The 144,179-nt window shown below is 41.1% G+C and overlaps 2 protein-coding genes across 5 annotated transcripts in view; one reads left to right on the top strand and one right to left on the bottom strand.

Moving 5' to 3' along the window:
* The first annotated feature begins 66,845 nt into the window (after positions 1 to 66,845).
* LNX1 (ligand of numb-protein X 1) lies at positions 66,846 to 138,073 on the top strand. Of its 3 annotated transcripts, XM_027885506.1 has the most exons (11): positions 66,846 to 66,901; positions 70,832 to 71,310; positions 102,600 to 102,841; positions 104,426 to 104,581; positions 113,371 to 113,573; positions 116,210 to 116,581; positions 121,601 to 121,738; positions 127,183 to 127,360; positions 129,217 to 129,448; positions 136,166 to 136,324; positions 137,375 to 138,073. In XM_027885506.1, the coding sequence occupies exons 2-11, from the start codon at positions 70,922 to 70,924 to the stop codon at positions 137,508 to 137,510; spliced, it is 2,205 nt and encodes a 734-aa protein (XP_027741307.1). In that variant the 5' UTR covers positions 66,846 to 66,901; positions 70,832 to 70,921; the 3' UTR covers positions 137,511 to 138,073. The 3 variants fall into 3 exon arrangements, with proteins under 3 accessions (XP_027741307.1, XP_027741308.1, XP_027741309.1); XM_027885507.1 differs by lacking the exons at positions 66,846 to 66,901; positions 70,832 to 71,310 and adding an exon at positions 74,815 to 75,288; XM_027885508.1 differs by lacking the exons at positions 66,846 to 66,901; positions 70,832 to 71,310 and adding an exon at positions 74,815 to 75,292.
* An 876-nt stretch (positions 138,074 to 138,949) lies between these two features.
* Positions 138,950 to 144,179, bottom strand: part of FIP1L1 (factor interacting with PAPOLA and CPSF1) — a 42,639-nt gene continuing 37,409 nt past the window's right edge. For both annotated transcript variants that reach the window (XM_027885510.1, XM_027885511.1), the window contains 2 exons: positions 140,021 to 140,158; positions 138,950 to 139,271 (listed from right to left, as the gene is read on the bottom strand). In XM_027885510.1, the coding sequence (XP_027741311.1) occupies positions 139,124 to 139,271; positions 140,021 to 140,158 (286 nt within the window). In that variant the 3' untranslated portion in view covers positions 138,950 to 139,123. The remainder of the gene's footprint in view (positions 139,272 to 140,020; positions 140,159 to 144,179) is intronic.

The raw sequence follows: 144,179 nt of genomic DNA, 5'->3' as shown, positions 1-144,179 counted from the left end.
AATACACTGGATATTATCCTCTGTGGTTATCTGTTACTTAAATATGTTGTCCCAAATTTATGTGTGTAACCAAAGTCATAACAGAGACTACAAGACAGAACTCAATACAGCCTCTACAGTGTGACTCTGCTACTGGAAATCACAAAAGAAGAATGACTAGTTTCTTATTCCCTATTAACATATCAATTTCTGGACACATTTTAGTCTTGCACTAAGCAAAATGTAACGGTTTCCCAAAAGGAGGAAGGATGACAGTAAGACTGAATGACTGGAGATTGGGGGAATGGATGAATGCTGTGGAACTGGAGTCTCTCCAGGTCTCCTGAACTATTTCTGCTTTTGCAACACTGATTAGTTTGCAAAGCATTTTTTCCTGTAGTTTAAACCTATCTGTTTTCATGGATGACTCACTTTAAGAAACAGTGTTCTGGCTGAAGGCAAATCTGTGCTATGTGCTTAGAGTGGAAATATCCTTTTTTTTTTTTTTCCCTACAAAAAAAGAAAAGTGAGATTTTCTGTGTTGTACAGTTAAATAGCCTACCTGAGATGGAAACAGTTCTCCTAGTATTGCCCTTAAAATTCTTTTCAAACCCAGTAAATCTGAAAAGATTTGTGTTGGACAATTAAGGTAAGAGTATGACAATCCTTACTGAAAACACTTAAGAGCCATATCTGTGGCATTCAGTGAAACTCCACAAAACGAAAACAGACAACAGATAAAGAGACAGACAATTCTAAGCACTAAAAAAATATTGCAAAGAAAATGTATACTTGGAAAGCATTTTTCTGAAAACAAAGTATGCAACCTGCAGCTTAGATCTAAAAAGAGAAAAAAGAGTATGTTTCAGCATGGCTATGGTGATGGTGTAAGAATCAGCTGGTTAATATCTTAGCACTGAAAAAATCAGCTAATCAGCAGCCAAAGAAATGGGTATTTTATTAAACTATATTTACAACAGAGAGATAATTTTACGATCTCTCTCTGGGATCACATATTACAGTTAACATTTAAGTTACAGGCTCCATAAATGGCTTAGAAATGCTATAGTATATTGAAATTTTCATAGATATTTAAATTTACAGTGTCTTTATAGACAAAAGTATTCTAATGCATTCCTGCCTTTTAATGAAATGGAGTAAATTGGGTTTTTCCTTCCACAGAAACAAATCAATTGTCTGCAAGATAAAAAAAATTCAAATGCTCAGCATCACTGGCACAAGAAAACTAGTCACCTGCAACTGATCTGAAATCAGCTTGTAAGGAAATTGGTCCATAGTGGCTGGTCAACAACCTTGGAGACCAGGTCATACATCATAATACGAGTAGGAGAAGTGGTAAAAATACTGAAGGAGAGCTAAAAATTAGAAAAACTTATCTAATGAAACACTGTGACTTGAAGCCACAGAGCCCACTGCTTCCCAGGACAGTATGAACTTCCAACTTGATTTCAGTGGAATAAGTTTGTTGAATTTCCATTTCTTACTTCAGATTTTTTTTTTTTGGTGTTGTTTTCTTTTTGACATTGCTAGCAGGATTCCTTGCTAACACCTTGCTGACCCCCTTTATACTTTGTCTTCCTGTTTAAGAACTCCTCTTCCTTTATTTGCCTGAGCACTTTCAAATATTTACCACTAGGTGCACAAACAGATGGTGCAGCACCTGTACTCATCCTCGGAAGAGAGACTTCCAACAGATTTGCTCATTTAGTGCTCTTATTCATCATGGCAAGAATATGCTTAGCTCTCAAGTGATTGTAAAGGTGTAAAAGGCCCTGTAGGATATCTTTACTGTTTGCTAGGACCAGCAAAATGACTAGCTTAAGCTACTTCTGTTCTTGTGAAAAATGTTTTTCATTACCCATCTTTCAGATTATGGAAGTGGAAAGCAGTCTTCATCATTAGAGGACCTACATATTTTTTCCACAATAAAACTTTATAGGCTTCTCCTTGTTCAATAACTAAACCTATAGTAAGAATATATGAAAAATATAATTCCACATTATGGCAACATTCCTGAAGAATACGAATAAATGAGAAATATCTCTTTTATAAAGATTTGGGTAATAGTAAATGTTAATGGGTTTTTAGGTTTTTAAATGTTCTAAATTAATAGAAATGTTATGCAGATTTCTTTTTGTTGTTGTTGTTATCGTTGTAAATGAACATTTTTTCCTTGTTTATTTGCTGAAGTATAGGTTACCATATATATTTTTAGTACTCCAAAGGCTGTCACTTTGTGCATGTAACAGTTAATGATGTTAAAAGGAAAAATATTCCCTTCACGTCAACACTACAGTGGGCTGTTTTTCTAACCACAGTTTTGTTAGGTGTCAGGTAGCCATTTTGGGGAGGGGGGGAGAGGAGGACTGTTTCTAGATAGGAACCCCAGAACATCTTCATAGTTACCACCAGTTAGTGCCCCGCAATTCGCCTCTGGACTTGTTAGGCATGACAACAACGAGTGCGACACTCACAGCCGGAGAAAATATTGACCTTGTTATGTGACACTGTATTTGACTTTGAAACCTCGACCCAGACTCGGTGATTATGCCAGAAAATAAGAACTCCCATTTTCCTGCCAACATTCCTGGCTGCCAGATGCTTCAGAGAGAAGGAGAGCAGGAGCCTAGAGCCCCATTATCTTATGTGCTTTATGACTCCCCCAGAGTTTAAGGCAGACTGAAGGGGTTCACACCTTTTCACTTCACACCTCAGCTGACTATTATTTTATTTGTTGCCCTGTATCCAGATGTGTACTCCCTCTCTGAGACTAGTATTACTTGCAGTGCCTTTGAATTGATGGTTCAATTGTGTGGATTCTTTATCAAGCAGAATGCAACCTCTGGTCAAGGCTCCTCATCCACAGCTGATGAGGAGAAGGAAGCAGGAGAGCACCTCTCTGCAGGTATTTTGTTCTCTTGCTCGCTCCTGGACACCTCCTGCTGGGCAGAAGCAGGGTGCTGGTTGGGATCCTCTCTCTGACCCCATGTGGCTCTCTTTGCTTATGACTTGGCTGTTCGGCATTTCATTTCCAGTCAAAACTGCCTAGCTTGTGTAAGAGCTTGCTTATTTCTTGCTGATGTGTCATCTTAACATACTGAAATGCTACCACCAACACTGCCGTGTCTCTACAGGACCTTCAGAAGGAGGTCAGGGATATTCGGCTGGCACAGGGTGTTGAGTTTCCCTGCTGATCACAACAAGGATGCGATTTGATTAGGTATTCAAGCATCTATTTTTGGTTTCATTTTTTCAGCAGGAGCATTCTTTTTGCTGATAACCTCTCATCTGGGCAAAATCTCAGCATAACTCTCCCCAGGCTGATTGATGACTTCCTGGAGCTGGTGTTGCAAGGCTGTCTGCGGAACACTCTTTCCTCCAGAGGCTCTGCCGAAGCTGTTTGGGCTGTAAATGGATTGTATACACAGGCAGCTCAGGAGCTGCAGTGTGCTAACATTTTATGGCTGTTTTTTCTTTCTCATTATGTCTAATATTAGTCATCCAGGTGCTGTGGGCTTTCTCTCCCCCAGTTGTCTTGGTTGCATGAACTTGTTAGGAACTGTTTATCTGACACTTATATTACCAGGATAAAAAATTGCTACATTTGTATTTTTTCATATTTCAATGTAGCTGTACCCCTCCAGAGGCATTATCAACTGTACTGCTGCAGAAGTATTTGTTTCCATCTTTTAATTTGACTGATTTCCACCCTGCATCTGCTCTTTGCTTTTAGAGTCATGGTAAAACTTGAAGTTCACATGTGTGATAAAGATCTGTATGTAATGGATCTAATCAAGATTTCTTCTAGAACAAACTGTGGAGATTGTGCTGACCTGCCTAACCAGTCATCCAAAAAATATGTTTACGGGTTCAAGTAATTTATTAGTCTTGGCTTTTATGTTATTTTTTTTAATATTGCTCACCATGAAAATTTCTCTTGCTAAACATGAGATCCTGCTGGGGATTTTGGTAGCTCTACTCCACTTCTGTTCTTGTGTGATTGAAATATGCTGTTGTTTTTCTTCTATAAGTGTGAATCTCTTTCAGTTGACAGAGGTTTTTGTAGTACATAGATTGCTGCATCCAACGTCTTGATCTGGATTCCATGCTTTTACTCATCCCAGATTGTTAATATTATCTACTGGTTTTTAGAAAAACAATTTTAGCTTTTATTTCCTGTCAGATCAACTTCCAGCCCTGTTTATTGCCTCCATCAAAAGTCTCTGAGATGCTACTGTCTAAATATCTTGAGCTATAGTATAAATAGATCTTGCAATTTGTTTATAAACAAACTTTTTTGCACAGATCATAGAAAAAGAAAAAAAAGCTATACAGCCATTTTAAAAAGCAGCCCTACTTGAACCAATGCATGTTTATTCAATAGGCTTGGCTCCTTCTGGAGTGTATGATAAATAAATACCTGCCTGAATTAGATTTACTGCACAAGCATCTCCCATGGACTGATAAAGGATGTAGCAAAGCAGAACAGAAAGTCCCATCCTGTGTGGTGTTTGTTTGAGCAACCCCACTTGGAGAAAGGAGGTTTATTCCTCCCCAGATCTCATCCTCCCCGTGGGGCTGAGAGGGATGTCAAGTCTGTGGAGGTGGATGAGCTGCTGCCCTCTCCGTGCCATGGTCCTGGGGTCAGCTGGGAGCCTGACCCCAAGCAGTGACTCCCACGGCTGAGGTGTATGTGTGTGTGTGTGTATGCACGCACAAGAACCCCCAAGCAAAATTCCCACCTCCCCATGTGCATGGCATGCATTTCATCAGAGCCTCAGATTGCTTCCAGATGAGGGGACACAACTACAGAGGAAAGAGTGTTTGCAAAGGGATGATGCTAGAAATAGACTTTCTGCTTGGGTAGCCTTGCTGCAGGCATGCTGAGCCTAGTCTCCCCTCTGGAATCAGGAGAGAAGAGGAGGTGTGAGCTGGTGAGCCACCACAGCTCTCTCTCCCAGGGTTCCTCTGCTCTGTAGTAGCTGAACCAGAATACCATTTCTGGATCAGCTCTTCTCCCTCCCTACAAAGCAGACAGGAAAGACGGATACTTTGGTGGTAGGGGCTCTGAATCATACCAGAGGGCTGCCATCTGCTGACAATTACGCCTTTTTTTAAAAAAAATTAAGTTAATGAAGTGCTGTTAAATAGACTTTCGGTGGCATGCCAAGGCTCTTTCACTTAGTGCAATTATGACAAAGAAAGAATTTCCCATTGCAGCAGTCGGTGAAGGCAGGACTGTGCCTGCCTGGATGACCGTTCAGACGTGGGATGAGGGGTGGCTGTATAGGTGGTGTGCCCAGGGAGTGGGCTCTGGAGGTTGCAGAATGTCACAAACAGAGTTGCAGAGTTTCAATTGCCACGAAAACAAAAACATCCACTGCTTTGCATAAGCAGGCACATAGCCTGCAAGAAATGTGAAATAATTCTACTGTCCTGCTCCTCATGAATAGTGCCTCAGCTGGAGTATGGCAGATGATGAGGGTCTGAAGAAACTGGAGTTAACCCAAAGGGAAGCAATGGGAGAACAGGTTTCAGAGGCCTGTGATCACTGAAGGGAAGATGGATGAATTAAGCTTACTATTGTATTAAGTGGTACAGGACCAGGCTGCAGCCTTGAAGGATGGATAAATGTTACTGGGAGTTGTCCACCCTCCTTGGCAGCTATAGAGAGGATATAAACTAATGACTTTCATTTCAGCCAATAAAATCCAGGTTAAACACTGGCAAAAGCTTTCTCTTTGGAGAGAAGGGAAATAGCTCTTGGGAATAAATTCTGTGATGAGGCTGCAAAGTCACCTGCTAAGTGCCAACATCTGTCTCGTTCTTGGGAGGGCAGGGAGACAGCAGGCAGCCCGGCCTCTCTTCCTTATCCTCTCCTTCCCCAGGGCACAGGATGTTCACCTGGCACCTATCGCCCTCCCTATCCCCGTTATAGATTTATTCTCAGGCAATGCTCTACATTGCAAAGTTGCAAAACATGTAAATGTCAGTGTTGCAATTCCAGATTGTTTCTTTTTCCCCTTTGTCATGTATTATGCCTGGTATTTTAATGACTCCAGTTAATATCCCAATTTTTGTTCAGTGTTTTGGTTTTTGTTCAGAAACACAAAAAAACGTTAAAATGTGTCATTTAAAGGAATTTTGGGGAAGTGTAAACCATGTCCATGGGCTTTAGAGCTTGGGAAATTAAGAACTTCCATATGTCAAGGTGCAGCCCTGGGTCAGAGTATAATGTATGCGTCCACAGCATGTAGAAATGGTAAAGCACTGCAGTCAGTGTCTGGGAGAATTCAGCATTTGTTTCAGGTGGATTGATCAGTCAAAACCTGCAAATATTCTTGGCAAGGCTCTAATTAGCATGACAGTTTCAGATTACAGCTGCTGCAAGTGCCAGAAGACTATGAATTTCATTCATTTTTCTTAAGGATCTTCGAAAGAGCATTAGCACAAACCCTTTTCCTTTTCGTTTGTGTTTTTTTTTTCCTTTTTTTTTTTTTTCCCCAACTGCACTTGATAATTACAGTTTCTATTTAGACTGACTCTGGCATTGGATAACTTAAAATGGGAATTCCATGGCTTTGGAAAAAGATGTTTAACATGGAAAATTTATATACCCCTGTGAAGCGGATAGTTGAAGAGTAGCTGCAGTAGTTCTTCATATCAAAATTAATGGGGTTTTATTAAATGTAAACACAATCCCCAGAACTTCAATATTGGGAAATGAAGCTTCAAGGTGTTTATCAGAGAAGAAGCATGGGCTGGTATCTGCACCTCCCAGCAAACTGGGGACTCAGGGGGATGGCAGAAATCTTGCATCAGTTTGCCCATGCTCTTTCTGAGGAAGTTTCTCTTTGCAACAGTGGAAGCTACTTTATTTTCTGATGTCCAGAAATACTGTGCTCAATCAGAGTAGCATTTTCAAGCACAGGTTCATGTAGTTTGAGCTATATTTTAGAATTTAGAAGAAATTGGTCTGCTGCTCAGATATGGGTTTTCCTATAAAAAATATTTTCACACAAACTTTTCTTAGATAAATATATTTACAAGGTTGTTGGTGTAAGGGTTTGCTTACTTTTGAAGAGCATGTCATTTTTGTGGATTTTTTTTTTCTTTTAGAAAAAAGCAAATGTTCATCAGAAGTGCTGTTTATTTATTCATCCATCCAAAGGCTAAAACATTTGACTCAGGCATGAATATTTTGGCTGTAAAGTTGCCACAAACAGTCACAGGAATTTCTGTTTGGGTACCTGAGAGTTGTGTTTCCCCGCAAAAGATGATCTTCAGCAGATATTTGGTTTATGTGATGCACTGCGAGCATGACTGCCATGAGGAATTGCCTTCTTTTCTTCACTAAGGGATGAAAAAGCTCTGCTATATAAGGACTGTGACTTTCCTCTAAAACCCAACCAATGTGCAAGAAGGACAGCACCCCTTTCCTCATTCAGTTCCAGTTAAAAATATTTCTTACCTCTTCAATTGCAAAAACTTTGGCCATTTCAGCTGAAAATTTTTCAAGTGTAGAAGAAGGGATGAATAATCTTTTTCTGTTGAGTTCTGAAATAAATCTTTGAACCATATTTAATAAATATTTTATTTTCTCTTGCTGCTTCTTTGGTGTCAGCCCAGAGCAGATGCTCACAAATTTACTTCTTACTGACTTCCTTAAGCATCATTCTTTTTTTTTTTCTGTATAATTTACCCTTTTTTTTTTACCCTCAGAAGGAACTGTCATATCCCAGTGACATAGAAGATTTTCAGATAATTTTTACTACAAATTATCTTTGTTTAATTTATAAAAATTGAATTTCTTTTAGATTCAGGAAGGATGATGAATTTCGAAAGCAAAATAGCTATTTCTCATTAGGCAGCCAGGAGCTTGTTTTGGGCAGAATCAGAATAATGCAATGAGAGTAATTGATCTAAATTATAAAAAGATTTTTGCTTTTTTAAAGCATTACTTTGGCTCTTTGGAGGTCTCTGAGTTGTTCTGGATCATGTAGCCTTCCTACATCTGCCTTTTCTTTTATTTTCTTTTTCTGGGCTACTCTTTGGGAGAAAAGATTGTTTTCTTTCCATTCACAACTTTAAATGTTATCTTTTAGATACCACAACTTCCAGGAAAATCAGGGTCTCATTTAGTGCATTAACATCCTGTTACCATCCCTGAACCCTCTCAGACACTGTTCCATGCTGCTGCCTCCAGCTTGGCAGCCAGCAGCGTGTCCCACCAGTGTGAATCACAAGCCCCACTCTGGGAAACCAGGCGTACTGTGTGCCAGCAACAATAAAACAGCAATAAATAATGAGCAAACACGACGGGGTGACACAGGCAGTTCTCCTCCAACATCACTTCCAAGGGACCATGTCAAGAGAGTGATCAGTTGATCCCAAGTCATAGCACCAATGCTTTTCTGCACTCAAATACTTTCTTATCCAGTTTTTCTGCATTTGACAACAAAAATCGGCTTGTTTTTTTAACCTCTTTGTAAAAACTATGCATTCCAGAAAAATGCCCAAAGAGCTCTCCTAAAGGACTATGGCTACTAGTCTGAAAACTTGTGTTGCTCCTGAGCTGGCTGGCAGCCGCAGTTTGCTGCAGGAACCTGTCACCCAAACACAGAAGGCTCTTTTCTGAGTTTCAGACCCATTCCTTTCTTTTCTCTGTTGTTTATCTCTAGTGCTGAATACATAGAAGGGGAGATAAATCACTTAAATTGCTGGTATGTCATACTTATATAAATGCATAATTGATGCAGTATGTATTTCCATCTTGTGAATAGCCAATCGCTACTCAAACTGAGATTGAGTCAAAAGTGCACAGAAACCATCTAGGGGTTTAAAAAAATAAATAAATAGCAGATTCTGTTGACTCTGGTGTGGTGAAATGCACATCTGAACTCCCCGTTGTATGCATGAGGTGTTTCCTCATTTACCAGACGGAAAATTTTGGAAGAACTTCCTGTGCTGACGCATCTCACATCAGAGCTCAGCAGATAATAACAGGGAAGGAGGCTGTGACATGGGATTAGCACAGTGCATGCAGGGTCCTGTCTTAGTGGGACTTGCTGCACCAGTGATACCACAAAAATTTCAGGAGCCCAGAGTGAACACCACCAAAATGTGTAAACACTGGGGAGAAGAAAAAGAAGAAAAAAAGTTGAAGGAAATCGATCCTTTTATATTTCATATTCTTATGCTTCTGTATATCTGTCACACAGCAAGCAGAGCAGAAAGAAATAAGCAAAGAAGCGGAAGGCGCCTTAGATGGGTGGACACGGGTGACGCAGGCAGCAGGAGAAGGGAAAGAATTTGAATGTGCCTGGTGGCAGAGTCAGACCTCCTGTCCTGGGCTGTGGTCTTACACTCCAAACCTGTTGTGGTGATCAAGAACCTCCTTAGTCTATAGGGAGGTCAGGGCTGTCCGCAGCTGCCTCCACTCCTTGTTTTGAAGGGTAGATGCAAGTTGGTGTGCTCAGTAAAGCACTAAGCAGGAGTAAGGAGCCCTTAACTGCTGGAAATGGGTTGAGTCAGCAAATAATGAAAGGTAATGACAAGAGACAGCAAGAAATAGGAGCACGGTAAAAAATGTGAACTATTCTTGTGAAGGAAAGCAGTGAAAGGCTCACTGCCTCCAACAGGAAGGGAGACATACTTCACCACAGTAGTGGTTAGGTTATGCAGTAGTTCTTTTCCATCTCTGATTTCTGAGCTCATACAGCCAGGCATGTTGCCTATAATTAAGCATACCATCAGGCACCATTTATCCAGGGGTGTGCCTTGGCTCCTCTGCTCTTCCTACGTGATGCAATTACCTCCATTAGACATAGCTCCCCGAGCACAAGCATCCATGAGTCATGGAGGGCTGTCTACCTGTCCGACTGCTCAAAGACTCAATTAAACACTGTCACGGAGCAAAACACAGGGTCCATTTGCACTGCAGCATGCCATGGCAGCCTGGTGCATGAAGGTACCTTGCAAAGGTGCCAGGCCAGGACCATGGAGGGGGGGTGTGGTGGCACCTTCCTGCATGTGCATATGGACAGCCATATGTTGCTCCAGCCCTATATTGACATCAGGCTTAATACAAATATTGCTCTCCCTAAAAAAAAGAAAAAGTAAAACAGAAAAAATTGAGTGGAAGAAGTGATATATACTAAATACTGTCCTTTTTAAAGGTCTGATCTCTACTTGCTCTGATTTCAGTGCTGGTCTTTATCAGTGTCATTTTTAATGTTGCACACTTCGACTGCTGAATAGCTGCAATTCCCGGTATGATGTAGGAGATGGTGTTAAGACTCCAGCCTAATACTTGAGACACCCTGGTTTTATTCCCTGCTTTGATGGTCTAATCCCAGATTCATCCCAGCTAAATTTAGGCATTGCCTGAAGTAGGAGCTTTGCTTCCTTTCCAGAGGAGCTAGGGATAATGCTGGGCTGTGGTCTCTCTATGCCTTATATTTCTCAAAATCTGGAAAGGAGGCTGAGTAGACTGGGGAAGGGCTGGTAAAATATAAAGAGAATGGAAAAGAAGAGACACTACTACCAGGCACTGAAGTGAAGGACTAACCCTCAGGTAAAAGCCACCAAATCTCATCTTTGAAGCAGGAGAAATGGTCTTTATGTCAAAAAAGGATGAGGAGGAGGAATATGTTGAAGGTAGCAAGACATGTTGATGAGAAAGTAATGGGGAGCAGGGCAGGGAAATTTAGTTTAGAAATCAAGCCTAGCCTGTTTCTTCATGCACCAGTGTTGTGTGACAAGTAACTTATCAGGATTTTAAAAATGTTAGCTTTTCCTTATGGACTTGTCAGGTTAAAGCTTGGATTCTCTGTAATAATTAGGAAACAAGGTGACAGTTTTTGTTTTGTTGAGTACAGCAAATATGTTATTATATGACTGTGGTAAAGAGCAGTGGACTCTACTGACCACAGCAAATTAATCCTTACAAAAGCTCTATGAGTAGTAGCATTATTATTAATATGGGCAAAAGTCTTTAAAGGCAAAGCATGAAGTAAATGCAAGGTGTTTACAACAGCATTCCAGAGGTTTGATAGAAGCCCCATGCACATGCATTTGCTCCCACCATCTCTTTTGAAGTATGTCACAGATGAGAATTGTTGCACTGATCCTGAGAATGACTGTTGACTTTTTGAAAATGTTGTCCGACATCCTGTTGTAGCTCTGTTGTGGTTGTTGATACTGCTGATTTCCTTCATTTCTGCAGTAGGAAGCTGTGGGATTGGAGTGTTTCTATGCATCTAATCATTTGTATGTTGGTGGACTTTGTCTTTACTATGCAAAATAGGTTTATATGAAACAAATTACAAAAATATATATGATTACATAATACAGATAATTGCAAATTACAAAAAGCTGTCACTCTACACAGGAAAGATAAAAGCAAAGATATGTAAAACAATGGGAAAATTAAACACCTGTGTGGCAGCTTCCCTGTGGTAGACCTCTAATCTAGAAACCATGCCAAAATACTGGCTCTCTTCCTCTCGCTCTGTCACTATTCTGTTTCTCTACATATCTGATTTTTTTTTAAACTGCTTGGGAATTTCTTTCCCATTCCTAGCATGAGTTTTCTGAAAGTTTTGGTTTTGTGTTGAGAGTAAAACCAGATTCAGAAGAAAGCTTCTACTAGTGACACAGCATGTGAAACTTCCCACTAGCCTCTGGCACCCAGTGAAGCTTCCTTCTTGGGGGAGAGCTGTGCCTTGAGCAGCCACAAGAGTTATTGCCCCACTCCTGAGTTGTTAGATTTTCCCCTGAAGGAGGAACCAGAAGCATCTTATAGAAGCCTGACAGGTGGAGTAGACATCCTGCTAGTCAGTACCAGCTGCTATCCAGTCACCCCACCAGGCTGCTGCATCCTGAACACTTCACACTGCCTTAACTTGGTCACTTAATTGGAGAGAGGGACAGGTTAAAATTAGCCCTCAGCTTCCTGAGCTTGTCTGCATCTTATGAAATAAAGATGCTTTGGGAAGCTCTGAAATGTGAATGTAGTCCAGAGGGTGAAGAGGACAAACACCTAAGAAATTCATCCTTAATAAAGAGTGAGCCTGTGTGGTTTGGTCTGTGTGAACCAATTGTCATTTCGGTAATGATTTTGAATAAGTCACTCCACTGTCTTTGTCTTTGCTGTGACTCCCCAAGTCTTGTCTTAAAGATGAGATAAAATAAGTTGCCAAGGCTTAGGGTGACTTGCCTAGGGTACCTTGACGGGTTATTTGGTTAAGCAGGGTGGGAGCAGATGTTTCGTCAGGACACCTGCTGCCCTGGATGAGCTGGTGTGCTCTTCAGCTCCTTGCTGCTTTGGAAAATCGGTCTGCAAATATGCAGGAAAGATGCTGGACCTTATGAACAACAACTGCAAAAGAGATAAGAGATACTTCTTATTTATTTATTTATTTATTTATTTATTTATTCATGAGCTCCCAAAGTGGTAGTGTGGTAGGTTTTTTGAATGCAGATTCAGGGAATGCTCTGGGGGTGTCAATCTGAGGCAAGGATGCTGTCAATGTGAGAGAAAGTTTAGTCTGGGAACGAAGGTGTGTGTGTGTGTGTGCACTGAAAAATGCTGAGCAAGCTTCTCAGCTTTTGGAAAAGAGAATGAAAGGAATTTGATAAGACTTCCCTGGGAAATAAAACCATCAAGCCTGGACACACACCCTGTGATATATAACAAGCTGTTAACCAGGTGACCTACCAAGTTTCATGGTATTGTTCCCCATCACTGCGAGTTTTTGAAATCACAAGTTGATTTTTCACTAAAGAGCTGTATTTAGTTCATACTGGAGTTAGTTCAAGGAAGCCTTCTCACCTTTGTCATAAAGCATATCAAACCAGGTACTTGTGCTAGTCCTTTTGATTTAAGAATTTATGAACCTTTTCTCCAAACAGTATGTTCACTGGATATATTTCCCAGATAGCAAAAGACATTCTGTGGGATTTTAAAAATTTATTGTTGTGATTGGCAGTTTGCACTGACTTTTGAACCAGGAATGCATTTTCCTGTAAAGTACAACTAACTTCCACCCCCTCCTTTTCTCCTCCACCCTGGTTTGTGAATTGGTTTCCAATTTCAAATACCTAATTTGAGGGATTTCTGGCATTTTATATTCTGGGCAGAATTCATAGATTTCTGTGATCCATTTTATTGCAGTAAGATTCTTTCCAGAAACATTATGCTATGTGTTGCTGTTTTGTGACTGCGACATGTGGTAAATCTACTTGAGAAGGAATCAGTGCCAGATTTTACAATACATTTCTACATTGTCATGCATATAGAGGAAAATCAGAAACATCTGTCCTCTTGTTTTTATTTAATTGAAAAGAAATATTATAAGCACAAACTTGTATAGGTAGTAGAAGATGATGCACAAGAATGAAATAAAAAGAGCCATGTGGAAGCATATTCTGGAGTTTATTAATAAAAAAGACAAATTATTAACCATTATTTAATCATGATAAACATTGATGGCTAATATTCTACATCTCTTTAGGAGTTGTGGTTGATCTTGCGACCATGTGTTTACATGGAAGGTTACTATCAGTGTCCAGTCTCTGAAATCAATTGCATTTTTTCACCTTTGCTGAGGCTTGCAGCTGTGTTTCTAAATATTGACTCAATTTTCATATTTTATAAATTATTTTTTCTTTAAAAATAAATTTATTACTGTGTTGCTCTTTAGTCCCTCCTTTGGGCCAGATATCTGTTCACTGGGACACATACTTCCCTTCTGTTTGCATTTTGTCATGGACAACAGCTTCAGCATAACTGTACAGAACATTGTTCCAGGCCCTAGAAGTTAAAATTGGAAAGATATTACTGGTATGATAACATAAAGAAAAAACAACTGGTTTTGCTTTAAGAACAGCAGACAGGATGGACAGCTTCTTAGACCTTGTGTGATACAAATTTCTCTATAAGTTCACAGGCACTGCTCTCAATAAAGACAACAAAATTACTGTCACATTTTTTATGCTGGGGTGTTTCAGCTCCATGGGATAAACTTAGCTGTGCTCTTGCTCTGAGTACTTGGAAAGCATCCCTTGTCTCAGTTTTCAGTTTTCAGCATTCCTGTAGATTAGGAATAAACTATCTCCCATTTTTCACCCTTCATAATTCATATAGTGATAGACTTTCCCTGAGTGCTTGTTACAGTTATTTTTTTGGAAAACAGCATGCATTTTTCCAACACTGCTGGCTGATAATATGACAGGAATACACCAGTGCTCTTCCCTTAGATTAACAAATCTCAGTCTAAACAAAATTGAGAGAGTAAGGGTTGCGAGAAATGTTTTAGTTCAGACTCCCTTAATGAATTTAGGCAGTAATTTAATATGCTTTGAAAAAAACGGGCTTATCATAGCAAATTATTTCTGCTGGGGCAAGACAGGGAATAGGTTTAGAAGCCTCTGTATCACTTAAAAAATATAATCAAAATATTTTATGACTAAGAATTATTTTGTTTCAAAATGCTTTACAGATTGGAACACAAATATTTCACCTTTCTAAATGAAATGATTTCTTTTATTTTACTGAAAACTTTGAAAAACAACTGTTAATTGTTTTTTAGCAGAACTGCCAACAAACCAGATAATCAGTGACATGTATCACTCATTGACCTCGTATTTATACTCTGTCAAAATTACCAGAAGGTATATAGTCAAAATGATGTTAAAATATTTTTTCACTTTTGTTTCTAATTTTGCCTGGGTTGGATTTGTCCTCTCTGATACTCACTCCCACGTGACTTTTTGTGACACTGCTGCCTTTTGTGTGTGCATCAGTAATTCCAAAGTTGAGCACAGTGTTATACTTTTGTAAAGACCAAAAGAGTAATATTTGTCAGTAAACGTTAGTCAGAAGTGATAGATAATTTACTTGGAATTTCCTCTTTATGTATGCCCTGCTGTTTTTCTAATACCTCATTAGGAACCTTTGATTGTGCATGGAGACTGCCCAAGCTCACATGGCATTTTCTTTTCTCTTATGGCAATTTTAGTTGTTAGTGATCATCATAGGAACAGACAAATTGAAATCAAGCAGTTGTAACAGTTTAGTGAAGATTCAGCAAGTCAGGAATGTCAAGAGTGCACTAGCTTGTTTTTAGGAGCACTATCAATGTGCCCTTTATTATGTGGGAACAGTTGTGTCTTTGTTTTGGTGGTGCTGTTTTTTGAAAGATGAGTGAATAAGAGACCATTGATACTTTTTTTACCCTCCGAATCTCATGTGTGTCCTCTGCCTGGCATGTCTCTCTCTGAAGAGCAAAAATAGTTTGCCACTTTGATTTTTACATGTCTGAAGAGAGCCAAAGGTAGGGAGGAGCAGTGAGTGCCAACAGTGCAGGTAATAATGGCTAATTTTATCCTGAGACTCATCAAATGAGACTTTTCCGTGGCAAAGCCAGTGATCATCACTGCTAGGTTCCCAAACCCCTAACAACTAGACACATGTTGATGAAGGATGAGGTAATTTCCAGATGAAGGGTGGCAAGTGCTGCAAGAGTAATGGTGGCAGGAGAGCTGCTGGTGGGAATGGTCTCCTCACAGGTTGTTACCACACTTATGCTCCATGGATGTCTGAGGTAGGTCCCATGAAGGGAAAGAGAAGGGAAGGTGGAGAAAAACAGTGTTACTGACAAAGTCTGCTCTGTGTGTTCATATTTTTTTTTTCATTCAGTTCTCACTTTGGTTGTAACAGCACAGACTTTGCACGACAGATGGTTTATTGTTTTTCTCCTGTAAGCTGCTAAAAAAATTCTGAGGAGAAACATGCAGTGTTCCTTTCAAAAAGGCACTTTGCAAGATCTGGCTGTGAAAGACATGAGGTCTAAATCACGTAGACTACAGGGAGGAAAAAAGTGATGGGGCTTACTGTGTAGCATTCAAAAATATGCTTGCTTCTTGAACTAAATTCTCTTCAATTTTAGAAAGGGATTCAGAAAACATAACGACTTTCAGATATTGCCAATATTAATATATAAAAATATTAGTTTTTTTGTGGTAGAATGTTAGTTGAAAGAAATGAAAAGAAAATACTGGAAATAAAATCTTCCTGTAGAAAAAGTAATCTTAAGTTTATAGGCCATACGACCACATAGTGAGAAGAAGCAAGACATCTTTAGAACCATAACAAAACTTATGCTTTTGTAGACAGTAAAGAATGTAAGTAAACTTAATATTTCAGGTGAGATTTTTTTCAAGTAGTTATTGCAAAACTGTGTGTGAATATAAATATATAATCATTATGAAAATGAAAGTAAAACATAAAAAGTATTTCAGCTTAGGTATTGGTCAAGATTTGGTCTATAGCCACAGCAGCAAGTGGTCAGCTAGATCATCAAAGGCCCTAAAATACAGTGTCAGAGATAGTACACTACAATAGGAATTGTTATTTAAAATCATGGAATATGTAGTGTGGAAATTTCTTTCAGAATTCTCTATTCCATAATGTAAGACAAAAGTTTGACTCTGGTTGTTTTCAGTTTCAGCATAATATTTTTATGGATGTGGTATCACTTTAAAACTCATCCTGTGGCTTTAATTCATTACATGAAAGCTGACTAATCTTTATGTATATTTGTGAATATTGCAGCAGGCATAAAATAACATTATGCTTAATAACAAGTTATTCCTTTATTTGTTTTGTTTAAAGATATAATGAATCTTCAAGGCCAGGTTTGATTAACAATACTTTTGTTTGCGGTTCTCATGCATATCCAGTGTCTTACAGAATCATGGAAGAAAGCACTGGAAAAAGTCATAACCATGTGCAGACTTGCAGAAGTAAATAACCCCAAAATTTTTACCTTAAGACAAAAGAAAATTTGTTTTATCTCTGGCCTATCATTCAAAAGATTTGGTGATATTCCTATAAATCCAGAAAAACCTTCTAAATGTGGCCCTGTAAGAAGGAAAAAAGGGACAGTGAAAAAAAGTCCACCACCACAAGCAGACAGCTTTTAAGCAGGCTGATGCAAGGTGCTGAATGAATGCAGAAATGGACCCCCAAGTATTTAAAGCTTGATCATTCAAAGGTCTTCTGAAAATAAGGCTACTTGTTTCCTCCCAGAAATCACATGACAGTTTTCAAGCCCTCCACAGTAGCTCAGATCCTGCCTCCATCAAAGTAATAGGATGTTACACTGGTTCATCTAGGACCAAGTTTACATTCATATTCTTTACTAAAAGTAATGCTGAAATTAAGAAAAAATAATGTTTTCGATCACCTTAGACCTTTGAGTGCTGTAATACCTTTTCTGTTTTCCTGTGAGGAACCATCACCTGATAAACCCTGGGGTATGTTTTGCTGTACTTTTGTTGTTGTTTATTTTTCTTTAATGATTACTGTATCAATTTCACAGGTTTGAATTAAACGAGGAGCTGCATTGGTGACCAAATTCTTGTTAATGATTTAAATGTGTTCAGGGAAGGGAGTAGGATTTTCACTCAGCAAATGAGCTGAAGCTCACAAGCTCGTATTTTATTCCTTCTTTTACTTGGAGCTGCATAACAAGGATGATTTATTTGCAAATGAATTACTTTAATAATAGGTTTTGAGTTACACAGAATATAGACAATCTTGACCCCATCTCTGCAGCTGTAAAAGTAAGAGTGTGGGTGTGGTTGTCTGGAGGCTGGCCAAGATGATCCAGTTCGAGGAGGCGGATAAAATAACATTTACACTTACAGTAACTGCTTTAAAATGTAATCTGGGTTTTGCCAAATTCTTCAAGTTCATTTTGTGAATCCAGCTTGTTAGGGTTGCCAACACTCAAGTCTTCTCACCCTAGTTTTTTTGCAAGTTGTCTCCTTCTGCCAGAAGCATTTTGCTGCAATATTCTCACTACAGAGTGTGAGGTTCCACCAGCCTTGCTCTGTAAATGGTTATGGCGGGACACTCCTTGCTGTCAGCCTGCCTAAGTAAGCAGTGACTGAGCCTGGCCCAAGAGACTCAGCATGGAGTGGGGACACAGTCCCAGAGGAAGTGTTCCACTTACAGCTCTGTTTGTGTCTGCTGCAGCAAATGCTCCCAAGCCAAGTAAGGTCAGGCGTTTGTTGGATCCTGGAGGAAACATGCGGTCGAGAAGATGGAGGCTTGGAATTTGGAACCTGTCCTTCAGAGATGGAATTGCAGGAGTGCTCTCAGGCAGTGGGGGCAACCAGTACCAGGCTCGTTGTCTCACAAGGACACAGAACGAAATCTTGACCACTTTGCAGTCTCACAGATGTTTTTAAAAAGGAAGTAAGTCCTAAATAGCCAGATCACTCCAACTGGAATAAGCACTCACTCTCGCAGTGTTCATCCTAAGGCAGCACCTTTTTGAGGACACAGGGTGATTGCGCACCACGTTTGGCACAGGCTGCCACACACTGAGCTTTGCTATGTCTAGTCCTTGCAGCCCCAACCTGCCTCAACACTGCACTGAGCAGTTGTGAAGTGCTATAGTGCTCCTGAATTGAAAGTGCAAGGCAGCATATACAGCTAGGAATAGCAATCACTTCCAATGGCATACTGTGAGCTGTGTTTACCTGTGTAGATGGACGGATTGTAGTCCTTTTTAGACAAAGAACCCAAGCAGGGTGGTGTTTGGGCTGTTGCTGCAAAAGTGTTTTGAAGAGTTGGTAGCCTCTGCAGGTTGAAGGTCCGTATATACACCAGTTTGATTCAGCCCTCTTGTTAGGACTACTCACAGAGTTCTTGCTAATACCATGTCATAAGAGACATGAAACTGAGAAGATTTTTCTCTCAGTTTTGTTTACATCAAACCCCTTTACACCAAAATTTTATATGAATTCATGCAGCTCTTAGTTTCACTTCAGTGCCTGGTAAAGTTTTGGAGAAGACTATTCTGGAGGTATTAAAAAACACCTGAAAGAGAACGCAGTCACTGGTCACAGCCAGCATGGCTTCATGGGGGAAACATCCTGCTTATCAAATCTGATTTCCTTTTATGACAAGGTAACCCACCTAGCTGATCAAGATGTAGCCTTCTAGGATTTCAGTAAACCTTTCAATACTGTCTCTCATAGGATCCTTCTGGACAAAATGTCCAGCACACAGCTGGATAAACACATCGTGGTGGGTGAGCAATTGGCTCACGGGTCGAGCACAGAGGGTAACAGTGAATGGGGTGACATCAGACTTGTGACCTGTCACTAGTGGGGTTCCACAGAGCTCCACCTTGTGCACTGTGCTTTTCAGCATCTTCATAAATGACTTGGATGCAGAACTTGAAGGGATACTAAGGAAGTTTGCAGACAACAAAAAAAATGGTAGGAGCTGTTGGCTCCCTGAAGGCAGGGAGGCCCTGCAAGGAGACCTTGACAAATGAGAGGGCTGAGCAATCACCAACCGTATGAAGAAATAACAACAAGGGAAAGTGTCGGATTCTGCACCTGGGATAGGACAACCCTGGATGTACTTGCAGACTGGGGAATGAGATGAAGATGATGGAGAGCAGTGCCACAGAAAGGGACCTGGGGGTCCTGGCTGACAGCAAGTTGAATATAAGTCAGCAGTGCCCTGGCATCCAGGAGGGCCAACCATATCCTGGGGGCATCAGGCAAAGTATCACCAGCCGGTCAAGGGCAGGGATTGTCCTGCACTTCTCTTCTCTGCTTTGCTCTGGGGCCACTTCACCTTGAATATTGTGTGCAGTTTTGGGCACTGCAATAAGAAAGATATTAAACTATTAGAGTGTGTCCAAAGGAGGGCAATGAAGATAGTGAAGGGCCTTGAGGGGAAGCCGCATGAGGAGTGGCTGAGGGCACTTGGTCTGTTCAGCCTGGAGGAGAGGAGATTGAGGGGAGACACTGAAGTTACAACTTGTTTATGAGGGGAAGAGGAGGGGCAGGCACTGATCTCTTCTCTGTAGTGACCAATGATAGGACCCAAGGCAATGGCCTGAAGCTGTGTCAGGGGAGGTTTAGGTTGGATATTAGAAAAAGGTTCTTCATGCAGAGGTTGGTTGGATTTTTTATGGGAAAACGGGACATTGATTTTTAAAGGAAATTAATTATAAAAATCTTCAACGCCTTTAAATAAGGTGTAAATACATATTTTTCCCTTCACAAGGTTTAATTAAAGCCTTGAACAACTTAAGGTGATTCAAACACTGAAATTTCCATTCAGTATCAGCCCAGAATTTACAGAATCATGCAGCCAAAAATCTGGAAGACATTGAATAAACTGTACCCCAATCTTCATTACTTGTAAGTCAGTTTAAACAGGAGGAAATATGAGACTACAAAATTGTTTAGACATTCAAATAAGTGAAAATTAATTGTGAGGAAATTTTTCTATCTCCATTCTCTAAACAAACTGAATTAACAAGATGTGCTAAAGGCATCATTTGAAGTAAGTATTTAGGAGTATATTGTTTTAATTAGGAGATGGCAGTTTCAAATACAACTTTTGAATCCAGTCTAAGATTTTCAGTGTACACAGAGTGTTTCCAAAACACATTTTTAAATATTAGAGCTTCAACTCTGGTTTTAAGCACTACAGTTTGATGAGCTGTTCTGGTCTGGGGCTAGTAAACAAGTCTAGAACTTGCTGGATTTCTCCCAGCAGATAAATTGTCATCCACTTACTTTTAATGTTGTCTGGATTTGTCAAGTCTTTCCTGCAATCTTTGACCTTAGGATAACATACAATGCAGTCATCTCATGGGAACATGGAAAGCTTTTCAGTTGTAATACTAACATTCAAATGAGTTTTTGAGGAAAAATCTGCCTCCTGGCTATAAAAGAGGTCATCTTCCCGAAGCTAAATTTTCAGAGCAATCTGCAAAATTTTTGATATATCATTCCTGCTGAATTTTAATAGGGGTAGAGTGCTTGTTTTTGTATGTAGTAAAGATGTTTGATCTATATCCAAACCATGGGCCTGAGCTTCCCAACATATAACAGCTCTACAGGTAAGAGAAAGTTAGTATGGATACAGGACAGCATGAAATTGCCAGCTTTTGTAATCATGCTATCCATGGATTTAATTGGTCAAAAAAGATTTTTTCATCCACATGCAACATTCTTCTGGCTGTTAATGAGCTGTGTGGATAACAGAACATAAAGTTATTCCATGCTGTGCTTAGACTGAAAAATTTTGTGCAGTTTAGAGAGAGAGATGCTTTTAAATTTTGCTTTGGTTGTTAGTTTGATTTGGCCTTTTAAAACTTCTTTTGGTTCCTGTGCTGTTCTATTGCCTTTACTAGCCCAACACGTCCTAACATGATCAACTTGACTAATGCTTCACATAAAAAAGGGCCCTTATTAACACTATACTAGGCAAAAAGTCTGTTGGGTTTGAGAAGCACTGTATTTTTCAATTTTGCAGGGATTTTTATTTCTGAAGGGTCTAAAAAGCTTCCCAGGTGCAGACAACTCTGTGGATAGTGCATGTAAGCATTGCAGACACCTTGTTACATCTTTATCCAGAAACATTTTTGGACAAAAGTCTAAGACACCTACTGTCTGAGCTACTAGATGCTTTCTTCTAGACAGCTGATGCTGGTCCCTTCTGCTTTTCTTGGCACCTCTAAAAATACCCAGAGACCACAAGGTAACTCACTGCACTTACTGAAGGGAAGACCAGTTATTCATGGTCACAGCTGGGCTCTTTGAACCCAGGCTTGCTTTATCTCCCTAAGATATTATGATGGGGTGTGTGTCACTCCGTCAAAAAGTATACACTTTTTGACACACGTGCACAAAAAAAGTATGATTAGATGAGCCCAATGTCAGGGATCTGGAGGTGGGTACTGCAGGGAGAAGGAGGGAACAGGTTATCCAAGCTGCAAGGAAAGCTGAGAAATGGAGCTGAGTCACAAGCTCCTGACAAGGCTGCCTCCAAGTTTCACAGACATTCTTTCCCACCAGGGCAGCAGGCAGCAGGACTCACTCTGTGAGCTGTGTAAAGTCTCACTGACTGGCCAGGGAGTCTTTCTGGCTGGAAGAGAGAAGACATTTCTGGTTAGTCTTAACCTGGCAGACAAGATCACTACTGTGCTGATTTCTTGTAACTGCAACAAAGTCCTTTCATCCCACAGAGCGGATGTAAGATCTGATCTCTGGTGGGCTGGTTTTCTTTTCGTGGTGTACTGCATAAAAAGTCAGAAGGGTTTCCCTTACTTTTGCTGCTAGCCTGGTTGTTACATGACACTTTTTAAGAGCTAGTTAAAATCTCTAAAGCATGTGGGGGAAAAGCCTGTTTTGTATTTTGTAACACAAAATATTACGTTTATCCTTCATTAGACAAAAGAAAAGAAAATCTAAACTCTTTGTTTTAATGTGGGTTGAGTCTAACAGGGGAATTCTTTAGTTTTACAAATTTACAAAGTGTTCTTCCTGAGTGGTTAACTGTTCCCACATTTATAAAAAGGAGGGGAGAGGAAACAGCAAAAGAGGTTTTGAATATTGCCCTGGACATTAATGACTGTTTTCTGATTGGTTTTTTCTTGTTCTAATTCTAGTAAAAGTTTCCCAAGTCACAATGTTCTGCTGCTCTCTTCTTAGTGTCTGCTATGGAAATAAGTTCAGTGTTGGAAAATTTGTATAGGGTTCATCTGTTTTGCATTACAAAGCATTTTTACATCATAAAGCTCTGGACCACGTCGTTACCTCCATCATTAAACAAGAAGGGACAGAAACTCACCTGGCCTACACTGGCTTAGTTCCACGGATTTTACTGCTGTGAATAAGTTAAAGATTTCACCTTTTGCAATAAGATTCCTCCTCGTGAGATTTATTTTCCTTTGTTTTGAAACATAAAAGAAAAACATTGCATTGTTTCAGCCTTGCTTAACTCATGGGAGAAACCAGGTGTGAGGCAAATTGCAAAATTACAGCTGCAGCTGCAACAGTTCACAAGTGGTAGGTTGGCACTGTGCTGTGTGGCTGGGATAGCCACAAACTAAGTTAAACATCTGCTTAGAGAACATGCAGGTAATTGAGTCTTAACTTAAGCCTGTGTGTGTAATAAGACGTGGCCCTTTCCTCTGTGCAGCCTACCAGGAACCCGCAGGCAGGTGTCTGACATGTTCACAGCTCTCCTGGCACAATGGCACCAGCCCTGCCTGGCTCCCGGCCACTCTGGAAGAGGTGCTCCCACCAGCCAGGCGTGATGAGGACTGAGTCAGTGACAAGTACAGCAATGGTGGTGCCCAGACTGTGGGGCATCAGCAGTATCACTGTTTACATCCCAAAGCCAAGGTGGTCCATTCCTAACAACCCTCTGCCGTGAAATCCTGCTGCTTTATTTATGGATTTATATCAACTGGCCACAAATTGTTGGCTAAAATAAAAGAAAGGACAGCCTTTCACACTGATGGCAGCCACCTTTGTTATCTTGTCAGAGCTGGAGCTTGATTTTGACTCCTGCTTTTCTGTGCTGTAGGCTAACAGATGGCCACATTTTTAGATGCATGAAGATACATCTGAAGACAGAAATCACAAACTCCTGAATACCCAGCTTGGCATTCACTTGTACCATCAGGCTCCTCCTACCTTCAGAAATCTCCTCCTAATTTTCCCCATGCAGTTACCTACACAAGGCATAGGTGTTCCTCTTGAAAGGACCCTTTCTTTGATGGGACTGATAATTTTCCAGGCTTCTGGAGGACTTTTTGAGGGATCCTATTCTGTCTTTTTTTGAAACCTGAACCAGTTAAGTTGCAGTGACATAGAGAGTCCCAGCAGAGTGTTGTACGGTTGGAGGGTATGTAGGTATGGCATCCTGGAGCAGAGTGGACAGATGATTAGCCTTCAAAAAAGAAAAAAAGTAAATACGAAAAATCATTATTTGGGATGTCTGGCAAGTTTATTTGTGAAGCTCTTTGAAAAGAACAAATTGGTGGTTGTAGAGGTTGTTATTCCAAGAGCTAAACCAAGAAGGCGGGAAGCTCCCATCAATTGCCTGTGGTACTGAAGTCAGACTGAGTTTCCATCTCATCCTGTCCATCCTAGCAAAGAAGAAAAATGTGCACCCTTTAATGTGGAAAAAATACAAGGAAACTCTGTGTAAGCAAGTGTCAAAGAAGTGCTGCATCTATTTAACGTGGTGTCACTGTTTTTCTATGCATGGGCTTATACACTCACTGTCAGCAGGAACAGTACACCCTGCTGGACAGGACAAAATCCTAGACAAAAATCCAGCCTGGAGTCAGAAAAAGAAAACCAGTGTAGGAATAACCAGTATTCATCAGTCTCAGTGACCGTCATTCTGATGCTTGCTGTGGGCTGTTTCTGGTGAACACTGAAAGTATTTCATACTCAAAAGATATTCTGCATAGGCTGATAATTCTAGCCACCAACCAAGATCTCCTGCTCCCCATGTAAGTGTGGTAATTCCAAAGATAGGGATGTTTTGCTTTTCATAGTTACGTACTGAAAGCAGAACCAGTCTTGTTTCAGGTTAGTAGCAACAGTTACATTCCTGAAGAAGTCAGGAAATGAACTGCACTGTCACGGTACAAACAGCAAAGTGTCCTTGTTTCTCTTAGGCTCAGTGAAGTGCAGTAGGTAAGACCTCAGGGAAAAAGGGCTAGGCCAGGCCAGGAGTTAACATTAGGGAAGGGGATGTTTAAGTGACACCTGCAGGAGGCGTTGGTGTGTATCCAGTTCCACCTCACTGTTTTTACCATTGCTCTCTGGTGCATGTGGTGCTTGGAGTACGGGCTATCTCCTCCATTCACCCTAAACAAAGCAGCATTACCACACTTTTCTAGTTGTCTATATGGAAATTGTAATTGTCACTTTTATCCTTCCTCCAGTTAAAGGAGGGAGGGAGGGAGGAAGATTTTTTTTTTCTTTTTTTAGAAATAAAATATATGAAAAAGAAAGGCCAGAATAAAAAGTTGTATATATTTCCTTCTTAGACTCTAGTTTATCTGAAAGCAGCTCAAGTTTCCCTTCTCCTTCAGAGCCTAGGTCCTGCTCTCCTGCATTCCAAAGCACCTCTAGAACAACACCTGGTTCCACAAGGATTTGCGATGGGATTTGCCTTCTGCTAGCCCACCAAATGCAAAAATTTGTAGAATTAAGAAAGCCAAAAGAATGAAGCCAGGGTATGACTAATGGATATGCCTGAGAACAAGGCCTCTCGCTGCTGCCTTACTTACTGTACCTGGCAGCACTCAGGTAACTTTGCCTTGATATGGCACTCTTGAGATCAACAGATGTTATGTAAATCTCTGTACAAGTGTAAACTACCACACTGTAATGTGTATGGCTGTGTTAATCACTCAAGAGCTGCTTACCTTGCATCTGAGGTATTTTAGATTAGTACATTGATTTTTGCATTTTGGCACTGGGTTTGGTTTTAAAAACCACTCAATTGTGGAAACCATTGAACAGATAAACTTGAATTTGCAGTCGATGGAAGGAGTTAGTTGAAAGAACTGTATCCTTTGATTACCAATCTCTTTCAGATAAAGCAATATCATCTTAAAAGCATCTTAACCAAATAAGATATTTTAAATGAAGGACTTCATAAAAAGTCTTGAGAGAGGGTCTTTAGATTTTATTTCAAATAATCCTGGAGAGATCACGATACAAGTCTCCTGTTCTGACATAAACTGCCTGGAGAACAAAGCACATATGTGCAAGCTCAAGCTCAGTCACTTCTCTCATGTACGCATGTGCAAACCTGCAGTTGCACAGGGAGTCCACAGACAAAAACAGACTATTGTGACAGTAGGTTATGACAGCACAGGTTCTTGTCATGGAACTTTTCATTTTTGATCCCTATGTGGCATCACTCATGGTTTTGGGATCCAGTTTAATGGGTTTCTTATTTAAGGGTCTTCAGCAAAGAACTCAAAAGGGCAACATTATGAGGATAATTAACTGCCTTTTTCTGCAGAATGAATGGACTCAATGGATTTTATTTTAGCTTAAGCTCTTTTTAGAGTCTGATCAAATAGTTTGGGCATGTGGAGTTCCACATATGAAATGTTGTTTATGAGCAATTAGAAATACATAATGCTGCCTCTGTTCTTATTTTGGGTGAACTCTCTATAAAGCCAAGGACAGGCTTGTAGGTCTCTGAATGTCTTGGTGCCAGCACATACTAATTTGTAGTGTTCTCAAATTCACCATGATCATGGAAACATAGTCCAAGTCTTGCTTATGAAATACTTTCACCAGCATTGTTCTGGGAAGAAGTGCTCTACGGGAGATACAGCTCCAAGCATCTTACCTTAACTTGGCTTCTTTTCCTTCTCCAAGCCAGGGTAAGTTCTACTGCTAAGAGCATATTTTATAGCTGTACCTGCACCAGTGCTAGTTCCTGCACAAGAGCTTTCCATAGTCCAATTAGCCAGGAACCCTATATTCAGAAATGGACAGTAACAAGAGTCAGTGGAAGAGACAAAAGAAATCATGCAGAGTGCCTGAAGGCATCTTCAGAGACCTCTCCAGGTTCAAAAATCCTGAGGTGCAATTTCAATTTAAGCTATTATGTTTAAAATACATAGAAGAATAATACTCTGTGGCTCTGATCAGGTTATGTTTTGATCAAGATGTACTTTGGATCTTTTGCAGAGTTAGGAAGTTTATTTCCTTGTGTTGGTTTAAAGCCTGCTGCTTGAAAACCTGATTAATTGCTGCCTGTTTCTTCTGTGTGAAGGAAAAGGGAATATTCATCCCCTGTTTATTTTCCCTGTGTCTTTCATGATTTAATAGATCTTCATTGCATCTCTTGTGCTGTCTTCATCTCTTGCAGTTCTACTATTGCCTTCAGGGAAAAAAACACTGAATATATCCAGAGATGAATGCAGTGAGAGAACATTTTCTTCTTGAAATCATTTCTAGTGTTTTATATAGAGTCTCCAGAGCACCATGTTGACATTTTCCCAGTAATCCCGATGTCTCTTTTCTGCATGGTAATGGTTATTTTAGAGCTTACTACAGCTACAGTTAGGGTAATTTTTCCAAGGTACACTACTTTTCATGTACCAATCCAGCTGTAACATGACAAAGTTACATAATCAAACCCCTTATGCCTATACTAGTTCTGCAAAAATATCATGTATAATTCCATAAATTCGATAAAGCATGGCTTTGTTTTCTTATTTTTAACTGTCTATATGCTATAACTGTGATTATCCGTTTTGACTCAGCTATTAGAAGTTGCAACTTACCTCCTTGGGCAAACATACAATACAGTGTTTCACAGAAGCTCAAATATGTCACATCTTTCATTTTGCTGTAGTGTTGCTAGCACTGTGTGAACATTTATAGGACTTCCATGACTATTCCTTTTTCTTTGTTTCTGATCTTTTTTTTCTCTGACATTTTTTTGGTGAATTTTCTGTCAACATTTTAATAAATGCGTTTGAGAAGTTCATGATCTTCAATAAGCAGCTACTGGATTGCTATTGGAACATGGAGGTTCTTGTAACTTTGTGAGCAAAAACAGGATTTAAAATGTGTTAATTATGCAAACTATGCAATCAAGTTATATTGGCTCTTAATTTAAAACTGGCTCAAGCACAATACATAGATAATTTTATAATTTATGGTGCTAATTGAGTTATTTAATGCAGCTGGTTTTGGGGAGAGGGAGGGAAAGAGCAGTCAGTAGCAATCAGCAAAATTAAATTCCTTTCTCTCCAGCCATCCTCACCTTGCTCGTTCTGCTACCAATTCTCTCAACGATTTGAGCCCTAAACATAAAGATGACTACAAACAGGGACTGCTTATATGTAGTTCTGCACAGACAAAAGGATCAGTAATCTGAGGAGCAGACTGAAATAGCTCTGTCACTAAAGCTGTGCGTTGCACACTTCACTGTTTTCAGGCAGAGCTCAGGTGTACCATTTACCCTGCATGTGCAAGAACTCAAAAGGCTTTGTTTCAGAAGTTATTGAAATGACCTTGCGAGTAGCCAATTAATTCTATTTAAATACTTGCTAATGGCCAGAGAATAAGCACAGTGCAAACTAAAGCTAAATCTTCAAATGCTGTTTTGCAAATAATTAGACTCAGGGCCTGCAAGCAATGACCTGCTATTACAGTTTGCCTGAAAGCCCTGACATTTTTCCTCTGACAACAGTGGTATTGAATGCAGAGCTGTCGTGAGAGAGCTGCAGTTGCATTCATTGACAGTATGCCCGAGGGTAAGAGACTTGCATTTATACAAGGTGTATAAAATACTTAACTTACTTGAAAAATCAGTTCCTTGTGCTGTTTCCCATCAGAAAAAGCCTTTGTCAGCTGTGACTATAGATCCTGCTAAAGCTTCATGAAACAGTTTCTTTTTGCTCCTGTTTTTGCAGGTTGGATGTTAGTTCTTTGTGCATTTCAGAAAGTTTAGGCAGAGATTTTTGAGAGTGGGAAGGAAGGAGCTGTTCTTTCCTAGGCTGCTTGGGTGAACAGAGCTGAGCTGAGCTGAGCCATGCAGGTGACAGCAATGTGCTCTTCTTTTAGGTGTTCAAACACTCCAAAGGTGTTTTTACTGTGAATGTTTCAGACCTGGAAGAAATAGGTAAAGTATTTTATATCTGCCTTTGAAGGGAGGTGTGTGCCTGTACTTTCTGGTTCAATAACGTTCAGTACGTAGCACTTGTCTCTCTGAAGACGTAGGACCTGCTTTCCTGGCTGTCTAGTTTGCTTTGTGTCCATGACCAGCAAAGACAAACTTTGTCTAAAGTGTGAAACCATCCTGAAATGGAGGCACATTGCTCTTTAAAACCAATACTGAGAGATGACACAGCTAGTATTGGTCCATGTATGCCTGTGTGCAGGCACAGAGATACACAGTGACAAATATCACTTAAAAACAGAGAAAAGAGGCTTAGATGTAGTTGTGATTGAGGAATAGTTAGTTAAAGAATCCTACAGCTGGCTTGGAGATCCTGTATGCTACCAGCTTTCTCTGTTTGTGGGTGAGTCATGTACTTTCCATGTAATGAGTTTCTTATTTGTAGCAAGACTTTGCTTCCTTTTCTCTTCTTTGTCTTGCCATGTGTTTGCACTTTTTGCTTTCATATTGTGTTTGGTTAGGGTCAATACAGACATACTACAGGTTTAATTATATGTATAATCTAATTGCCTAGACTGTGAAGAGCTCTCATGAAAATACAGTGCTATCCTAACAGAAGATTTAAAGATCTGTACATTCTCAAATTGCACATAATTCCTAGTCCTTTTTGGCTTTACATTTATGCCACTACTTGATTTGTAAAGTTACAACAAATATAACCCAAAAGATGGCCAAGAACACTGTTCTTATCCTTCGTACTTAGAAGAAAAAAAGTATTTCAGCAAAGTCAAACCCTCTGCGATGGATCATGTGGCAAATTTGCTCAGACATCACTGCCAGACTTCAAACCATTGCAGTAGGATCCTCATTTTTAAGACCTTTTCATTCTGAGGACCTTGTTTCAATATGGGTAGGCAAAGTTGGATGCAGGATTTTATTCCTAGAACCTGATGATCTGGAAGGAAATCTGCTTTCAAAATCAAAACATTACACAGATATACACTTTTTGCCTCTGAGTGTGTTAGCTGGTTCACAAATCATTGTTTCAAATCTGCTCAGGAATAAAAATTTACTTGCCTTCATATGGCTTAACTCGTATCAAAGGTAAGAGTTGTCTCTTAAGCTTAAAGTTAGCCATGGATCCAAGCTACCCTGAATAGTGTTTGCAAGGTTGGAATCACCATTATTCTGTAGCTTCATCCATGGTTTGTGCTTCAGGAGAGTAATGCATCATCACTGTGTCCTCATCTGCTTGGGAGCAGTTAAATAATCATAAGGTATATGGAAAGGGTTGTTATATGTTTTGGTTGGTTGGTTGTTTTTTGGTGGTATTTTTTTTCCTTTTCTTTTTTTTTTTTTTTTTTTTTTTTTTTTTTTTTTTTTTTTTTTTTTTTTTTTTTTTTTTTTTTTTTTTTTGGCTTAGAGATCTGATTGGAGGGAAAAAAATAAAGAGGGAGTAGCGTCACCCAAAAAGCAATGTACTATCCCTGTGCTTGACCATTTCCTAACAACTATTATGTAGGTCATGTAGAAATTAGAGTTTCTCCCCTCTAAAGAGGTGGTGGGATCAAAAGCCCAACTGAGGTGCCCCTACACACACAGCACCAGCAATAAACAGGAGGAGCTGGAAGTCCTTGTGCAGCAGGAAAACTGACACAGTTACCATCAAGGAGACATGGGGGGATAATTCCGCCAGCTGGAGTGCTGCAATGGAATGGACATAAGCACTTCAGAAGGGACAGGGAAAGAAGGAGAAGCTGTAGGGTACCCTGTATGTTAGGGAGTGTTTTGATTGTCTAGAGCCTAATGATGGTGATGATAGAGTTGAGTGTTTACGGGTGAGAACTAGAGGAAGGCAAAAAGGCAGGTATCCTGGTGGGAGCCTGTTATAGACCACCCAGTCAGGGTGAAGAGACAGATGAAATATTTTATGAGCAGCTGGGAGAAGTCTCACAATCGCTGTCCCTTTGGGGGGACTTCAACTTACCAGATGTCTGCTGGAAATACAACACAGCAGAGAGTAAACAGTCTAGGAGGTTCCTGGAGTGTGTGGCAGATAACTGCCTGGCACAGCTGCTGAGGGAGCCAACTGGGGCAGGTGCCTGCTGGACCTGGTGTTTGTGAACTGAGAAGGATTGGTGGGTGAAGTGGTGGTTGGAAGCCTCTTGGGCGCAGTGGTCACCAAATGACAGAGCTTTTGATTCCCAGAGAATTAAGGAGGGACTCAGCAGAATTGTCACATTGGACTTCTAGGGGGCAGACTGCTGCCTGTTTAGGAGCCTGGTTGAGAGATGAGGGGGTCAAGTGCCCCCTCAGTCATTTCACAGGTGACACAAAGTTCGGCAGGAGTGCTGATCTGCTAGAGGGTAGGAAAGCTCTGCAGAGGGATCTACACAGGCTGGATCAATGAACTGAGATTCAACAAGGTGAAGTGCCAGATCCTGCACTTGGGTCACGAGAACCCCATGGAGTGCTACAGGCTTCCGGAAGAACAGCTGGAAAGCTGCCTGGTGGAAAAGGACCTATGGGTTCCAGTTCTCAGCTGGTTGAACATGAGCCAGCAGTGTGCTCAGGTGGCCAAGAAGGCCAGTGACATCCAGGCCTCTATCAGAAATACTGTGGCCAGCAGGACCAGGGCAGTGGTCATCCCCCCTGTATGTGGCACTGGTGAGACATTACCTAGAGTACTGTGCTCAGTTTTGGGCCCCTCACTGCAAGAAAGACATGGAGGTGCTGGAGCGTGTCCAGAGATGGGCAACAAAGCTGGTGAGGGGTCTGGAGCACAAGCCTTATGAGGAATAGCTGAGGAAATGGGCGTTGTTGGATATTAGGAAAAATGTCTTCACTGAAAGGGATGTGAAGCACTGGAACAGTGCCCAGAGAAGTGGTGGAGTCACCATCCCTAGAGGTATTTAAAAGATGTGTAGATGTGACGCTTAAGGATATGGTTTAGCAGTGCGCTTGGCAGTGTTGACTTGATAGTTGGACTTGGTCTTGAAGGTCTTTCCAACATAAACAATTCTATATTTCTAAGATTTCTAGTGAGGGTAGTATAGATCCAAGTGCAAAGGTTGGAAAAAGATTCACAAAGAAATGTTTGTTTTCATTAAAACCCAAAAGGTTAGATTTCTGTTCAAGCCATTTGTCTAGGAAAATTTAAGTATAGCTAAAACTATTAAGTGTTTTCTTTGGTCTTTCAGTTGGTTATCATAGTCCCAGAGAAAGTTTAACAGCTGTCAGTGTTTCTGAAAATACTGTAAAATAAAAAGAAAGTATTTGAAAATATTAAGATACTCTTTTCAATGAAAAAGAAATATCAGTTTTAAATGAAAATATTAGCTTTATAATTTAATTAAACTTCACTAATGCAATAATTAAAATTTTGATTATACAAATTAATATTTTGCACTGATTGCTTAATGACTGAAAGACAAACATCGTATTGCAAGGAGATAATTACTCAGTCATTCAAGTGTGTTGAAATAGTTCTGCAGGTACATACAGGCTTAGCAGTAGTATGTTGTGTTGATGTAGAGTTCACCGGTGCCTTATTTTTGTAAATTGTCTCATTATTCAACTCTTTTCTTGGGCATCTCTCTAAATATGTTCTGCCACATGGGAGCAGTTTGCTGGTGCTGCTCCATTCCCTCTGAACAGAGAGGTGCTCCTCTGAAGGGCAGGTGATTGGGTGGCTGTGAATAAGAGGGAATAGGAGATAAAAGACATGCAGGCTATTTGTGCAGTGAAATAAATGAGTGTAAAGCATGTTTCAGAAGAGGGAAGAATATATGCTAAGGAAGAGAAGAATTGGATGCGTCCCACGAGGAGGAGAAGGTGGGGAGGGATGACCGTGTCTTATTGAGAGCCCCAGATGTCCAAGGTAGCCACCTCTCATAGCATCGTGGCCAGGTTGCCCTTCTGCAGCTGTGGGGTCATTTCAGGAATGGTCCTGGTAGGCTACAGAGGAAGTTAGACAGCTGTGCTCTGCCCTTGAGATGAACACTGTGACGTGATGGGAAGGCCACAAGGATGAGGCAGTAACTAGCAAACATGGCATATTCCTCAGGGCTTCTGTTGCTGACAAGTCTAGCTGAGGCATGAGGGAATATACTGTTATTCCAGGAAGCTTTAATGATTTTAGCAGTTGGCTTGCAAGGAACCTGGACGTTTTTTATTGTTCTGCACACTAATTGCAGGTTTCTTGGGATACCATGAATACATTAGATTCACTTCGCTATGATGCTGTAGATTTGATTTGATCTCTTTCTTTTTTTACACCGATGTGATCTCTTGCTTAATTGCAAATATTTCTCCGTTCCTTAACAATTAGGAGATTTCTAGTGAAACTTGTGTGTAATTTTATACAAGTGCCTGAGAGCCAGACTGCTAAATCTGCTTCATTTCTTCTAAGAGTTTTGTTGCCTTGGTGGAACTAACTGCTTTTGTTTCCAATGTGCTTGAGAAAGGTGGAGGAAGATGTGTGTCAATGTGTATATGCCCCATATGCATGTTATTCTATGTAAAATCTGGTTTTCCATATACATGTTAATAGAACATAGGTATAATTATGTGTATTTGGAGCATGGATATAATTTCTGTTCAAATTCATATGATTTGGTGAGGGGTAGTATGTGTTTATAGTAGATACATTCAAAGAATTGGTCCAGCCTGTACTTGGTGTTGTGATCAGATTGGTGTTTTCTAGGCAGCCCTTGTAGATGTTCAAGACTAGCTCTGAAATTCAGGGATATTCAAGGCAATTCATGATGGTAGATTGCTCTTATTGTTAAAATTTTAGGGGATTTTTTTGGTTGTTGTTTTAGTTTTGTTTGGTTTTGGTTTATTATTATTATTATTATTATTATTATTATTATTATTATTATTATTATTATTATAGGATTTTGGGGTTTTTTGTGTGTGTGTGTTTTTTGTTTGGTTGGTTTTTTGGTTTTTTTTTGTTGTGGTTGTTTTTTGGGGTTTGTGGGTTTGTTTGTTTGTTTGTTTGTTTAATAATTGAAAGAGTGACCAAGCATTGGCCCAGGTTGCCCAAAGATGTGGAGTTCTCATCCTTGGAGATATTCAAAAGTCATCTGGACATAGTCCTGAACAACTAGCTCTAGGTGGCTATGCTTGAGCAGAGGAGTTCAAAAAGCCCCTTCCAATCTCAATTATTCTGTGATTCTACTTCAAATGGGAGCTGGTTTGTGCCTGTTCGTGTTTAGCAAGACTTAAAGAACTTCCCTGGCTTTTAAAGCATATCTATCATTTTCTTAAGAAGAAGTAACCAAAGGAATGAAACTTTTTTCTAGGAAGAGATGAACTCTCAAGATACTTCCATCTGGTATATCTTCTGTGCTGCTACCACCTAGATTTGATCTGCTCAGGACTAACTGCAGGCCTTGCAACATAAGGATTATTCACATGGAAGTTACTATTGCTTTCTGTCTAGCAGAGATGCGCCAGGCAATTCCTAGGACTTGATACAGGCTTCTTGCCTCTAACTTCTTAATTAACTTAGCAAAGCATGCCCTGTATTTGATCTAGCTCAGCCATCCGCTTGGATGGTGCACAAAGTTGAGTTTTCTGAACTGGAACGGAATGCAAAGCACCCAGACAACATTGGCACTGCACAGTGAGGAGGGAAGAGCTCCAGTATGTCAGGAAACTAATCCATCTGGTGCTTTTCATCTTGGTCTTTAAACAATTTGCATGGTCCAATTGCCCATGACTGTTCCTATGAACCTGTCATCCTCATGTTCTTATCCCAGTTGTTTCAGTGCAATTTTACCCCTTTGAGTTCTATGTATAAACTTGAGTTACAGAACAACTAGTAATGTTCCAGTGTAGAGGAACTTTCTAGATTTGCTAAAAGTACTAGCTTACTTCTAATCCCAGCATCAGGAGGAAACAGGACTGAGCCCACACAATGCACTGGAGGCCAAGTTTCTTGAGTTAGCCCTGGCAGTGGTCTGTGCCTCTCAGGTCCAGGTCCTCTGCTTCTGGGGCTGTCACTCTTGCTTCTCATCTCACCCCTCTGCTCCGCTGCATTCCCTGTGGCTTGGAAACGCCTCAGAGCTGGAACTCCTGTCCCTCAGCATGTGTATGAGTTAGGGCCCTCTTTCCATGCATATACATTTATTTCATCTTGAGATGTAAATCAGGCTGAGCAGTGCAGTCCCATTGCAGACTGAGCCAAATATCTGCTTTCTCCAGATAGAAGAAAAAGTTAATGATGACAGACTGGCAATATTTCTCATACAGCAGTCTTGTGCAGCCTGTGATTTGCAGTCCATGGCTGATTCATAAGACAGGAAAATGAAAGGAGACATGGCTACAAAACACCCTACCTTCTGGTCATAGCAATGGGAACATACCTTTTCTGACTGGCAAAGTCCAAGAGAAAGTTTGCAAATAATAACAAGAGATACAAGGACAGTGACTTCTCTTCCCCCACAGTGGTAGATTGTCCTTTGATTTCAAAATGAGTGGGAAACACTGCTTTCAGGCATTCAGCCTGCTAGCAGGAATTGATCCTCTGGGAAACTGTCAATATGAAGCCTAAATGAGTTTTGAAAACGTACTGGCTAAGAGCTGACTGACCAGCTGACATATGTAAGTGAGAATAACTGTTTCGTGTTTTCAAATACTGTTTAATTAAAACAGACTGGCTACCTCTCTCGACTTTGTGGCCATGGCAAAGCCCAAGACAGGTGGCTGGCTTTACAGGGAAGCTATTCCTGGCTACTATTAGAGATGCTGTTTTCAGCAGTGCTTGCAGAAATACAGTTGCCTCTGTGTTGTATCTAGTCAGCTTATGTTTAGAATAAGAGCACAAATCTGGCAGGCATGTGGTTGCAGTTATGGAGCTGGGGACCACAGCGAGAGTGGGGGCTAGAAAGGGCTCTTTGCCCTGGATCAAAATTGGGGCTGCTCTGCAGCTGAAAAAAGGTAAGGGTAAATCCAAGTCAGACAGTACTGAGACGGATTCTTTTTTCTGGGTTTTTTTCCAACTAAACCTCAAAATATTTCTGTGTTGAGAAACAAAGGAGGAGGTTTGTCAGTGTCTCCTTCAGTGAATTAAGCAATTAAGCAACTGCTTAATTCAGAGCAAGTGGAGCAATTAAGGAACTTGTCTACTTCATCTGACATTACCTTGCCCAAGGAGGGCGCACTCAGGAAGACCTCAGCCTCTCCTCTTGAAGTTGTTCCACTTTGGATAAACAATTAACATTTACTAGAAGAGGGACTGGTGCTCAGGAAGTCTAATCTCTCAAAAGAAGACCCGCCAGACTACTGATTCATGCACACACGTGTGCTCTCTATCAATGAATAGTTAATGTTTTATTAAGAGTGGAATGGATCCAAGGGGATGATTCAAATCTCATTTTTGGATCCAATACTTGGCTTTCAGCTAATATACTTTTTGTTCCATTAGAAATGTCATTGCTTTTACACAACTCCTTCTTCTCCTCATCTAAATGCCCTTCTTTATTTCAACTGATTTTTATTTTGTTACTTGCCCAGACCCAGCCCCCTTCTTTGCTCCTTGACCTTGAGAGCAGATCTGTACCTCTATTATATTTGAGATTAGCTGAATCTATGGAAGGGCCAAAAGTAGGTATTCTTTTGAACCAAGCTGGGGAGGGCTAAAATGTTCCCATCTCCATGGCATCTCCTGAAGCATTTAGAACATATTGCCCTTGATGAGCCTGTGGATGCTTGGCACTTCTCAGCAGCCTGTTTCAGAAATTAACAGAAGTACATCAGTGAATTCAACCCTCATCAGATCCATTTTCATCACTGCCCACCGGACTCTCTCAGCGTGGTCTTAAAGCCAGGGATGGCAGTTTCCCAGGAGAAAAGACAAACCGCAAGCAGTAACCAGCACATGCAGACAGTGGGGTCATGCCACACTGCTTCACAAAGGGAGAAACCCTAAGGGAAATCCCAAGCTGAAATCACCTTTACTCTGAGGAACATAACCCCAGCCTAAAGCTGAACCTAACTTGGACCTTACATGCAAACCATTAGGGATTTCCATCAGCTTTCCAGGACTATGAGTTGTAACTTGGGCTGTGATGTCTCAGCCTGCGGTTTTGTGCTGAGGTCGTAGATAACATTTCTCTGCCCGCACAGTGACATTAATATGCATGTTATTGTACAACATGTCCTGATCTCTGGGAGTGGAGGCAGACAGAGAAAGTGGAAGTGCAATTGAAACAGATAGAGGGGATGAGGTGGTTGTCTCTGCACTGGCTGTTGGTATGACTGGTTGGATCAGTCACAGCCCAGAGGAGAATTAATGGCCATCCCATGGCTGACAGTAAGATCAATGGCTAAGTGGCATTTACAGGACTGATCACTATTGAACTTCACATGCAACCATGAACGTTATTCATAACTTTCTGCTTTCCTTTGTTCCTTCTGTCTTTTGGCCAACATGTCCCTTCTAGCCAGCCTCCCTATCTCACCTCTTGTCTGCTTTACCTCCAAGGGATGATATGAGAGCTGAATAAAACAATTGTAAAAACACCCATGGTAACTGGCTCCTTGTCTAACCAAGGCCCATCTGTTGCAAACCACAGTGATTGCATAGATATCCCAGAACCATTAAACTGTTCCACGTGGGAAGCTTTTCCATGTACATAACCTTGTCCACCACAAAGCCTAGCAAAGGAGTTGTGATGTTAGAAAAAAACAATACAAATCAAAACAACAGCTAACATATTGGGAAAACATGTCAGCAATCTGCCAGTTGTAAATTATAAATTCCATTTGCCCACCATGCAGTTGTGGGAGAGGAATGTGAGTGATACCATCACCTACACTCAGATCTTAGACCAGTTGCACCAACTGCTTTGCCTCAACTTGGTAGAAGCGTGTTTCATGATATCTGTTGTTCTTCACGTGGAACAAGTTGATTTTGTGAGTCATAATATGTATGGCTTTGCAAACGGACATCACCTCTAGACTTCTGGGGTTTTTTTAGAGGACAATCACTGTGTTCTTAACATGTTTTCTCCGTTTTGTTATTGTGTCCGCCCACAGCATGAGCTCTACTTGGCTCTCTGAATAAATTCCCTCTTACAGGAAAATCTGTAGCACGCCCTACCACAGTTTGCACTATTGCATATGGCTTTCTTTTATCCCAAATAACATCTGGGCTAACTAGGGCAATGCAAAATAAATTCAGGTTATTCTATCCAAGACAGTTTAGGCTAAGTTTTGCCATGATAGGGAAAGAAAGTAAATGATGTAATCACAGTGAGATTTAATGCTAGGTTAAAGGGCAGGATCTCACAGGAAATGCAGTAAGAAGGAAAATCATCCCACTTTTGAAAACCACAGCCACCGTTCCCTCCGAAACTCACCAGCTGCCACTCACCTTCTGTTTTGCCAATGTTTTTATTAGTTCCTTTGTAAAGGTGCCAAAAATACCAAAGAACCTGGAAGCTTTTTCTGCAAGTGTGGATTAAGTCTCTCCTAGGTGAGATGGTTGTTCAGAGACTATGCTGTAACAGAAGCCAGGCAATGCCAATGCCACCTCAAAGTCTACTTTGGGATGGGGAAATTACAGCCTAGTAGCCTCCAGCTAAGGAAAGAGATATCTGAGCTACATCACCCTCGTCAGAGAGATGATGTTCACTCTAAGAAGCAATGACAGAGTGACCAAACTGAAACGAACTCTGGTGATTTTCTCATGTAAACCCCTGCTGTACTGCCTTGCTGGCCTTCATTTGGTCTGTGCAAAACACAGCCCACCTGCAGGTTTTGCACATCTGGTCCCTACTGCTGCTTGGCTGGCTTGGGAGTGTGTTGGGAGCAGAGATGCACAGGCTGTCTCCCACCAATAGCCTCACAGCATGCCTCTGTGTGTGATGCAGCTGGGAGTTTAAATAGTTGGTTGAAATGCAGGTCTTTTTGTGTGGTGGGGTTGGGTTGTTGAGCCTGCAACTTCCACTTTAACTCACGAAGCCTCTCTGCATCCGCCAGAACCCTGCTGTCTTTTTTGTGTCTTTACAGAAATCTTGTCCTCTCTTTCCCTGACAACATTGTCTCCTTGTGGAGACTACCGAATACAGGCAAATTGAAATTATTATGCAACCAGCAGGGTATCAAATTTCCATTTTTCATTAGAGACCTAGAATGTCTTTTTTAGAAACAAACAAACACCAAACAAAAAACCACCAAAACCCCTAAACCAACCAACAAAAAAACCCCAAACAAATGACATCCAATGGGGAAAATATTCTGGGAAGCCGGTGTTTTTTATGCACAGGTCAAAGTCAAGCCTTCCCTTTCAGTAATTGAAATGCAATTAGGGTGATACATCTTGACTCATTCTGCGACTCTCCTCTGAAGATCTGTGAGCCAGGGGTTCAGAAAGGAGGCTGCTCTGCAGCAGCTCAGAGGACCACAGTAGATGTGTAATTTCCAGCTGCTTTTAGGATGCTTCCTAGTCTCTTATTAACTTATTGACTTTTCAAGTACCAGAGATTTTAGGATTTTTCTACAGAAGACAAAGGAACATTCTTCATTTTCTTTCCACTCTTAAGTGCCTTTTTTTGGTTTTCCACATCTGAGCAGTGATTTGCATTTTCTTTCCCATTGTAGCTGTCACACTTTAACTCTCATTTTATCTTTGCTAATGGTTACATTTTTATGAGCTGTGGGACCTGTTCCATGAGTACTTTCCTTTTCTTTATGAACTTGGGGTAACTTGGTTTCAAAACTGTCTTTAGCAGGCCAAGGTACTCGGAAGGGGAGTTTTCCCATGTTTTGTGACAGCAGTGAACAGGCAAATAAAAACACCGGGTTTGAAGCACATCGAACACCTCTTAGAGGAAAAGACTGTCGATTAATAGACTTTCTTCTCCGATGAATGGCAACAACACAGACACTTGAGCAACTGCAACTTTCCTGTCAGATGAAGGAAGTTCTGATCACCACTGCAGTTCTTATTCTGCACGGATGTACTTCAGCAGACAGCAAAGGTAGTTCAGAAGTCTGTCCATGCCCCACTGACTGTGGCATGGGTGGCTCTTGTAGTTACGAAGGACCCTGGCAGGAACTGCTGCCTGAGAACTTGTGCTCCAGCTCAGCAATGCTGCAGAGCAGATGGGAGAGCACAGCCGTCAATCCTGCCCTTCTTTTCTCAATGAGGTTCATGAAAAACAACTTTTCACTCTTCTTTGAAAACTTTTCCATCTGGAGGTCTCAGTTCTTTATACTTTTTTGCTTCAATACCTAATCTAGAACAATTTGAGGTGCCATGGATTTCACAGGCAGTAATATGTCAGCAATACTTGTCCATGTACCTACTTTTTCATTAATGGAATCTGCTAAGCTGGAAATAGTTCCCCATTTCAACAGGCAGTGAGCATCAGGCAGCAAAGCCTCTGGCCCTGGTTCAACAAAGACACGGCTAAGTTCCACCAGCTGCAGGAGAGAAAGGATGACAGGATTACTGCTGATCCTCTCCTATGGGAAGGTATCTTCTCCTTTTCTGTTGAAGTAACATAGGGCAGCAGTCCTATTTGAGCAGCTCCAGGACCAAGTCCAGTGTGAGACCTCTTTCTTCAACTGCAGCAACGCACTCTCTGCAATGTAGGCTGGAAAAGACCTAAAGAGAATTTTTGTCTTATTTAAAATAGGTTGTTAAACACATCAAACTAGAACAGGTCTTCCCATAATCAGAGAGAGAAGTGCAAGAAAACTAAACCAGAAAGTTGGTTATAGAAATTGGTACCCAGGTAAAGAGTGTCTGTTAATCTTTCATTCTGGCTGACAGATGAGACAAAAAGCAGTCTCTTACTACCTTGAGTTAATGCTTTGCGTCAGAAACCTGGGGCTTTTTTTTTTTTTTTTTTTGGAAACAGTCGGACTATTTTAAATAGCATTTGGCAATGCTAGTGATAATATGCAAGAAATATTTAATCTCCACTCAACTTACCTCTTGTTGGTATTGAACTAGCATTCTGTGAAGTGACTGAGAGTGATCGAAGGAAGATGAAACAGACAAAAAAACCCTCTGCACAGTGTAAAGCAAATAGATTATCACGTATGTTCTTTTAAAATGAAAACAAGAAGACATTACCATTAAAAAAGACCAAGAATACTTCTTTGTGTGTTTTTAGGGTGAGACCCACAATAGTTTCTAAAATGATGTTTCAATTAGCTATGATTTATTTTCTGCTGTTATGCACTTTAGTTTTCCACAGTTGCTGAGCTGTGTCCTACAATTGCATTCTAATGATATTTTGGCATGGGTTTTGAGTCTGCAACAGCAGACACTGTGAGGCCAGCCATGTAGCATATTCTGGTTGGTCTCCGAGATCTTTTATCAATGAGTGATTTTGGCCTTGGAAAGGTTATTTGTGAAATAAGGAGTGCAGTTCTCATTCATAAGACTACTCTTACCTTTTAAGGAAGACCTTTACAGCCAGTTTTCCCCTTGTTTCCTGTCAATTTTTGCACAGAGAAGCTAAACTGGGGTGCTGCCCACCACCCTCTCCTCTGGACTCTCATAAATGAGCAGGAACAGGCATTGCAATTCCAGCTGGCCAGTAAATGAAGTGTGAAAAAAAGCCTTACCTTTCTATTTTAAAACAGAAAAAAGTTTTAAACTGCTGTACATGGAGAGACTACAGGCACTAAAACAGTAAAATAGCGTATATCCTGTGTAACAGATTATGAGAGATGAATATTTCAGTCTTTCACAATTTTTACTCCATTTTCCTCATGTGTTTTATATAGCTTTGTTGAGACACCTTAATTCCTATAGGATACTCTCAGCAAAGATTTCCAAGAATATTGCCAATTTGCAATACAGGGAAAGAGAATACTTAAGCAAAAGCACTATCTTTAATATAAAGCCCTTCTTTCCACTTAAGAGTCTGATTTTACTCTCGTAAAGGAATAAACTTAGAATACAGTGAGACAATTTTGAAATTATATAGTTTTCAGCATGCAAAATGATGCAGACTCTTGCCAGATATGAGTTAGCATCAGCTGAAAATACTTCTAGGTTCAAATTGCTTGGAGAAGGTCTAGTTCAGAAAGTAAGAAGGCAGAGCACGGCAAGGGGAATTGGAAGCAGGACGCACTCAAAGTACCTGGTTCTAAACATGTAAATTTAGTAACTCCAGACTGATAATTCCAAGCCCTGTTCATAAACCACTGGTGGGCTTGCAATAATACTGGTTGTGCACAGGAACATATCACTGTGCACATCTAATAAGATGAAGGAAAGGCGAAAATAAGTCATACAGTGGTGACCTGAATATAGAAGGGTACATTTTAGTGGTGGTTTCTTCCTCTGTTGCAGAGGTCTTGAAATGCTGTAATATTCAGCCTTAATTTTCTCCACAGATACAGTTAACATGCTCAAAAACACATAAAGAAAACTCCTCCTTCCCACTGTAGGCATACGAAAGATTGTCAGATTTCTGTCATTGTCTTTTTAACAGCAATGTTGTTAAAAAAAAAAAAACAAATCAACAAACCGGTAGCTGCTGCCCCAGGTGTAGCTAAATGAGCATAAGAGGATGTAAACTTGTTCCTTCGAAGCCCTCACTAGCTCCTAGAGTAGAAAAAGAGACTCCTTTAGGATGGGTGGTGAAGAGCTTTTCTGCTTCCATGGAGAAGAAAACCCTGTAAACGTTTGACAAGCAGATCTCTCACTTGATTATACAGAAGACATAGTTTTGGACAAAAGCCAAGTCAAATCCTGTTGTGATCACTGTGAATCTTTGGACAGGCTCTTTATTAAAGTAGAACAAACTGTAGTATATATTTTAGAAAAACAAAGAGAAATACCCTTTCAAAATCCAGCAATTCCATCATCTTGCCTTATATATCTGTTTGCTCTCAGTCCCCAAAAGAAACCTCTCTAATGCCATTAGGAACTGAGCCTAGCTCTAAGGTGTGTGACTACTTAGGGTATATGGAAAGGACTTAGAGGAGAGAGAGAGATAGAGAATGAGATGTACCAGGTATGTCTGTGCAAAAAGAAATTATAACCTGAAGTCTGCTGCTATCAGTAAGAACCTGTAATTCAAATTCCACTGTTCTTTTAGAGCTTTGTTGGCTGTAAAGTGAAGCTGCACATCTATCTTTCCATTCGTAGTGAGGATGCTGCTGTAGCATATTTGGAGGATGCATGTGTGAGGGGTGATAGAAGGCTACAGCTTGAAATGATCAAAGCCACAAACTGAACCTGCCAAATAGACCATTTCTTTAAAGATACACCTAATTAAACATATAGCTAATTAAACAGCAACATATTTCCCCAATTATCCTAAAAATCTGTTGGTATCCGGAATCACAAATCAATATTATTCATCTCAATGAAGGTTCACCAGTTCTTTTAGTCTGGGTCATAACCAAGTTTGCTGTAATTTTTTTTTTTTTAAATATTAGGGATACAAGCATCTTATTTGCTCATAGTTTCTTTACTGTCCTCATCAATATAAGTGTTTCTTTTGTGTTGCTTACAGTTCTGGATTTACATGAGAATATATTCTTCCTTCCACTCCTTCCAGGTGTGTACTTGCCTGAGCTCCTGGTGTGTGAGAGCACAGCTTTTCTATCTACAATGCTGAAGTTCATGGAGATACTGCCTTTGCTGTAAAACCAGTCCCACAGTATTTAGCACAAGTGTGCCATTTCCTCTTCTCAGGCCATGATATTAATGTGGTCTTTCATATGCCACAACTGGAAACATTTAGGAGTTTCAGTAGGATAAATGTTTATGAAGTTACACATCCCTTGCAGGTGACACTGCTGCAGCACAGAGAACTTACTCTTTCCATTTCCCCTCACATCTTTTAATCCCTGTATGAAGCCAGGCAAGGCTGTTCCCTAGAATAATCCTGAACATTAAGAAAGATGTCTGATTAATGCATGTGCACATGCAGCACTCCGCAGAGACGTGCCTGGTTAACATTAATGCTGCTGTCAGTAATGTGTTTTCTGGAAGACTGGATGCTCAGCCACACTAGGAAGAAGAGCACAGGCCATGCCTGGAAACATTCATGTGGCATTCAGCCCCAAGACAGACTTGCAAATCGAGTCTGCCTTGCTTTCTGTCCTGAAAATTTTTATATGGAAAGCATCATTAATGAGTGAGCTATTATTAGTGAGTGGACGTTTTGCTTCTTAGTGCACTAGTTTTGGCAACTGAAGAGACACACACACTTGCTCCCGCCATAGGTAGCATTCAAGAAGTGCAAGCAGGTTTATCACTACATGGACTACATGAGGATGCTGTAAGAGAAGATATAGCCTCCATGGGATAACTCTTGAAATTTCATGCAGGTGCCTGAATTTAGGCATTTAATGCTAGCTGAGAGGTCCCAGAATATCTGACATATCCACATAGATCTGGCAGCAATGACACAGGAACTACAGAAGGTCCAAGTTATTCTGGAGGCCAAGCATCTTCAGTATTTGAGTGTCTGAAAGGGCAACAGAAGCCCAACAGCTGTGTTGCACCCCTAAGCCAGGAGGCATCAGTAAAAACATAGTTCAGTCTTTAGCAAGTTGTTTTCTGTAGATAATTAGTGTTTGTTAATGGGAATCCAATTAGCATGAACCAGGTATTATTTCAAGGTTTTTGGTTGCCTCTCTGCCTCCTGTTGTGGAAAGAAACATCTCTGTTATAAAGTTAGGCAGCCATCAGCTACGAGGCAATATTTGAGCTCAGTTAGCAGACCATGCAGCCTACTTTAATGCCTCAGTAACAAAGCAAATGCTGCAGACCAAAGCTTCCTGCAACACATTTTTTTAAATAACAACAACAATAATATAATTATTATTATTATTAATAATAATATTAATAGTAATGGGATTTATCTTGCTGAGTTGCAGAGACACTGTGTTCCCAGCTAGTTTAAAGGCTGTGTGGTTTGCCTTGTCCCTTCAGGAACACCTGCTTGGTTTGTCCTGGGGAAGATGGATGGTCCTCATTCTCCCTTGGTCAGGTCAAGAGCTGAGCAAACATGCAGAGTGGATAGTCCCTTGCCTACGGATCAGCACCACTGCTTACACCCTCTCCTGCTTTCTGTTTCTCACTCCCTTCCCCCTCCCTGCCTCGATAAATATGACAAGCAGTGCTGCGTTACACAAACTCTTCTTCCACAGTGAAAACATCTGCAGCGCGAATTCTCCTGCAGAAATGTCACTTGGGGAAACTGCTCTTCATTTTATGAGAAACCTCTCTTTTGAGCCCTCAGAGGGGCCAGAGAGGGAGGGGACACCGAGTTTGACACTAGTTCTGTGTTGTTTTTCAGGGATTTTGCAGAAGAATGTTGTGTCTGATTTTGTGGATTGTCAAAATGAAGCCAGATGGCAGTGGATTAAGTGTAATGCTGCTTTGTTGTTCTTGGGTTCGTGATTGCGCTTCCCCTTGAGCGAGGGAGCCCTCCCTTCACAGCAGCCCTAGCCCTGCGTGCCCCCGGCCAACGAGGGCCCCTTCCCATGGGCTCCTGAAAATGCTGCCCTGGAGGGGGGTAGAGTGGAGGCTTTCTTTTGGTGAGGACTGCTAATTGGAAACTGCTCCCTTGACATTTTTCATGCCTAGATTATTCACCAAGAGCCTGTTTGCTGCGCTTTCCATCCGACGAAATACAGGTATTTTGCAATTGTAGTAAGGGGTTTTCTTGCTGAAGCGAAGTTGCTGGGTGAGCAGCTAAGTCAATGAAACCTGGTTTCTTGTAGATTTGTGCCTGGTAGGTGGATTTCCTGATGTTTAGAAAGGCGTGAGTTTAATTGAAGTGTTTCCCATGAGGTATTCAAATATTTCAAGCCTTTGGTTGATTTCTCAGTGTCTGATAAGGGATGTATTTATGCCTCAGTCTTCCTCTTGATATGAATGCTTAGTGGGGTCTCTTTCCTCTACCTCTCTGCCTTATTTTCTTTATGCTTATGGGCATATACTATCTTTGAAATCATTACCTTTTGTCAAAGTTAGGGTACTGGAAAAAGCCACTGGACTCTGAAGACACAGAAGGAAGACAGGCAAGCAGACAGACAAAGGTGTGATTGCCTCAATATTGTTTCCCTAGGAATCTGGGTTAAGGATAAATTATTAATTAGGGAAAGGGTGAGTTTAAAGCTGTGATGCCGAGTATTTTCTAGTTTCTTAATTAAAGGTAGACATGCAGAAAACTTCCTCTTGTAAGAATTGTTCTTATCTATATCCTCTCCCCCCTCAACATGACGCCTTTTTCTTTCCAGGATAGCTTTTTGCTCTTTGGGTTACAGAGCACTTTCCTGTCACTCACCCAGAGCCTTGCAAGGGCTGCTCAAGCACTGCTTTCTGTGCTCAGCATCTACAGACCAGTTCAATTCCCCCCAGCTTATGAAAACACTGTCGAAGGATGCTCTACAATTTTTCTTTCAGACTGCAGCATCATTTCAGCCATAAGTGTAATACTTTCCCTTTAATTTACTCCTCCATGATCTTTCATTACAATTTCTGTTCAAAACAGGAAATTTTATTTTGTAACAAATCTGCATGTTCTCATGTAGACCAGTAACAGTCTGTTCTGAGTTTGTAAGAAGGTCCTTGGGCCTGGAAACATTCTGACAAAAACCTGCTGCTTCTTAACAGAGAAGAAACTACAAGCCAAGTCGGTGCTGCTGCCTTGCTGTGCTCTGCCCCTTTCTTTCCTAGGACAGCTTCTCAGCTCCTCAGGAATTTGTTTGAAAGTCAGCTATGCTTCAGAGCTTTTGTTCAGAGCTTTTTAGCCTTCTTCAGCATCCCCTTCCTTTTTTGAAAGTCAGCCTTAACAGAAGGCTGAGTTATCAGACTTTCTTGTCACACGCAAAGCCCTGTGCAGATTCATGCAATGTTGAATTGTTCTGGAATTTCTTGTGCAGATCTGATCTCCTGATCTCAGCTGCTTAGCTTGCAAAGTCTTTGATGTGCAGACTGTCTACATGGCTTTCACAGCACAGTCTACCCTGACAGATTTTAGCTAAAAAAAAATTTGGGTAGGAGAAGGATGTAATTAGGGTAATATTTGCTATTACATTACATGTTGTTATAGTGTACAGTATAGATAGCTTTCATCCAGTCACTGTCCCCAAAACATAATAAGCAATGGCAATTTTATAATGACCAGCCATTATCAAGATGATCAGAAAGACTGGGTTTTCCTAATCTTCAGTTCAGTGACTTTAGAGATAATTTCTTCCTGATTCTTGAGGAGATACCCTGTGCTGTATTTTTTTTTTTTTTTCAGAGAAATTTGTGTCCTAATACTTAGCTTTTAACCTCTGCATTTCACCTTCTGCCTTGGTGGTCCAGTGGGGGTGGCCCCAGCATCAATTCTGAGTGTACTTTCATCTTCCTTGTACTACACTGCACAGTCCAGAAGGTATAAATTAGACATATTCAAGTATTCCACTAAAGTGCTTAGTCTATTTTAAGTAGAAAATTCACTAAATTTCTGTTAAACAGAGGTAAGTTTGGATGTGCTTTTGTTTATGTTTATTCTCAGAGGTATTTTTCATTTATAGTGTGAGCTTCTCCCCCTCAAATTCTTCTCCTGTTTTCTTTACTGTATCCTGTTGTAATATTCCCTTTGGAAGGTCTTTTAGAGAGTATTTCTTTACGGATTCTAAAAACTTCCTTCCTGGCATTTGCATTCTCTCTTCAGATGTCAAAATCAAAGATAATGGTCCATTGCTGATGTTTTGGGAAGGGAGGGGTAGGCAAGGGAGTCTGCAGTCTCAACACACTAGGCAAGTCAACTTTATGTGCAGTATGAGGGACTTAGTGTGTACCAACAGTAGCTCACTGTTAGTCAGTACAAGAAGGAGACATTGAAATTCAAAGCAAGCATTTTGAAAATTGTCAGTATTTTCTGATCCATTTCCCCACACACAAAGAGAACAGATCTTCCAAGGAACTTGGTGAACATGGTGCAAATCTAAATACGAATGGCAATTTTGTCCTCAGGACATGAATATAGACTTGTTCTGTGGGCAGCAGGGATGTGTGTCAGGGACACTCTGAACAACCGCTTCAGCCTGAAGCCACTGACAGATAATAGTAACGCCATTCACATACCCTTAGTAAGTACCTCATACAGTGTCAGCACCAGTTCCCTGGCAAAGCAGCAAGACGAAAAGTCAGTAGCACGAAGCACAGCGTTGTACCTGTGGAGATTTGGGTTCAGCTCCTGCCATCATATCTTACACAGAAATAGTTTGATGGTTCTGCTGTCCCACATCTGAAATATTTCATATGTGGTCTACAGAGGCCTAAAACTACAAAGGCAAATGTTATGTCAGTGTTATCAACAGAGATTCAAATAGATGAGCTGTGGTCCCAGTGCTTTTTTAAAAGCTTCTACTTTGAATGTCTGGGTCAGACCTTCATTTTTACCTTTTTAGAAATTAAAGAAATTCAGTAGAGATTCTCCACAAAAAATTATGCTGGAAAAAGCACAAAAATGTTCAAGACATCACCAAGGCACTGAAAGCTGAGTTCATAGTTTTGTGCTATTTGCTGAAGAGTTTTCTATGGGTTTGCTGCAGGCCAGAACACACTGAAAGGTGAAGTGCACTATGACACTGACCCAATAACAGGAGATTTATAAGTCAGCTAAATGGACTTTCTTAATTTCTTTTAAACAGTTTTGATGATGTTGCCATTTCTACGGTGTTTCATGGTACAATGCATAAAAATAAATGTTTGCTCAAAGACCTCTCATTTGAAATGATACTTAAGCAGTCACATTGTAGACCACAGAAAAATTCATCATCATCACCATGATTAATAATAATATAATTCCATTAGAAACTGCTGAAATATCATTCAACTTTTTGTTGAATTTTGTATGTGTGTAGGCATTATATATAATGAATTATACAGTTAAATATCCATTTGTTATGGTTTTTGAAAGCATGCAACATCTGAAGTTTTTAGTGCAGAAAACAAGTATCAGATCCATGAGCATCAGTGCTAAGGAGTCCTGTCTTGCTCTGGATTCATGAGTGCTGTGAGCTTCAGTGGGAGATTTTAAGGCTACTTTCCTATGCTAGGAATACGATCTCTGCATTTTAGTACGACATTCTCAGAGAGAGTGTTCTGCTCGTGAAAATGCTATCAATCTTTCATCTCTGTCTGAAAGCTTACCTGCTTTCATCAAAGTTGTTTAATTGCTGTTGAAATTCTTGTCATCTGGTTGAAATTGTCAGTGGTCAAAATTCTTCCTTGAATCAAAAAGTCATTATGTGTTTTTGGAGACTGACAGTTACACAAGCACAGTTACATGAGACACTGCAAATTTAAAATGCATTTTCCGAGTCACAGAAAGAGGGCAGAAGCCCATGAAAGGGGCCAGGGCTTGCACTACATGGGGAAGGTCAGCAACACAGCTGCTCTCCTATCCACTGTTTTCAGACCCTTGGCTTTGTAAGTAGAGCAATTTAGGACAGAGTAGTACTTACTCATTCGAGCTTTAGGTTGCACCTCTGAGCTAAATATCTTCAATTATCACCATCTCTCAGGTTGCAACAGGCATTGCTGAGGAAGTTCTCTGTGTGTATGTATGATGTGTTATACTCTTCATTTACCTGTATAAATATAAATAAGTTTTTGTATCCTTACAACTTTTCTTTCTGATGTAATCTATACTCTGCATTGCACTCTCCCTCTGATAAATAAATTAGCAATTTAGCAACTGGCATTTAAAGCAGTGTGCTTAGACTGATGTTTAACTCTCTTAGTAAAACTGAGAGGTTACCTGCAAGATGTGCACTATTCTCTGTTTGCTGAGCTTGATGGATCAGCACACTGTGCCTCAGTCTCCAAGCAATAATGCGTTCAGACTGGACATGCTGGGCTGCTCAGAACCAGCGTATTGAAAAAATCTCCCTGCCTTTAAGGTGGCCCCTTTCTGTGTGCACTCTCCCGCCAGCTGAAACCTTTTGTGGTGTGCTGTGTGGATAGATTAGAACTTGCAGTGTGTGTGACCAAAGGAAGACTTGAATACCTAAAGGCACATCATTCGTCCAGTTGCAGCAGTTAGTCTAGTAAAAGATACAAGATATTTGACAGCAACAAAGATACACATGGAGAAGATCTCTAACCTCTCCGACTCTTACTTGCCTGGCTGAAATTTACAGTTTTGCAAGTTCCTATAGTATGTGTGGAAGTAGCGCACTTCAAAAAACATGCCCTGTATTTCTTAGCAAGATTACACAGGCTTTAAACACTTCAAGGAACATTCCAGGGTTCAGTGCTGAGTTTCATCTTCTTAAGAGAAGGCAGGTACCAGCACAGTAACCAGGCCCATCTGAGATGGCCAAGGGCTCCTTCCTATTCCCAAAAAGACTCTGCAGAACTACCTAGTTTGCTCTGTGTGGGGAAAAAAAAAGCACAAGTGGGTAACTGTCAGATGTGCAGACATATACAAATATTAATGCATTTCTTTCTCCTGCGTGGGACACATCTGGGTCTCTTCAGAGAGTTTCCATGACTGGCTCAGGCCAGCACTGAGCCTTTTGGCTGCAAGGTGTTGCAAGTACTGCAGTTCCTCGATAAGTTGTGCATGTGTGGCCTACGTGGAGTACTTACACTGATATTAAAAATTGTATTTGGTGAATTATTTTGCAAAGCCAGGTGCAAAAACAGGACACTTTGGCACAGAAAGAACGATGCTGAAATCCACTTTTTAAATAGTGCTGCAGAGACTGTATCCCAGCCAGGCTGTGTCAGCATCCTGTGGGTCAGCACAAAATATCCATGTTGGTTTTGGACTGACTACACACCATGGAGCAAAACCCTGTGCTGGGTTGTAATACATGCAGCACTAAAAGATAGAGAGATTAAATAGATGTGGAGAGGACAAAATATCTTGGCTCTTGGGAACTGCCACAATTATGTTTAAAGTAACAGCATTCAGAAAATGGTTAAGAAAGTAAATATGACTCAAATTCACCTTGTAAGGAACAAATTAAATCAGCATGGTAGAGGATCCAAAGACAAATACATTTGGAAATGCTAATATGCTCAATTTGGGAATCTGAGTAATAAGAGGAACTGGAATTTCTCAATAATCAAGATAAATTCAAGTTAATGGTCCCATCAGGTTTCAGTGCTGGAGGGATTAATATTGTATTGCTAGAATATTGTATAAGCTGTTTAAGCAAGCTAAGGATGATAAAAGAAATTTTGTGAGAGGAATGATTTTGTCTATGGTGACATATATCTGCTTAACTTAGAACTGGGAAGGGCAAGATCTTGGGAAGCACAGTGCAATAAATACACTGATTGCCAAGGCCCAGGAGTGAGCAGGGGTGGGCAGGGGAATCTGAAAGCAGGATGAGCTACTACTGCATGTGGGAAGACAACTGTGTAATTATGGGGATCTTTATTTGAAGACTTGCTGAAGATTTCATTTAGCTGCCTGTGAAACATCACTAGAGTAGCATTAACTACTGGATGATAGTTCTACAAAATAAATTTTGTTATACCTGGGGTGGAAGAATTCTGCTTTCAGGTAGCCTGATAGATAAAACTTATTTATCCACCAGACTGGAAATCAGGGGTTGTCTCTGGAAGAAGTGATCGTGACCTAGTTACATTCAATATAGTTGAAGAGAATACAGTCCCAAACAGTAATATTCATACATGTTATTTTGAACAGGTCAATTTCCCAAAGCCAGGGACAGCACTTAGTAAAATTGACTGAGAAGAGAAAGGTATGAAGAAAACTGCAAGTTTTTCAAGGGGAGCTTCCTAAATTGGCAAGACATTGTAAAGACAGTTGTACGGCAAAAGAAAACAGAAAATAGAAATGGACTTACACATATGTACATATGTTTAAACAAGTTTAAATTTGTCCACACAAATATATATATGGGGTTATGTAGGCATACATATCTACAGACACATATGTAGGTGTGCATATACACGATACTTACATATTTAAATAAACTATGTGGCTTTATTAAAAAAAAACTGGCTACAAAAGGGAGATAGATATCCACTGATACATATATATGTTATGAAGTACAGAAATTACCAGCAAAACCTAGACCCAAATCTACTCTTGGCAAGCGAATGGTGTTCTGAATGTGTTTTAAATTTACGTAATGGGAAAAAAGTAACAATGGTGTGGACTGAGTGAGGGTCGAAGGTACTAAAACTATTAATAAGAAATGTATAGATGGCTAAAATGTTCAGAAAATATTTCTGGCTTATGTTTGGAAAGAAACAAAATTATGTACACATATCATGTGTGGAGGATGAGGTTTTTTTCCAATCCATCTGTAACTAAAAGAATGTTAGAAAATTCCTACTTTGAGGAAAAAGCTTTAAAGCAGTAGCCCTTCTATTACCTGCAGCTATGAATCCTAAATTTTTTGTTTGTTTGTTTTTATTTAAATTGGCTGAGAAACTGTCTGGCCCACTGCTGTTAACTTTTAATAAATTTGGGGACAAAGGAGAAATTTTCCAAGACTGAAAACATGCTCATTTTTTTTGCCAATGTCCTAACAACACAAACAGGATAATTCTGATAACAGCAGGGCAGCTAGCCTGACCTCACTTCCAGCAAAATAATAGAGAAGCTGATATGGGAATTCAAGTATAAAGAACAGGAATATTATTAATGGCAGCCCACAATGTTTTCCTTGAATTCAGGTCTTGTCAGGTAAGCTTGGCTTGCTTTTTTAAAGTAAGATTACCCACTTGGTTAAAAAGTAACTACATAGGCATAAAAGACCCTGGAAGAGTTCAGTTTGATATCCCACCACAATGTGATGAAAAATGTTGCATTTTACATTTTTGTGTAAGAACATGTAGAATGGCGAAGAGCTGGTATATCAAAAGGAGTTGATGCAAAATCAACTAAAAAAGATTTTTCTAGTGAGTTTCCAGAGCCAGATCAGAACTCAACCCTCTTCTGTTAATGTTCACTTCTTAGTCTTGCAGGAAAAAATAGCAAACCATTCACTGATTATGCATGGTGCTACAAAAAAGGGAATCTGAACTGCCTAAAAAATGGATTTCAGTCTGAAAAAAGCACTCCTTAATATGGCCAAATGCAAAACTATAACCCTGGAAACAGGCAACATGTCGCATATCTACTGAAAGGGAGCAAACAGCTTAACAAAAAAACCCAGAGACTTTAGAAAAACTTTGGAGATATTAATGGACAACCTTAGAATGTAATCATAGCCCAGTGGCAGGGCAAAATATCTGGTGTGATCCTTGAGTGTGCGCACAGAAGTGAAACAGGGCAAGAGTCTGATTTTCTCTGTCTTTATAGTACATATGCATGTGGAGAGACTCACAGAGTAACATCAATCACATCAGTCACACACAGCCAGCATTCTAAAAGACGATTTAAAAATTGGAGGAAAATGCAGGGAATAGCAAAAGTCTTACCTAAGAGCTAGATAATACACCTGCTATACTGACAGGTCAGTACCACAGTCTTTTTGTTCTACATAAAAAATAAATGCCGATGTTAGAATGAATGTAACACAGGTAGCGGTACAAGATACAGATACCACCTCAGGAAAGGCTCTTTCAGCTAGCGAGGAAATGCATAACATGAATTGATGACAATAACCTGAAGCAGTGCCATCAAATTAGCAATAAATTATCCATACGGTTTTACAAGTATGAACCATTACTTCCCAGAACAAGCTACCAAAGAGACCAGTGGACTCCCTACATTTTGGTCCTCAGACTTAGTGAAGTGCTCTTCTAGAAAGACTCCTGGTTAAACCCAGGCATTGGCATCCATAAAGGGCACAGAGCAGGGGATGTGCAGCTTGTGACATGCAAGAAGTCAGGAAAGATGATCTCCACCTCTCTTCTAATCTTGAACTCTGTGAACTGCTCCCAGGATATAAACCTGGCTGTGAAAGTTAATTCAAGAGCAAACTGAGCACAGTATGTACTTGTACATGCTTTTAGTACAGACATTTTACTCCACCTTAAACTATTCCCTTTACTGTGTATAACAATGTATAGGAGAATTAGAATCTCTCTTTATGCCAGAGAATTCTTTGGTAATTAGGAGAAAGCCACTTTTAATTTCTCTTTCTTTCTTTGCCCACTTCTAGAGAGTGAAGCTTTTCTCAGTCCTTCCCTCCATGCCGGAGGAACTGCAGCAAATATATTCTTCCAAAAAGGCACAAATAATCTGAAAACTGGAGGAGGGCACAGGACTGATGTTTCTAATAGATCAGAGAACTTCCATCCTGCAGAAGGTACTAATGTTACCTTGGTCAGCAATCTACTCGTACTCTGAACCTTTATGAGATAAATATAATTGTCCTAGGATTGGTTATGTAATGAGCTTTCTTTGCAATTTAACTAATGAATGTGCTGAGAGACCAGCTTAAACTTTTAACTTTGAGAATTTCTCCCAAGGGAAAACATATAGAGCCTGCCTATCTATAATATTATCCTCTCCCTACAGCCAGAGCAATTTGGCCACTTCAGTGTTTGTTTTGCTTATGTATGTTAAGTTCATGTTCTCACAGATTTTTCTGGAGGAGGTGGAAGGACCCCAAGATTTTACAGCTGGGTCTGGGGGTTTTCCCAGTCAGAGCCTTTCCTGATGGATGCCATGTGAGCTCTTTGGTGGGATGATTTCAGTTGCTGGTATGGCACAAATTGCTGTTTTGGGATTTCTTCCAGTAGAACCATATTTAATCCTGTGCTCTCTTAGTCCATGAAAGCAGTCCATTTCAGAAAAATAGTAGTCTGATACTATTATTGGTTAATTAATTGAGGACATATTAGAATATTCTGGTTTTTACTTTCTTCCTTCTCAGGAGTCATCTAGAAAATGTAAAGATATAGGATACAGAAGATCCAGTAAATGCTTTTGATAAATGAAACATGATTTCCCAGAGTAACATATACTGTGTAAGATCTTTGCCAACTGTAAATATCACCAAGTAGGCAAACTTTGGAAGTCAACATCTTATTTAAACTGTCACTCTGTACAGAATTGCTAGTTTAATATTGGTGATTAATGAGTGCAGAGTCCAGTCTCCTTTCCAAGCAGTGACACTCAGTAGTCCCCAAAGAGTCCATAGTACAAGTGCTTGGCAATCCTTTTATATTTTGTGATCCAATTCAGATTACTGATTTTCCACTAAGAGGAAAAAAGAGAGGGAACTGACATGAAAACAATGGCCTACATTCTGGAGTTGTTTCAACGCCTGATTATTCTCCCTGTCGGAGCTTGTTCCTGTTCTCCTGTACATCCCCACAAACCAAGGTGTAATCCCATGTGAGAACGTTGAATCAAATGCTCATGCCAGATGGGGATGTGGCCTGCCATTTTGGAGGTTCAGGAGAGACACTGCATCCTGGGGGACTCCAATCTCCTCCTGTCTGGTCTGTCCCCACAACCCCAAGCTGTGACCCACAGCCCCTGATGCTCCTTCCGTGGCACCATTCCTTCCACTACTCCTCCACTGAGGCAGAGTGCCAGCCTGGGCTACCCAACCCCCACCTCCTGGTCCCCATCCTACCATCCATCCATGGGGGTCAGGGACAAGGGTGTATTTTACCACTCTAGGTACATCACAGAAATACACAAGGAATCCCCAGTGCTGTTGAGTACTTGAAAGAGACAGCATAGCTCAGTCCCCTGCCAGAACTGTGCGGACAGGAATGCAACATGCACTGGAGACAGCTCTTTTATCTCCTTTTTTGCAATCAGTCTGCTGGCTGGCCAGGGCCAGGGGCTGGAAGAGAGCGGTCAGTGGCAGGCAAAGAGCTGACCTGCCTCCTGACTCTTCTGCTCCAGTTTCACAGGGCTGCACAGGCCTCTGTGTATGCAGGGCACAGTGATCTTTTCAACCCAACACAGATGGCATCCACTACAATATTATCAACTAACATTTGATTATAACAATTTCCCATAATTTGACTTGACTAATCTTCTAACTTGCACAGTGTGTACTGCCAATGGTTTCAATATATACTGAAATCAGTTAGTTGAAGTAAATAAATGAGTCTAGTGCAATACAGCTTATGTATGTTGTCCTGGAAATAATTTCAACATTAATGAAGTATGTAATATCTGCAGCTGAAAATGTCTGGGAATTGGAAGATTATGAAGCAGGTGTCAGTGCACCAGTCAGGTCTATGAGATGCTGCTGTCAAAATAATGAATTGTAGTCGGAAAATGCTCTTGCTTTTCTGTGTTGTTCGTGAAGAAAATCTGCCAGAGCCTTTAGCCAGCTGCAGGCAAAGGAGAGAATCAATAAATAATGCAATACACAGGCTGCAGATAGCTTCAAAGGAGGTTCTTCTACGTCCCTTCCCAGCAGATGAAAGACAGGTTTGGCTAGGATCTTCCATCAACAGGTACAGCTCACAAGCTCTTTGGTTCAGAGACAGTAAAAGACTCACCTTCTAGAGAAATAATTTGCCTGATATGTGTAAGGATGTACAAATGCCATTCCAGGGTGAAAAATACGGACAGGAACGAGTGCCCAAGAGGGTTTGGGTAAGTAGGAGAGTAAGGAGCAGTGAAAAGCCTTTCTTCTGAGCAGAAGAACTTCTTATAGAATTTGAGTGTAAAGGAAAACAGGAAAACATATCCTGAAATGGGAAAGGCTATTTAAGCAATCCAGTAACATTAGCGTGAGAACAAATGAGTTTGAACTGGCTGTTAGTCTGGAAACTTGGAAAAGCCTCCTGGCAGTGGGCGGGAGCAAAAAATTGGCTAGTTTCTAAAACAGAAATTAAGTCTGTAACTGTTTGATGTGGTCACCTGTGGCAGCAGGGCTCTGGGCTTTCTGATCTAGGGCGAGCAGCCTCAGAGAGACCTCCCATGAGAGGAAGGATTTAAACACAGGCTTTGCTCTGCAGGGATATATTTGCTAATGTTTAAGCTTCTGTAGCTTAAGCGTGTTTTTAAAAGTACATTGCATATGCATAGTTCAATTTTGCAGACGACTGACGCATGAGGCTTTCATATCTGGCCTTGTGACTGCCGTGGACATCTGGTCTCGTGCAGGCTGTGTCTCTCAGAATTGCACCCATCCTGGGGGAAGAGCAGCAGCTGCACAGTGCCCCAGATCCAGCACAGTACTGCTGTGTTTTGAACAACTGTACGCTGAACACTGGCAGGCTGGCTTGGCAGGGACCCATCCCAGGTTTCCTTGAGCAACTCGAAGCTGAGGTGCTGTGCTGTCAGGGCAGGAAAGGCAAATACTGCTGCAAAGAAGCATCCATCAGGCTAAGGGTATGACTGTCACACTGGCGGGTAGGACTTGACAGGTCCATTGATGATTTCTTAAAATAAATATTTAACTTGGGATTTTATAGTCACAAACAGCAAGTATGCTTTTAAAGTCTTTGAAGGGAAACAAACTTGCATAAGAATGAATTGGAGGCCAAGACCTGGTAGCCATAAATGTTTATATCAGAGCCTAGGGATTTCCTTCTCCTTGTTTTCAATATATACTGCAATTGCTCACTCTAAGTCCATCTCCAAAACTGCCTTGCTTCCTGAATAACACTTCCTTCGTTAGAAGCAAATGCTTAAGATGGCTGAAGATGCATTTACTAATGATTCACATAGCTGGAAGATCAGGGTTTCTTTTCCTCCACTGAAAATATTTTTTGAAAAAAGGTATTTTTTGCTGCCACTGCTTTTGTTACTAACATTCACACTCAGCTGTTGCAATACTATAAAGCAGCAAACACTTCATCTACAGTACAACATCTTATCCCCTTTTTGGGTACTTTTAAAACTGAAAATTACTGAGTGAGAAGGTTTAAAACAGTCTTAATTTTGCAGTGTTCAGAAAATTAACAGAGCTTGTATTTTCAGAGAGCTGATTCTGGAGTTTAAAAGTTGCTCTTATATGGTTCATGACTTCATCACGAACTTCAAGCGTACAGGAACAAGGTGAATATTCAAATTCCGAACTATAGACTTGGAGTTAGAACTTGTGGGCCTCATCTTCCTTTACAAAAGGGAAAGTCAACGTGAATCTTTCACCTTGAAGCAATTTTTTAAATGGTCCGCTTGACTGTTAAAATGTTGAGTTGCCAATGTAAAAGAAGCAAAGCATTGCAAGTAAGAGCCTGACTAAAAATGAACTTTGGTATATGCCGGAAAGAAAAGTAAAAGCTTCAAATTACACTACTGTATGAGCAGCCTGCTTATCTGCCTGCGGGAGACATGCCTGGGAGGGTGTGGTCTTTTAAACCTTAAACTGCTCAGGTTTATGCAATTCGGCTTTTCTGTACCTTCTGTCATGCCATAGGCTTCCCGGTCTGACACGGCCACCGGCCGCTCTCTGCCTGCTGCGACAGGGCTGAAGGTGGAGTGCAGAGCCCCTGCCTGGCCACGCCGGCCCCAGCCTGGGGATTTTACACCTGCAGGACCCTGCCAGCAGCGGATGAGAGGCACACTAAAGCCATACACGTGAGTTGAAAGACTTGTATCGGGTTTTTGTGCTGTTCCTGCTTTCCCCCTTCTGTTGGATGTGAGTTATTCCAGAGGAGCAAAAGGTGGAAGAAGATGCTCTGGTAAACAAATCAGCCTCCTTTTGTAGCAGAGGGAGCAGGTCCGAACCTCAGCCTGCTCTCTCTGGAGTGCCATGCAGCCAGGCAGTGATAAATATCTACTGTGCCTGTCATTAGTGATTCAGCGTCCCCATAATCTAATGCAGAGATCATTTTCATAATCTAACAAAGAAGGCCATATAATGTACCTGTAGGTTGCTATGTTTCTTGGTAGTCAGTGTTAAACTACTTACATACCTACTACATGCTAGTACGCAAAGGAACTGTGCTTAGTTCATTACTTTTTGGTTAATCAGATGTGCTTGGGTTTCTGCCTTCCCGTTGTTAACAAGGTCTATTTCTTCTGTAAAGTGTTTTGAAATCCAACTGATTATGTGTGGAGAGGTGCCATTTGTACTGCAGCTGCTTTTTAGCCCATCGTTTTATTAATCCTCTGGAAATCCATTTCTTCCCCTCCCCCAGGTTAAAACCCACAAAGTCTCGGTGCAGCTGTAGGAGGTAAATTGAGGCTACAGTTACTGCTGCTGTATCTTGCTGTTTGATTTTATGCATATAACTGCAGCTGAAGTGAGGAAAGAAAGAGAACTTGGTTTACTTATTATCTTTAGCTCATGTTCACCTCCACTCACTTCAGCTTGCCAGTTCTTCACTCAAATCATCTTGTAATTCAATACAGGTGTATGCAGGGCTTGCACACCTGTTTATGTGAATGAATAGAAATAACTTCTTATAAGTTTCATTTCTACCCATAAGCCTTATAATTCATATGAGAACGTGTATTTGCATAGACATGCCAACATAGAACCCAGAACTACAATGAGGATATGTGGATGTCCTCACACACTGAAATACATGCTTACTCTGCAGACAAGAGGTCCAAGTACATAAATCAGCAGGACCTGTTCACATGTTTGAACATCTTAATGTTTAGGGGTGTTTTTAATGACCATGGATGAACTTATTGACATCTACCAATGAAAAACATAAAAAGCAGGAAAGGCATGCATATTAGAGTAATATTTCATGCTTTTCTACAGTGCCTGATGACTAGAAGAGGGTTCATCCAACAGCAGGGAAAGCAACAATACTTTACATGACTATACTGGCACTACACAAGGGACTTTTCCCACAGTCTCCTGTAGAAAGGGAGCTCCTTGCTCATCCCACTCTCCAAAGCTTTTTTCATTTGGTCATTCAGGTTCATGCGGAACAACATCAAGACAGCTCCATCAACTCACTGAAACAGCACTGTCTGTTTTCTGCTGTTGTTGGAAAAGCACAAATTCTGACCTGCAAATAAAAGCCAGGATTCACTGTCAGACATTTGGAAAGCTGCTGCTGTGTGAGGAGTACATCAGTACTCACATCCACTTTCCTAAGACTGAAAGGAAGTAATCTGTTACTAATTTGCTATTTTATTCTTCCATCCCAAACCTCAGAGTCTATGTATGTTCTCCAAAAACATAAATTGAAATTATCTGGGAAAGTTTGTTTCATTGTTATCTTTTCCTTGCCACCTGAAAATATTCTTTGTCCTACTCCTAAATTCTCTTACTTGTTTGTGGTCCTGTACAAGTGTCCTCCACTTTGCTCTCATGGGTTCTGCTTTTTGGATGGGTGTTTCAAGCCCATATGTTTGAGTGTTAACTGCATCAGGACTTCATTGTACACAGAGTTGGCAAGAGGAATTTTCCTGGCTCTGGGTTGAGATCGTCTATCAGGAGAGAAAATTGAATTGTCTTTTGGAAGAAGTTTGAAGGTGCTGGCATCTTCCCCGAGCATAGCCTTTCTTTTGTAAAACGGGAATAAATCTTGCACGCAGGATGAGATGATAGATTAGCTCCATTTCACTGCAAACCAGGAAATCAAACAGCATTGTTTCCAGAAGCAAGGTAAATTAAAAAAGGCTTTCAAATGCCGAGAGTCTCTTCCAGGCTGGCTGCTGGAGGGAAGCGGTCCCGTATTTCTGGAACTCTCAGCCCTGTTTGCAGGGCTAGATACTGCCACCTGATTCCGTTCACTGCAGGGGTAGGTGGAGGCCTGTGGCTGATGTGGCTCTGTGGCCAGAGCCTTTTGAGAAGCTGATGAGCCCCTTCTCTTGTTAAAATATCTGGACACTGGTGTCCTGCAAGACTGCCTGACTTAGCACTTGTTTGCAGTCCATGTCCAGTTCTTTCACTGAAATTTGTGCTCCTAGAAGCTGGGATGCACAAGTATACAGTTGATCTTTTCCCAAGGGCTCAATCTGAATCTGTAAAAAGGATCATTACCTGAATCATGTGATTCAAAGGGACTCAACATGGAAGAAAAACTTTCACCTTCAATACATGTTCAGGGAATGGTTAGTTGGCAGCTCCTGTTGCATACAACTGCTTCCCATCCCTCTGAGTAAACATCAATTAGTCCTTTACAAGGAACTAAACAGTCTCAAACTTCCTACCTGTCTAGCTGCTTCTGGTAACTCTCTCATTGGTCCTCCAGTTTTACTTTAATATGCCTGCAACATCCTTATTAAAACAAAGAGCCTTAATAAGATGATGGTTTTCATCTGCCAGTAATATCTTGTAAGGAATGATGGCTATTTCCCTGTCTGGACCGATACATCTTTCAGAAAATGGCTTGTTTGAAAATAGGTTAAGTTTGGTCAGATTTTGGATATAATTCTTGTCTATTTTTTACTTGTCTTTTCCTTACTCTTTTGCTTTCCATGCCTACAGCTATATGGTATAGTTACTGTTGAGATATTGATGTTAAAAAAATACAAGTGATTATTTTATTTTATTTTCTCCTTCAAAGGTGATTTTGTACTACATATTTAATGGTATCCGTTCACAGAGGATTTTGCAAGTAGAACCCAGTTCTGGAAAGTATAGCTTTGGATTTTCATAGTTGCAGTCTGAGAAGTCATCCAATCATACTACTAATATTTAAAAGAATGTTGCAGATTAGATTGAGTCAAAAAGGGTTTGAGGCATTGAAATAGCTGTGATTTATAGGAGGAATTTCAAAGAATTAAAAAATCCCCTTTCCTGCGTGCATGCAGCAGATCACATCTGATTGTGAGGAAGGATGCAGGAAGCAGGACGGTTTGAGCATGTAATTCCTAATTGGTTTCTCATCACACAACTAACAGCACACAATTGGTCTTCACACCCACAGAACCGGTTCTGGAAGCAGATACTGATTCAGCCACAGACTTAACTATCTTTCCCAGGCTGGTGTCACTCGTGTGTCCTGGCTGACAAAACCTTAGTAAGCTCCTTGTTTTTAAGGAGAATATTACAAGGCCATCAGCAACACATGCATGTTAATTAGCAATGGGCTTTGAGGAAGTTCCCACAAGACCCCAATTAAAGCACTGATGAATCAAGAACAGTGAGTAGTATTCACATACTCAGGGATGTTATTTCCCAGCACTGAGCAGATGAGGGCAGAACCAGGCTCTAGAGGATGTGTTTTGGTGGATGAGGGCTTGGTCACTACAATAAACAAAATTTACTTGTCGTGGCATTTGTTAGACAGGGATATTAGTCATTATCCTGCTACCAAAAAAAAAAAAAAAAAAAAAGGTTCCCTGAAACAGAAACTATTGCTATTACACAGCCTCATCTAGAGAGAGCTGCTTCCACTCTTGCTTGAATACTTTGTGTTTACCCAGTCCTTTCCGTTTGGAAGAAAGTTATGCTGCACAGCTCCCTCCCAGACGAGCAGTAGGGACTATCTGCCCATATAAATGGGCACTGTCATCACTACTTCTTAAGAGGTTTGTTCAAGACCCAAAAAGTAACCTGTTCTAGCCCCAGAAAACTGATAGTCAGACCGCAGTAACTGGGCTTCGGGGTTCAGCCTCTTCAGTGTGTAATATGTCTACCTCTTTCAAAGAGTGCTTTTTTCTTAAATGTGAAATTCAGCACTTGGCATTGCAAAACATCTGTAAGCTGATCAAAATTTCTTCCCCATGCCCACTGAAATTTCAATTTATGGCTGCATGTTGTGTGTTTGCCTGTGATTTCATGGGCTGTCCTCGGGCTGTGCCACTCTTCCAAGTTGTTGAAATTTACTTATTTGCTACCTTGCCTGTGCTTGTGCTCTCCTTTCTCCAGATTCCTGAATGGGACTGGACTCCAGCAGCTGTGACCCTGGGACTGGGTGAGAGGGAATGCTTTGGGATTGTGTTATTTTAAAGAGCAGAGTGTCACTGTTTTGTGCAGTTCTTCAAAAGGGACTGTTTTTTTCTGGTTGGAATGTGTTTATTCAGTCATTTTTTGTGGATCCAAGTGGCAGGAGGAAGAAAGAGTAAGACACGGATATAATTTAAGTTATAGACATTTACAGAGCTGTAATTTAAATTATATATTGTATATAACTTTTCCTAATAATTTTTATTATATATAATATAATAATAATTATATCTAAATTATAGTACTGGAGTTAGGTGCAACATAAGTAGAACTGAGATACAGATAATTAAATACTTACTCCATTGAGTTTGCTTAATTTTGCTTCTGAATGCAATGGACCAGAGATTTTAACTCAAGTGTTTGTTTCTCCTGTTTAGACAAGTCACTCTCAAGAGTGAGATGCTGCAAGTTGCTACAGTCCCCCCATAGGACCATGTTCACAAAGCAGAGGATGCAGTCCTAGAATTCAGGAGTTTGCAAGGATTTTCCCTCAGATCAGGTCTGAGAACATCTCTGAGTTCACATTGCTTCAAAAAGCCTCTTGTGACAGAAGCTGGGCCTTGGCCCCACGGCATGGGAGCAACTAGGTACCCGTTCCCCTGCTCACCTAACCATGCTATGGGCTGCTTCTAAAAAAAGGTCCCCACAGGGTGTTATGAGAACTTATTAAGTAGTTTGTCAAGCATTAAGAAACTCCTGGATCAGAGAAGCAGTTGTAAAGGCACAATGTAATTAAAGCTTGGCTTCCTTTATTATGTGTTATTAGCAGGACTATCCATCATATGTTCTGCACTTGGTAGATATTAAATATTATCTCATGGTCACACGTGAGAAGATGCTGTGGGATCTGAGGGTGGCAGGCACTGTGGCTGTGAGAGGCAGGTTGAGGTGTAAGGCTTCAATATCCTGTGGGGAAGAAATCCTCCACTGCTTTTTCGTTCCCTCTTCATCAGCTCTTCCATCCCCTGGCACTGGGAGGGCAGAGAGATAGCATCACCCGCTTGCCCAGCTGATCCACTTGGGGCCCTGGGAGAGTATTGTAAAGACAGATAAAGACTTACTAGGAAGCTGTATTAAGTTACGATTTTCACGTTCCCAGGCATTTTTCCCTGCCTATTGCATTGTTATTTTAAAGTTAAGTAGGGCAGGCCCGCATGAAGAACACGTGGTCTGCATTCCCCATCGCAGAGACACAGCAGACTCACTTGCAGCAAGGACCCAGGACGCACTCCCTCATGCAGTTTGCTTGGAATGTTGTACTTATTCCTGGCTACCAGCATCTTAGAGGGTAGCTGAGGCACGTGGTTTGTCCAGCCACACAAATACAGTTTTGTCATTTGGTTAAATGGCTGAAAGCAAGCTTGTGGTATTTGTGAGGTTGCCAGTCTTGCCAAAGTCAGAGCAATCAGCCAAATCGGAGTGGTAACGCACCTTTTGTTACATAACTAACTGTGCAATTTTATAATTTAGTATGTGAAATGCCGATGGCATTTATTATGTCAATTAGGATGAGCATATGTTTAGGAAGCCCTTTAGGAGGCAATCATAATTGCTCACATAGCCTTGCTTCGGCCACATGATTGACTTCCTTTGAGCAGGTGGACTGTGTGCCTTTGGGAAGCAGTTACCCACAGCCTGCCCATTTTGCTACAGCTCATCTTTGCACTTGGGAGTCTGAGCATGGAGTTCTGGCATAAGCTATTGGTCCAAGTCTGAGTTTACTGAACTTTGAAAAAAGCAAGAAACAGAAGTTACTACCTCAGTCAACACAGTATTTGACAATTAGAGACATGCCAGCAACAAGTTTTCTCAGAAGTACTTCTCTCTGCTAAGGTGAGTTCATTCCTAGGACGTGTTCTTGGTAGTGTGGAGAGGTTAACATGTGGATATGTACTGTCTTATTCAGATCTTCTCTTCACTCACATCTTGTCCAGCTGTTCCTAATATTCTCAAATTACTTCTGGGCTGATTTTTTTTCATTTTAATATGCTGAGTAAAGTTCTGTATCCTTGAAATTGTCAGAAAGAGCAATCCAGGTTTGTGTGGGCGTGCGAGAGACAGACAGACAAAAAGGCGGAATATACTTCCATACATTCCTAACAGACATTTCAGCTATGTAGTTCCACAGTGAAAAGCTTTTTCCAACATTGGTTTATTCTGTAAATTCCAGCATGAGCCACAGAGAAAACCATTTTTTTTTTCAAGCAGTCTGGTTCTGATTTTAGAAGTTGTTGTGCTTGCAGGCACAGTATGACATTTCTGTTAGGTTTCACAGCTTGAGCTACAACTTAAAAAGTTGGGGTTATTCACCTATTATACTGTACCACTGGATTTTTCTATTCAGTTAGAAATGCCTTTCATCATTAAAAGCTCTGCAAAATGCTTTGATTGTTATAAGCTATGAGAAGGACTTTTAGACTAACAATAACTTTGAAAAACTAGCTGTCGTAAAGGTGCGGCCAGGCAGAGAAGACGGTTTTGAGCTCCTATTTGTTGTCTCAAAGACATTCTGTATTGATTGTACTGAACTTTTAAATACAATTATTTTCCTCTAAGACCCAGTTCTAACAGTCTTTCTTATCATCTTAAAAGTCCAGCTGAATTCTTATCTGCTAAATCTATATCTCCAGGATCACCAGCTATCCTCCAGCTATTGACTTTCTACCTGGAGGTATGCATCTTGCCTCTGCCCATAACAAATCTCCAACTAACTACACCTCTGGCAGAAATAAAATGTTGTGACTGTTCTTTAGTTAGAATAGATTTAAAAATAAGTGAAAAGGAAAAAAAAAAAAAAAAGGAGAGAGTAAGATATACGAAGGAGGATAGCTGGTCTCAAGGCATGATGATAAGATTTTGAGCACGTTAGTGTTTCATAACCTTCCTTCAAACAGAGTTTCAAGTCTAGGCACACTGACTCACCCCTTTGGCCATTAGTGCAGCTATGGCAGGAGTGGTGCAAATTATTACATGATATTTTATAGCCACATCTTTGAAATGTGAATCACTGTCTTTTTGAATCTAAAATACTGTATAATACATATTATTGGAGTATGGGTCACTCTGTGTTCTCCACAACTGTTCCATAGTACCACCTTGAACAGTAAAGTCAGAGTAATCTATAAAAAAACTTCATTTGGGTAGAAGTTGTTAGTGGTACAAAACATGGTAACGGGAAACCTGGGAGGCCTGTTCCTGTTACCACAGAAGGCAGTTTGATGAAAGATCATAAATTAAAACAGTTAATTTTTACAAAAGACAAATAGTTTTGTATAAGCATTCAACCTGATACTTCATTATAAAGCCCTGAATATGACATAAGTGGTGTGATCTCATAATTCTGTGCTCTAATAGGAGCAGTAAGGTTTATACTCTCTTGAGTATGGTCACAGCCAACCCTGTGTAACCTGAGGGCTGTAACTTGTGTAACTTTTGCTTGTGAGGGTGAAGGAGAATCTCTGCTCCCTCCTTCCTGGCTCTGATCCACTCTTCTCCCCAGTGTATGTGAGCCACTAGATGGGGACAGTGCCCACATCGCCTAACCTGGTCATGTCTAGCCACTGGCAGCTGGGCTGAGGCTTCATTAAAGGGCTGTGACCTTGAAAGCTGCTGAGCCTCCTAACAATTTGATGTGGGTACTTTTTAACATTAACAAGCAAGATGGCAGTCTCCAGGCTCTCAGCAAAACAAGATGAGTATCAAGAAAGGCACAAGTGGTGGTTGAAGCATGCTCACAGCTTGAGTGGTGAAAGGAAGGCCAAGTTAAAGCATCCCTGGAAGAATAAGGAGCTTCTAACTTTACTTGGTAGCTGGCAATGCCACTGTGGCGGAGTGGTTTCCTTGCATGCCTGCAGACCAGCACCTTTGGCCATACAGTGTCATGCTGAACCACATAAATGGATGGCTGTGACTCACTTAGAAATGCACATTCATAGGAGATAACAGCCCGTGCAGGGGCTGGGGGAAGGATGCAGAATGACTTTGCTATCACAGTTTAGCTAAGAAGAGCATAACAGCACTGTCAGTAGTACCTCCGCTTCCTACAGGGTTGTATAGCAGAGGAACAGGGCATGAAAAAGCATCCTCTTTTAATGAGCAGATACAGGATTTTTTATGCACACAGTCAGAGTCCAAAAATAAAACAGGAGCATTAATCACTTAAACACAAAGAGAAAACCAAACCAAACAAAAACTCAAACCAAGTCAATCTTACAATCAGAATCCGTTTCCTTCCATATGCTCCCAAGGACTTCATTACCACCAAGCCATGCTACTTCAGAGCCACTGGGACTAAATTTCTCTAACTGTAATGCAGCTCATCTGTTTTGCAGTGACGCCTGCTCAGTGGCTTGTCTTTCACTATTTGTGATTTAAGCCAGTAGCTGCCCCTCCAGGCTCTGTGTCGCTGTTTCTCCGGTCTTTAGGCAACTGTTTTTTCTATCCTGTGGTAGCCACTTCCTCAGTATCTTTCATCATTTAATTATTTTCCTTTTAGCCTCTGTTACTCACTTTTTGCTACCTGAAGTTTCTTCCATTTTGTGCCATGCTACTTCCAAGTGCAGCCTCCTGAACAGCTGGGTTAATATTTGATGGTGTGGCTGGCAGAGGCAATGAGGTTCTACCTCTCTGCTTGGCGAGCCCTCCTCTTGCTACACTGCTGCCAGTGTAACTGTCGTGGTAAGTCAGTATTTAAGCTTAAGTTTGGTTAAATGCTTCATTTGGATGGGACAACTGTGAGCGTGGCTATGCAAGGAAACAAAAGGCATACTCTCTACCCTCTCTCCATGTTTACTGTCCATGCTTTTTGTCTGGGTTTGTTGTTATTCTCTTAAATGCTTCCGGTGGCTGCAAGTTCCTAAGCAGTGAAGACCAGTAAGGTACAAACTCTGTCAAAGCAATGCAGGCTGTTGGGTAACTTTTTAAGAAATACGTTATCGTGATAGTGGGTTTCACTGTGGTCACAGCCCTGGGGATTATTTCATGTCCTGATGTGACCATTCCCTTTCCAGCCTGTGGCTGAAAATTTGGCAATCCAGATGACAATGTTCTTCCTTCATTGTTTATACTGTGCTTCAGGTCTCTGCCTTGGACTGAAGCTTGATTGCTTCAGTCAACAACACTGACATTCTTACAGTGTATCACAACACTGACATTCTTACAAATCAGTGCTTAATTTTCTTTATCCAAGACAAGCTGTGTTAGACACTGTACAACTGTGGGATCTGAATTGTTGAAAACTACCTGCACAGCAGCAAAATGGCAAATGCTGTTGATGTCTGCTAGGGCACGGCACCACCACCTCCTCTAAAAGCTCCTCCTGCCAATCATCCATGCATCGACTAGTTTCTGTCAATATGGCTTTTACTGTAAGGAGCATGAGACTGCCAAGGTGGCATCCACTCTCTGCTGAGGCTGCCAGTGGTGGTTGACACCAATTGTAAATGAATGTAGGATTACTTCCTCTCCTTTCCCCTCTCCTCTTCCCACAAGAAGGGCCTTGAAAAATAGAAGTTCAACCAGATAATAATTGCCTTTTTATTTCACTGGGGTTTTCCGTTTACCTGTACAGGTTTCCTTGCTGAAAGTGTTTTATTTTTTTATTTATTCATAGGTAATAGAAGAAGTAGAAATAAACTCTGGTAGTAACAGGCCAATTTTAAATTTCCTTCCCCCTTTCTTCTACACCATTCAAGAGGAATTGAGGCTTTAATCTTCCTGAAAGGACAGGAAATTAATTATGTAGCTATTATGAGAGCACATAAATGTTATGAATACAAATAACTGTAAACATTGCAAACAACAATCTGTGTGACAACTCTGTCACATGTCCTCTATGCTAACCCTTTTGGTGGTATAATTACCCTCTCAAAGATGGCAATCATTTCATTGCTTGATATGTCCAGCAGTTTATAAAAAGATTCATCGTGGATGAACATGGACCAGGTTAGCCAGATGAAGCTGAGATTTTTTTTTTTGAATTTATATTATTATGTAGTCTAAATTTTCTAAATAAATTATTAGTATGTCAGACTCATAAAGATTATCTGTAATGTCACCAGGACAGTCAGACTTTGCTTCCTCTGGGGCTTCTCTGATCATTTTTGCTGCAGCAGGGCATGGCCTTAAGGCAGTGATTCCTGTTGTCATTGCAAAAATAATTGCAGTCACTTTGGAGCTGTAGCAACGTTTCCAGCTGTACCTAATTTGTGTCAGAGGAATTGATGTGTTGTACATGTGAGAGAAAAGAAGCAGTACTTTCACGATTAGGGCACAAGGTTGGGAAGGGGCGGTTGGGATGCCCACACTCCTGTTCCTGCAGATTGCTCCCCGATCAGAGCAGGGTTTCAGCTTTACCTTTCAGCAGGTTTGCTGGTGGGAGCTGTGTGTTTGGTCTCCTGCCAGCAGCAAGCAAGAATTTCTGTCCTTGGGAACATCCATGAGGCAACAAAATGTGGAGGTTGGTTGTATTTTGATGTGTGGTACATGGGGAAATCACCCATATGGATCTACCTGTGTGTAGTGGTACAAGAGAATGTGGCAGAGGAGTGGAGAAGCAGCGTGATAATGCCCACATCCCTGGTTGCCCCAGGTGCAAGGTCTTTGACAGTGTAAGAAAAAACAAAGTTCATAATGCAGTGCTATTTTTGTCATGCTTTATTGATTTTTAATTAATTTTACATCTATTTTTAAAGCCACAATCCTGCAAGTTCCCAAGCCATATGTTGCCATTCTTGCAAGCCGTCATGTTGACTTGAGATGGGCTTCCCCTGTGAGTGAGGGATGTGGAGAGCAGCTGAATGTTCTCCTTCTTTCTCGCAAAACACAGCTGCTGGTAGATCAAACACCAGCTCGCAGCCACCCCACTTCACTGAGAAGTTGTCAAAGAATTTCCTACCAGCACCCCTTGCAGTGCCTGAACAATCCCCACCTCAGCCTCTGAACATCTTTTGTCTTGTTTCATTTTGCTGCATTTCACCTTGATAGGACCAAATAATTCCTGTATTAAGACAACAGGCAGGGCTGTTTTCTGCACTATAGAGAGATGTTTGTTTCTTCACAGTTTTTCATAAAGCTCCCATGAATATCTTTACAAAAGGAAACATTTGGCCCAGTATAGAGTATTTTAAACATTTGCAAGGGTTCTAATTCCATTGAAGCTACTGCTAATCAGGAGACACAGCTTATGCAGAACTTAGTCTTGCAAGCAAAAACTATTATTTTGCAGGCACTTAACATAATTTCTATATCAGAATAAGATCTAAAAAATCATTGAAGTAAATGTATGACATTTAAGCATCTGGTTAGAGTTAGTGGAGCTATTATTTTACCTTCACGTCAGAAAAACCCTGCCATGTTAAAGTTTAATCTCTCAGGTTTAGAGCCCATGAGCTTTGCATAAAAATAAGGTTTTATTTATATGAAAATATGCTCTGTCATAGACAGACTTCTTTTATTATTCTTTCCCCCATTTGCCCTCAAACGTGTGTGTCTGAGGCTGACACATTGTCTCAGCAAATTAAGTCAAGCTGGAAGCAAGGGTAGAGTATTACAGCAGAGCAGCAAAAAAGATTTACATTTTCAAGCAAGAGCAGTAATTAGGCCATTGCATATTTTATATTCTCATGTTTATTTTCAAAGCAGTATAACAAAATAAGCCTAGATATAATGAGACCTAAGTGCTCCAAAGAGCAGTTGGGGTTCATCAAGTAAAAACTACAAATTACTCTTCAGTTTTGCTGCCACCCACAGAGTTTACATCTCTAAAATACCAGCAGACAGGTGCTTTGGCCAGAGCTAATTGGATTTGTAGTTAGTGACATACTGGGTTTCTGTATTACAAATTATGAAGGAAATAGGCCTATTTTTTAGTGATACAGTACATGGCATTGTGTTGTCCCCTTCAGCATGTGGGGTATTTGGTGCTTTGGGAAGTAATGAAGTTTTGAACTGATTATGCTGGTGCAGGTGGTTATAACTACTTGACTTCAGGCAGATAAACTTTGAATGCAGGGGCCCAGGTCCATTGCTGCTGTGGTATGAGGATGGTCTAGAGGGCCCCAAGCTCTAAGTTCTCATGACCCAAATTGTCTTCTCTCTGGCTACACATAAAGTGTTTGTATGCTTGTGTGCATTAGGTGAAGCTGCCGCTCTCTCATGCTGTGCTGAGGAGGTGGTTTGGGCAGTAACCATTATTCTTAGCTGCATTTCTTTCTTCTTTCATTATTTGTTAGCTACTTTATTGCAGTCTTTGTTTACACACAATGCTGCTTTTCCAGCAGAAGTAATGTCGCCACAAAATCAGCTGATGGAACTGCAATTGTATGCTAATTTAAGGTTTTCAACTGTTAAATGCCAGTAGTATTTCTCTCTATTTTGATATTTTTCTTTACACTGAGAGTATCTGTGTAAATTGAGCTCAATTTAAGAGAATAGAAGTCCCTGGAATTAACTCTCCTTTTTTCTGCCCCCTTCTTTGCTTCACCCACCCATTCTAAAGATGCAATCATTCCCTAATATCTGCTAAAATACTTCATAGCCATATACATACTGTAAGTATGGTAAGAGAACACAACGCAGAACATAATTCCCTGGCTTTCCTCCCCACAGATCTGATGGCACGCAAGCCTTGCTGCAGCTCTCATGAATAGGAAACAGGTATTCCCACCTGCCCCCTTTTGAATTGCATCAATTCTGATTATGAGCCAGAAAAAAGAAGAAGAAATGGAGGACAGCTCCCCGCCGCTCTGTGTCACCTGCGGCCAAGCGCATTTACCGGAAGAAAACCACTTGTACAGCTACACCGAAGAAGTAGATGATGATCTGATATGCCACATTTGCCTGCAACCTTTGCTTCAGCCATTAGATACACTCTGCGGTCACACCTTCTGCACATCCTGCCTTACAAACTTCCTTGTGGAAAAAGACTTCTGCCCCATGGACCGCAAGCTTGTGATTCTCCAGACATGCAGGAAGTCCAGCATACTAGTGAATAACCTCCTGGACAAGCTAATGGTTAGCTGCCCTTTCACAGAACACTGCTCAGAAGTCATGCAACGGGGTCACCTCGAACAGCATTTCCAAACCCAGTAAGTTGTTGTTGATAGACCTTTTTTTCACTCTTTTTCTTGAGTAGAGGAAAAAACATCATCAGTTAGTGCTGATCAAAATAAACAGTTAATGTAAAGAAAGATTTGTTGATTTCATCCCCAATGAATAGCTACAGTATCATTAATTTAGAGCTGAATTTAGTCCATTATATGACAATATCTCACTTTTTTTTTTTTTTTTTTTTAGAAACAAATGCATTCAAGGTACTTCATGCTATAGTTAGCAGTTCTGGGTGGATACCGTGTGGTTAGCTGCATAATGGAAGTGTGTATGTAGTCCAAAGAGATCTGTGAGTTTTGGGAAGCTGAATTATTATAAATATTTTAATAGCACATTAAGGGTTTTGTAATTGCCCTTTCTTCAAACCTTTTTTGAGTCACAAATGACCTATATGAGAAGTAGAGCAGAAAATATTCTGGTTTGGAATTGGTATTTGGAGCTGAGTGCTCCTTTCTTCCAGGTGAACACTTACCCAGGGCACTGCACCGTGGGGCTCACAGAGTGACATAGTCTGGAAAAGCACCCTGACTGAACTGCCCCTGCAGACTTACCTCTCCTCATGACTAGGATACTCTCCCTCCTGCCTCTGGGAATGACACCCCCCAGGGAGCAGTTAGGTTCCTCTGCAAGGAGAGAACTGATGACAAATGATTCTCTCTTTTGTAGAGTAGAAGAATGTGCCACTGCTTTTGTCTAGCATCTTCTGCCTTTTTTTAAAGGAAAGAGTAAATATTCAGGGCTGTGGTTTCTGATGGCAGACAAATGATTTGGCATAGTCTGGGTAACAGCACCTCAGGTTGAAGGAGAGATGGGGTCTAAGAGATGCTCTTTTCTGTGATCTGTATCTGTTGTCCAGTGAAATTACTTCCCCTGTGGTTTGCCGGTGTAAATCACGTCGCTTAGCTGTGTGCTTTGGCATGTGCATTGTGGAAGAAGCCTTGAACAACCCGTGCAGGGCTCCAGACTGCTGCTGGGAGCACATTCCTGCACAGACATGGCAATGCTGAGGGTCAGAGCATCCGTGGTGAGCAGGCTGGTGAGCCGGAGAGCAGGGATGTTCACATGGCTGCACACTTCACAGTCTTGGAGAGCAGGGATGTTCACATGGCTGCACACTTCACAGTCTTGAAGCCCGTAATGGGAAATGGCTCTGCAGCCTGCCATTCAAACATGTCCCCATCTGAACTGGAGACCTCATTTCCTGAAGCACCTGAGTTCTCACTAGGAATTTATTCACTGAAGTTACAGTGTTTTAAACAACCAAAAATGTGACCAGTTTGTGCTACTGAAACTGGAAAAAAGCCCATTAGCAACAGGTTTATTGACCCCTTGCAGGGATCATTAGACCACTTTTCACATGCTAGAAGATTGGTGTTTATGGATCTGGGTGCCTTTGGCCCACCCATTTCTGGACCTGGCTTTCCTTGTGAGGGTGCTGCTGGCTCATGGCATGGCAGCAGGTCCCAGACCAGGCCAGCAGTGCTCTGTGAGGTTAGCTGTCTGATGCTAAGGGGAAAAAATAGCAAAGTTAATCATAATCTTCTGCCTTCGGTTAGGACTCCTCTAACAGGCCTCAAATGCTAATTTCAATAGTAATGCAGGTAGAGGGGCTGTCAATCTTCTGTGAGCTGCTGTCACTGAAATCATGTTTCTCTACAGATTCCAGCCACAAAATCTTGAGGCCCTAATGCAAACACCCTTTCCTTTTGCAATACATGTAACTGACTTTAATGTGTTTTAGATCTTCCAGTTTGTGTTAGTTTTTTTTTGACATGGTAATTCTGTGGCCATAAAAGTAGCAGGACACCCACCCCCACACTAATAAATAAGCAGATTAGAATATTGGTTTTTAGGTGAAAGTCACACAACCAGCACAACTGATTTCTAGTGTCGATTCTCCTACGTGGACATGTGCAAGTCACTCCAGTGTCTGAGTATCTCCTCCTTAAAGGTAGTAGTAAAGACGCCCTTCACTACATAACTTACAGAATTGCCTGCTATAAACCATGATTTGGTCCTGTAAATGCATAAAAAATTTTATTCTAGCACTTTTTATTGAATGTCAATGGCCTGATCTTTCCCTCAGGATCTTCAAGATCCTATGCCTCTGGCTTGCTTGGCCTGAGCCCAGCCAGGGCTAGAAAGAATTGTCTCAGTAACATGTCCCCAACAGTCTTTTGAGGTTCCTCCTTCCCTATGTCATGCTCCTTGCACGAAGCCCTGTCTTTGCAAACCCAGGGAGTGGGAGATTGGAGAGGTACACCAAGGGTCTTACTACTTGTAAGGTAGTTCAGTGCAGAGCATTGCTACATAGGCTGGACGTTTGCTTCTTTGCTACTTGTGACATGGATTTTCCTTCCTCAGAGTGGCTGGGAGGGCTGAGCTACCTTAAGACCAAAGGGCAGAGACAGAAGAACAGGAAGCCATAGGGAACTTCTGCTGTTGGGGGTTTCAGTTCTCCTGGCAGTGGGTAGTATAGCCTTGCTGGCATTCCCACTTCATGGAAAAAATAGGAAGGAGCATTCTGAGTGACCTCTAAAGGTGGCCTTCAGTGACCTTGTTCTTGCAGACGCTGTGCAGTACTGTTTGGGTTTTGGTTTTTGTTTTTTTTTAACACAGCATTAATTAATTGTCGCCCAAGATATCTTATGCCTCTGCCTAATTTTATTCTTGAAAGTGTAGAAACCTCTCTTGCCATCCCACCTCCAACTCGTGGCAGGGCAGGAGAGAAGGACAAGAAGGATGCTGTGCTCCCTCATGCCAAGGGACAGATTGAGCAGCCTGAGCTGACGCTGTTCTCTTTAACTCTGATGAATCAACAGAGAGGAGACAAAGTCTTGGACTTTCCTAATAAAACTAATATAATAATAATCATAAACGACCGGTGCCTGTGGTGAGAACAGCTCAAACCCCATCTGAAATCTTAACAGAACATGATCTGTGTTCTCAGTGAATAAGTTAAAGTAGATTCTGCCAGAGTTACCAGGGCAGTCAGCAGTCCTTGCATTTGTTGCATGATTCAGGTTCAGACCAATCACGGTTTTCAGAGATAATATGAAAGTTTCCCCTGATCAGAGATGAGGTCACTGATGAGACAAGGTGAGCTTACTGTTTTATGCTTTGTAATTGACAAGAGAACTTCATAATTTTTTTTTAAACACTGGTTACCATGGAGCAGACCACTGAAAGCATCCTTATTTAAAATGTTTGCTCTTGTATCCTTCAAAAAAACCCTGAGAAGAGACATGTCCTTGGATTATTACATGATTTATGTTTGTACAAAAACATCTGACTGGATTTGGGGAATTCAGACAGAGATGCAAACAGCTAGCAGTTGACTGTGATCTTTTGCGGTGTTTTACTTTAAAAAGGTGTGGTCTTCTGATATCGCCTGCTACAAGACTCCACGGGGGGCATTTTTTCCCCCCTTGTCAGACAGCTACACCCTTCTGTGATGCAGTTTAGCTCGTAACCCATCTGCTTGTGGGCAGTGATGTAAACATACCAGCTGCCTCTGAAGAACCACTCTGAATCCTGCAGGAGGCAGGTCTCTTCCCTGAGCATCGCTCTCCTCTGCAGCATAAGTCACTGTCTCGCCAACCACGCTGTGCTGTCCCTAAACCCTCACATCTACCCATCCGAGAGTCAGATCGAGTAATCCTCTTACAGGTCAATGATTTTTGCAGTGTAGCTTCGCTTAAGGGATTTAAGCTTGATTCGTAATGTGCTACCATTGCGTTGAAATGGAAAGGCTTGCTTAGAAGGGGCTTGGCTGGCACAAAAGCTTCTCGTTGTGTGTCCCACCAGCACAGAGAGACGGTGGGAAGGAGGAAACCTAGCAGCAGTGCCAGCACTGCACTGAAAATGAAGGCTCTCCTGTTACTGGTCCTACCTTGGCTAAGTCCTGCAAACTACATAGACAATGTGGGCAACCTGCACTTCTTGTACTCCGAGCTGTGAGTACGCACAGTCGCGTTGGCGTCGTGCTCTCTGTCTGTCTGTCTCACCCGAGTGGCGGGAAGGGGCTCACCATGAGCATTTTGGGGCGTCTGTCTGTCTGCCTGTGTGTCTGTGCCTGTGCATACGTGCAAAGAAAATCCTGCAACATCTTGCTAACAGCTTCAAACCGTGCTGCTTCCCATCCAGAGAGCTAATAATAGCAGTACGTCCCCATTGCTTTCTGCTTTGGAAGCAGCTGAGACATACTGAGTGAAGCTGCTTTTTTCCGTATCAACTTGCTTTTCTGTGCCGACGATTTTGGTGGTTGTTGGGTTCGCCTTTTTTTTTTGTTTTTTCCATTTTTAAATCTGTGTTTCTTCTTTATTTCCCGTGAATAGCTTTGCAGGGAGCTGGGCAGAGAGGAGGGCATCAGAATAGACACCCCCAGTAGAGCACTCTCTGTGTGTACATGCATAATGTTCTGTGTGTAAAGCTGCATGCCTGTAGCAAAACGCTGAGAAGCCTTTCACCAGAAATAATTCACTTGAGATAGGAAAGAAATTTCCCGTATTTCTGTTTTTGCCCACAGCAGAATGTTATTTTCTCTGTAATGCAAATTTAAATGTAGCAATCCATTCATACATCTTCATGGTTTAACAAAACCCACCTCAAACAACCCCATAGCTCATCTTTCCTACCCATAAAACAAATATTCTATGGTATCAGCTGTAAATGTTACAACTTTAATTTGTGCTTGAATGTTATTGTACTTAGTTAATAGGGCTTTTATGACTAGAAATAGATATTTGTTCCAATATGTTTTCATTAATTATCTTTTGTTTGTATTTTAACAAATTGTTAACTTTCAAGATCTTCATTGAGATAATGAATGAAATGGCTAATTCCTCTCAAAAATGAATAATTACTGTATTATGCCTACGTAATGGAGAATGTTTTAGTAAGAGTTGTGATTAGTACCAATGACAGTAATTTCCAAATGACTTCGTCTCTACAGAAATAGAGAGACAAAAATAGCTGTGTTTTGCAGAAACACAAAGTCCCCTTTTGAAATTCTTGTGTGATGTGCATGGCAACTATTAATAATTTAGTCACACTGCGTACAACAGCTCAGGATTTCTGTATGCCATAGGTGTTTTTAAACATTTAACAAATCTGTTGTTGAGGGCTGCAGCTATGTCCTCATTTTAATTTGCTGGGATTTTGTTTAAGAATAATAATTTAAAAAACTACAAACAACAGAACCAAAAAACAGTTAAGCCAAGCAGGCTACAGGAGCAATCAAGCTCAAAACAGAGCAGATGAACACTTATAATGGAAACAATGGCATCTGGGACATCTAGTTTCCAGGAAAACAAACCGATGAGATTAATCAAAGCACAGGCGGAGACACAGCGTACTTGCTTTTCTTGGGGAATTCAGGTTCACTGATTCTCCCAGGGTAAAAGGCTATGATGTACGGTAGCTATTCATCTCTTATTTATTTAGCCTTCTAACCCACAGAGATGTTAGTCGTGCTGGATGTTGGCAGTTGTTCTTAATGGAGTGGGTGTGGACGGGGGCTTGGACGTGCGTCTTCGGCTGTCAGCAATGGGAGGTGCACATCCCCTCTCCAGTGCCCAGCCCGGGATGCCACCTGGGATCCTGGTGCCAGGAGGCAGTGCTCAGGACCTCCTGCACCACTCTGTCTCTGGTCGGGGCAATGGGAAGCATGATTTGCAGGGCTGACATAATCCAAAAGGGCACCAGGCAGTTTAAGCTCATTTCAGGAATTTCTCCTCCCATCCACATGTATTTGGTGCCTCTGGCTGCTGCTGGATGCTGCACAAGGCATTGACATACTAATCTGTGGGATGGTTACAAGGTCCTTTTTAATAGCAGCACTTGAAAGAAAATGAGAAGTCCCATTTTCAGTCTTGTTTAATCAGTTTATACAAATGTTATGATCTACAGGTTGCTACTTCAGTTGCTTGGGCACTTGCATGTGGGATGTTTTCAATGCAAAGTTTTGTGAGTGAGACCATAGCCATCAGTGGCCCTGACACAGGAGGGCACAGGTTAACTGCCACAGAGTTTTGTATCTCAAACCCCACAGAAGCAGCTTCATAAATCTTTCCCCACAGCCAACTGAGTAGTCCCTGCTGTATGCAGTATGGCTTGCAGCACGGCTCAAAACTAGACCATAGGAGGCAGAAAACTTTTTTTTATTGTTATCACACTCTCTTTGGTTGCTGGCCAGTAAAAATACTACCCTCAGTCAGGACTCATTATTTTCTTGGCTGTCAGCCACCAGAGATACCAGCCGGGGAGGAAGAGGGCGATGACAGGTTTGCAAGCAACAAGGGAAGAGCTGGAGGACTGTGGGGGATGCAGTTACTATCACTGATGCTGGTGCAAGAGGAAGAATAGGGGCACTGGGATTCATACTGCCCTCCCTCTCACACAATCCATCTCTTCCTTCAAACAGAAGTTATGTTATTTTTGTTGCATTGTTGAGGTTGGCTTTAATTCGAAGGCATTTTTGTTCCTAAGTGTGGAATGCGCAGCTTGGGGAATAAGGATTACACTATAGCCCTAAACCCATCTGGAGATGCAAGCTCTGGAATCCATCTAAGAAATAAGGGGGAGATTTTAGGAGATTTGAAGACGAGAAATGAAGTTGGGGAAAGGCTCTGCCAGACCTTTGCACTTCAGCTGGGTGCCACATGGGTAGGAAAGAGAGGTGTGTGGATGTGCTGTAGTGGCACTTTATAGGACAGCTTATAGGTGCCACTATTTTTAATTTTCTATTAGCAGTCTAATAATTATAGGCATTCTCAGCAAGCAAGTACATGCCTCCTGATATTGTTGCCTGCACTAAAACCACTTCCCCGGTCGTTGCCTGTTGTCCCTCCCTTGCCCCTAGCAAAGACATTGACACAGATGTTGTTCTTGTCCTTGCTCTCAGCCAAATCATGAAGAGTAACACGTGGTAAGCCAAGGTCCTCCCTCCTGAGGAGAAGCCCATGGAAACCTCTGGCAGAAGGACAAGAGAAACCTGTGAGGTCTCCTTTGTGAAACCTCTGAGAAGGGGTTGGGATGTAGCCACACCAGCCCAGTGGCTCTCATAATTGTAAGGGTCTACATGGGTGTTGAGGAGACCCCACCCTCATGAAGGGTCCATGCCTTCTTCTTTATATCCCTGTAAAGCTGCTTTAACAAGCATCTGCTCTTTTTCTTTCTTATCTAAGATATCTTCAGGAAGAAAATACTTGCCCAAGCATTCTTTTGAGTCAGGTTATGTTATTCTCTCCTGTTTAAAAAAATGTATGTAAATGAAGAAGCAGCCTGTGGTCACTGTAGGAGGCTCTCCTGAGTGGCACTGCTCACTCCATCACTGTCCCTCTCACTTCATAGCATGACCTGCGTACCAGAGTGTTTCTCAATAGCAGCGTTTTCCGCACCTTCAGCTCAAAGAGCCACTTAGAAATAAAACTGAGAAGAAGGGTGTTGCAAGCCTAGGCAGTGACTAACCTCACCTTGTCCCCTCGGGGACCTCAATCACGTGGAAAGCATAGGTTGTTTTCCAGCCTAATCCCAACTCGGCACGTGGCCATGCTGACCGAGTGAGCGCCTGGGAGGGCTCTGGGCATCGCGTGTGCTCAGCACAGGTCGAGCACTGGGGAGCCCATGGCAGCCGCTCTTGCTGGCACCGCTTTCCTCCAAGGATTAAACAGCTCCTGGTCTTAGTCCCCTCTCATAATACACGAACTAGATCTATTCCACTAATCTGAATCAAGCCATTACTTTTTAAAATCTATTGTTTGTCTTGGGGGAGATGCATAACCTATGCCCTTGAGCGAAAAAAGAGTACTTCTTTTTTTTCTTCTCCTTCTTGAGTTTTACATGAAATAGTCAAAGGAATCTCACCAAATTAACTGGCTCAAATTACCCCATGTAACTTTTATATGATAACTACTCTCTTAAATTTCAAAACAGCACTTTGGGCTGGAAGAGCCAGTAAAATTTAGTTTCTCTGTTCATTCAATTTAAAAAGAAGAGATGCAAGTGCCAGCTGTCTTCTAGTGTCATTGAGCACATCTTTTTTATAGTAAAAACAGTAAGGTGCACCCTCCAACCCCCTTCCTGCACTGAGCTTAACTGTTCAGCAAACTTATTTAATTTCTCTTCAACTCAGTGGGGAAACTTGTGCCTGACTTCAAGTCTGTCTTTGTGAAATTAGCCACATGGAAGCTGGAGAGCACGGGACATGCATTATTTGTGACAAAACTGATAAGCCTGGAGCACCTTTTGGGCTCATGTGTTGGTCCACTGCAAAAGCCATGCATTAGCCTCCTTACTCTGCATGTATGGAAATCTGTATTGGAGTTAAGCTGTGAGGTTAATTGAAGCTGAAAGTGCTGGAAAGCAAGGCTTGAATAATGGAAATATTCTTGAATGAAAATATAAATGAAATGTTTAGGATAGCTAAACATTGCGTTGAATAGCCAGGACAAAGCACACTCAAATAAAATTCAAAGGGTCTTTTCCAAGGTATTAGAATTGAATGTCTCTTAGGGAAAGCAGAACTGAGATGAATTAAAGCGGAAAGGCATGAGCATATCAAGGACTACCCATTAGCTTCACCCCTGTGCTCCACAAAGAGGCCAGGAGGGAAACATGGAGCTGGTTTTCCTTGAGAATTCTGAGCTCTCTCCCAAAATCTCCATCAAAGAGCTACCAGTGTCCCTTTCCCAGCCTGTTCCCTCACTGCAGTTTGTCTGACCCCACTCCACCGGCCCTCTTGCTTACTCTTCCACTCCTGTCTTCTGCTTCATACCTCTTCTGGTCCTCAATTTTATTTATTCCCCTCATCTCTAGTGCCCTGACCTTACCTCTGTCATTCTCCTTTGTATTTCCAACCTTTAAACTTTCACAGGAAAGCGTGAGATTTTAGCATGAATAGCTTGAAAGCCCCCAAGTAGGAGCCTATATATGTGAACTGCAAATATGCTGTATTATTGTTAAAAGTACATGACAAATTGTAGTCTAAACTCATAGTATTGAAGTGCCCAAACTGAATTCTCTAAATACATTAAGTGTTGTATTCAGGAGTGCTTGATACAGGCTATGCTGTTAGCATGGGAGGTGCAGCAGAAAGTCGCCATTTAATTGACTGCAACTGTCTGGGTGCAGCCACCCTTGCCAAAGACTAATTGCCCTCTGTCAAAGATGCAGAGTCTTCCCCTCAGCAGCATGGTGGGGTCTCGGTGTTTCCCCCAATGTCTGCCACCCTCTCCCAGAGACAGTACCTTTCCCCACCCACACATTCCTCCTGGATCCACAGCACAGGTTAGAGAGTGCTGTGTTTTTGTGGTATGAGTGAGTGTTACTGGTTCGCAACTTTTTCCCCAGTACTGTGATTCTAGGTGCAGAAATAAATTCCTTTGGGACAGCTCCAGAAACCAAAAACCCCTTGAGAGCATTAAGAATTTGTTGATTCTGCCTGGGAATTTTGTGTGTCAGGAAAGTTGGCATTTCAGTTATAGACTGAGAAAGATCTGCTTTGCTTCCTTCTGTTCATGCAAGAAAATCACCTTTACTCCATTCACAGCTACCTACACATACCTGAGATCAGAATTAGACCTTTTATTATTCTGGAGTATTTTCTCAAGGCTTCTCACACCTTTGGAAAAGGCTGACATTTGGCCAGCTTCAATCTCAAAAAATACATTTTGTTGCCAAAATTAAAACCTGAGCCAACCAAAAAAAAAAAAAAAAAAAAAAAAAAAAAAAAAAAAAAAAAAAAAAAAAAAAAAAAAAAAAAAAAAAAAAAAAAAAAAAAAAAAAAAAAAAAAAAAAAAAAAAAAAAAAAAAAAAAAAAAAAAAAAAAAAAAAAAAGCAAAACTCTGCCAACCTAGAAATGAAATGCAACAGTTATGGTTGGCAGAAAGATTTCTTTTCATTAATGACTTATGTCTCAATTACGTTTGATTTTTATGTAGGCTGATCAAAAGAGGTGTGCTTACAAGCTTTGCCTGTGTAACAGGAACACAGAGGGGTCAAATCTTATCCCATTTGGAGGTGGCTTCACAACAGGAAATCAATCCACTTTGGAATGGGGACCAGAGAGGACAAAGCATGTCTGGTGGGGTAGGAGGAAGGAGGTGAGGGGCGTTGCAGAAGGTCTGTGGTTACTCACAAGCAACAGACTCTTGTTTCTTGTCTGACATTAAGCCACACAGGCCGTATGCTGCAAGTTTGGCCGACCTCTGCATCTCTCTGACAATTAACCTAGTTTAACACTGGCACTGGCAGCATGACAAGGATATTTTCCCTTGAGCTGTTTCTCTGACAAATCTGCCAGAACTGGGCTGTCCTGCAACGTGAGGATAAGCACTGCTCTTGCAGAGCTCTTATGCCTGTCATAGCTTAAATCCTGCTCTCAATACTGTTCAGAGATCAGCTGCAACACAGCTTGTTTCACTGTAGGGAAGCAGACTAGCAGATCTGAGGGTCTTCTTGGATTTTTTTAACACTCTTGACCTTTTAGGGGAATCTGCCTTCCAGGTCCCAGGTCCACAGAATAGCCAGCTGTTTTTCATGACCCTCTCCATGATAAGAGCTATTGTTGAGGAACTAGAACTGATTTTCTGCATCTTGGCATGTGACTGCATGTCCATACTGCCTCCCTGAGCCGTGCAGTGACACGTGCACAGGGATGCCAACAGCACAGGATACAAAAGCAGAGGTTTTAAGTAACATTCTGGCAATGCTGGACTAATAACAGTCCGTGTGACGGCATATGTATGACTGCTTGGGGCTTCCTGTTTCAAAAGGAGGGTCCAGGCTGTCCCTCTATGTTGAACTGATACCTCAGTGGAGATATCTGTTGGTCAATGACATGTCTTATGTCATGACTGAAGCCCCACTGCCACCAAAGAACTCCTGGCTTGGAGCTGAACTCTCTTTGGGGATTAAGAATGTGAACTTTCAAAACATTTTAGAAAGCTGAATGCACCCCTAGGCCTCAGCAAAGTCGCAGCTGCTGCATTTTACCAGTGAATCCTTGGGCTTTCCCTGGAACATGTTTTATCCATTCATTTAATTTATTAATTGACAACCGATTCTGAATATAGAGTGAGGCAAGCTCAGGAGCAGCCCAGTGAAATGGCTGGAGATATCAACAGATGCTGTGTAATGTTTACACCAAACAAAACAAAACAAAACAACCAAAACTGTAAAGCATCCATACACATTGTACAATATATCTCCCACCTATGAAGGAAAATAGGCTGACGTGGGCAAGTCAAGTCATATTTCTAGGAAGTTTCTTTCTCATTTCAGTTGGATTTCTGTTGGCAGCAGAACTTTATTGATAAGGCTTTGTTCTTCTCAGCAATGCTGGCAGACAACCAGATTTGTAATGATCACACATTGTATTGACTGTATCTGCTCTGGTATTCATTCTCTCCTCTTTTTATCAAGACTCTGAGCTCAGTATAGAAAATACCCAGGTGAGGAGTAAGAAACCACAATTGAGTCCTCTGTCTTAATGGAGTTGTCTTGCTTCATGACACTGCTGTGACACGTGGCATGAAGTAGGCTAAGACAAGATATTTGCAGTTGCTAGAGCCATGCTTAATTTTTATTTGTTTTTCTGCTAATTTACTGTATATTATTTTCCTGAATAATGTAAAATAAGTGAATAAAATGTCTTTAGAACTATAAATTTAATCTAAAAAAATCAATCATTAGTGTATTACTTTGAAAATTGCTTTTTCTTCCTCCAGTCTCTTGAAATCATGTTGGCAGGAGATGGTTTAGATCAGCAAGTCATTTCATGTGCACATATTGGGAAGCTTACACCTCTCTTTGTATTACGCATTGCAGTCCCATCATTCACTAGACAGTGTGTAATATATTCTTAATATAGAATTTCAATAATTTAGTAACCTCTTACCTGGAGGACAAGGGGAATCTGTCATGCTCCAAGGATTGTATTTTCCTCTCTCCTCTGCAGAACTTAGTGAACAGAGAAGATTAGTAAACTGATGGCCTGGTTCTGTTTTGTGTTTTATTAAGAACAGACAGGACTAATTTTTAAAACATAATTCAGGTATTTTCGTTTCTCCTCCCATATGTGATTAGCATTGCTTTTATATGTTATTTTTAACATTAAGTTAGCACTGGTGATGTCCCACTGTTTTTAACTTTCCTTCCCATGTAAAAGGAGTAGTGGAATGGTCTCACAGAAACATCCACAGAGGCCTCTTCACTTGTGTATTTTATAACTCAACAGTATGAACAGCCAGAAAACATCCCTTTTGGAGCAGGCTTTTATGGAAAGGAGATGGGCATGATTAACCAAATCCATCCTGTGATCCATGGGAGACCACTGGAAGCAGAGACTGTGCTGTGCTGCTGCTGCTATTATATGAGGATGTGTAGATTGATATGGATGAGCGAGGCTGTTTCGCTTGATATGTATGAGCACCTCCTGCCAAGAGGCTAAATTACAGTCAGAAATAAGTGCTCTGTATGAAAAGCACATGTTGCAACCTAGCCCTTTGCCAAGCAGGTTTTGCAGTGGGAGTGGGAATCCCAGGAGTTGGTTGTGACTTGCCCATGTCGGCTCCCAAAGGAGCCTCATCACTGGCTCAGGTTTAAACAATTGGCACATCTCTCCTTCAAGCATTGCTACCTGGTTTGTATTTACAGCATGAACACTGCAAAACAAATAAGAAATAACTAACAAGTGCAGTGTGTATATCCTGGCATTTCGTATTTTGTTCTTGGTTCTGCTGTGCTTACAGTTGTCTTCAGGATCTGTTGTAGGGATGAGCAGAGTTGAAACTTTGAGTTGAAAGCTGCTGTTACTTTGCTCCAATTCACCCTGTGATAAAAATATTGATACTAATAAAAATAGTAAATCAGTTTAGATATGATGAGAAGATCCTACTGTGGATGCCCAGTGGTATCTACTGCAATCCATGCCATCCTTGTGCCCCCTGCTGCAACCTGGGCCCTGGCTTAGGCCTGACAGGTTGATTTGCTTCTATGTTGGATAAAAATAAGTTGGAAACATGCTGTATTCTCCACATCTGCTTTACACCTGCACTGTGCTGTCGTGAGTCAAGGACACGGCCAAAAAAATGTACTTTTCTTGGTGCCATGTCTGTAGATTTTCTCAGTATTTATTTTGAAATGGCATTTAAATTTTGCATATCTTGATCCTTTTTAGTGGATTGAGTGTGCGTTGTTTCTAGCAAACATGCTGCTTTCAGTTTCTTCCCTCAGAGGAGATTAAATTCCAGGACATTTTTATGTATTTTCAAGGCGTGAGTGTAATGAAGTTGGACAGTAATGGTTGCTGCCTTTCACTTTTTTTCTGCTCTTTCCCCAGTGGCCTAAGTATCTGTAAGTTTGAAGGCACTTACAGTTATGGTCTTTGAGTTCAAAATAAATCAGAGGAGAATAGACCAAAGCAGGACACAGCATTTAGTAAGATATATTGTGTACATATAAACTTGCACTTAATATGTTGAACTGACAAAGCAAACAAATGCAGATCTGCCTTTTTTATAATCGAGACTTGAATAGTAGTAATGTGACCCAAGCGAACAAAAGAAATTTATGAGGGGAGGCCAAGACCAAGAAATCCTCTTCTAGAGCTGAAGAACTGTAATCCATACCACATATTTTCAAAAAAACATTTACTCCTGTTCCATGTATTTCACAACACAATGTCCTCCCCTTCTCTGTCCTCCTCTCCTCTCCCTTCCCCCCTTCTCCCTTGTTTTCCTCTCTCCTTCCCTTCTCTCCATGCACATGCTTAGTTACATCCTTCATAGTTTTGCTAACTCAGTATTGGAGAGAGCTTAACAGTCTATTTCTTAGACAGAAAATGCATTTCACAGATTTTCTCTTTGTTAAGGGCTGCTAATTGTTGTTCAGCTTTTCCCGTGCTTCATGTCTTGTCTGTTATTCAAATCCCCAGGAAATAGAGGTTGACAACCAACACAAAAAATACCACAGTGATTTTGTGCCCTTTGGTGCTTTACAACACCAAGAAAATTCACAGTTGACAGTATGAAAGTTTTTTTGCCTGTTGATGAGAGAGCTTGATTTGCTTGTATGTTGGGTAAAAATAAGTTTGCTCCTAAATACGTGCTTATCTTTTTGCAGTGTTGTGTAAACTTTCTTGATGTTACCTGCCAAGCACAAATAGGCTGCTTCTACCCTATTTATGTTTTGAGAGAAGATGCAGGTTTGAAAGCCTTTAAATAGGTGGTTCCCTTGACATGACTTGTAAAGCTCATTCAGTCTCTGTCATCACCAGTGCCAGGCTGTGTTTTGATTTCTTTAGCCATTTTCCACCTGACTGCTCCTGGCTGCTCTAAATCTTCGTCTTTTCCTGGCTTCCTCTCAATTCTTGTTTTCTTTACACCTCTGCCCTTATCTCTTGCCTCTCCCACACATCTGCCCCACTGGGTTCAGCAGTACTAAGAGATCAAGGTTATCCGGGAAGTGTGGCCTTGAACACACACAGCATGACAGCAACATGTTTCTTCTCTCTGGTAAAGGAGAATGGAACTGGTTTAAAAACACAAGGTGCTCTTGGACTGAACTGTAAATGGAGATCACACAACTGTAATGTCAAAGTCACTTGAAGTTGGTAAATTCAATTAGTCCATTATTAGACACTTCTGCCGGGGCTGCACAAGCCCTGTCCTCTTTGTTGTAGTGGTTGTAGTCTTTTGTCTCCAAGCACCTGACTCATCTGTGAAATGGTCTGTGAAAGGACTATTCCCTTGAGTGTTTTGTCTTGTTCAAGGAGAGTCAGAAAGAAAAGGAAAGAGAGAAACTGGCTGACTTGATCTGTTAAGGACCCTTGTGGTTGCCTCCAAAAGTGCTGAAGACACCGAGCCATGTGTCTTCCATCACCTTGCACTACTGCAGCAATGCAGAGCTCTGAGCTGGTTATGTTTCTTAATTTAAATTTACGGATTAATGTAAGAGTAATGTATTGTGAATGTAAGCTGCAGAACTTAATTTCAGCCAAACGTAGAGCCGAAGGCTAAAAACAAGGAAACCTTTATGGACTGACCAGATTTGGTGAGACTCTCTTTATATTAACTTCGCTTCAGCAGTCTTGGTGAACTCTAAATATTTATCTATTAGACTAAACATAGGTTAAGGCAGGCCATGGAAATAGCTCAGTTGAAGAGCTGACATCTAATCAGAGTTTTATCAACTGATCCGCTGCCTAGTTAAATTGCCATCTGGACTGAAATTCTTAAAAGAGTTGCAAACTGCCCTACAAAACCCACTACAAGTGGTGAGAATAAAATAAGAGGAAAAAATAGGGTCTTAAGTTCTCTCCCTATATCGTTCAATTCCTCTTGCTTAGTTGATTTGCTCTAGTTGTTCTCTGCCTGCTATTCCAGTACTCAGAGAGAGTATGGAAGAAGTAGTGAAAACAGAGTCATATCAATGTGCTTGATTTTTTTCCTCACTTAAATTAGTACTGTACAGATATTATTCCATTCAACAAATTACAAATTCAACAAATTACTCTCTTCAATTTCATTTGAATAAATCTGGAAGAAAACAAGGTTTTGCATACATAGACAAACTTCTATTTTTTACACCTATAGAGCAGAAAGATGGAATAATAGAGATCAAAAAAAATATTTTTGAGAAAGGGGCATCTAACCACACTAATTCACAGCATTCAGTTTTAGCAGAAACAGCAATTTTAAAAAACAGAGCATCCCTTGAGGTCATGTGGGTGAATGAGTTGAAACAATATGAATAAAATGTCATGGGCTCCAGCTTCTGCAATCACTGTGACAACCTCTCCCTCCCTCAAAAAATATACACCCCTGTGTGGGAGCTTTGTAAAACCTCAGACTGCACTTTTCCTGTCCCTTGTGACAATGGTAGCTGTATGGCAACAGATCTTAAAAAATCATTACTTTTCTCATGCCTTCTTTTGTTGAAATTTATCTCTCTGCATTGGCAGACACAAACTCCATGACCTTCTCACTGACCAGAAAGTCCCTTTGGAGCAGAATATTTTTGGGAGAGTAGCAGGATGGTGATGAAACAGTGACCCATTGCTGAATGGTCAGATCTGCCCCTTAAGGACAAGGGTGTGAAAACCTCTCTGTTTGTCTCCAGCACTGAAGCTTGTAAGTCCTTGTAAGGGTCATCCATGCCACTACAGATAGCTTCAAGGGGTTTAGGGGTGAACAGACCTGCTGCCTGTCTCATAAGCTACAAGAAGCTGAACAGCATAGTTGTAGGCTGGGGATTAATCCTGGCCCCTCTCACCAGCCCCTCTGTTGACCATGATGATGCGGATGAAGGAGAAATCAGTTGGACTTCTCCACTTCACCTCAGTGTGCCAGGTACAAGGAAATGGAAGGCTCAGGTTTGGAGTTCTTTTCTGTGTTGTTTGTTTGGTTGGTTGGTTGGTTTGGCTTGGGTTTGGTTGGTTTTTGTTTTGTTTTTTGGGGGTTTTGTGTGTGTGTGTGTGTGTGGTTTTGTTTTGGTTTTTTTTTGACTGAAGGGAAATTCTGGGCTTGCAGTTTCTGCCTTCAAAAAACTTCAGTGTGATTTTTTTTCGTTAGCTCTTGGCAGTGTCTGAGAGTGGGAGAGATCTGGCACCATATGACACACCTCCCTCTGTCCCCATCCTCCTGCCTGGGGAGGCCCTAGGCATCAAGGAGGACAGGAGACAGCCCATGTCCATCTGCTTTGGCTCTCTGCATGGGCATACATCAGCAGGATTTCAAAACAACCTTGAGATAGTGTTCTGCCTCTGAAGGTGAGTGCCTTCCTGCAGAGCCCAGGAACAAACAGCATTTCTCTGCTTTCTGTGGAACAACCGACCCTGGATCAGGTGGCTTGCCAAGGAGGAAGACGAAGGGAGAGAGGTAGAGCCATGGGTCTGCCCTGAAAGCCTCCTACTGACATTCTGTAGACATGACTGTGACTATGCAGGAGAGTGCTGATTTAGGGGTATCTCAGCTGCAGCTTCTGCCCTGAGATGTGCCTATGCTCCCTTTCCTCAGAGAGAAAAAGGGAAACTGGATCCTGAGTGATTTTATAGTTTACATGTCCATTTTTCAAGCAAGTGTTTGCTGTTTGGAAAGTTAATCAGGCTTGGTCTTCCTGAGCAATGTTTTCAAGAAACGATTATGACTGTGTGAAGCATTATTCTGGAGTCACATATTGTGCTGTCTGCTGATGACAACTCCCTCGACACCTTTTTTTTTTTTTTTCCCTCTCTGACATTTCCAAAAAGAACAGCTGTGCTGCTTATGGTCCCCTGTGCCAGGGAAGCAGTTGCTGATGTTATTCTCCCCTCCCTTCTGGCTCCTTTGCAAAGAGTGCTTCTTCCAGGTCTTCTGAATTAGTCACATTGCAGAGAAATGGTCCTCACCCTTGCAAGCCAGTGGTGAGTTGTCAGGTAGAGGACTGAGCACAGAAATTTAGATGACCTATGATTCTGCATCTTTAGAAACACATGGACATTTGAAGTGCCAGCCTTTTTTGTGCTTCGATAAGGTAGATGGGTGTCTGTACTTTTCATTCCCCTCTCTTCTTTTTGCTAGAGATGCTGAGGTGTCCAATGGAGAATAAAAGTGCTGTTCCTGCAGTTAGGGCTCTTTGGGACTGTTTTTATTCTTACTCCTTTTTGTGCTATGGTAGTTTAAAGAATGCAAAAGTGAGCCAAATCCTGTGTTGTGGGAGACATGGAACAAAAGACATAGTAATCATTAAGTGTTTTTTATTACAAATTAAGAAAGGTGAACATGTAATTTGTTTTCAGGATGTGGCATGTTGAGAGGTAGACCCTGGCTCTCACAGAAACCCAGAGCTTCAACAATGAGAAATTTGGTGCCCAGAGGAAAGGACAGGGAAGAGGGGGCAGAAATTATCCCAAAAAGATGGTTTGAACACGCAGGGAAGTTAATCCATAATAAAGTTTGGTGATGTGACAATACTGTTCTTACTCTAGGGTAGTTTCTCTGGTGAATACTCTTACTCTGGAACAGGCATGTCTCTGGGGACATTATTCTCAGATGCATATGTCTACATGTATAATATACATAGTGTGCCTAAGGTATCATTCCACAACCACTACAGTAATCATGTACTTCCCTGTTGCAGACAAATCCTTAGGAAGCAGTATTGTCTCTGGAGACTGAATGTGGTTAACCTTTGCAGAATAGTTTGTGCTCAATTTTGGAAAGTTGTCTTAATGCCAGCATCTAAGTACTCAGAAAACCCTCCAACATGATGCTGTAACATCTTCAATTAGCTTTTAAAGAGATAAGAAAATAATTTGCCACAAGGCTGTTCTGTTTATAATTACTAATTGTTAGATATTTATTTCCCTTTCTTCCACCTCCTCCTTTTCTCTCTGTATTGCACTCTTATAAACACACAGTGCTGAGTGTCTGGCTTTGCCCTTCAGGAAGCGGACTTGTTTCAGGGCAGTTAAGGAAGTTCAGAAGCTGAAGATAGGTAAACCACCAACCACTGGTCCAATACAAAAAATTACTAAAACAAAAATCTGTGTCTCAATTTCTAATATAAATATTTAAAGGCACTACCAATTTTGTTTGGTCTGTCCACTCATTTTTCTTTAATCCTCGGAGTCCATGTCAGGCTGAGGCAGATATTTTGGAACCAGAGTAAATTTTCTCATTTTGTCTGTAAGACTAGTCTGTGTTCTACTGCTTGGTGAGCCGTCTGCATTGGCAGGCTGTTGTGGTTACATTTACGTGAAGTAAGTAGGGCTTGTTCTATGTATGTTTGAATCTGGACTGCAAACACGTCCAATGCCCCCAGCGTGCTGCTGTCCACCGGACACTAGTGTGTGATGTCCAACTGGAGATCTTGTCTGTTGGTGATGGCTTGGGTCACCTTGAGTGATGCCTTTGCTGTGAAAATTAGCAGATGATGAGGCATGGCATGAGCATGCTGCTGGAGGTTAGATTGCCAGCTGCCTTCTGAAGGACCAGGGTCATCTCAGTATGAAGAAGACAAATGTAATTATCCCCTTCTCAGAGCTGATAATGAAGTGACATCATTTCCTATGCCACCTTGGTTTTCCTTTAGGGAGTCCATCATTACTGCTAACAAGACCCAAGTCTACTTAAATTGTGACGTTAACAAAATCACAGCCTGCACTGGAACAGCCTCGGGCACAGAGGCTGTCTGAGTCACCCAGATGCCACAAACTGTCACAGAGAATTCACGGTTTGGATTCATTTCAGGACAGCCTGTCGCACAGCAGCCCAGACCCATTTTGTGGGAGCAGCAAGGTCAAACAGGATGTTCCCTCTCCTAGAAAAGCAGGGGCAAGGCCACTGTCTTGGATTACCCAGAGGACTATAATTGCAGCTCCTGCTTAAGGTTCAGTGCTCCATACCTGCTGCCCGGGTTTTCCCACCCTGTTCTAGGTGCCCAATTCTGTGCATAAGGTTTATATTTTAATACTGAAAGCAAAAATAGTCATTAGAGCTTGAATATTAGAATTTTCAAGGCTGCAGTGTTGTAAAAGGAAAGAGCAGCTTCCTAAACAACATTTTGTGATTTTTTTTATTGTTTCCTGTATTTTAGTAGGATGAGCACAAAGTTAATGTGTTTTGTAACATCACAGTGTGAGATGACTGCCTCTTATTCAGAATGTTTTTTAAAAAATTGCAATAATTAAAGAAAAAAACAGACCGAAAACGTCCAGTATCTGAAGGAGGCCTACAGGGAAGCTGGGGAGAGACTCTTCGTCAGAAACTGTAGTGATAAGACAAGGAGTAATGGGTACAAATTGAAAGAGGGGAAAATTAGGTTAAATGTAAGGAAGAAAGTCTTTACTGTGAGGGTGCTACATAATCTCACCTAGGCATCCTCTCCCATAAAAGGCTGGACTGCATCATCTCTGAGAGTCCCTTCCAGACTAGGCTCTCCTATGATTTTACGGTACTTGTCTTTGTTAGAGAAATACACTTTGTGTTGTTGGTAATGTGGTACCCACTTCTGAAGGCATCTTTTGTAATTAAGGAGCTTCAGGGTTGAATTCCTGCTTGCACCCTAATTTTTGTGTTTTATTCCTTAATCCACTAGTTATATTCTGATGATTTAAGAAAACAAGACACAAATTTACAGAGGTTCATGAAGCGTCTAAGAGAATTTCTTTCAGCTTCAGATGGGCTTGTGTGCCTAGATGATATCACCAGGTTTTTCCCAAGATACTGGCTGGACAATGAGAGGACTGTGGCTTTTCTTCTTAAGGACCTCTCCCAAATTAAACTGAAAAGCCACAGCAGACTTTGAAGCAGGGCTCAGTTTCTCCCTCCCCAGGTGACAGTTTTTCATTTGGAGGCAGCATTGGACTCCCTCTTGCTTAATACACTTCTGAATAAGTTTCAGCAGGAGGAGCAGAGATCAGCCTTGCCCCAGCCTGACCTGAGCTTTAGTTGTTAGAACATCCAGAAAAATGAGGTGTGAGGGTGGAAGCTCTGTCAGCCTCCCCTGTGGCCAAGAGCTGCATACAACAGGAGGAAAAGGGCACCCCTGCCTTTTCGGATGCTTTCCATGATATTGAACTCAGCACTGCCAGTAAGTACCTGTGAGGGGAGAAGGGTGACCAGACTGGGCTTTTTTTAGATTTGGTTAAAGAAACTCTGTTTTAAAGTATTTCTGATAGTTCTGTTAAAAATGGTAATCCAAAAGAAGTATTTTTCACAATTTTTACAGCATAAGTGAGCATTTCCTACTATGTGAGCTTTCAGAAGACTATAAACAACATTCCAGCCATACTTGTGCTGTGGCTGGATTTGGGCTTTCTGAAGCCCTTAAATGCTTTTACAATATCTGTTTATTTTAATGGTCGGGTGAAATATCTCACTGAAATATCTCATATTCAGCTGGGTGGAACCCATAAGCAGTGAAGATTTTTGCCTGCCCAATGGGCCTGGGGGGATTTGTTCTGAAAACTGGCTCATGATGTCCCTCTGATCCATCCTCTTCCAATCATATGTGCAAAAGAGAAGACTGCAGAGCTAAGAAAAATAGAAGCCAGAACAGTGTTTCTCCAGCAAAATGTGTTGTTGGCTATGTTATCTTCACACACACAGAAAAAGAGATTTTAGTCAATAGTGTGACTTACATACTCCTTATGCCAGTGTCAATACTCATTCAAGCTGAAACCCTGACACTGAGCTCTGAGACATACCAGGAAATGTTGTATTCTTCCTTCCCCACCCCTACAAGAAGTCCATTTTGTTTTAGGGTCTTAAGACATAGTGATTCATGAGTCACATGCAGTTTACTTTATAGGACTGATTTGGGGTCCTTGTTGAATATTAGACATTGGACTTGATAAGACTATGGGAAACATATGTGACATTTTAAAAAGCTACTTAGTTGTACCAGCAGAGATGTTTGCTCAACGCTCAGATGGGCATCTGATACGGACCTCTGTGGTTTTTCAGCTGCTGTGGTGTGCTGAGATCTTCTTTTTGTGATCTTCTCTATGAGGAAACAAATACGCGTTTGATATGTACTAAGATGTGTTAGCAATATAATTTAGATACCCGTGCTGACCTAAAAGGGATCTTATGTGACTTTTGTGTCACAATGGTCAGAGAGAACTGCCACAAGAGCTAGAGCTGTGGGTGGCTGTCCTTAGCATGTTCTGTGAACAAGACAGTCTGAAGACAGCATTAGTTATTTACTGGCTGCAGCTCCCTTGTTTCCTGTAATTTCAAATTCCAGTGGAGGACAGAGTAGTAAACCCAAGCGCTGAGTTGTAAACATCTTGAAATTGAACACAGCGGTCCCTTTTTATTATTTTGTATCTGGAGATTTATGTGCATGTGTAACTGCTTCGTGCCCACAGAAGCCTCAAACCTGATTTCAGGAGTGCTGGTCTGTTGAGCCTGTGACACAGCAGATATTGTAATTAGTTTTATTTTAAAATTAAATGCTTGCTAAGTACATGTAAATACAAAGTTTGCGTCTGGCAGGTTCTTCTGTCTGTAGCTGCAAGAATTGGGTTACACTGATCCTGTCAGTCTTGTTAAAAAACCAAAATCACTTATCCCATTGCAAGCATATTTTGCTCACTGCATCATGAAGCTTTTATAGTATAGGTGGGGATAGTAGGAGGGGAAGACAATGCTGAGATACTGAGTTCCAGGAGACTAGTTATACCTGTTGAATATAATCCACTATCAAAACACTGAACAATAATCGTGAAAAGCACATGAATCAACAGACTAAATGTTTATTCTTAACATTAATTATATGTGTACCTGCATAATTTGAAAAATGTGGCATATTGGATTATGTGGTACTATGAAGAACAGCATTGCAATGCCTTAAGGATTTCTTTGTCCTTGCACTTATTACTTTTGTCATAGATACCTTGATTTTAGCAGCATTAATATTTTTGAGCTTTTGTTTATATATGCTGGGATTATCCTTAGGTTCGTCTTTTTTCAGTTAGTGTTCTAAATGAGGAATATTGTACGTGATCTCTGCATCCTCATTATGTACAGTCTGAATTCATACTGTAAAAAGGTTGTATTATTATTATTTTATTAGTAGAAGGCGAAATCAGTGGTCAAGATTGCCAACAGAGTGCTAGTGCTGTTCTTTGAGTGGTCTTGGATGGACTTGAAAAGCAGATATGAAGCTGAAAGCTGCTGATGGCAGGTCTTACGTTGCTTGCCAAATACCCAATGACACATATTGCCCATGATTACTCCCTCATGCACAACTTCAGTAGGTAAAAGAATGTACAAATGTTGAGAAGTACCCAAATTTTTCATGAAGAAACCTCTCAAGGGTCTTTCTAATTTTTTTTCTCACCTAATTTTGGAGCAATGTTCAAGTTTTACTCTTCTTCAAGAGTGGTGAAGGTTGAAGGCTTTAAGTATGTTTTACAGATAATGACGTCATTCTGGAAGGTGATGAAAGAACCTGGTAAAGTTTTCATCAAGCTCCATGTTTGCTGAAGTCAATGCTTTAATACAACACTTGAACAGGATTAGTGGGTTTAAATTATGTATTATACGTTGAATGCTATAAGTACTAGAAGCCATCATTGAGGTTTACAGGCTCTTACCAGCTCAAAAATGCTAGTCCCATGTGTCTTATTTTTCTTTCTTATTTTACTCTGAATCTCCTAAACAGCTACTAATAGATTCCTTGCTGTGTCACTAACAGAGCACCTACCAAGAATTTGAGATTGTGTCCTGCCTCTCTGTTTTCCTTGTTTGTGTCAGCTGGTGTGAGTAGATTGCATAAGATATGTAGATCATTCTTAGGGAGTTTCAGTCTTTAATTAAGTTCAGTATAAATAAATACTGCTCTTGTTTTGCCTCACACAAGATCACTCTGGTCCTGTACTTCTGGCCAGTAACTTCCTTGTGATGACAAATGTTTGTTTACAGTAATCTAGGAGCAAATAATAGGCTGACTGCAGTCTTTCACCCTGGTTAGCTCCTCACTTTTGTTGCTCGATGTCTACTTGTGCTCTAGGAAAATTACGTTTAAAGGCAGCATTGGAAAAGAGAGAAGCTCTAGGAGCAACTCAAGGCTATGCCTTATGTGAGCAGGGGGAACAGGCTGCTGGTATGCCTTTGTGCATTCTGAGAACATTTGTGACTTGGACACAGGTGGGGAAGGGGCAACAGAAGGCAAAGCCACAAAGTCAGCTGTGAATATTGGCTTCTCTAAAGAAGTGGTTATGTTAAGCAAAAACAGAAGGTGTGCTAACCCATAAAAAAGAGTTGTCATTTCCAGCCTGGCTACTGACTTACCCATCTCAGCTCTCTCTAGCAATTTACAATTCCATTCTCCTCTATGTTAGACAGCTAAAATTTGTTGGAATATTTTCAAGACTAGAACTTGAAATGATAATTGAACCTTGAAGAGAAATCAGTACAGTTATAGTTTCAAAATCATCCGTGACAGAATAATGGCCTAGAATAAGTGTCAGGAGAGAAAGATAACATGATCTGAACCAACAATTTGTACATAGTCCCAACAACAACTAGGATCATTGCACAATAACCCCAGACATGATTTTTGCCCACAATTGCGGGCAACTAGTATTGTTTACTTATTTCTTACAATTCCCTATTCACATGATAGATGTTAATGGGTCTTTAAAAAGATTTCATAATAGATTCTGATGATGCTGCTTGAAATACAAAGTTTTGAGTTTTAAAGAGAAGGGGAAAAAAAACCTTAAACATGACCACATGTTACATGACACTTTGGTAGCATGTACATGAAGTAAAACTCTACAATTTATTTAAGATTGAGAATGTGTTCCAAGTTCTTTCAGCTCTCCTGAAATCTAGTACGAAATGTGGAGATTCCTCCCTTCTCTTGGTATGAGCAGTCAAAGTTGAAATAGGGATTTGGTTTTCATTGAATGTTTGTACAGTTTGTGCCTGGCACCAACTCCTGTCCATCAGTAGTTTTGGGAACTGTGGGGTCTGAACTCTGAACTGCAATTCCATTCTTCATCAATGCAAAATACTTTCAAGGGCTTGTACCAAAATCACTAGCCATGCTTACTCCTTTTCAGCAAACAAATCACTGAAATGGGAAAATATCATTGTAGCTGAGGCCTAAATAGTAATTATAAAAAATGCTCCATATTTATTTTCCTCATATGCTTAGAAAACCTTACTTTCTTTAATCTGTGGGAACTGTGACTCCTTTTTTTAGTGGTGGACCCAAATTTATACAGAGTAGCTGATGTGGAAATGTAAGTATACAAATACTCTTGCGCACGTTCCTTATATAATGCACAAATATATTTTGTTTGACAGCATCTTAGTGCAAAAGCATTGTGAAAATGACAGCCCTTCCCTGGGGCCAGATCTTTACAGATAGGACAAAGCACAACTTTAGGCTTTACTTGTAAGGTAGTTCCAGAGTTTATTGAATTGTGATGTCTTCATTAATACAAAAAAGTGTGGAAGAAAACCTTGGGAAACCATAACAGGAATAGGCAGAAATTAAACTGAAAAAGATAGGTATTTGAGAGGTTTTTCCTGTATTGTGGGAAAGTATTTAAGCTTAATAACTTCAGCTTAAAGAAATAAATGTTATGAGGACCTTTATAAATATTTGTAGAGTAATAAAGCAGAAATATAGAACCACTAAATCTACTCCATGTTTATACTATAGCAAAGGCCTCTGGCTGACAACAGAGAGCAAATAACATGAGAAAATCTCTCTGACAACTAGGCAGAGAAGCCATTTGCCTCATCTTAGCTTCTATCATAGCTCTTTCTGTGCTGACACCGAAAAGAGCAATGTTTATGGAAGCGTAGGAAGGAATTGCTGATCCGCAAGCCTCTGGAGGCATCAGGGATCATGCCACTGGCCCATGCTACCCTCCCTCAGCTAGCCCTGATGCCCCAGGTGTCAGGAAGCTGTCTCTAAAAGGCTTTTGTTTACAGGGTTATTGAACTGAAAGAGCAGTAGTAACTGGGACAATTTCCCACTTAAGTTAAATGAAAAATGAGCAATTTTCCCCCCAAATGAGATGGCAAGCCTCTGACAACTGAGAGATCATCAGGGAGAGGATACCCAAGTGCATCAGTGCCGGGGTACAGAGTGCACAGAACAGCAGTGGTAAGCACTTGGAAATGTTGCTGGCATTATGGAATTCAAGTGCAGGTGCAGAGGACAGCCTGTTTCTAGCTGCATGCTTAGATATGTTTTTTGCAGCCCGTCTTTCAGCAAATGTCCGTTGGAAACTGTAATCCAGGACTTTAAGCTTTGTTTATCAGATGGTTCATTCCCTTCTTTATCAATAGTGATGAAGGTTTAATGCAGGAAGGACCTTTCTAGCCATAGCTGGTGATTACAGTAGCTTGAGGAATGCTCTTGATATTCTTTTAAAAAAGCAGAAGAGGCAAGTGCATTTTAAAAAAATCAGGTACTTCTCTGTGATGCTTTTTTTCATATGCAGCATTCACGCAGTGGTTATCCCTTGCAAGAACTCAGAATTATCAAGGAAAAATCATTGATGTTAAGCACTCAGTTGCAGGATGGATTTCCCTATGTAGCAAACAAACAAAACAAAACCAAACCAAAACAAACAAACAAACAAAAAAAAAATTTGCACATAGGACCAGGATTCACAGAAGCCAGTTTTCTGAGTAAGGATGATATAACATCATTGAGTGCAAACAGCAGCAGGGTAGCGGTCACCTTCACTGCTGAAGACGTTGATGTCTCTGGCCTCTTAAGCACCTGTATGGTTGGTCCTGATGGGGACTGTGCCTTTGTTGCATTCTATCTGACATCTGTAACATGGGATTTGTTTGGAGTTTAGATGCCTTGCTCCTTTTTCCTATTTGGCTACATTTACTGGTGCACAGTTGGCAAAAGTAAGATCAGAAGAAGGGTGTCATCCTTGTCTCAAAACTGATCAAGTCACTTCACTTCCTCGTGATGGAGTTTCAGAAAACTTTAGAGTTTAGGTATTTGACCTGAAATCCATGTGGTAGGTATTTGAGTTGTGTCAGTCACTGCTGATGCACACATGGTGAGAATGGTTCCCATGGGGCAGGAATTGTCAACACCTTCTTGTGAGCCAGCCTCTCCAGTTCAAGCTCCCCTCTCCTTTCTTCCCAGGCACAGCAGGAACCTCTCACCAGGGTCTCACAGGTGAGGTTAATCAGCACCAGGTTATCCAGGACTCTCCTTGCTGATTGGCTTTGGTTGCTCCTTCAGCCTTTCCACTGAATCAGTTCAGGGGTACCAGAGCAGTTGGGAGCATCAGTGTGACAGGGGGTATGATACACACTGCTGGTACTTTGGGTCTCAGATTGTGTCCAACCTAAATTACACAGGGATGAGGCTGCTTGCTGTGAGACCATAGCTGAAACGTACTTGTCTGCCCTGATTATGGTTTAGTTTTGGATCAGCAATGACAGCCAATTATGCAGGATTTTCTTCTGCTGGGCAATCGTAAGTGCTTTGTATACATTATTTTTAATTTCATTCAGACAATATGTCCACTACTTCTGTACTAAAGCAAAATAGCTCCAGAATCTGTGTGCTCGAAGCAAGGTTGGGAAAGCACTACTGGAACTGGGCAAGGAGGAACTGCTCCGTTTATTTGTGTCAGACCTGACTCGCAGGCACTGTGACTCTTTAGATTCACTTTTTTCACTTAGTCAAGTCCAAGACAGGAAGAAAGGGGGATAGCCTGTGAAGTGACACAGAAAGAAAAAATGCATTATAAGTCATAGAATCAATGGTTTGGGTTGAAGGGACCTTAAAGATCATCTAGTTCCAATCCCCTTCCGTGGGCAAATACATACATGTTTTTTACCTGTGGTTTTGTTTCATTCAGATCACCAGAAGAGGAGCAAAAAAATCCATGCAGTTGTCCTTGCTTATGTTTTGGCTTTACATTTTGCCTGTATGTCAGCCTGGGTAATAGAAATCCTTGAGGTCAGCCTCACTTTCAATCCCTCCTTTGCTGTGCTAGTCAGGGATGCTGCAAGGAAAAATCTGTTTTCAAACCACTGTTTTGATTTGAATTTCAAATGATGTGAATATGTTTATTTTGGCCTTGAGTTTGACTGAAGGTTGTTTTTACGAATGATAGGACCAAGTTAAGGCAACCATGGTATTTTGGATCTTCTTGCTCCAGCACTTTGGATGTGCTGCTCCTGAAGCCTGGAGTGCAGAGCCTCCCTTGCATGTGGAGCAGGGTGTAGGGCAAAGATTGCCCTGTGGCTGCCAATGTTGATACCAGCCAGAATTGCAGCCCTGGGTGAAGTTTCAGCAGCCACCACTGCTCTCCACTGCCCAAGGGTTAGCTCATATGGCCAGAATTTCAGGCAGCACATTTCTGCTTCATAAAAGAGGCTGTGCAAACAGAAGAGGCTATTTTCTCAATTTCCTGTATGCACCTACTGACACTATGTTAACGGCATGAACTGTACAACACACATTATTAATGTCTGTTTATCTCTCTTGAGTTTGGCCTTCAAATTGTTTCGGTATCGTACGGCTGTATGGATGTACTTGCTGTCCAATGCGACTGAGAAGGAACATAAATCTGTAGTTCACCTTGGCCTGCAGACAGTGTTGGGTTCACTTTCTGACTGGCCTATGTTAATCAGGTATCCTGCTCTTCCAGCTGTAAATCAGGCATTGTGATTAATAATCATAGTGAGAGAGCTAATTAGTACTGGCATGTAGCTGTTTTATGGATCCCTCTTTTCTGGGAGCCAAATCCAACCATATGGAAAAATGTAGCTGAGACACTATAAATATGATTCCACTTAGACAGTAATTTCTTCTGTTTTCTGTTATCACAGCAGTGTCAGCATAAGCAAAACAATGAAAGGGAAGAGATGCCGTTGCAGATTTTATTACAAGTTTGAGGTCTTGGGACTTTTTTTTCTTCTTCAAGGACACTGTGTTAATCTGAAGAAAGCGGGCTTGATTTGTGTTCATTTATGCCTGCCACAATTATTTAAGAAATAGCTTCAGTGCTCACGCTTGAAGAGCTTTGGTTCTCTTTTAACTATTTCTGGCAGAGTCAGAAAGATATGCTTTGTGCTTTGTGTCATGACAACTTGTCTTCTCCAATAAGCCACATCTTAACTGTGTCAGTCCTCTCTACATTCAAAGTAACTGTCTTCTGTTCATTGCTGTTAGACTGATGCTGTTGACTGTGTCTGCAGCGCAGCCAGCAGCAGCGAGTGAGGGCTTCCATAGAAAGGGAAGGCTTTAGGAGTGAAGTGCAGATGGGCACCAGGCGGTGGTTGAATCCAGGTAGCTGGGAATCTTTGGGCAAAGCCACTTCTGATCTTCATGTTGATTACACAGAACTCACAAAATATAAAAAACTTTACTGGCATGGTGAAAACAGAGGCAAATGAAATAAAATGTGGAGGAGTAGGACTATCCCTTATACTCTAAATCTTTGTGGGATTGATGTAAAGCAGAGACTGTCTTCTGAGAACAGTAAACAGTTCTCCCCAAAGCCAATTCTTTGTGTTCACTTTGTTGTGTTTTTAGACTATTTTTTAACTATTTTGTCGAGAATTAATAGGCTGGATCAGCAAATGTGTCTAAATTGCAAGTGGGAGATGTCAAGGATGGGTTTCCAAAATGATGTGTTGGAGAAGCTTAGATAAGCAGCAAGGGGGAAAGATCTTTGTGCTTCTGCTCCTTGTGAAATCTAAAGGACAGCAACCTGCCATGGTGTAGGATTCTGGGGGAGTGAGGAAGTCACACCTCATTTTATGGAAACAATAGAAAAATACCTGCTGCAGGGGAGGTAGGAGAGCTCTTCCTTTCTGTTTTACGTAACTATTTTTGCAGTCTTGCCTTGCAATAGGTGCCTCAAATAGCTTTTTTTTCAGTCTTTTGAAATAGTTTACCAATCTTCTCTTCCATAAGAGTATTTCCTACTGAGATTCCTCATTTTGCTTGTGAAATGTTTCAGAAGTAACTTCTGTTAGAGCCATTCCCATCCAAGCTTTAAAGAATACACAAAGCCCTTGCAGAATTGCATCAATATGACAGTTTGCTTTAGGGCTTTTTCCCCTCTTTAAGATGAGAATTGTCAGAAGTGGTATGAGGTAAATGATGGTAAATCATAATTTAGTGCCAAAAAAGGTTTTAATTCAATTGTCTTATCAAAAGCCAATACCATAAGAGAAATTAAAGTGCTGCTCTAAAGCTAATACAGAGAGTTCTGTGACTTCTTTCTTTCTGTCCCAGAAACTGCTTCCATAAATCATTTCTCTTCCAAGGCTTCTGTTCAGTGTACTACTTCTTTTCATGACACTTAACCCACTAGCATTGTGTACTGCATGTATTATGCATTGCCTTTTGTGCATGCCATATATTACGAAGAGCTTTCTATCCCTAAGGGTTTCTGCAGCTATTTCTGTGAGTTTGTCCTACAGGGCACTTTCATGAAAGTCATCAGTTAGCCTTTGCTATGAAGAAAGAGATAATAGTAACTGAAAGTAGGCCAACCTCATTAGATTATGATTAAAAGGCAGATGATTATTTTTTTAATGCAGTGAATGTGGTTCTAGTGGGTGGGCACTGGGCAGAAGAGGTGCTGGAGAAAAGTCACAGATGTTGTGTCCTTGGCCACTCTATATTTTCAGTTATTTTATAGCTTTAATTGAATACTGACTCATAAAGAGTACAGCGACCTTCTGTTTCATTCTGGTGACTTTCTTTAATGAGTCTTAGAAAAGAAATGCCACACATGGTCTTGCCTTCACGGTCTAGTATGAATATAGAGCAGATAGTTGGCACCACAGGTAAGTTTGTTTCAAAGCAGGCTTGTAATTTGCCTCTTATAATGCTTTATCTTCAGCTCTTTTGGGAATATGCATGTCCACTACAAATAGAGGATTTCGTCACTGTGGAGATATAGTTAGGATTTAGGATTTGGATTTTCTTTCAGAAGTATTTTAGGACCTGCCCCAAGCTGCTCAAGGCTGACCTAAGGACCTTGCTCTGAGGATCTACTCTCAGTATTTTGGTGGGAGCCCTACACTCCCTCCTTGGCAGTGGTAGGGATGCAGAGGAAGTGGGACCCACCTACCACTTCTTGCACCTCTTCCTCTGTCAAGGCAATGACCTCTTTATTTTAGTGTCTTAACTGAGCTGGAATAGCAGAGCTGGCAACCTCAGATGAGGCTGCTGAATTTGAAAACAGGTCCCCAGGTGTGGTTCAAGTAGTAAATGGTCTGTACGGGCACCTTGTGGGGACTGGATTCCTGCAGCTCCCAGGTGTTCAGCTCCCACCTGCAGCCCTCCCTTCACTGATTGCACTGATCTCTGCAGACCACAGTACTGTGCTTCACGTGTGACTGCCTTGATGACTGGGAGGGCTTTTCAGGATGCAGGACTGGGTAAGGTGCCTTTTATTTCACCGGCCTCTAATTTAATTAGCCCCCTGCTACTCCTGTCCTCCTGCATCTGCAGTAACTGTTTATACATGTGAGACTACACACCAGGCTGTGGCTCTCTATTTTTCCTTGACCAGCAGTAGTCTTTCCATGTAAGGTGTTAGCTCCTCTGAAGGACAGATTTCCTTGTTTTTGATTCTGTGTAACACAATGTGATTGTCATTTTTCCCTCTTGTTAATCATCCACATTTCACTGGTCATCATGATCATCACAGTTTGTGCTCCAAGTGATTCCTTGGCACCAGATAATTTCTGTAAGTATGCAGCATTTAAATGCAACTTGCTATTGTGTGTCTCTTTCCCTCCCTTCTCCTTAGATGTAAAGGAGCATCTCACTATGGCCTTACCAAGGAACGGAAGAGGCGTTCCCAAGACTGCTCTCCAGACCACGGCTCCAGCTTAGCCGTGGCTGCCCTGGGCCCTGAGCTCTCAGCAGCTGCAGCCATCGCCTTAATGACAGATGAGCCAGGGCTGGTGAACCCGGCCTTCAGCCCCACCTCAGAGGACAGCCAGCTGGGCAGCAGCCCCGGAGACCTGCACCGCAGCAACCGAAACAGAAGTAAGAACTAGAAAGGTGGCTTCAGAGCTTGGTGGCCTCTTTCAACATTCATTTTTCTTTGAAATATAGGTTGTTGGAGGATTGAAAAAAAAAAAAGGGGGGCGGGGGATATTGAAACCTTTCATTTTACATGGCTTATCCAGTTGTGTACTCAGTGACCAAAGAGATTTGAGTTGAAAAAAAAAATGGCATGGCCAGGGGCAGCATCAAGCTGAAGATAGACTAGCTGCACACATGCAAACTGCAAGTCTTAAGAAAAATTATTGAGGCAAGTCAGCTAAGTTGGAAGACTAAATGTTATGTATGATGTGCTGGGGAGATGGTGTAGCTGTGTAATGGTTTCACCAAAGCATAGTGGCCTAGGTAACCCCCATGGACATGGGGACCTACCCAAACGCCTGTTTGGAACTGTGTTTGGCAGTTGCCAAGTATTTGCAGGAAAAATACTCTTTAAGAGTTGCCTTAGGATCTTGGGAGACATCTGCCAGCTTCTCAGGAAGGTGTGGGCCAGAGGAGCCAGTCCTGCTGAAATAACCACAGTCAGGGAAAAGTTGCATCAGGAAATCTTGCCTTGATCTTTCACCCTGTGACATTGCACCTGTCTCTAATGAGTGTCATATTTGAAAAACATGTCTTGGCCAAAGGCAGACTCAGAATTGTTAACTGTGAGTTCAAACTGTGTGTTTGAGGATTCTAAAGCCAAAATTGATAGCCTACCTTGTTTCACCAGTTGTGTGTTGAGAGGATGGATGGAGGGCTGAAGAAAGACTAGAAAATGAGCTGCGCTTTCTTCTTGTGTGTGTGGAGCTGGAGAGGCAAGGAAAGGGAGGGTGCAAGAAGAGAACTCCAGAATCTCAATAAATCCTGTCAGTTTTATTGAGTTTAGAGGCCACAGTCTGATTTAAGGGAATGTTGTATTATTAGATTACAATGTTTGGCTAGTGTGCAGAGCTGGAAGAGACAGAACAGCAACAGCCATGAAGATGTCTTTAGCAGGATGGAAAAGAGCGACATGTTTTGAAAGTATTATGACTTTTCTTTTGTATTGCCTTACCCAGGTCAGAATATGTGACTTATTTGATCCCTCCCAGCTGATAATCCCTGAATTTTTGACACGAAATTGTTGGCAATCGTTGGTGGCTTTGGAAGCCTTGCAAGCTTTTGAGGCAGTAGTAGTAGTGGGGTTTTTTTCAAGAAGAGTTTTTAACAACTTCCAGCTTTTTTTTTGTCACACTTGCATAGCTTGGGAAGGGCTGTGCTTCTTCCTTTTACTTGCATTTTTTCACAGGATTGCTGCTGAGATTGTGTCTTGGCAGAGGATTATTCTTTCCAAGGCTACCACATTCACAGGAGATTTCTCTGTGTGGCTGGCAAAACAGACAGGGAAGGAGGCAATTCCAGGGTAGGGTAATTTTACCCAGATTTGGGTGGGTGTAGCCTTGGAATCTCAGCAGGACTCAGGTGAAGTGCAGGCAGCCCTGCTGTTGATGTTGTAGCCCATCCTATGCCAGGGGCTGCAGAAATGCTATGGTTCTGTCCCAGAATAGCTGAACTGTATTGATTTGTTTTTTCCCACTGTTGCAGCTCGACACTTTGAACGCTCCACTATAAGAAGCAGATCTTTTAAAAAAATAAACAAGGCGTTCAGTGTTCTTCGAAGGACAAAAAGTGGAAGTGCTGTTTCCAACCAGGCTGACCGTGAAAGGGAAACTGTTGGAAACTCTACTGCTGGAGAGGAAGGTAATGCTTTGTTCTCCTTGTGTTATCAGTTAAAATGGGGTAGGGGATCCTATCCACATGGGAACCGGATGTCCATGACTGACATGCCTTTCATGTGGTGGACTGTATGTGATTAAAAAAAAACAAAAACAAAAAACCAAAAAAACCCCAAAAACTCAATCTCTCATTTTTTTTTTATTTAAAAAGATGTAAGTGACTAGCAGGCAGGACTATTGCTGTGATGTGTGGGACCTCACGTAGGGTTGTTCTGGTAACAACCTGCATGGTATATAGCCAGCCCAGCGTCTAGCACACGGGATGTGGGATCTTGGTGTCTGGGATCTATTACTGGAGCTGTCATTGACTTGCTCTGTAATTTTGTTCAAGAGTCTTCATCAGCATGTGCCTGTCCCCCTAAAGCAAATGGATCATAGTGATCATACTTTATAGGAAGTTAATAAGTTTTGGCTAATATTTATAAAGCACTAGGAATTCCCAGTGGGAGGATGGTATGAAAGTGCAAAGTACTGTAATTATTCCAGCATCTCTGTGGGATCTGTGGTGACAGACTTGTATGATGAAGTAAGAATGCTCTGCTCTTAAACAGGGGGAGAGGCAAGTTTGCTTGATGCGTGTCAGGGATGAGGGGTCTGGCAGGCAGCAACACCTAATATTTGACATTCTCAAAGCAATAAGCAAATGTTACTAATTGCTCTGGACCATAATTACAAAACCAACATTGGCATTCAAGCATCAATAGGACGTGATGATCGGGTGGGAGTCATTGCCTTAATCAAGGTCTTCAGTGAGCTTATTAGTCCTTTACTTGATGCCTCAGCAACTCATGTCTCTTTTCAGACCAAATGTCCAGGATACAGGCTTTAAAAAGACAAAATATCCAACTTCCCTTTGCTCTGTATTAAAGTTCTCATTGAAACTCACATGAAATAAGGACAAAAGGCATCATTGTTCCTGAAGTGGTGAACGGGAGAACCATGTTTAGTATTCTACTTTATTTGCTTATTCCTTCAGGAGAGTTTCCCTATGTTACTATGTTCTTGGTACTTACTCTCCTACTTCACATACTTGATGATGTAGCCAAAATAATACCTAGTTATTCAAAACTGTGAACCTTGTCCATAAAAGGAATGTGAATATCCTCCTTGACCTGGAAACACTACTAATAACTTTACTCTCCCAAATATTTTATTATTTTTCCCCAGGTAAAATTTTGCAAAAAAGTTGTTTATATCTATATATGAGTAGACAGATATATTTCTCATTCCCAAGCAACTCTTCAATCCACTGTAAGCAAAAGTTTATCTTTCTTCAGAAGGAGTGGAATTCTGCGTGTCCCAAGTCCATACTTTTGAAAAGACACCTCTTCAGGAAGGGACACAGCCATTTTAATGACCGCTTTCTGCCTAGGTGTATAGTTGGCATTAGTAACTGTTCCGCTGAAAGCTTGGTTTCAGGTCCAGAGTGTGTGGATGATCTGGATGTCAACAGCAACTATGCAGTAGCCCAGTGTAGTCCAGACTTTAACAGGAGGAGGTGTGTAGATGTCACTGGCCTTTATGTTTCCAACAGAATGAAAAGTAACATTCTCTCTATTTTAAGGAACATATAATGGGGCCCTGAAGTGACAGTCACTCCAGGGTCCCACTGACAGTGTCAAGGTTGTCATTCTCTCCTTGGCTCTGCTTGTGGTTTCATTCCTCTGCACCAAGCATGACTGTAGACTTGCAGATGTATTTGGCTGCACTGGAAAAACCTGGTAGGCATGTAATTACTTAATAAGCAGTTATTCTTAACTATGAGATCACAGAAGCTGGTTACATAAATTACTTTATTAACTACGTGCATTTTGATTATACAGTTCTGGAATTTAATCTTAAAAAAATGCAAGCAAGTAACTTGCAGCAATACAACTTCAACAAAAATCTCTATTCAGTCCTTTGCAACAGGTGCTTTGTGCAATGTCATTTCAAAGGCTCTCTCTGTTTCTTCTTGTTAGAGGAGGAAATGAATGTGCTTCTTTCTGTAGCAGTTATCCTGACAGCTGGAGGCTGTTTTTTTCTCCAGCTCTGTATATGTTCTTCTTTTATTTATTTTTTTCAAATCCTCAGCTGCCCTGAGCAGTCTGTAGTTGGACTTCTGATTAGAGCCGTTGGTCAGTCTTTAGGGATAGCTACAGTATGCTCTGCCCTGTGCTTGCTGAAGCTCTTGTCCTAACCCACTGAAGAAAAGGCAGCCCCACGTGTCTGTCTCCCCATTGCCACTCCACTCTCTCGGGAATAGAAATGCTCCTGTGGTGGTAAATGGAGATGTTTCCTGACCTCAGAGGTCCCCACACCCAGTGTGAAAGCTGCTGCTGCCTTTCCCGAGGTTTCACAGGTTCACGTCTGGGACCACCTGAGAGCAGCTCAGCCATGCCTCAGTACTGGAGGGGATCGGACAGCACTCCACCAACTTTCCTCACCAGGCTTAGTCAGTGTATGTGCAGAATAAAACTGAGACTATGCCAGCCTCACAGTGGGCACAGAGAGATATATACCCCTCTTGCTGATAAGTTCTTATTAATAAAGGAGCTGTCAGATCATCTGGCAAAACTCAAAGTTCATCTGACCCGAGTCTTCAGAATTTCCTCATCTTAGTTCAGATGCCTCTGTTTAATCTGTGTTTTGCCTGTATTTCAGTCAAAGGAGCTCTGAGAATGAAAACCATAATGAGTATCTATGTATTGGCCTCCAGCATTCCACTGCACTGTGTAGGTGCTTTTAATTTGAAGCTGCTGTGTCTTTTGGGCCAATGCTCAGTTGCAATATGATTGTGAGGGTTCAAGACAAACTAATAATTTCTGACGTGGGAGAAAAAATATTCAGATTCTGCTTAACTTGAAGCTGAATGCAGTACTGGTTTTGGAAAACCACTTTGATACCTATGGACATTGAAAAATATGATGTATAATGTCAAATGTGTTTCCGTTATAATTACAGCAGAGAAATAGTTACAGTCCAATGCTATCTTATACCTGGAGCTGGTAGCAGTTCTGCACTGTGAAGATTACTTCACTATTTATGTTTCTACCCTGTGGTTTGATTTGTTTAATCAATGTTATATGTGCCTGTTTTGGATTTAAATGATTCAGGCTTTCTTTGTTCCTCTGTTTAAACGTTTTTGTGACATTTTCAGCAGAGAATTGTTAAGTATTCAAACCAAATGAAATGTTAGGTGTGAATGAGAAGTGCAAACACTGATGAAAAAATATTTGGGGGAAGAAGGTGTTAAGATTTTCTCATTTTTAATAATTTGGTTTTTGTCAATAACCCATGCAAACAAATATTTTTCTGTAGTGCAGCACTGAAGCTTGTGGTATCTACCTAAGAGTAATTTTATTAATAGCACTTGCAGCTACAAATAGCTTTCCAGGACTGAAGTAGAAATTCAGAAAATTTAAAAGAGATGGTTTTATTCTGAGACATGAGGGAAGGTGACAGGGACATGCTTATGGCACTGATGCATTTAAGATTTAATATCCTCTGCCTAGATCTAGTAGTGTAAATGACCTTGGCAATCTACTTAAATGATGAAATATCTCCAAGCAAAGACTGCTCCAGCTTTGCTATTCTTATTTGTATCATTGTACTCTTAGTTTGGCATTACACTTTAAATTCACTTCCAAGGAAGACTATAAACAGATATACTCTTTACTCAAACTGATCTACAAATACAAGTTGTAAACCAGCTAATGTTTTAGGAGGAAAGAATTTGCAGGTGCAATTGAAAAAACCTCTTTACAATTTTACAGTAAAAGAGAGCTGTGTTTCTGGCTTTCAAAAACATTGATTAGTTCCATTTTGCAGTCAAGCCATTGTAAATGAAATTGAATTTATGATTGCTTGAGTATGACAAATGTTTTTCAAAGTCAAGCTCGTTCTTAGTGCCATGGTGGGTGCAGTTCTACCATCTCTTATTGCTTTGCAGCAGTCCAGACCAAGGCAGCCCTGGCAGGCACTGGCAAGACCACAGAACAGACTTCCCCCTTGTACTGTTCTGTGTGAACCCTGTTGTATTTTTGAGATAGATATATACACACACACATATATTAGATAGATAGATAGATAGATAGATAGATAGATAGATAGATAGATAGATAGATAGATAGATAGAAAGAAATGCTTCAATATTTGGAAAAGTGCATGAAGAAAAAGAAGGTAAGTGAAACACAGATGGTAGCAAGCATTTCATGGCATTAAGGCTCTCTCTCTGCAGAAAAGAAAGTGGTTTATTGCGCCCCAGGACAAGACAGTGCAGGCCAACTTCTGTCTCAGGAAGGCTGCACCCCACAGAAATGCCACACTATTCCTGTTTTTCCCAGATTTGATTCAGTTGTGGTTCTGATTTCCCAAAACAGCTGTACAGAACTGGTTCAAAGTACTCTGCTCTGGAACGATGAGCCAGGCAATTTCCAAAAGAAAGGGATTGTCTCTGTAGCATTTCTTCTACTGAAGACCGATAAATTTTCCTGCTGTAAATGAGAGAGCCACAAGTCTTTTGAGACACATTCAGCTCTACAACAGTTTAATTTTAGTTATTTTGGGACTCCTTTGTTGAGAGGAATGTCCAGAAGCAAGAAAGGATGTTAGAACTGGCATCACCGTCTACCTGCCCCATCTATCAGAGCAGCACCCCTGGAGAATTAATGGAAGGCATTAAATCAAAATGATGGCAACCTGCTGGGAGAACGAAACACTGCATGAAAATCCATTGGGAAGGAAGTGTTGCAGAATAAAGTCCCATACCAGTGCAAGGGCATGTGACATTCAGAGACACAAGAATTTTCCTACAATAGGTTACACAAGCTTCATTTCAATTCTGGTGTCCAGATGCTGGGAAGCATGAGTGTGTGTCCCTGCAAATAGCATTATTTGGAGGGGAGGTGGGGCTGGAATCTCACATCAGTCAAGCCTTCTGATCTAAATAAGGACTTGGAAACACAGACCCAAGTTTTGTTTACGGTGACCTTTGATTAATCTGGACTCAAGGGTCACAGCAAACCTTACACAGTGCTTTGTCCTACTGAATACCAGGAATGAAGACAGAAGTTACACTCATGGCTGCACTATCGGAAGGAGCATGGTACGCACAGAAATCAGCTGAAACCTGGGCATTGAAGGAACACTATCATTAAATATTATGAACTGTGGGGATAAAATATTAAGCATAGTTAAAATTTCGTAATACTATCTCATGGCCACTAAACTAATGAATGTTTGGTGTCCTACACTGTGCCAGACAAGCAGAGTTTTCTTGGCAAAGCTGGTCTCTCCTATGTTATTTGTCACTGTAACGGGATCTGTGAAAATAAAAAGAAAATTGCACACTAGTATAAGGGAAATATATTTTGAGGAAAAAGCCCACACAGTCTTTCTGAATGCAGATGACATTTTATTATATTGACAGATTCAGAGTGCTCCATACAACCCTCGGTGGCAAAAACACAACACTCTGTGGGAAAACCTGCAAGAATCACCAAAAATGAGACAGAAAGTCTCCTTTCTAGATTCAGCAGCTCTTCGATATTTAAGGACTGGAAATATAAAATGGTAAAGAAAGGTATGCAATGCTCCTGGGTTTTCCAACTCTGGAAAACCTGGCCTAAGATTATGGAGAATTCCAATAAGACTGTAAGGGCTGAAAAATGGAGTCTGTGAAAAATGATACTCCAGCCTTGCAACAGGCAGAGTGGTGCAAGTCCTCAACTCAGTTGGAGTTGAAGACCCTTAAATCTGCCTGCTGAGGCCCCACTCACTGTATGCAACCAGGTGCTGAAGAAGGGTCCACCTTTTCTGGATATGGTGTATACACTCAAAAATTCAGTTCAAGGACATAGCTTTCTAGACATGGCATCGGCTTATAATAGGCATGATAGGTTTTGTTCAAACTGCACACAATGTATGCAGGCTGTTTGGTGAAAAAATTATTATGAATTCTCTTATTTAAAAAATGTGTATTTGTGTATTTTATACGTTTGGTTTGCTAAATGTTACTGTTAGTTTATCAAAATAGGCATTGCCCTTTCATTTACAGCAGTCTAGGTTGTTGGCAATACAATGTCCATGTATATGTCTGGGATGAGAAGAAGAGGCAAGTCTTCAATGAAGAGAGCAGAAATTAATGGATCATGGAGTTATTTTGGTTGCTTAGCCCATCTGAGGAGAAAATGGTTCAATTTATTTATTATATTTGATAGAGAGCACAAATCAAACAAAGACAAGAAGTAAGGCAGTAAAGCCTCTGCTAACTATAAAAGAGAAGCATTAGAAACTTGCAAACTGTCAAGAAAAATATCTTGAGAAGATTTGCTCTGTTGTAGACTGCTCACTTCAGAAGGAAATTAGGCATTAAAAATTCCTCTAAAAGAATCTGCATAAACTCATATTGAAAGTCAGCCAAATGCCACTGCAAGACTTTACAAACCAGTTAAGGCATTGTTCAAGATGCAAAGAAATTTATGTAAGTTTCTACCTTATGTAAAGATATATGTAAGTCTTGTACAAGTATAGAGACTTGTTCACTGCCACGTTGCCCTGATTTTGCTCTGGGATTACAGGCTGAAATAACATAAGAGTGTCAATAGCACAGTTCAATGCACAGTTCTCCATGGACAAGAAATGTAACTGGATAATTCCTTTAGAAAAGTTTTCAGAATGAGCTATGGGAAAATGAGTGTCTGAGTCAAAAAGCACAGTTTGTTAGAATGTGAAGTGAGTCATGTAATGGGAAATGGAAGTAGTTCTACTACAGAAATGTTTTGGCCATCTTCAAAGGATATATATATTAATTTATGCTACTTGTGTGCAGAGAAGATCTAGGTACCCAGATTTTCTTTTGCATTTTCCACGTAACTACCTTTGTAGCCCCACTGAGAATGTAAAACTTTCATGCTTATTCTGAAGCAGGGATCACGCCGCTGGTGATTTTTGAAGAGTACTTGTATCATCTGACTTAAAGCAGCCCACTGAGAGGACAGAGTTAATTGCCTCTTTTTTCCTAAGCAGAAGTGGAGAACATTTGGCTCTTCCAGGGGTTATTTAACAGTTACAGGGGTATCTCTTCCTTCGTGTGCCTGTGCACTGTAAAGGAAGTCAGAGCAAGTGGATCACCAAATTGTGCATTTGACGTAGAGGCCTGGATTTAGATCACGTAAATTTACCCGGCAGGCTAGAGAGAACTGAACAAATTATAAGCTGAGCAATAGCATTTAGAAAACAGAGGAGTATGGGGAAAATGAAGCACCTTTCATTCCTGAGATATCAGTTGCATACCAAACTTAAGTAAACATGTATTAGCACGGAAACTGCTATTACAAGAGTATAAACTAAATGAATACTTGAGTATTAGGTGGGTAAAGGCTGTGTAGTTATCTAAATAGACTATTATTGCCTGTCAACCCTTGTAAAACCACGAAGTTGAAGTCTATGCTACCGGTAGGTGCTTTTTACAGATGTGGAGGAGGACAGCTTCCCACCCCGAAGAGCTTATGATCAAAGTGGTAAGGGATGCAACATGGTGTTTCTCAACTTTTTTTCCTGTTCTTTCTTCCCCCTTGCTCTCTCCCAAAAGGTTTTGGTGCCTTGCTGGTTTGTTGCCTGCTAATTCTGTACTAGAAAATATTTATGCTATCTCAGATACTGGTCTGTTGATTTTCATTTTGCAGTTAACCACTATTCAATAACAATCACTGTACTTGCATTTCTAAAATAGGTTATGAAAAAATACCAGCAGTTCATTTTTTGATTTACAGGTTTGTCATATAAGTGCTGGATTGGACCCACATGCAAAAAATTCAAAAGCTTTCTCTCCCCTTGGGGGGATTCAAAATGATTGAAGGCTGATACATCTGTGCTAGAAAACTCATTGGTGCGTTTAGTTCAACTTTGCTCACTGCTGAGCACGGATTAAAATTTTGAATTGACCTAGAAGTAAGAAAAGTATTATTGACGTGCTGTGAAATCAAACAGGCCAGTTGAAAAGTGGCATTTGGAAGAGGATACTCTTATCCAGTGCATTATAAATACAAAAAAGACCTCTGTTCACCATGAGTCCCTCCTCCCCACAGCCAGATTGCCAGGGCCAGCAGAGATCTTTCCCTCCAGGCACTTTGAGCATACCGTGCTTTTAATATAGACACATCACAGTGAGAGCCAGTCATTCCTACTTCCTAGAGTTCAAGCAGTGATGAAAGGAGAGGAATCTGGTGGGGAAACTGCTGGGTGCTTTGGGTTGTCCAAGATACCTTGTCTTCTGTTAGATGAAGATAAATAAAATGCTTCCTTGGATGTCACAAGGCAAGCACCCAGTCCTCCACTAGGGCACCAAAGCTAGAGAACAGCCTGAGATGCTACCGGGGATGGATGGGATGGATGTTTGTTGAGGTACCCTTGCCCATCTGCTCTAGGTCCAGTAAGGAACTGTGACATGGTTCTGAGGTTTCTCTGGGGTCTAAAAATGTATTTTGTTCCCCTAACATGTGTAACAGTTTTTAAGTACGTTTCATCTGTCTGGATTACATCAAAGGTTTAGGGCTGTGTTTTGTGGGGAAAAAAAGAAATTCTGAATATCTTAATTTTAGAAAGATCCCTTCAAGTCCACTCAGCAAGCATACCTATTCTTTCCTACTCACTTACTATAAATCATATCCAGGCATAAAACCTAGTTTGGCAGGTACTTGAGCTTGTGCCATGCATATTTCAACAAAGCAAAGCTGTGATGTCAAATAAATACCTTGTGATGTGCATTTCCAGGTTTTCCCAGGTTGTATCACCTGATTCCAGATGGGGAAATTACCTGCATTAAAATCAGCCGAACCGATCCTCATGAAAGTCTGGCCATTAGGATTGTGGGAGGCAGTGAGACCCCCTTGGTTCACATTATTATACAGCACATTTATCGAGATGGGGTAATTGCCAGAGATGGAAGATTGCTGCCTGGAGACATGATACTAAAGGTACAGTACTGTGAAGGTACAAGATAAAAATATCCTAACAAAGAACATGATTAAGTCAATTATAATGATATTTGCAATGTTGCATTCAAAAAGACATTCAGTTCCTCTACATGCTGTAATGATTTCCTAAATTCCAACAGTTTTTGAAGTTCATGGATTTGTTTCTGTTTCCTATTCATTGACAAGCCACTCTGATTTCTCCTCAAACGTGGTAGATCCAAAATGCAATGTAGGACAATAGACTGTCAACATTTCTGACCCAGTGGTGCAAAAGTTGTTTCTGGGCTTTTTTTCCAGTTTGTTTGCACTGAACTGTGGGCCTAAATCTCAGTTGGTGAGGTTTCCACTGCCTCACATCCCACTTATACCAGGATAGGTGACAGGGGGCTGATCACAGTTGTGTTATTTCAGCATCTAGATCCTCTGTATGATGTGTTCAATACCACAGAAGCGTTAGACACCACTCACTTTATTTTGTGAGTGTTGCTCCACCAGCGGCCCCAGCTGAAATCTGTAAGAACAAACTTGAGAAGCCTCCAGGCATTAGCTGTTGACTGCTATTTCTGCTCCTACTTCTATAGAAATGTACAAGAGATGAACAAGAATTGGGCCAGATGGTTAAAGATCGTATATCTTTATATCTTTATATCCCATCAGCTTTTGAATGGGAACTGCACTCTCAGTTGCCCCCACAACTTGGAGTTCAGCAAGGATGGTAAATTATATTAATGCATCAGTCCTTAGAAGCAAAGAGTGACTACAGAAAATTCTAGTTCCTTCCTTGCTTTGATACTTCAGTGGTGTGTATTTGGAGTGCACAGGCATATTCACATTGCAAGCCAAAGGTACAGCTGCAGCTCACCCAGGATTTCCAAATTAGAAGTAAACATTTGGGAGCAGGCTGCTTTGTTCACTGTGGGTGGGTCATGCTGCCGTGGCCAGACTGGTGCTGATGCCCAGGCTAACCAGCATGACATTAGCTGGGATAAGGCTGCAGGTGCTGGAAGTTTCATAGACTGCAAAGATCTGACATCATATCTCTGGGTTTTCTTCCAGGTGAGACTCTGGATGTCCACCCTGCTGCCTGCTCTAGCATGCCTAGCTGGTAGGGTTAGTGAGTAGTTCCCCAAGTCCTACTGACTTTTTCTACTACAAATTCCATGTGAGTAATTACTAAGGATAATCCTCTGAAATTCAGAGCACCACCTATAAGCCACCATGCTTCCCCAGCTTTTGCTGACCTCAGTGGTATCTGAGGACACTTGAGGCATGCCAAGGCTGTGTCATGCCTTCTACTTCATGTCAGAGAGACTCTGGCCAAAGAGATTTCTCAGGATCACAAAGTGGGCATCTTTCACTGTAGTAGTGTATAAAAATGCCTCTGGATTGTGATTCCAGGTAGTAGCTGGATAAGCATCACTCAGTTGTGCCTTTCATGGAGGCTTTTTGTCCCGGTGCCAGCATGCAGTGGCAGAGTTAATGGCACCACTGAAACAAAAGTGTTCCTGCAGGGCACATCCAAACTGCACTATGAAGCTGTGACTGTAGCACGGATGGGCCAGCTCAGCCCTCCACAGTTGTGGCTCATTGCCCAGGGATTTACCAAGGATTCTTAGGAATTTCAGCCCCATTCTGCTGCAGCTCATGCTGTTCATGGTACCAAGCTGGCAAGTTAGTTAGTTGAGGTGTGTTTCTCTGGATGCAGACCCCCGCAAGACTGTAGCAGGGACAGCCCTATCACACCCACACAGGCAACCTGCAAAGGCAAACACCAGCCAAATGCTTTTGTCTGTCCTGGGGACCATTTCTGTTGCATTTTGGAGACATTTCTTAATATTTAAATGGTTCAACCTGTGCAGTGTAAAACTATGTGGAAATGACTTGTCTGATTGGGGTTTTCCAGCCAGCAGTGAGTTGCAATCTTACAACTGGTTTTTATTTAGCAATATAAAGTACAATGCCTAGTCATTCTTACATATACGGACATGACAGGGTTGGCTGGGAGCTCTTTCTTTTTCCTATCCAAATTAAAAAAGTGGCAGTTGTGCAGTTTTACTGTCGTCTGAGTTAAATCTTACCTGGAAAAAGCTGAGAAACTTAAAAAGTCTGATTTCTGGTGTGGTAAATCATCAGAATTGCTAGTAAATATCCAGGGCATTTAAACTTCTACTTGAGGCTCTTTTCTGCATTTTAATTAGAGATTCATTGCTGAGGAACTTTTTTTTTTACTGTACCTAGAACAGCTGGGAGATAATGAAGAAGAGAAGCAGCAGGAAAGTGGTGTGAGTGAAAGGAAAGGTTGGCAAGGCAAGCTGAAATCAGAAGCTAGTAGAATAAAACTAAGATCTATGAAAGGATATTGAAGCTTGGGAAAGAACAATAAGAAAGATGGAAAATAACGTGTGTCTGGAGACTATCAGGGAGAAAGGGGAAGAAAAAGGGCAGAAACTGTACAGCACATCCTTTCCTTGGGGGGAAGGCTGTTCTGCACTGCAGACTTGGCCTCCTGCTTGACACAGTTTGAAATAGCACATGTCACTTTGTATGAAGACATCTGTGTAAATAGAGCTGCTGTCTCCAGTGCCAGCTCAGAATAGACTGGCTTCCTGCTGCTGATTTACACTTCTCTCTTCCAGGTAAATGGCATGGACATCAAAAATGTGCCTCACAACTATGCCCTGTCAATCCTGAAACAACCCTGCCACGTGCTCCGACTGACGGTGCTCCGAGAGCAGAGGTACCGATGCCGAAACAGCGGACTTTCCCTTGATGCTCCCTGCAATAGGGATGACAGCTTTCATGTTGTGCTAAACAAAAGCAGTCCAGATGAGCAGCTGGGAATAAAGCTGGTTCGCAAGGCCGATGAGCCGGGGGTATTTATTTTCAACTTGCTGGAAGGTGGCATGGCTGCCCGTGACGGACAGCTTCAGGAGAACGACCGGGTGTTGGCCATCAATGGACACGACCATCGGTACGGCAGTCCAGAGAGCGCAGCCCAGCTGATACAGGTTTGTCATCACCACTTTGACCACGGGTTTTGAACTGTGCAAAAACCAAGCAGTGTGTTTTCACCATCCGTTGCAAAGCAGGGCCAGACATTGAGTTTGTGGGTTTGGAGGAGGGGAGGAGACATTCAAGCTTGGATGGGAATTTACTCCTCTAAAAGCTCCTTGGTTTCACTGTGGCTTCAAGGGTGAATGTAGGCATGGACTCTCATGTCTTGGGTAGTGGTGCCTGCTACCATCAGGCTTTGGAACATACAGATCACTGTAAACATCTATATCCTCTGAGCATCATCAAAGTGTGATGCCATCTGCCAAAAGGCATGCCAACCTGCACCCTGGAAGCACTGGGTCCAGCAGGATCTTAGCTCCTCCAGCTCAGAAGGAGTCACAGTGCTCTCTGGTGCAGCCCTGGAGTGAACCAGAGTAGCCTAAGGCAGTGGATGGCATGTTTCAGGATGAATGTCAAACTCCCAAACTCAGTAATTTCCCATGGATGTGTTTTATGACTGAAGGTAGTCCATTCCTTATAGGTATTTCTTACCTAAATCCAGCATATGGAAAATCAGATTTGTTTTGGAAAAATGGATTTGTAGCTGTAGTTTTTATAAATCTCTATTTAGATGCTTGTGGAGAACTAGATAGATGGCTCTGCAATGAGGCAATGTTAAGACTAAGCAGTCTTAACACATAACTGTCACAAAAAAAAAAAAAATCCCTGTGCCTTTCTTAGTTACAAAACCACTCAGCTTTTGCCTTATTTCCCCTCCAGAACCATTTTCATTTGTTTTCTTTGTTTACGGACTATGTTTTTTTTAGAAAACTTCAACACAAAAAGCAAAGCCAAGGATCTTTTGTTGCTTTTATCTCATATTTATAGCACTTATTATACTTGTGCATTTTTAAGTTTCATTTGGAGGCATGTAGAGTGTTCACATATTGAAGAATTTCATAGGCTTCAATAAAAAGATGTCAAATCAGGCTGGCTGCTTCTGCTTTTCTGACAGGTATAATCAGTGTAATATAAGTCGGACTGAAAGAAGCATTCAAATGCGTTCATTTTGTGAAAAGTTAGCTTAGATTCACGGTTGGTTGTAGCCAGCTTTTATTAAGAAGTTTATGGCTTAGGTAAAGAAAATGTCATCCCCTTGCATAATGCCAGTTGTTGAAATTCTGGTCCAGCATCTTTCTGGATTACCTTATGTAGCTCACTAACTGGGAGCAGAAGGCAGAAGGGGAAAGTTTTAAATTCTCTGAGGGCAACAAGTCTGGAATGACAAACTTTCTAAAAAAAATTGTATTCTTGGAACAGTTCTTTATGGCTACAAAAAAAGGCAAAACAAGGCTTCATAAGCAAAAAACACATGCAGCCTACAGATGAAATGGAAAAAATTACTAACAAAATAACCACTCACATACAAGTGTTTAAAAATGCAACTAAAGCCCTTATTGGGCTCCAAAGAGTGGATGTTATTTATAATAATTCTTGAAATGCACACCAGTTCCTGGGAATTTAAACAACATGCCCATCAAAGGGGAGATTCAGATTTCCAAACAGCCAAGATTACATTGCATTGGTCTGAGCTCTATGAATCACATTTGTCTAATGCAAAATTCCCAGAACCTGTGTCTTTTTTGTCATGTTTTTTCATCAATTATCATTTGCCTTTCCTGTTTCCATGTCATGTCAGAGAAAAAACGTTATTCTGAAGCCACAAATGTTTTGCATTTGCTTCTTACGCGAAAGGATATTTCACTGTGTCCTCTGATTTCTCAGCAGCAACCTGGCTGTTGAGACCTGAGTGTGTCACTTGCAGTACACTGAGGTCTTCTGATTTGTGGTGGTGAAAGCTACAAATACACCATTGGTTTCTTTAAAAACAGAACTAACATTCATTAAAAGGTGGTGGCTTACTGGACTAAGAACAACTGGAAGAACATCAAGATTTCTGTGGAATCTGATAGTTTTGGCTTTTAAATAATGAATAATTGAGACAGGTCTTATTCATCAGGCCTATAGCAATTATACATTAGCATACTTGAAGCAGTTTTTAATCAGTAGATTAGATGCCTGGCTGGTTATAAGCTCAGTCACAAGAACTGAAATGAAGAAAACGTGTAAGTGCTGATTAGGAACATGCACACATCATAAGACTTGGGAGTTTGCTGCTTCCCGTTTGTCACATCATCTTCAGTCATGGCCTTGTGTCAGAAGAGGCACTTCTCATCTAAATAACATGACATTCCACATCTGTTTTCCATGAGAGTGACAAGAAAAGGAACGAGGTAACAGGTCAGTGGGTGCTCGTGTGAGCACATCAAGCCGAGCTGCATGGGCTGAGCCAAACTTTACTGACCCCAGATGTTCACCCTCAGCTCTCCCTCTTTCCCTCACCACAATTCGGAGCAGCTGTGGTGGACTCATGAGCCCCTCTTCATCGCAACAACTGCTTCTGACAAGCAGGTTGTGATGTGGGGTGTATCCACGTTCCATCGTCCCTGTGAGAGATGGGGCAACTTCTGCTGAGAGCAGCACTGCTTCCTCTTTTCAAGATGCACTTGCCTACTAGATGCTCAGAGGTTGCCACCATGTCTCTGCCTTCCTGCTTGATTTGCTGTGGCTGTAATACAGATTTTAATTACAGTAGATTGCTTCAGCTATTACTTGCACTCAGTCTCAAAGCTAACCTAATTTTTTTTATTCTTGCTTCAGCATAAAATACAGAAAAAGAATTGTATAAAAAGCAAGGGATAAGAGAGAGAGAGGGATCTGAATGAGTCAGTAATGAATATTCTGATTGGTAGAAACATTAATGTCTTTTTATTTGTATGTAAATACAAAAGCTGGTCTTGTTGTTTGGATAACTTCTTAAAACACTCTGGACTTCTGAGAAAGTACTCAACTTGACTGACCTGGAGGCAAAAGTGATATTGCAATAGCGACTCTTGTTGAACTTCTGCTAGTTGTTCTATGGTAATTAATCACATTTACAACCTTTCTCTAAATAACCAACTTTGAGGCTTACCATGTGGCAGCAGATGACTTTTAAAAGGAAATTGCATTAAGGTGAAGTTGTTCATCTTAGAGAAAACTGGGTTTTCATGGGGCCACATGTCCTTGGGAGGTTTATTCTTGTATTGTTTGGTTCCATCTCAATCATATTACAAACTAGGGACCAGGATGATTTCCTTTCTGACAAGATACAGCATTCTGCTTTTGGGTACCAGTTGAGTCCAGAGTCCTCAAATTAATATTCCATAAAAACAGCTCTGGTAAAAACATCCAGAAAGTTATTTTGAAATACATGTGTATGCACTAAATGATATATTATGAAGCTGTGGAGATTTGAGTTTCTGGTGAAAAAAATAGTATTCCCCAAGATAGTGGGAAAGCAACAAAGTGCACATTTTTTTACTTTATTGGAATTAGCACTGAATTTAGCACTGGAATTAGTCTGAACGTGTATATTTCGGGCCTGAAGTTGGAGATTTAGGAGAAGTAGATTGCTTTTTCTTAACTAAAATGACATTTTTCAAAAGCTTTTTTTAACCCTCAGCTACTGCTATTGAATTCAGCTCCAGAAAAGACAAACCAAGCTACAAAACCCAAAATCCCAGAGGCTTCCTCTGGCTTCTGTTAGTTGTCTGTGGAAGATTTGATTTCAACAGCGCAACTGAATCTGGGTTTGGTTTCCAGCTGCTTGCTCAATGCCAGCTCTCCTTGGAGCTTCTCCCCGGAGAGCAGGCCATGTCACTGTGCCAGTGAGCAAGCCAGGAGGTCTGATGCCTCCAGGGATATGGTACCAACAAGCATTGCAACTGCAGCCCCAGGGGGATCAGACCTCCAGATGTGCTTGTGTGGGGGCTCCACACTCCATACTGAGCAATCCCTCGGGTATAACCTGAGAGCAAGCATGCAGGAGTCTGTCTGGAAACTGGTCCTTAATAGCCCCTCGTGCCTGGCACAACACCAAGGTCTTTAGCCTGGAGAGGAGATTAGAGGATTAATTTTTTACATCCTCTGAGTATGCTTCTATAGCATTGAGGTTATTTCTGCACTGCACTTCATTTTAGTTCAGTGTGTTGGTTTGCCCCTAAGGCAGACTTCTATGATTTACCCAGCTAAACCCCACTCTTCTCAGCTCTATCTTTGTATCACTGCTGTTTTGAACAGATTCATGTGAGTCTTACTGAGGAGTGAATAAAGCCATTTGCTTCTAGGGATACAGTGCTGATTGAATAAGAGAAAAAAAATGCCACCTGTACACAGCATTAACACTAATATCAGGCACACACAGAGCACCCTAAAAATAACGCACAAGCATAACTCAGTAGAAGCACTGCAGCATTGTGCAAAAAGGCCTAAAAGCACTTTGAGCTTGGGTTAATTGTTTTTGAAGTGATTCTTCCAAAAATAAACTTCATTACTCTCTCTGCTTCCTTGTGCCCTGCCTCTTTCTCTGTGCTCTAGTGCAGTACGATTTTATTTCTCAAAATGGTTGCACATTATTTCTTTAATCTTTCTTACATTTGTCATACTCATTGCATGCAGGTGAACTTAGTTACATTGTTTAGTCCTCACTTTCACCAGCCAAGGCTTAAGCATGTACATCATTTCAGGGTTAATTGCACCTTTCCCAGCTTTCCCATCTGTCAGCCAGCAGCAGCTCTCGTTGTCTGTCTGTCTGTCTCTACTGTTGCAGGCACATGCTGCTTTGCAGTGCTGTACACAGGTGTATGTGAGAGCTGTGGTGCACTGTGGTGGATCACTGACTCCAGCCAAATTTGGGGCAGATAGGAAGGATTTTTTTGAGTTAACACCAGATTTTCAAGAGAAGTGCCTGGCAGTAAACTTTTAAGAACTTTATTGACCTGAACTGTTGCTACTGCTTTATGTCATTACAACATTAGTGGGAAATCCAAACCATGCTTTGATGGTACCCATATTTCATGAACTCTGTGGGGCTGAGGTGCAGGGCTTTATTGACTAGGGCAGTGCGACTCACACTGTACCTCCTCCCACAGGCCAGCGAGAAGCAGGTTCACTTCATCGTGTCGCGGCAGACCCGGCAGCAGACCCCCGACATCTTGCAGGAGACGGGCTGGAGTTACAGTGGCAGTGGCCCCCAGCCCTGTCCCTCCGAGAGAAACAACCCCAGCAAGGTAAGGGCACGGGCATTCGTGTGGCTTCTCTGCCATTCATGGGACAGGGGAATGGGAGGGCAGCTTGTGTTTTCACGTCTCGGGGTGTTATCCCTGGTTTCTATCACCAGAAAAACATCTTACTTTGCAATTGAAACATAAAAGCTCATTATTTATCCACTGGTTCTGCTCTGGCTCTGCCTGAGGTGGAGAGGGAAGGAGAAGGCAGGGGCAGTGGTGGGGCAGGTGTGCACATAGCATCCTGGCAACAGGCATGGACCTGGCCGACAATGTGAGCCAGCACAGGGCAATGCACTCCAACAAACATAAGAGGTTTATCTAAAGTTTCTTCATCTGAAACAAAGTCTTCAGACAAAAACTTTTCATGTGCTGGCCCGAAAGATTCACATAAGCTGTTTGAAAATTATGGTAATAACTAATCTATTGCTCGTTTATTAAGATACCTTTGCCTTGACTTAGCTGATGGTTTGGTGGCAGATAGCAGCTGTGGTCTCCCTGGCTGCTGCAAGCATGCTGACTTTCTGTGGAGCTTTGGACCCAAAGTGTTGGTTCTGCTTTGGCAGCAGCTGGAACTTGCACGGTATGAGGGCTCTGAGGGCTGGCAGTGCACAGCATGTCTGGACCCAACCCAGGGACACATCACAGAGCAGCCATCTCGCCCAGATATGGCTCTGGTTACCAAACTGTCCCTCCAGCTGCTCCTGTGTACCTGGTTACATGTGCTTAGTGCATTTAGGCTCACGATATGCCCTCTGCATAAGGCTGATGGTTAAACGTATGAGGTTTTAAAGTCGAAACCAGGGTAGCTAGAGCTTTTAAAATATGTTTTATGAGTTTACTCAGTGTTATTCTTTGCACTTTAGACAGAACAAAGCATGTCCTTGCAGGAACTGAATTTGTTTATTTCACTGAATTTAAAGTCACACGCCTGGCTAATTTGCATTAATTGCTCTGTGTGTCACCACCTACGTAAACCCATGGAAGCCTGACCCTGGCCACCCGTGCCAGGGGTGCATCAAGGAAGTAGACAGGCAGGGCTTAAATTCATTCTGCCTGAAGGGCAGCCAATTCTGTCCTTAGAGGGACCTTTGGACCAGATTCTGGGTGCACAGCTGTTACCAAGGAGCCAAATCTAACTCTGGATTTACAACTCTTGAAAGACACCCATTTTTGCAGGTTTTTAAAAATTACATTATTCAGTGTTTTTATGTGTTAAAAATGCTAATGTATATTTATTTTTAGCTTTCATTTTCCGTGAAGTCCCAGTCACAGCCCTTGTTGGGTAGGACTGGATCAGCAGGAGTTAAACCAGAAAGCAGAGTCAATGCTCAGTAGCTACTAGTGGGTAGCAAGAAATGCCCAACTAATCATGCATCTGCAAGGCATTATTTCCTAATGAAGTAATGATGTCCTTAGGGAGATATGTGTAGGAAAGCAATTAGCTTGTGTTGCTACTGTATGATTTCTATGGAAGCTCCAAGCACCTGTTAGTTCTACCATATTGATCCAATTAATTGATGCCACATGGGATTATTTGGGAAGATGATTTGTCTTCCATAAATGGCCTCAGATTCTCATTTTCTCATTTTCTCATCCTCTACTGAGAGGTGTTAGATGGGAGCCGTTAGTAAATCTAACATTATTTTGGGTAGCTGTGAGATTGAAGGCATGATGTTGACTTTGCAACAGTCCTTTGAAGACTAATGAGTCATCTTTTGTTAGATGGGCCGTGGCTTTTAGGGAGATTTCAGTTTGCCACAGGAGAGGAGTACTACATAAGCATGTGAGTGGGTGTGCTGCTGTGGGCTTCTGTTCAGTGCCACCATTTGGGCACTTTCCAGGGAAGATCACTGCCAAAAAAGAAAAGTCTGAGCTGTTTCTATCTCCCTTTAGCTTTGTGTGTGTGCAGTGGAGGGCTTATATCAGAGAAAATGTTCTGGCAGTAGATCAGGAGAGCAGTACACCCGGTAGACACAATGAGCTTCAAGCACTGTGGACTTTTGGTCTGATACAAACATTACTGGAGTGTTAGTTGCCCTTTTATAGGGCATGAATGTGTCAATTTGAATTTCTCATTATTTTTTGCTGAAGGTTTAACTGAACATCCTTTGTAATTCATGATCTTTAAACCGTAGGCTTTGGCAGACTTAAAATGTTATTTGTTTTAAATAGACATTAGCAAGAGTTATGCTTCCAAGCCAAGGGCCTGTACAGTGTCCTAATGCAGCACATGTTCTTGCCCAAAACCAAGGTAATGCTTGTTGGCTGGACTTCATTATCAGGGGAGTTTCCTGAGTGTGGTTTCATGAGTGTGGTTTGATGACTCTGCTACCTGCTGCCACCAGTGGGATTGCTTTATTAGGTGTGATTAATAGAGAGATTGCTAGCTGCCTTGAATTCTGGTTAATTTTAAGGTGTATTTTGTCCCCTGAGCTTACTGTAGGAGGTGATATTAGCAGGTCAGGAATGCTCTCTTTGAGGGAAACTGCTCTTGCTGTAGAGCATGTACGTACACATGGGCTGAAGTCGGCTCTCTATCCTTGGCTGTATTCAGCACCACGAATAAATTCTAGCTTTTAGCAGCCACCTGGCTCGTACAACAGCTCAGGAACTTCTTTTAGCCAAGATGTTGGTCTCCTGACAGCCTACCTCCATCTGTAAGCCATGAGGAGGCTGTTCTCCTTCAGGCCGGTGGCAACCAGCCATGCAAGCCACAAGGTGCTGTGTAAGAGGAGGACACTGTGACCATGTCCTTCTCTGGTGGTAGTGATGCTGGGTGTATGGTATGCCAAGAGATTGGTCCTGCACAGGGCTTCAGGGATCTGTTTTCCTGTGTACAGAGATAGGGGAAGTACAGCCCAAACTTCTTCTGGCTGCTGCCTGGATTCAGAAAAGAGGAGATGTCAGAAACACTTCCTTGTGCAGCTGAGGTTGCAAAGCCAGGCTGCAATGCATAAACAGGCCAGATTCAATTCCTTTGAAGTCACTGGGAGCTTTGCCATTAATTAAATAGCACTTGTTTTTAATTCAAACTGTTTTCTTACTCTTTTCTAACAAATTGTCTAGTACTTAATGCAAAGAAAATGTTGCTCAAGTAGGCAATGTTTCCTGACCATATGAGCAGGTTAACTTTCAGGTGAAGTACATTTTCCAAACAGACACAGCTATGTCTTTTGCCTGCAAGACATGTGTCATACCTTTGATGTTGTGATAATCTGCTGTAAATATTTATTTTCCAGTAAATATATGGAAAAGGGAAAAAAAATAAAAAGAGGAGGAGATGAACTGTTATGTTTTCCTTCTCCTGACCTCCAGGGTCACTTCAAAATGACAGAGAAGGACAATTGTTTAGAAGAGAATGAATTGAAATGCAGTCACTGATAAACACTACCTTTTAACTGGTTCACTCACTATCAGTTGTACCCCTAAGCAAGCTCTACGTGTGTTTACTAAAAAAGGCTTTATGTTCCTTTCATCACTGCCTTTGTCTCAGTCAAGTCACCCCAATTCCTTTCTATCTGCAACAATGTAAAAAACTGTATGTGGAAGAATAGCTTCAAAAGAAAACCGGTCCTTCGTGGTTGAACACACAAGTACTTGTACCTTTATAATTCTTCACTGAAATGTAACAGGGCAATTTGTTCCCAAGCACTGCTTTGAAATTTGTTTCTCTGCTGATTCCTCAAAAAATAGTGATAAACTAGACAATGCTCTAATGGTTTTGTTGTCTGAGACTTGATGGATAAGTAACAGAACTGCCCTGTCACTTGGAGCCCCAAGTAGAATTCCAATTTCACCTTAAAGACAAAGGGGAAAGGTTAAAATTATGTGGATCAGAACATTTATATACTGAAGGTTTTAAAATCTTCAGAAATTTTTAGGTTCATTTGCAAGCCATAAGCCCAATTATTCAGTGACTGTGTTCTGCATGGGCCAGGTCTGATGTGTCTGAAAAAACTGTGTTTGGTTTTTGTCCTGGTGACTGAAAAAATTCCTCTTTCCCCTGAACTCTTCACCTTTTTTTGTTCCTGGAGTTCTGTGGCAGCCACTGTTCATCTGCTCAAGCATCTAGAGATCCGTTGCTAAGCTCCTGAAAGGTCCTGTGTTTTGTTGTCAGTGTTGCATCACAGAAATCTTGATGTGGAGTTAGTTCCACCAAACATACCTTTAAAAAACCCACAAGTCCAAGACACAGCCTGCCCTAGTCCCATAAAGAATCCTTGCTGTAATCTTCCTTTGTCCATCACTGTTACTTAGGAAGGCATTGTGGACTCATCTGCTCCACTTTCTGTGCTGCTGGCCCAGGAAACAAGGGGAAGTGTCTTTGTGAGATGTCAGATTTTCAAGAAGAGATTAATGTGGCTTTGAGTTTATTTTTGCATATTATGAATGTGAGGTCACAGTTGTGAATGAGAAGGTGTTTTTTAATATACATTTGAAACGTCTTTAGAAGCAGGCTATTATATCTACGTATGAGCCTGGAATGGATGATGCTGTTCCTGCCAGAGAGGCTGGGATTGTCGGGAATAGATGCCAGGAGTACTGCTTATGAAATACGTAAGGAAAGCAAAGCAGTTAACACTTAAATCCAGATTTTATTTGTCTTTTGAACTCTTCTGTAAGAACTGAATGCACTGTAAACATGACATTCAGTTCACAGGTTTTGTTGGAACTTGCTTTGGTTCTCCATCCTCCAGCATCCTGTGGATCTGTTTCACCCTCACTCATACACTAGTTATTGCATGACCAGCAATTTTTCCTGATCATGGGGAGAAATATGGGGATGACTGTCCTCAGGCAGTAGAGGTTGCCATCCCAAAGTGACCTTTTAAGAACAAGCACTGGGAAGAGCACCTGGAAGCTGCTGGCTCTTCGCTGTAGATGCAGAAACACTTATTCCTCAAGTGTATTTCCACCCATGTCTTACACAGAAACACAGATATATGGAAGAGAAAATGAATATCTATCTTCTAATTTGTCCCCAGTAATTTTATTCCTTAAACCCAAGAGGATTACTTCTCACTAAGTATATAGATGATGCACAGACTGAAAGGAGTAAGATAAGAAGCATGACCTGATTGTCAAAGATATTAGGACCACCAGTGATATTAATATAAAGAACCTTTTTTTTTTCTTTTTAAATCAGGTTCCTTATTTACATTTTGAAGATCTGCTTGTATTATCCTTAGCACTGAAGCAATTCTGATTTTGGTGGGAGTAGTGCCTGATTTTAACTATTAAAACACAGTTATCTAGTGGTAGATCTGACTCCACAGATGCCTAAGCCCCACAGAGAATGCTGCCTGCCATCAGGAAGTGTGGCAGGCATCTGGGAAGTGCTTTGGTATTCTCTTGATGAATATTTGTTTCAATAGAAAATGCCTAAGCTGTCAGGGAGGTCACCATGCCCACTATGTTTGTTCTTGTTGTTTTCTCCATCACAGAGCACCTTTCACACTGTCACCTGTCATGAGAAGGTGGTGGCTGTCCGGAAAGATCACACAGAATCGCTGGGAATGACTGTAGCAGGCGGAGCATCTAACCGGGAGTGGGATTTGCCTATCTATGTGATAAGTGTGGAACCTGGAGGAGTTATCAGCAGAGACAGCAGGATAAAAACAGGTAAAATGAGGGGATTTTGAAAGTCTGCTTTAAATCAAGGTCTTCTTTGGAGAAACAGAGGGGTAATGAAAGAGCATCATACCCTGGCATCTTCAGCCATCTTACAGATTTTGGGATGCGTTGGGTTAGAGGATCTCAAGTCTGTTACCAGAAAAAGCATAATATGCAGCAATAACCATCTATGTGAAGTAGGATGTTGGAATATTCTGGTTGAAAAAAAAGATAAATAGTTTTTCACAGGAAAATGAACTTGCACCACCTTCTCCTAACTACTGAGATAGTCATTGTACAACCTTCACGTGTTTTTAATGTAAATGTTTGTGCTTATTTGTCACTGCATTCATGACTTTGAATGAAATATACAGGAGCATCATATATGAAGCAACATTAATGCCTTGTGGCTCAATATCACATCAGGAAACATTGATTTCATAACTCCATTGATAATAGTTTCCATCCCCCTGCATGAATAAGCCTTTAGAGCAAGATGAGGAACATTTTTTATCAGTTTTGGGTGCCTTGGTTTTGTGGGAATAGGTGGGCAGTGGAGGAATGATAAAACTCTCAGGTTACAGCTTCAAGAGGCGAGTACCTCAGTACTCTGCATCCAGCAACCACACAGTTCACTTGCCCTTCATCCCCTATGCTCAGCTTCAGTCCAGTCTCTGCCTGGAAAGCTGGAGGGAAATTCTGATTGTGAGGGAAGTGAAGGCACCCCAAAATTGGCCAGAATAGCTGCAGCCCAGCTGGGCCCCACAAACCTGGGTCTCAGTACCCAACAGTGGCACACATGGGAACCTCCCCTTTGTGTCTGCTCATCAAAACCCGTGTGAGAACATGATAACAAAAGCAAACCAGCAGGTTTCCCCATTCCTCCTGCTGAGAAATTACTACCTCTCAGTGAGATACACTTTCCAAAAAAATATTTATCATGAGGTAGCATGGAAAATTTAGCCTAGTTAATTTGATAAAATTCGAAACAAATGAATATGTGATGTTATAACAGTGCAACAAGCCTCCATGGCTTAGAGCAGCTCTTAGGCAGTTGCCCTTCTCATTGGGGCAGACCACAAGAAGAGGTTAATGTTCACATTGCACTGCCTGGACTGCTGGGGATTACATCCCTGCCAGGCCAAGCACAGAGGGCACCCAAGGAGGCCCTGGTGTGAGAGACCGGTGCCAAGGGTAGCAGAGCACTTGGCACTGTGGCTGCTTGCATGATATTAACGATGTCTTTACTGATCTCCCTGTAGTGATTGAGGTCATCTTTGCATTTTTCTCTGAAGCTGCTGTGCCTACATTATAAATAAGGTACACAGAAAGAGGTTTTGGCTTCAAACAGGCATTAATATGAAAATAATAGGACGTTATTCCCGCAAAGCAAACTTCACAAAGAGCCAGCTGGAGTGGCAGTCTTCAGCTTAGGGAGAGCTGGGAGAAAAATATCTTTGAGCTGTCAGGTTTCAAGCTCAGGTTGAGTACAAAAGTTGCCAGCTGGAAGTGGACATCAGAGATGTGGACTAGCATTAGGTGCCAGTACCAAAGCTTGTTGGTACAGCAGGACCCCAGCTGTTCATTTGGCTCTGGATGCAGGATATGACGTGGCAAGAAACCAGGACAAAATCCTCTGTCCAGCCTGGCAATAGTCCTGTGTACGGCGACCTAGACCCTTCCCTCATGCCTGTGACATGTTTACTAGCATATGCTTCACATCCACATTAAACCATAGGATTAACAAACAGCCTCATCAGGCAGCAAGTTCTTGGCCATGGTTTTGACTCATTTGTTTGTGGGGGTAGGAGGGAGATCCTAGAAACAGTTGCAGAGGTTTTTATCATCTGTTTTATTGGTCTCAGGTGACATCCTCCTGAACGTGAATGGGATTGACCTGACAGGAGTCAGCCGGAGTGAGGCCGTCGCCCTGCTGAAAAACACCAACTCATCAGTGGTGCTCAAAGCCCTGGAGATGAGAGCATGCGAAGCCCAGGAGGAGCGGGATCACCTGCCACCCCCTGAGGCGGTGCAGGCGACCTCTGAGAGCAGCAGCGAGTGGTCACCATCCTGGGTTATGTGGCTGGGGCTGCCACGGTAAGTCCACAGATTGTATTTTCTTGTTGAAGGGGAGTGGGAGGAAAGATTTGTATTTTCTGGCAATTCTTTCTTTTTATTTGATTCATTGCACTGACATCTTAATTAAATCCAGGCTCTGTCGCAGACTTGACTCTAAATACCTTTTGTAAATGGGTATGTGTACGTGGCAAAATAGACACACAGTTGCCCTTGCAGGGGAGGATAAGATCCTGAACTGTTTGTCTTGAAAACATATCTGGCACTTAGGGAGTGAAAGACAAACCTTGCAGAGATACAGGACCTTGTTGGGGTCCAGGCTCGACCACCCTGCAGAAGGCACAGCTACCCCTCCTGCAGCTCTCAAGCTTCACAGCCCCTTAGCCAAATCCAGCTGAATTGTTTGACTTTACCCAGATGTTGTAAAGTGCGTGAAGTTGGCCAGTATCTCCAAATCACCTCTTTTAACCCCACCCCCGGCTGAAAGAAGTACATTTGTCATACACAGGAAGCAGCTGTGTTGTCGTTTCAGTTAGGATAATAAAAGCCACATCGCATGTCTTGTTCTCTCAGACACACTTGGTTGGTGTGCAGAGTGTAATACCTACAGCTTCCTAGACATTTTGTAAAGTATAAAACGAGGACATGTGAATCTGTGAATATGCAAAGGTAGCATCACAGAGCTGAAACTGGTATTCAATTTTAAGGAATGCAGGGTTTTGCTTACAAGTTTCTTGTGTCTGTGCTCCTAACCCTGGCAGCAGTTCTCTTTCTCTTTTGTGGGAGGGCATGAAAAGATGGTTTGCAGAACAGGTGGGCTTTTGCTCTAGGCACAGTTTCAGGATTCGTCTTCATTTCCCACTCTTGCGAAACAGGTTAGATGCTTTCCCTCCTTCTAGCTGAGCCATTTTGAGCTCACTCACCTTGCAGCAAGGTGTGATGTGAGGGACAGATGTTTTTCAGGGCTCGGTCTGAGGCTAATAGTGGTATAACATGTGCTGAAGCACTGCAAGAGCAGAAGGCAGGCTGTGTGTTTGTCATCTATAGGCAAAAGGTTCCTCCTCCTGTGGAAAGAACTGTGTACTTATTCCTGTGAAACAAAAGCAGTAAAAAGAAAAAGGATTAAATAGATGACCCATAACTTGCTACCCTAGGCAATAGTAAACTTTCCTCACCCAGTCTCTCTGCAGACAGGAAGCCGAGGGAGGTCCTCATTCTTGCTGACTTCTCCTGCACCTCTGATCTTGACCAGCAGCATTGTGAAGGCACTTAGAGTGTGAGCAGTGGCTCCCAGTAGAGCAGACTAGAGGCCTTATAGCTGCTGTAATTTACAATGCCGTGTGTTGCTTTCTGTCACCATCCATTACTAGATGGACTGAAACATCTGCACCCTGCCTATGCCACCTTTGTTGGGCTGTGTAGGAAACCTTGGCTGCCTGGTCATCATCTCCTATCCACAGCTACCCTAAGTTCCCATGTCCTTAGCAGGGTGGTGAAGATGAAGAACAGAGCTCCGTAGTACTGCAGTCTTGCATCCAGAGTTCACATCAGTCAGTTCCACTTCGTAGTTAGGGGAAAAAAAAAAAGGTGGTTTTCCCATTTTAAAAAGAGTCTCTGAGTTCACTCTATCCTCCCTCGTCTGAAGGCTGCATTGTGTGAAGGCATTCTAAGCCTTTTGGTCTGAAGGAAAACCAGCTCCAGCGTCAGCAAGGCTGAAGACAGGAATTCATTGTAACATTATCCCCAGCTGCAAGGCCGTGCACAGAACACAGCATGGCCCTTCTCCTTCAAAGAAACATTGGTATGCTGAGCGGGTACACTGCTCTGAGCATCAGACTAGGTCCTAAAACAGGGACCAATGCTCCTTCGATGTGCCAGTAACAAAGGTGCACTGTATCCTTACTAGCAGCTGGTTGGTTGAGTAGGGGTGTGTGAGGATCAGGTTTGTGATTGATTGATCATTAGGTACTATCAGACCCTTCAGTCTTCTCCAGCATGAGTGCGCTTACCCTTTGATTGAACTGATTCTCCAGGACCCACAAAAGACATCTGGAAGTCCTTCAACCAGTTCTCTCCCTGGGACATGTGTCATGTTAACTCATTGCACTCCAGGTTAAACATTTAACCTTTCCCTATCTAGCTTTCAGTTTGCTTTTAGCAAGGGTCACACTTTACTAGATATCAAGGTACTGTCACCAGTCTCATGACATTTTCCAGGCCATCAGAGAAAATTATTCTCAGAAATAGACATCTGACAGGTCTGTCTTGGCAAAAGTACCCAATGTGCTGCTATAGGGCAAGATGGTGAAGAATCACCTCCTTTAATTAAAACCATTTATTGGAGGGACTGCTCCATATGCAAGTCTAAGAATGTTTAGTACAGCAGATGAAAAAGTAGAAATGTCAAAATGGCATTTGGGAAGATGGGCAGGAAGGGGCACACCTACATAAGACAAACAGAATAAATAGAAAAGGTGGTAAAACTGGTAGGCTAGGAAATAGGCATGCTGTGAAAAGGAGGAGACTTGATGGTGGATTATTTAAACTCTGTTGAGAAGGTAAAGATGTGGCTCTAGACAAGCCCTGGCAGTTCGGTGTGTGTATCTGTTCACAATGAGCAAGGCGGAGAGTACAGAGGCAGCTTGACCTCATAGCTTTGAGCGCAATGTTCAGGCTCAAGAAACCAAGGGGAGAGAGTCTTTCCTTCTGTGTTCCAAAACCATGAAATTCACTTGAGGGTCCCATAAAATGTGCTGGGTTGAACTAAATACTAGAGCATGTCTACAGACCTCTGCCCATTACCAATGAAGTTGAAAAAAGGTTAACATTAGTAATAGTTACATGATTACATGATTAAGAGTAGCTTACTGCAAATGCCCAATTTTATTAGGACAGAGTATTGGAACAGAACTCTCTCCTTTCCCAGGGACTGCAGACATATTACAGAGATGGGTCACAGCCAAGTGACACAAATAATGAGACTTATGGAATTATACCATTTTTCTAGATCAAGTTGGTAGCAGCAGAATCAGACAAGTTATCTGATCCCTTACTTGGAAAAGCCACCTTGCATAATTAAACATTTGTGGATCTCACCTAAATTTCAATCCTTTCCTTGTGAGATCTTAGAATTGGCTTTTGTTACTTTTGGATGGCTTAATAACGCATAAACAGCTCCTCTGTTCCTTCTGAAGTACAATCCAATATGCGGTGGTTATAAAATAGATGCACATGTGCATCTGACATCTGTCAAAACTTGGCCTGCATGCGAGCAGAGGGGCTGTGGGCTGGGCGTCGGAAGGAAAGAGTGATTCAGGACCTTAAGCATTCCCACCTGAAGACTTATTTCAGGGTAGCAAATTGAATTGTTTGTTGTTGAGGAAGACAGGTCTCCTTTATTGGTAGAAGGACATGGTGTTGGGAAGCATACAGAAAGGAAATAACAGGGAACAGCTGATGAAAAATGTTTCCCAGCTCTGTGATGCCGCTTCCACTCTTGCTTGTTTTCCTGCTCTCCTTTCTTTGCTCTCCTCACATTTCCTTCTCTCAGCTAACACTTAAAAATACTTTATAGATCATCCTGTCATAACATTTACAAACATTAGTGCTTCACAAGAGTGCTTTTCTTCATCTGCAAAGTGAGATGAGAAAGACAGGAGGTGGCCAAAGTCATTAAGCAAAATGGGTAGAACAGGAGGTAAACCATGAAATTAGGACAGAAACTCCTCCAAATTAACCTAATCCAGATTCTAAGGCTCTGTTAGAAGTAATTCTCAAATGTTACTACACTGCCACTTGTGTACTGTAACGGGACAGGGGGAGGGAGTTACACTTTTCATAGCTGTTATTGCAGAAGTCCTCCTGCAGTTGGGCTGGTTTGCATTCCCAGACCATAAGGCTACTTGCACTTCATGAAAATCAGCAGTGAATTGTACATTTAACTATTTGAACATAGGCACTTTACAATTCCTTGTGCATCAGTAACTGATGCTCAGTTGTAGTATTTTTTAGGATGGGACCCTGTGGCTAGACCCTGGAAACTGCCAAATCTGTATCTGAGGCAAGGTCACACGTAAATTATTCCTTGTTCTCATCTTTTGGAGTATTTACAGATAGGGATAGAAGACTATGAGCTGCTCTCTTCCAAGGCAGAACGTGGTTCTTTTTAGACTGGTTGCAGTTTAGTGAGTTATGGCAGTTTGACTGGGTCAAAACACACAAACCAGGGCTTTTACTACCACAGAGAAATAATCTACTCAAACACACTGTGCCTCTTCAGATGACAAGTATTTATTTTCTCTCTGTGACATTTTCTAGACCCAAAGGAACTCACTCCCTTTGGGCTGCTTTTTGCTCAGGCAGAGAAGGCATCTCTGCTTAGGCACTAAGTTCAGAGCAAGCAGTACCCACATTACACGCAGTTCAGCTTTGTGCATCCTGCCTGCCAGCATCCTTTTCACATTTCTGACAGTGCTAACAAATACTTGATGGATGGTGCACTGCCATGCTTATACTCTGTCCCAGAGGATGGAGATAATTAAAAATCAAATTAAAGGTGTAAACACCTCCTAGCCACTCCTATTTGTCGAGAATCAGTCTCTAGCTCTGGCTAGTGTCACGGGTTGGATCTGCCTGCACCAACACCCACAGCAGGACGAGAGAAAATAGGAAGAATGAGAGAACTCAAGGGTCACCGGTTACTGTTGGGGGCAAAACAGACTTGGCTTGGGGAACTTTTTTTTTTAATTACCAATTTGGGTATTGGAAACCAAAGATGACAAACTTATAAACACTTCAGAAAGCCCTTTCCTTCCCTTTTCACAAACTCAGCGTCACACCAGCACCTCTCCTCCTGATTTCCTGGTCTCCGCTGCCTTGTTGTCACAGCAGGTTATATCCTGCCCCTCCCTTTGGTGAGGCAAAAGGCAGTGCAGAGCCTTGGAGTCAGGATAGAGTAGTCGCTCTACTCTCTGCTGTTCCTTGTTTCCCATGTGTTTCATCTGCTCTGGTAGTGAGAACAATGCTAGGATACTTCAGTTAATTCAGCATACACCTTGACAGCAAATATGTATTTATCCTGTCTGGACTGATGGAGACCATGCAACTGATAACCTTACAGACTGCATGTACAGAATGCACATAAGACTTGTTTGGCTTCACTGTGTGTTCTCCTCCTGTCTTTACCTGCTTGCCTATTACTTTTCTATGACATTAGGATTTAGCTGATCACCTTTTAACTTCAGGAATGTACTCCTTAAGGCAGTGAGTGTAGCACCGGGCAGCAGAGACCCCTGGCCCCCAAATCAACACTGAGTTATAGCACTAACGGCTGAATCCTGGCATCGCTTGGTCATGACCTTGATAAGTACCATCAAACATAGAGGGTCTAAGTGATTTTGCACATTGAAGAAGCCCACAGATGGTAAAGTAATAATGCCTGGCTGCTGAGGAAAGCAGCACATGTCACCTGTTTCGTACATTAGCAGCCAGTGAATTCTTGTGCAAATATTACATACCTACCATCCTGGCAGCCAGCAAGTATTTGTAGGTCCTGGGGGACTAATCTAGTATTACTATAAAATCTTGCCATGAAAGACACTATTTGACAAACACAATTTTTAAAAAGCTAGACATATTGGTCTTTGAAGGCTATTTATCTTTCTACAGAAGTGTTAGCTGCTTCTTAGAAACCTAAAAAGTCTCTGAATAGAGCTTGCAACAGTTGCTTGCTGTAAGCCAGCCTACCTTTTCAGATAAAGAATAGCAAATGGATATTCAGGCTATTCAATCATTCCTGGATACATCGCTAATGATGAGTGGGTTAAGTACTATGGACAGAAATTTCCATCACTCACTCTGTAAAAGTGAAATTAATTTGGTTAAAAAAAAAAGAAACAGAAAAAGTACTGAAATTATTGTACTCAGAGCAACAGGCAACATATAAGAGTCCAATAACATTATTCTTGCTTTCCTGTATTCCTAGTTTCAGCTATGCTTTGACTCAGCCTAACACACAGTATCATAAAATACATTCAAAAGACGAATGGAGGGAGAAGTAGATTTCAGCTCTGTTAGTGTAACATATTGTGTTATCATTATAGTGAGGACAAATTATCTTGAGAGCAGAATCAGTTTTTCAAAGCACTGACTGACATGGGTAAGTTTCTCCCATCTTCCATGCTGTGACTTACCACATTACTTTACAAGAAAAGCTCAGGATTCCTTCTTCCACCAATACTTGTCTTTGTGTCATCTCTGTCATTTTTGTAATTTATTCCATTGGCCTTAAAATTATTTAGCTTTGATATGCACCACAGTAGTAAATAACTGACCACTCTGATGTAGTAAATCACATGCAGGCTCAAACCGGGACAATAAACAAGTAATTGTAAGTAAATGTAAGTGAAATACAGTTTTTTGGATTGCTGATTTACGAACCTTAACTCCAGTTTTAAGTGCTTTTGTCCATCATACCAACTAGATAATTTGCCTAAACTTTTACCTCATAAACTAGCTAATTTAATATTTTCACCCCAAGATTACTTAGTATTTTTACTTTCAGAACTGGTTGTAGAAAGCAGCACTATGGAAACAGAAGTGTAAGTATTTAATACAGTGGAACTATGGTGCTATTTTGCACCTTCAAAACACTCTACGGGTGCATGAAAAGGCAGATTCATCATTAATGGTTCATCTGAAGCTAACTGTAAGATATTTAATTAGACTGGTTTGTTTCAGGTATTTGTACAGCTGCAAAGAAATCGTATTACGAAGAAATACATCTGGAAGTCTTGGCTTCAGCATTGTAGGAGGTTATGAAGAACTTACTGGAAACAAACCGTTCTTTATCAAATCCATTGTTGGGGGAACACCAGCATACAATGATGGCAGAATTAGGTAATGATAACTATATAAACAAAAGTAGCATTTAAGTACGTTTTTCTTCTAGTTAATTTGTGGTGGTTTTTTTGGTTTTTTGTTGGTTTGTTTTTTTAAACATGTTTGATGAAGACAGTGGGGGAAGGGGGAAAGGACTCATTGATACAGAACTAACTCTGACAGATCTGGAAACAAGACATAAGTATCCTGAACTTTAACAGATCTGCCTTCATAGCAGAATGTTTTCAGATGTCTAGCAATCACTACTATATGAATAAGTATAAAGATAATCCAGTTTGATCTCTGGGGTGGTACAAAGCATGCCAGCACCAAGAAGCTTTCCACATACCCAGCTCTAAAAAAAACCAACCAAAAGCCTTCCCTGCAAACACCAGTACAAATTTAAGAGAAGAGATACCCAATTATGGTGCAAATTTAAATCAATTAACAAGCCTTAAAACATAGGTTTACGCAGAATATGGATCATTCCAGTACCTAAAGAGGGCCTACAAGAAAGTTGGAAAAGGACTCTTTACAACAGCATGCAGTGAGAGAACAAGGGGGAATGGCTTTAAACTGATAGTAGGTTTAGATTAGATACTAAATTATTTAATGTGAGGGTGGTGAGGCACTGAAACAGGTTGTCCAGAGAAGTTGTGGATGCCTCACTCCTGTTCAAGGACAGGCTGGCTGGGGCTTTGAGCAACCTGGTCTAGTAGAATGTGTCCCTGCTCACAGCAGGGCAGTTGGAACTAGATGATCTTTTAAGGTCCCTTCCAACTCAAGCCCTTTTATGATTCTGTGATGATAATTTCCGTCTGAAAGAGCTATATCCTGTTTTCTTTCAAGTATGTCTAATTAATTATAAATTTGTAAGAAAACCAAACAAGTGAAGTATTTTTTACCTGCTTTATTCCCTTATTCACAGTAGTCAGCCAGAGAAGGAACCACAGTACTCATTGCTACCCTTTCCTCCCAGCTTAAGGACATGCTTTGGCATTTGCAAACATTTAAGATAAGAAGTCACCTTGTTTAATTGTTCTCTTGCATTTGCATTTGTTTTTTCAGATGCGGTGACATCCTCCTTGCTGTCAACGGCAGGAACACATCAGGAATGATGCATGCCTGCTTGGCAAGGATGCTCAAAGAACTGAAAGGAAAAATTACTCTCACAATTGTGTCCTGGCCTGGCACTTTTTTATAAGACAAGTCTTTGTGGAGAGTATGACAAGTAATTTAACACAGGGGAAAAAAAAAGGAACATCAGTCTTTGCTTTTTTGGGGGGCTCAAGTATGTATTTATAAAGCAAAGGTTTGTGAAACTTCAACCTGCATGTCAAGAAAAGTCAAGTTTAGGCAAAGCAGTAAAACCTGTCAGAAAGTCACTTCAGAGTGATCTAAGCTACAGACTTAACTCTTTCCTTCCCTGTGTTCTTAAGGGGTTTTTGTTGTTTTTTTATACATATATATATATATCTATTTAATGCATTATAATGAAATTCAAGGAGCAACAGCTCCTGCTCACCCACTCTGTTTTGATTTACAAAAAGAAATCCATGAATAACTTATGGAAACATTTCTTGCAATTTTTCTAGTTGCAATAATCAGGTGAAGGGTTTTATCCAACACATTAATAGCACTTTGATTTTGTGTACCTTTTCATGGTCAGCATGAAAGGTGGTATTTTCAAGACTTTCAAGTACTGTTTGTTAGTCTGTAAAACTGTGAATTAAATTTCTAAAATAATTAAATATAATTTTAACTGTGTACTTGTTAAGACATTATTTTCATCCAAAACCAAATGACCTCATTTCCCTGGTATGTTTTGATTAATACTATTAAATCTGGGATTTTTATACAGAATTATTGCTTTCAATGAAGTACACTGCACCCTGCTAATGCCATGGAGTAAGTCTTCTAGACAGCACCCTGACTGGGCAGTACAATTTTTGCAGGACCACCATATCAATCACACTTGATACTGTTCTGACTGAAGTAAATCTGAAAGTGATGATATGTCTCTTAAAATAGTCCTTTGTCTTTCTCTGCAAATTACCCATGTTCCACAGTCTTATTTTTGACTCACAAGCCTGCAGTGGGAAGAGGATATGTTTGTTAATCTTTATCATGTTAAGGACAGCTGTTCCCCTAGAACAAAGACTAAAATGAACTTTCTCTTAAGCCACTGAAAAACAGCAGGGATGATTATCCAGCTTAATTCATCCTTATGCACCCACACAAACCAGACATAATTACCAACTGTATCATCACCACATGTAGTGTTTCATTAGACTAAGAACAATCAGCACCTCTCCCACTTTCTCTAATTTTTTTTTGTTTCACCTTAGTACAAGGTTCTTGAAGAGTATGCAGTTTCTGCCTCTCCCTGTAGTAATAGATGACCTTTCCAAATGGGAGTCCAAAAGCTATACTAAACCCACACTGTTCCAGATGTTGGCATATAATAAAATGAATGCACACTGTTTCTGAAGTCAGTAAAAGAATGACCTTCTCGTTGGCTTATGAAAATGGAAACAATTTAATACAAAGAATTTAAGCCCTACTTATATTGTAAGAGCATAAGCCTCTAGCTGTAAGATGTTTTCTCACTGTTTCTTAAGAGACAAAGTCAGTCCAAGAATCTTAACATGAAAAATTCAGTCTTTTATTTTCAAAAAAACCCAAAGTAATCTTTGATTTCAAACTAACAGAACAAGATTAAGAGCAAATTATTATAATTCCCAGAAAAATAACAAGATTTATAGTAATCTATTTCTGGCACTAATATATATGCAAGTAGGCAAAAATCACACAAGCCTATTCCACAGGGGCAGCTTCAGTGTTTTCCTGTTCAGGAGCAGGTTCACCACTGGCTTCTTTTCCTTCTTTGCTTCTTTTGGATTTTTTGTGTTTGTGCCTTCTGTGGCTGTCCCCTTCTTCACTGTCGTGACGACGTCTGCTGTTACTAAATAAAGAGAGAGAAAATATGCTTCGAACACTTGACACTTCAGGCCCCATTTAATTACAAAGGACCAAAAAACCAGCTGCATTCGTATTTGAAAAGTGGCACCTGTTCCCATTCCACCTCAGAGCATTTGGATGTGAGCGCCAAACTGAATTTTTCATTGAGCGGTACAGACATCCACCCACCCTGTACTTTTTGTTGGGAAAATGGAATGATTTTTCACATTTGTAACCTGTATTCTAATAGCAATACTTTTAAATAATGTCATGTCTCTACTGGCATTCCTTAACAATTTGAAGTTCTTGTTGACCACATTCCCTGGAATTAACCTTTATTTCTAACTTAAAATGGATCATGTAAAAAAATTTCCATCAAGTGACCATGAGGGATATTTTACTTACTGAGAATCACTGTTGAGTTCTTTTGGTTTTGCTGCTGAATGTCAGCTTCACTCCACCTCTTTCTGACTGACCATTTTTACCCTTTTCCCCAAATTCCTAATTTCTGTTCACCAACCAAGGCTGTCACATCCACCATTCAGTACAAGGTTATCCAGGCTCAATATTGCTTTTTGTCTGTCCCCATTTTATATGGCAGACTTATTCCAAGTAGCACACGTAAGTGTTTACAGTCTTTCCACAAAACTCCAGTTTGTTTGGGGTTCTTTTAAAAGTTTATTTTTTTTTAAACTGGGCAAGTCTTTCATATCTTATTAAAAAAAAAAAAAAAAGAAAAAAACCCAATCAAACCTTCGAGATGACTTATGTCTAGTCTCTTCTTTCTCTCTGTGTCTCCTGTCTCTGTGTCTGTCTTCTTTCTCTCTACTTGTTCTATGGCGGTCGTAGCCTCTTTCTGCATAGTCTCTGTATCTGTAGCGTTCTTCATCACTGATTCAAAAAGAAGATATTTTCAGAACAGTAACACCAAGCAGTACATATTTGTTACAAAAAGAAAAAGAAATTTTTACTCTCAAGGTAAATGATAAAATATTGCTTCTGAGTGTCTATATGAGATCCACAGTACTCAAAGGACATTAAAGCTCTTCACCTAACACACTAGACTTCTGCAGTTAGTACAATATTGAAAGGAAATTGTTCATAAAAACAAAAGAAAAAAGAACACAACAGTGTCCCATTATGTTTGTGCAGGAGTTACCAAGCTGTTAGCTTACACCTGTATCTAACTGCAAATGAAATACAATCCTACATAAACTTCAGCAATGTCTTCGGATCAGTGTAGGTAGCACTCAACACTTACCAGTATGCTTTTCGACTATTACACCATTTGGGCAAATTAGATTAAATTTTCATACACTTGATCTATTTCCTTACATGAGCTTCAAGAAAACAAAAAGCTAGGTACAAAGAGACTGACAGTAAAATATACTCAGTGTTTATGGGTTGCTTTTAAAATTAATTTTTCTTTAATGCCAATACCATCTCTACTTCCACTCCTCTGTTGGATTACCGTGATTGCTTCCCTGACACAATACTGGTAAAACCCCTAAATATTGCGGGCTAGGCAAGATTTTAAGGGCTTTACTTAAAAACATATTTTCATATTTTGACTTGGTGAAAAGGGCAGTTTCAAGAGTTCAGTGAAATTTAAAAAAAAAAAAAAAAAGATAAGAGCACTATCTGTTGTTAGCCAACACCACTCAAATGCTACATTAGTATAGCTTAAAAAGACATAGTAATTTAATCATTCCTCTACTAAGAAAATCCTATCCAGATAGTGTCCAGCATCATTTAATAGTACAACCTCAATGCAAATGAATTTAGCATAACTAATTATAGATGTCACATTAAGTCTTCTGTAACCATAGTTTGGCAGAAGATCCCCAACAAATCCTAAAGAAAGGCACAACGCAACCAGGCTTTCTGAGGCAGTAGTGAAAACAGCAAACAATTTAGATACTATCAACTTGACAAAAGGCAAGTGTTTTGTCTTTGCCAACATTTACCGTTAAAGAAAGTATCTTCCTGCAGTCCCTGACAGCAGCAGAACAGACCAGACAGATTACGCAAGGAGAACAGTTTAAGTCTAAAGAGATTTCTCCTGTCCTGGAGGAGTGAGAACTTCGATCACACCAATTTTATCTGCCGTAAGTTGGATCCTCTGGCCGTTCCTCAAGTGAAGACACTACATTAATGATTACTACAATTATGCATGAAAACCCAGAGTTAGAAGGCAGAATGCCTGAAGCAACAGCAGTAGTCTTAATATGAAGTTCTGTATAATTATATCGTTAAACAAACTTCAAAAATTAGCAATTTAAGACACTGTAGAGACGCATCAAACACCCCATAGAAAATCTCACTTTTCTAAGGGACACAAAAATATTCACACATCAAAATCAGGAAAACTTCAGCTCTTATGAAACTCAAAGTTATGACTTGCCACTGAGTAATACAAATTCCTTGGTTTTATAATGCATTTATGACTACAGAACTGAGAGTAGGCTGATCACATCCTACAAAGTACATTTGTGACCAGATCACACAGAATCACAGACTGACTGAGGCTGGAAGGCATGATTGGAGGTCATCTGGGCCAAATCCCTGCTAAAGCAGGGCTGTCAGGACAATGTCAAGACTGTTTTTGGATATCTCTAAGGATGGAGACTCCCCAGCCTCTCTGTGCTGCTACAGTTTCCTCTCAGTATCTGATATTGCTTCCCAAAACTTTTATTTTGATCATCTAACTAAAAAGTTATGATCTAATTTAAAAGTTAAAATCTGAATGTGTAGCACTACCTTCTGATAATCTTGCCATAAGAAATCAGATGGCTACTTGTAAACTTATGGTTGGTTTCAAAGATGAGGCCCAAACCCTTTAACATTAACCCACAGTCTGCATCTGTTGCAGATGCAACAGATCTGTTCTGTTGCACAGCTATTTGAAAACACTCTACAAAAGTTTAAAAATATTATTGATGCTCCTTTTAAACCTTATTTTGGCAAACTACGAAGGAACAATGACACCCTGTTAAGTGTGTCTGAAAACAAACAACTTCTATAAGTGAAGTAAAAAATCAGTTTGCCAAGATCAGTATGTTGGGAACCTTCAGGAACAACACACTAATGCTGCTCAGTGCATTTTGACCTTAATCACACATTGATCGTGGAGTCTTATTCAGTTTACTGACTATCAGGACACCAAGTCCTGTAAAGCTGCTCTCTAGCCAGACAGACCCTTATCTGCTCTGTTGCATGGGATTACTGCATTCCAGGACCTTAGAAATACAGTTGCTTGGGTTTTAGTTTTGGGGTTTTTTTAATTTTTCAAATTGCTGAGGAAAAACCACAAAATGGTAAGATATCAATCAAATTCCTAAGTCTACATTTTTAGTTGTAACTAATTGACTAAATGCACACTTTCTTCTGAGGATAGCAGGGTAAGAGCAGAACAGAATATAAAGAGCTGAAAGTTCAGCTCTTTAAACCACATTTTGGTTATACTAATAGAATAAAAACAATTCCCATTTTCCTACAATTTTAAGAAATGCTGTAGCACAAACACAGGCTATTTATCTGGAGAACTACTAAAAACATTGAAAGCAGTAATTTCTGAGCAGTAAAAAGCTTAACATGATGCTGATTCCAAGTCCCACCAAAGTATTGCTTGATCAAAGTTTAAACAAAGAGAATATAAATAAAAGTTATAAATCTGTGCAGTCTCTAAAATAGTTTACATTCTCTTCCTCACAGCTAAATTCATTTTATTTTCTTATGTGCATAAAATTGAAAGTCAACCGTCCTAAAAACATTATGTCTGCATGTTCTTTCTTAAGCCTCTCCCACCTTTTCTGTGATTCCCAAACCAACTCATCCTAGTTAAGGGCCTCCCATTTTCTTACACAGCCATGTGGCAACAGCTTTGCTACAGATGGTGGATAATTTAGTCACACAAAGTTGAGGCCTGCTCTTCCCCCTCCTTTACAGATAACTCTGGCAGCAGCACAGAGATTTCTCAAGGCCTGGAAGTTATTAAGGTTCATTTCAAGCACCCTTGAATGACCAGGGTTCTTTCTGGCCTTCAATCAAGCTGTCTGAGAAACAGATGATTAGAAAGGTCTTCAGTTGTCAGAAACTGACTCTGGAACATAACACATGCACACAGGAGAGGACATCACTACACTGGCATACGTGGAAAATCCCCCATCATGCACCCAGCTTGTGTCTTCAGCTAACAATCATCAGGCAATGTAATGTTGACTCCGGGTGCTCTCATTCCTCAGTAAAACCACTGGTAAGAACAATCTGCCTAATAGCTAACATATATATTCTGCAAAAATTAAAACTTAAAAAAACCCCCAAAACAACACTATGAAAAGCATCAAATATTTACCCCAAAATGCTTAGCAAATAACAAGCAGAGGAAATTTAGAAAAATCTGGCAAGCCAACAGACCTCTGCTCTATGGAGTCATAGAGCATTAAATGCGCAACATTAAATGCTTTGTACTTGTGCACATGAACCACAGAACAATTTCAGCTATTTTTTTTTTTAAAGCCATTAGAGAGTTGAAAGCTGAATTAAGTTATCTGCCATGATTTTAATCATCTGCATGAAAATGAAAAAAAGTTCTTGACCTTGAAATAATAAAGAAGACAGATTATTATCCAGCCAGTTTTAACAATCAAATTAACAATTTTAGCAGATAATAACTAATTAAGGCCGAATGTGGTAACACGCTGCTCTTTGCACCAAATTGGCAACTAGAATTCATTTAGTGCAAAATCTACAGATCTTTTCCTAGACCTACCGATGTCAGGGATAGGTACTTCAGTCATTCTCAAGGCTTAAGTCACATCTTTAATGTGTAAAGCACTATGACCAGTTTAGATGTATACGAAACATACGTATACTGAAAAATGTGTCCATTTTTTCCACTTCTGTTTTACGT

The sequence above is a fragment of the Empidonax traillii genome, unplaced genomic scaffold (assembly GCF_003031625.1).
Source record: "Empidonax traillii isolate 1590-97213 ecotype Southwest subspecies unplaced genomic scaffold, ASM303162v1 scaffold167:size2001844, whole genome shotgun sequence".
NCBI lineage: Eukaryota > Metazoa > Chordata > Aves > Passeriformes > Tyrannidae > Empidonax > Empidonax traillii.
The sequence above is the reverse complement of the archived record's forward strand: the minus strand, read 5'-3'. Positions and strand labels throughout refer to the sequence as shown.

Coding starts and splice junctions, on each gene's coding strand:
- LNX1 (XM_027885506.1), top strand. CDS start 70,922: ATGAGCCAGAAAAAAGAAGAAGAAATGGAGGACAGCTCCCCGCCGCTC. Junction 116,582..121,600: donor GCGCAGCCCAGCTGATACAG/GTTTGTCATCAC, acceptor CTCCTCCCACAG/GCCAGCGAGAAGCAGGTTCA. Junction 121,739..127,182: donor AGAGAAACAACCCCAGCAAG/GTAAGGGCACGG, acceptor TCTCCATCACAG/AGCACCTTTCACACTGTCAC.